The 144,179-nt window shown below is 37.8% G+C and overlaps 7 protein-coding genes across 14 annotated transcripts; 3 read left to right on the top strand and 4 right to left on the bottom strand.

The window, feature by feature from the left end:
- The first annotated feature begins 5,547 nt into the window (after positions 1-5,547).
- Positions 5,548-32,441, top strand: LOC143710965 (uncharacterized). Of its 3 annotated transcripts, XR_013194711.1 has the most exons (19): positions 5,566-5,729; positions 6,518-6,871; positions 6,980-7,330; positions 8,198-8,287; positions 8,376-8,462; positions 8,665-8,757; positions 8,924-8,992; positions 9,270-9,362; positions 9,871-9,999; positions 11,378-11,455; positions 11,563-11,625; positions 11,763-11,855; positions 12,204-12,287; positions 15,059-15,151; positions 15,254-15,355; positions 15,953-15,990; positions 16,152-16,617; positions 16,831-17,305; positions 32,428-32,441. XR_013194711.1 is itself a non-coding variant. In XM_077202236.1 (17 exons), the coding sequence occupies exons 1-17, from the start codon at positions 5,654-5,656 to the stop codon at positions 16,290-16,292; spliced, it is 2,034 nt and encodes a 677-aa protein (XP_077058351.1). In that variant the 5' UTR covers positions 5,548-5,653; the 3' UTR covers positions 16,293-17,848. The 3 variants fall into 3 exon arrangements, 1 of the variants encoding a protein (XP_077058351.1); XR_013194710.1 differs by lacking the exon at positions 32,428-32,441 and having other exon boundaries at positions 16,831-17,848; XM_077202236.1 differs by lacking the exon at positions 32,428-32,441 and having other exon boundaries at positions 5,548-5,729; positions 16,152-17,848.
- Positions 20,370-25,245, top strand: mif4gdb (MIF4G domain containing b). Its single transcript, XM_077202293.1, has 6 exons — positions 20,370-20,461; positions 21,207-21,289; positions 21,388-21,497; positions 21,646-21,801; positions 21,926-22,018; positions 23,834-25,245. The coding sequence occupies exons 2-6, from the start codon at positions 21,208-21,210 to the stop codon at positions 24,059-24,061; spliced, it is 669 nt and encodes a 222-aa protein (XP_077058408.1). The 5' UTR covers positions 20,370-20,461; position 21,207; the 3' UTR covers positions 24,062-25,245.
- On the bottom strand, positions 29,182-31,381 carry LOC143711033 (gap junction alpha-1 protein-like). Its single transcript, XM_077202321.1, has 2 exons — positions 30,708-31,381; positions 29,182-29,287 (listed from the first exon to the last, which is right to left on the bottom strand). The coding sequence occupies exons 1-2, from the start codon at positions 31,379-31,381 to the stop codon at positions 29,182-29,184; spliced, it is 780 nt and encodes a 259-aa protein (XP_077058436.1).
- A 9,829-nt stretch (positions 32,442-42,270) lies between the features above and the next one.
- On the top strand, positions 42,271-95,029 carry LOC143710960 (uncharacterized). Its single transcript, XM_077202226.1, has 33 exons — positions 42,271-42,426; positions 42,528-42,872; positions 42,964-43,314; positions 44,448-44,555; positions 44,658-44,753; positions 45,707-45,799; positions 46,167-46,241; positions 51,823-51,936; positions 52,141-52,206; positions 53,720-53,788; positions 54,120-54,200; positions 55,076-55,180; positions 61,425-61,502; positions 63,244-63,744; positions 64,083-64,178; positions 72,260-72,604; positions 72,696-73,046; positions 78,316-78,420; positions 78,512-78,607; positions 79,327-79,419; positions 79,796-79,870; positions 83,054-83,167; positions 83,374-83,445; positions 84,467-84,544; positions 84,876-84,956; positions 85,834-85,938; positions 86,164-86,241; positions 88,082-89,200; positions 89,523-89,618; positions 89,827-89,925; positions 90,742-90,760; positions 90,873-90,924; positions 91,026-95,029. The coding sequence occupies exons 1-33, from the start codon at positions 42,375-42,377 to the stop codon at positions 91,083-91,085; spliced, it is 5,268 nt and encodes a 1,755-aa protein (XP_077058341.1). The 5' UTR covers positions 42,271-42,374; the 3' UTR covers positions 91,086-95,029.
- On the bottom strand, positions 92,000-99,240 carry mrps7 (mitochondrial ribosomal protein S7). 2 transcript variants are annotated; one of them, XM_077202291.1, is made up of 5 exons: positions 99,062-99,240; positions 98,645-98,830; positions 98,221-98,284; positions 97,953-98,120; positions 92,000-93,194 (listed from the first exon to the last, which is right to left on the bottom strand). In XM_077202291.1, the coding sequence occupies exons 1-5, from the start codon at positions 99,103-99,105 to the stop codon at positions 92,973-92,975; spliced, it is 684 nt and encodes a 227-aa protein (XP_077058406.1). In that variant the 5' UTR covers positions 99,106-99,240; the 3' UTR covers positions 92,000-92,972. The 2 variants fall into 2 exon arrangements, with proteins under 2 accessions (XP_077058406.1, XP_077058407.1); XM_077202292.1 differs by lacking the exon at positions 99,062-99,240 and adding an exon at positions 98,970-99,029.
- Positions 99,241-101,725: 2,485 nt separating this feature from the next.
- Positions 101,726-112,764, bottom strand: LOC143710954 (Fc receptor-like protein 5). 5 transcript variants are annotated; one of them, XM_077202217.1, is made up of 14 exons: positions 110,040-110,380; positions 108,697-108,732; positions 107,029-107,142; positions 106,166-106,438; positions 105,959-106,093; positions 105,682-105,858; positions 105,317-105,598; positions 104,836-105,075; positions 104,640-104,756; positions 103,895-103,993; positions 103,436-103,492; positions 103,203-103,289; positions 102,895-102,951; positions 101,726-102,740 (listed from the first exon to the last, which is right to left on the bottom strand). In XM_077202217.1, the coding sequence occupies exons 3-13, from the start codon at positions 107,075-107,077 to the stop codon at positions 102,905-102,907; spliced, it is 1,563 nt and encodes a 520-aa protein (XP_077058332.1). In that variant the 5' UTR covers positions 107,078-107,142; positions 108,697-108,732; positions 110,040-110,380; the 3' UTR covers positions 101,726-102,740; positions 102,895-102,904. The 5 variants fall into 5 exon arrangements, with proteins under 5 accessions (XP_077058332.1, XP_077058331.1, XP_077058334.1 ...); XM_077202216.1 differs by lacking the exons at positions 107,029-107,142; positions 110,040-110,380 and adding an exon at positions 112,723-112,764; XM_077202219.1 differs by lacking the exon at positions 107,029-107,142.
- Positions 112,765-122,696: 9,932 nt separating this feature from the next.
- On the bottom strand, positions 122,697-129,881 carry LOC143711032 (Fc receptor-like protein 5). The gene is made up of 7 exons (XM_077202320.1): positions 129,860-129,881; positions 125,553-125,639; positions 125,346-125,480; positions 125,067-125,237; positions 124,709-124,990; positions 122,930-123,169; positions 122,697-122,835 (listed from the first exon to the last, which is right to left on the bottom strand). The coding sequence occupies exons 1-7, from the start codon at positions 129,879-129,881 to the stop codon at positions 122,705-122,707; spliced, it is 1,068 nt and encodes a 355-aa protein (XP_077058435.1). The 3' UTR covers positions 122,697-122,704.
- Positions 129,882-144,179: the final 14,298 nt, after the last annotated feature.

The following is a 144,179-nucleotide window of genomic DNA, read 5'->3' as shown; positions in this document are numbered from 1 at the left end:
TGCGATGTATGGTTTCCAAGAATCCTTCCTCATGGAGCCAACAACTGTCAATGGTGGAGTACGCCCACAATTCATTACCAGTATCATCCACGGGCCTATCTCCGTTTGAGTGTAGCATAGGGTACCAGCCACCAATTTTTCCTAGTCTGGAACCCGAGGTCGCGGTTCCCTCCGCTCACGCCTTTGTCCAGAGGTGTCATCGCACTTGGACTAGAGCCCGAGAGACTCTACTCCAAGTGGGAGCGCGCACCAAGGCCAAGGCTGATCGCCACCGGCGGAGGCCTCCCGTATACGTCGTCGGTTCCAAAGTGTGGCTTTCTACCAAGAACATTCCTCTCCGCTCCGTCTCGAATAAGCTTGCTCCCAAATTCATTGGTCCGTTTACTGTCACCAAAATCATTAGTCCGGTGGCAGTCCGCCTCAATCTTCCTCCAGTGTACAGGAGAATTCATCCCGTGTTTCATGTATCCAAAATTAAGCCCGTTTTTCGTTCTCGTATTAATCCGCCTGTCCCGGTTCCCCCACCGCCGCGACTCGTAGACGGGGAGACCACATATTCGGTTTATCGTATTCTGGACTCAAGGCGGAGGGGACGCGGGTTCCAGTACTTGGTGGACTGGGAGGGTTACGGTCCGGAGGAGAGAAGTTGGGTGCCTGCTAGAGACATTCTGGATCACTCCCTTATTGATGATTACAATCGACAGGTAAGGGAGTCTGGGGACGCCAGGAGGCGTCCCTAGGAGGGGGGGTACTGTCACGATTCATGAGTTCGCTGTTTTCTTCATGTCTCGTGTCATTGTTGTTGTGTGTGTGTGAGTGGGCGTGGCCGCTCGTGCCACTGATCAGCGTGCCAGCTGATCTCGTTCCCTGCACCAGCTGCTGCCAATTCACTCACCTATAAAGACTCAACACACTCTCCTCTCTTTGTCAGATCGTTGGTTTGGTGTTCTCGGTGTCGTGCTTCGTGTTCCTGTCGCAGTCTGTTCCAGTTGAGTTCCTGTTCGGTGTCTTCGTGTCCTGTCTCGTCTGGATGTCCATCTGCACTGGATTCACCATCACCCACACCGGTATCACCACCACCTGCACGCTGACCACTGAGTCCCTGCGCCACCATCTGCAGTGTTCCTCGTGATTGTCTTTGTGTCTTCTGACCATTAATAAAAGAGTCAACTTGCATTTGCTTCCGTCCAGTTCTTGTGACAGTGCTTTATTGGCATGTATGGTTTCATAAACAACATTTACCATCATGGAACCTTTCCATTCCACATGAGGTTCTTACATTTTTTTAATGAATATGGTTTATGTCATGGTGAATTATAAAACTATTTGAAATGTTTTTTTTGTGTGTGTGTTTTCTTCTTCAGATTAAGACTAAATCATTACAATACTCCAAACAGCATTATCCTTCATTCAGCAATTTTTTTTTTTTACTGCAGAATGAGGATGTCAAAGACATGAAACGACAGAAACTGAATCTGTCTCTTCTACTTTACCTCACCTCCTCCTCAGCCTTTATAGTGAAGGACTCCATGAAACTCATTCTCTATCTCTCCTCCACTCAAATGTGACAACGTTTTTGACCATGTTGACACAAGCATAAAAACATCGTTAGAGCCATTCTGAGCTTATCAGTTTTTATGGCATTATTCACGTCCTCATTGGATGCTGCACTGCTTTTGTCCTGCATCATTACAAACTCTGGACTCGCTGACTGCATCTAATGTTGCTTAGATGAATTCAGTCCCGGCTCAGGAAACCGAAATGACATTAGTAAAGTATAAGATGATGACAGCAGACATGAAGCTGATAAGAGTAGGCCTATGATGCTCAGTTTTCACCAGTGCAATTAGTGTAATGCAGAATGTAATGTTCGCCTGTAAAATAAATAAATACATTTTCAAATGTATTATGTATAATTGCATAGCGCCTATAATATCACTATTTAAATTTCTTGTGTTTTAGCCTTTAGGATGATCTCGCATGAGACTTTCTATGATCTAAATCTCTGTTTGATGTTCTATGAATTCCTCAGTTAACCACTAGATGGCGCTATAACACTTTTTTTCTGTTCACTAAACTTTAAAGGGATAGTTCACCCAAAAATGAAAATTCTGTCAGTATTTACTCTCCCTCATGTTGTTCCAACCCCGTAAGACCTTCGTTCATCTTCAGAACACGAATTAAGATATTTTTGATGAAATCTGAGAGCTGGATCACTCCTCCATAGACTTCTTCAGGGATTGAACTTGCCGGCCTCAAAAAGTTATTAAAGACATCGTTAAAATAGTCCAAGTGACTACAGTGGCTCAATCTTAAGTTTATCAAACGACGAGGAACAGTTTTTGTGTTTAAAAAAAAATAAAAAAATAACGACTTTATTTCAACTATTTATTTCCTTCTCCATGGGCCTCGAGTCAGTTCACTAGTGCAGTGCTTCTCAATCTTTTTTCAATAATGTACCCCCTATCAAATTTTTTCTCAGCCAAGAACCCCTTGACCGGCCCCAATCATTTGAGATAGAAATAAAAGCTATGACCATGATATAGTGATCATCATTATGAGATTTATTAAACATTGTAAATGAAAAACATTTGCAATAATAAACATTTACAATAATATACATTTACAATAATAAATTGGGGGAAACTCCTTTCCTCAGTTTTATTGAAGCTTACATGTAAAATGCATTGCAACTGCACAGTGAGTGACGGCTCACTCATTGGCTGTGCTTCAGCAACTCCACATCCAATGGCGAAGGCGCCTCTGACGTGTGCGCCAACCAGCTATCAGCGCGTAGACACGCATCAGAGCGCCTATAAAGATAACCCGAATTCGCATTATAGCAGGTTTAAATCGACTGAAGCGACAACTTCCCATGTTACTACAGTGCGGCAGGCTACGCAATACTTGTTCCCTACTCTCAGGAAACCTAGGTTACGATAGTAACCGAGTACGTTCCCTTTCGAGAACGGTCACTTTGTATTGCGTAGCTATATGCAGTGGGGACGCAATGTAAAACGCTGCACCATGAGTAACTTTGTTGTCGTGAATCCAATCAAAACATACCCCTCCTGATATTGACGGTATTTTGTTGGCTCCACTTTGGCTTTCTTTTTTTCTTCATCCTCCCTGTTCTCAGGCCCGGATTAAGAGGACTTTGGGCCCTGGGGCTATAGCAACACCAAGGGCCCCCTTTCATCTGATTGCCACGCCACAGTCTTCAACGCAATAAATATTTTTTTATTGTTATTAAAGCTGCAGTCCGTAGCTTTTCCTCTTTGTCGCCATCTCTGTTCGAAAACTGCAATTGCAGTTATTTGCAGAATTATCAACTTTACGTAAGTTGTACATCGGCATGAAACAGCGCGGATGAATCCAATGTTTTGAGGTGAGTGTGCGGTTGTTAATCACCGCGCCGGTGTGGATACGGGCATTCAGAATCACACATATACTTTTTGGAAGTATGACTAATATTAGAACTTTCAACAGAAAATAACATCTGAACAAGTAAGTAACATCCACTTTTGTTCTGATCAACTAAGGGGAAAAAAGCATTTGCAGTAAATCTTATTTTAAACAAATAACAATCATAGTGCTATGAAATAAACGGTGTATGAACAGAATCCCTGTTATGCATAAACGTGTTATAATTTAAAGGAGCCGTATGTAAGTATGTGGCCAAAACTGGTACTGCAATCACTTTCAAATTACTGTAGAGCGGTGTATCCCCTCCCCCTCCTCCCTGACTCGAGGTTGCCAGATAGGCTGCAGGATACAGCAGGAACGTAGGCTGCTACAAGAAGCTTTTTCTGTTAATTCTGTTTATGCTTCAAATGAGAGATGTTTTGCAAAGTAATTATATATATCGCAAAAATTTACTAATTTACTAATTTACTCGTATGTGACAGTACATTGTTAGAACTGTAGCTGTTAGTCTAACTTGTAACGGTAGGCGTCTGTCATTTACGTAAGTACAAGCACAAGCCTCTGTCACTGTGTATAACCGATATCAAAGATACAGCTATTCATTTAGCTGACGCTATAAGTGAAAGCGACCAGATGTATTTTTTAACTTACCCTGCAGTACACGTCCATAACGCTAAAATATGTGATGTGAAAGATTACATGTCATTCTATTATTTTTGGCTGTAGAACTTGCATGATAAATAATAATGGACGTGCTAATGTTGTTTTTCTCAGCGTCTCAGCATAATGACAGAGAAACGGGCTCTCATAATGTATTGCTAATGTTAGCAATGACGACTCACCGTTTTTATTACCCAAACAATTCCTTACCTTTTCAATTCGATGACCCACCTCCTCCATATGAGCTAACGTAACATTACTTTGCACGAACATGCATAACTTTGTTCGACTGTCATGAATATTTGAAATGTCCATTTACATCACGTAAATGGACATTTACGTGATGTTAGCCAAACATATAGATGAATCTTACCTGTCCAGGAGAAAATTAGCAACGTTGGCGTTTGTCTTCAAATTCTTTTCCGTTTTCAGCCGTCTCCATCTTTCCAAGGCATCTCCTATACAGACCCTTGTTTTATTTCGGACTTTGTCACGAAGTATTTCGAATTCATAACGAGTTTTTTTTTTTTGGTTTTGCAACGTTAGACATTTTTCTTATCCGATTCCGACACGTCTTTGGTAACTAGAGCAGAGCTGGCAATCCGGATGCCGCAACACTACTGACTTTGTGATTGGTAGATGGAGGGTGGCGCATCAGACCAAAACACAACATGACAACATCAACATCAGTTGAGGGCTGCAACTTCACTTTTTAAATGACAATATCCTGGCCGGACTACTGTTTTCAGTGATATAAGTATTTGAAATGAACATGATTTCTTAATGTCTAGTGACATATCAGGGCCATTTCATGATTATTTGAAATACATTTCTTACATACAGCTCCTTTAACATAATATAAACATCTTATGACAGGAAAATTTTGATATGGAATATCAGGATAAAAATTACTCCACATAATTTCTTGGTTCATTTTGGGAACCTTTTATTGATAAAACATGTTTACCCCCTCCCCTTCCATAAGTGCATTTACTCCAGATATGAACTCAAAAACGTAAAGGTTGCCAAAATCAGCAACATTACTCATACTTCAGTCATACTTCCTCAATAAGTACTTAACCATGAATAATTTAAAGGGATACTTCAACAACATCACCCTCATGTTGTTCAAAACCTGTATCAATTTATTTCTTCTGCTGAACACAAAAGATGATATTTTAAAGAATGTTGGTAACCAGAGTTGACGGCACCCATTGACTTCCATAGTAGGAAAAATATATATTAAGTCAATGACTACCGTAAACTGTCTGGTCACTAAAAAAAATATATATAAAAAAGCCGAATTACTTTTTTGACGAACATCAAGGTCCAATATCCAAGGTCTACATGGGCATTTTTGCCCCAATGAGTTTTTGTCTTATTGTAATACATAATATAAAATGATATATTCACAAGTAAAACCGCAGTTTTTTACTTTCGTTTTTGTTTTGTTAACTTGCCGCTTCCGCCTCCGTCAAGGTTTCATAACAGGATGAAGGTTAAACGCTGACACACTGAGATCCATCCGAAATTGGTTGTTTTTCTTTAACCTTTAGGAACAAAAATCATGAGTTTCGTCAGAAAACATTTGAAGATGCACTTTCTGCACTCTTTTTTGATGCTCGTCTTCGTAATATCTGATGGTATGTATGTAGCCTCTACATTTATGTTAAAAGCAACAGGAAAAAACAAAACAAAAAACAGCCCTCATGTTACATAACCCTCTTTACAATTATTTGGTATTTAAAAACAAAATGTTTTTTTTTCAGTGGTGACCGCGTCTTGACTTCACTTGACTTTTCAAAATTAAGACATTTAGCATTTAGTATTAGAAATCTTAAACATTTTTTGTCGATCTTTCCGGAAATAGGCGTTGACTGTTGCACACGCGTAGACCCTTTAAACTACTACCACTACTAGCCTACTATTGTTATTGTAATTACTATTACAACTATTATTAGTAGTAATTGGTTTCAAATTGTCTTTATCACTCAGTGAGTTTTTATCCATATCTTTTTTCCTTTTTTCTCTTTTCAGTCATCACCCGAAAAAATGTCGCCTAATTCAAAATATCATGTAGCCTATTTAAATATATTTTTAATTTAAAGTAGCAATTTCTATTATATCACACTAAATTATCTTATCGCTGTACCCGTATACACTATAAATCTATAAATTGCCTTATTTTTGTTTGTTTGTGTGTGTTTTTTTCAAACTGTATTGGTTGTAGTGTGATTGGTCTCTTACTTTTTAAGCTGCTATGTCTTGTTAATTTGTGTGTTTTCTTCAATAAAAAAGACCCTTTAAACCCGCAGAGTAATTCACAGCCTAATTATATTTTTTTATAAATTGTATTTAAATTATTTGTTAAAAGCTCTGACATTGTATTATTTAAAAAAAAAAATGCTTTTGTTTATTTCTCTCAAAAAAGAAGGTACCCTGGAGTTTATTGTTGGAGGTTCTGGTCCTCTGGTTGCTCCCCTGGGAGGTTCAGTGGTTTTGCCCTGTTATGTTGAGACACCGTTAGTAAAGGAGGAGCTGACAGTTGAATGGAGAAGAACAGACTCAGAGACTCTGGTTCATCTGTATGAAGATGGTGAGAGTCGACCAGAGGTCCAGCAGCAGGATTATCATGATAGAGCTCATTTCTTTACTGATCAGATTCAACATGGAAACTTCTCCCTCCGTCTGGACAATCTGAGAGCTGAAGACAAAGGCGTTTACAGATGTAAAGTTTACAGTCAAAAGCTTGCCAACAAAACTTTGGTTGAAATAAAAGATGTCGGTGAGTGTATGATTCCAATCCTACTTTAATTTTGAAACAGTTAATTAACAAAACCTAGGCTACTAAAATGTATGTAATATTTTATTATGTAATACTTCTTTCTTTTAGAGTACTTGGAAGTATCAGGATCGAGTCGCTCCATATCAGCGTCTGTTGGTGAGGACGTCACTCTGAACTGCTCTGTCGACTCTCACATCAAACCTGAACACATTGAAGAGCTTTCATGGAAAAGAACAGATGGGGATATTATGGTTCTGCTCTATCAAGACAATGAGGCTTTACCAGATTCATCAGATGAGCAATACAGAGACAGAGTTGAGTTCTTCACTGATGAAATCCCCAAAGGAAACTTCTCTCTCAGACTGAAGAGTGTCAGAACTGAGGACAAAGGAGTTTACATGTGTGAAGTGTTTGCTGGAAGACTTTCAGCCAATACAACTGTGGTACTGGAGAGACTGGGTGAGTCGACAGATAAATCAGGAAACAATGTAAAACTGACAGCTTGTGTTTTTAATGATTGTATTCCCTTTGAAGAAATGGTTGTACATAGAACTAAAGGGACTGATCACACACACCTCATGTTACATGAGTTCTTTAGCCTAATGTGTATAGAATCTTTCAAAGGCTCCAAACATGGTAATAACATTTAATGTATTTTGTTTTTGTTAAATGAATAGGCATATGCATAAATAAAGTTAAGTTGATCTAAAAATGTTGCTACATGTTACATTATTGTTATGGAGGGTTGAATTTTTGTTAATATTTGAACAATCAATAATTATGGAAATTGTTAGGTCACTTTATTACAGAGGTACAGAGCCCCTAAAGAGATGGAAAATATGATATGGGAGGAAAAAAAAATATTGAAATACTTTTGAAATATATTTCAAAGTTTTGTGTTACCGCTAAAACCTTGCATTCGCTGGCAAAATGTTTTTGTTCTTTGCAAGCGAACTTAAAGTTTCTTGGGGGAACAAAACATTTTGCGAGGGGAAAGCAAAATGCATTGACATAATTTTTTACTTTTTTTTTTTTTACTTATTTAATTCTTCGCCATGTCCCTTAAGGTGCTCTAGACTGGATCAATGCAAGAAATGTAAACTTAGGGCATGAAGAAAAAAAATCATTGAGAAACATTGACCTAGACTAGAACCACTAGACCTTAAAACGTTCTAAATAGAACCCTAATTAAACGTTTAGAGTGATACAGCAGCAAAATTTTTTTAAATAATTCTAAATAAGCTTACCCCTAAATTTTCATGTAGCTGTTTAGTTGCATACAGTGTCACATAATGCTGTTGTGTAACTGATGTCTGTGTTTCACAGGTTTCTCTGTTCATTACATTACGGTGTTGATTCTCTGTATTATTGCATCTGGATCTGCACTGCTTTTTTTATTCAGACCAGAAAATGGAGGTATGTATTTTAGGCTTCAACAGGCTTCACAAAATGTATTATTAATTTTAATTTCTTACTGAAATTGGTGTGTATCTCTCCACTGCAGAAACGAGGATGTATCTTCAAGTTTCTCTCTTCCTTTGCCCGTATATTACTATGCTGTTGGCTTCAATCATCTGGCGTGTTATTGAAGGTATTTCATCAGAACTATTTTATCTAAGATCTATTACATTCACATTACAACATAGACCTTAGAATTAATTTAGATCTGTTAAGGTACAGTATCTCTTAATCGTTTTAGAATGACTGTACAAGTGGTCAACCAGACTTGCTTCATTGTCTTCATGATATTTCTGAGTTATACAGTATCTCATCACAAAAATGATGTGTTTCAGGTTCTCTGTATGAGACCGTCTGTTGCTGTGTGCTCTATATTCTGAGCCCTCAGAGGTCATTTTGGGTTACACCATTAGCCACAGCTGTTCCAGGTTGGTTTTTAAAATCAAATACTACATAACACACATACTAGCTGTGTCTACTGAGATTTATTTACATTTCTCTAACAGAAGAAAGGGATTAATAAATAAAATACATTTCTGTTTTAATACCGTTTTAGTGCTGTGCATGATTTTTTTATTTTTTATTTTTTTGCAGATACAATTCTGAAGTATATTATGATTCCACATGCTTACCATGCAGTATGTCTGGCAGTAATGTATTCAGGTTGGTAAATCCACAATGATTATTGTTATGGTGAAGTAAAAACTGTTGGTCTCGGAATGTAATATATTCCATAGTAACATTGTAATAATTTTACAACAGTGTAAAATGACAGCTTTTCCCATTTATTTGTCACTGTTTTGTATTTAAAATTGCACCTAATTTTCTGACAAGAATTTAGTTTGTGTCTGTTGTAATACAGAAGTAGTGTATTTGTTATTGTTCATCATCCAAGCTCATTTTCCAGTGTTTAAATTAATAATATAAATTTCTGTGTCAGTCCTTTTTGCTGAACATTTCGAAGACATCGACCCAGTCATCAGAACAGTCTTCTTTTGTACACTTGTCCTGGTGTGTCTCCTCTTCATCATACGTGAGTGGTTATCCAACATCCTCAGCTTGCTAAAGAAATGTGAAAACACGACATTAACAGTTTTTTTAAATAGCATTTTTACTGAGAAAATCTCAGTAAAATCTTGTACAATATGCATATTTGAGCTCTTATAGTGAATGTATCCATCATTTACACAACCACATCATTGGTCTTGACGTTTAATAATAATAATAATAAATTGATATTGTAATGCACTTTATATTTAAGAAAATCCCAAAGGGCTATATGATAAAAAAAAAAGGTAAGTGCTAAAAATAAAAACACACGGAGAGCATGAAAAAAAGAAGACAACACGTTTATTGTCCATAGAACATTATTTAACATTAGTGCAAAACTGACTTTCAAACGATGGTGAAACATATTTCTTTAGGACATTTTCTTATTGGTGATATGCAGTAAGTGTGTAGGATTGTTGTTTTAGATGTATTGCTATGTATTGAATTGAATTCACATTTGTTTTTATAATTTATTTTTTATTAATTGTTAGAATTGGCTAAAGAGAAGATGTCGTCATGCTCTGGAGTGTTATGCAGACTTGTAGCAACTTGTAGCTTTTCATTGCTGCCTTCATTGCAGCTCGCCCTTCTGCTCTACACTCGGGTTTCCTCCAGTACTGGTAAGCAAGAACACTTTTGAGCAGAGACTGATTGAGAATGAAGTGATTAACCTCCTGAGATACAGTAAAAAAAAAATTTTGTATTTAGTATTTTTTCATGTCATTACAATTGTTTAGAGCATAAGAAACAAAAGGAAAAACAAAAACAAATATGTTTGAAAAATATTTTATTCATATGTTTTGTCCTCTGTAGAGGACACCAGAACTCAGATGTTTAAAACATTAAAATGATATGAAATTACATGTATAGGCAAAAACAATGGGATTTCTAATTCATTTACCAATCAATTTTTATATTTCAGGATTTTTTTTTAACCACACTTTGTTTAAAGATGATTCTCACCTATATTATAAAAGATGTAAAGGAATTCATTAATTTACCATTTTACTTTATGCAATACGTGGGTAAAATGGCTAAAAATGGGTTTTACACTGTATCTAATTAGCATGTTAATGTGTTTATGGATCAATGTGAGTAATAGTTGGCAACATTTTCAAAAAAATATCTAATATTTCATAGGAACGTTTGTATATTTCATTGATGTAATTTCTTTCCCTTCACTTGTTGTGTCTCAGGAAATGCCTGATAAACATGATTTAAGTCCTGATGTCCACTACACTGGACATGTATGAAATGAATGCCCTGTTCTGTAATAGAGCGTCATATTTTGATTACAAACCCCATAACATTTTCCTGAGATGTTAATTTATAGCAAAATTTTAAAATGAATCCAATTTAAATGTTAATAACAAAATATTATCATATTTCCATAAGAGTGAAGACCAATGAGAAGTTGTTGTCATGGTGAAACGTCCAAACATTCGGTATCACTGAAAATCCCCGAATGTGCTCTTTATATAAAACTGTGACACAAAACTTGTATGAATGTTTAGAGAAATTCACTAAAATATAATGTCCTCAACTGAGGACAGTGGCTCCCAGGAGGTTAATAAGCTTGAGGTGCAGTCATCTTTGTCTGCTTCTTACATATTCATTATCATAAAAAAGAATGAAAGAAGAAGCCACTCATTTTGTTGTGACAATTTAATTTAAGTAACCCTTTACAATACAGTTCATTAGTTAACATCAGTTAACTGTACCATAGTCAACATGAACTAAGAATGAACAATACTTCTGCAGCATTTATTAATCTGAGTTCATATTAATGTCAACATTTACTAATACATTATCAAAATCAAAAGTTGTATTTGTTAAAATTAGGTAATGCACTGTGAACTAACATGAACAAAGATTAACAAATACTGTAACAAATGTATTACTCATCATTAGTTAATGTTAGTTAATACATTAACTAATGAACCTTATTGTAAAGTGTTAACTTAATTTATTTTCTCTAACTACCTCTGTCTTTTTTAGTGTTTATCATTACAGTTCTTCCAGTACTTCCTGTGATTCATTACTTTATTGACAGAACAAGATGGATAAATCGATGCTGTAAGTGTGAGACAGTATATCCTGCTCTGTTATAACTGCAGAAATAATTCATATATATGAAAAGTATTAGATAAATGCATGTCATATGTATTTTGTTTTTAATACAGTTGAATATACTCGTAAATGTGTTAGACCTGGTTCTGTCCCTCTTCACGCTACATCAATGAAAGGTAGTAGATCAGTGTCTCCATTATATATCAGCTGTTTTAAAAGGCCGGGCTTTTCTAATCTGAATTTTGGCAGTCACATTTTTTTCGTTCTACTGAAAGTTGTGGCATATTTTTTACTCTTTCTTTCATCTTTTTAGGTCTTTATCTATCTAGATTGATATGGTCAATGATGATTGTGATGAGTGGAGCGATGGTGTATTTTTACATTATGCTCTTGAGAATTGAAAAAGGTATATTAATATATTTATAATAAATATATACAGTATTATATATATATATATATATATATATATATATATATATATATATATATATATATATATATATATATAATTCTAAGTATCTTAGGCCTTGTTTACACCTGGTATTAAAACACAAGGTGTAAACGGGAATGTGTTTCCCTCGTCCACTTGTGATCCAATCGACCAAAACGCATCTTAAGGTGTAAACAGGGCCTAAGTGTACATCTGTTCATTTTTCACATTGGCTTTATCATATATTAGTTCTCTTTCTAATAAACATGAGCACTAAATAAGACTTTGCAGATTTTTAATAAAGTCTTGATCTTTTATTGACAGAGGGAGCAGGACTGGTCTGTGTTGCAGGAATCCTTCAAGTATTGTGGGTGCTCGCATTTTCTGAAGTCCCAGTCCATTATCTGAGTAAAGTATCGATCATATTCTTTCTTCTTCATGTGGTGTTTTTCCGTCCCCCTGCTTTATTCACATCAACAAATTTTAGGTCTGGATGAGTGTCTGATTCTGCCGAGGTTTATTATACTGCAGAAAATAAGAATTGCTATTGAAATTTTGAAAGCTTATGTTATTTTTTAAGAAATTCAAACAACAAATACCGTCTTGTATCTTTTTAATGTGTCATGACAGATTGCTGTAGTGCCTCAGGCAGGTCCGGCCCGAGGCATAAGCGAACTAAGCGGCTGCTTGGCCACCAGGGGGCCCCCCAATCGAGTTTAATTTTTTTTTTTTTTTTAGATGACTTAAACAAGTGACATACATGAATGAATGAATATGAATGAATAATTCAAGACAAGAAAATTCTGATTTCATGATCAATATACCTGCCAACAACTGCTACTGTGTCTGCCAGCGTTTAAGTCATGCGCATAATCTAGACACCTTGCGAGTGTAGACAATTCGTGCGCAACTGCGCATAGTCACGGTATCGGTTTAAGTTGGAGAAAATAGCCGCAGGGGAACTTAACCTTCTAGGTGTAAGGGTAGCAGTTTGAATAAAACAACATAGCAGTTTGAAATCTTCTCCACTTTATTATACCACACATCAGATCACTAACTCCAAAAACCCGCGACACTCCAGTACCAAGTGCGCACGACCAATTCCTATCTACGGCAAGCCCCGAGGGGAAAAATAGATTGCATACACACATACAACGAGCGCCAGTACATCATTACCGGTATTATAGTAACAGACTTTGTTGGATTCTGTCATGTACAATCCAACAAAGTCTGTTACAATAATAATAATAAAAAAGATTTTGAGGACAGTGACACTGTATTGAGACAGTTGAGAAATAATAATAATATTTTTACAGTTTTCAACAATAATTGTCATTGTTGAACCCTTGCTCTTATTATGTTTCTGATTTCTCAGTTTTGTCAATATTTTTTGCAAATAATTTATTTTATATGTTTTGAGACAGTTTGCTTTAATAAGTTTCAAAGAGGTAGTAAAAGAGTAAAGTAAAAGTTAAAACTTTTTTATTTAAGTAGGCATCTATTTTTTATTAAGTATTTATTTTGTATTAATACATAACCTCACTGTATTCATTTATAATGTATCATTATTGCGTGACATTTGTGTCAATAATCATCAAGCACAGGTGACTTCGCGTAGTGGGAGGGGGCCCCCAAATCAAATTCTGCTTAGGGCCCCCAAAAGGCTCGGGCCGGCTCTGGCCTCAGGTTAAGCAGCACTCTCTTCCTCTTTAATACTACACAGCAACATCCCCAGAGTTAAATTAACTCTGCTCAGAGAACATATGGTCCCTCTCTACATGACTGCGCTTTAGTGATGAACACCTGCTATTAACAAGCAGAATCACTGAAGGAAAGAGAAACAAGAAAAAAATTGGCTGAAGTCAGTTGTAGTTCTTGTGTTTTTCTTTTTTCTGATCTTGTTGTTTCTCTTTCCTTCAGTGATTTCCTGCAGGTTTTAATCTCTAATTCTCAATCATCACTTAATTAACTTAATTTAGTCTCTCCCCTGTGAAGGCCTCTTTCCCTTCCCTTTACCTCTGTAGAGATAAAACATTGTCAGGATAATTCCGGTTCACGTGGCTACGCGGACGTGATAAATAATTCTGTATTATACAATTTTAATGCCAGACAAGTAGTTTGTTGAGGGTTTGTAATGAAGGACTACACGCCTGCACACTTATATATTCAAACGTGCATACCTATAGATTGAACACGTAATACGCATGTGCGTGACGACAGCGTTTTCGCGGGTTTGCGTTTTTGAGGTTTGTGCAGAGATAATAAAATTTTGAAGACTTGCACCTTGGAACCTATTTCAGGGTTTGCGTTCTCGAGCCGCCAGACACTGTTGTGCAAATGAGCGGCTGGAGCGTGTTGAGGGTTTTCTGATAGAACGGTGTCGTGTCAGCGGCCCCTCAGTTAATAACTAATGATCTTTGCAACGGAAGTGAATCAATGTTGTGAAGCCAAAACAATCTCTGTTACTGTCATTTCCTATTATCACTGTAAAGCTGCTTTGAAACAATCCATAATGTTAAAAGCGCTTTATAAATGAAGGTGACTTGACTAATCACTTAATTATCTCATTAACTTTAACTCTGATTCAGAGTTATTTTAACATTCTTCAGAGGGGGAACATATGTTCTCTGAGCAGAGTTAATTTAACTCTGGGGATTTTGCTATTTAGTTGTAGCATGGAATAAACATGAATGAACATCAAAAGTTATGTTGTTTCAATCGTGGAAATACGTCAATAGTCAATACTCAACATTTGTCAAGTACAAGTCCACCGACGTTAATCTACTAACTTTTGTCCGGTTTGTATGTCAGTCAAAATGGCATATTCAGCGTTATGATTGGTCAGATTGCATGTCAATCAAACTGCAGTGAACGTGCATTGTAAAGCCTTTTTACCAAGTATTTCTGTGAAAGATATAACGCAACAAACACGAAACGTGACACAGAGGTACAAGACATCTATCTAGTGCATGTTTGTGCCCTTTATTCATTTGACACTGCAGCACTAATTTCATTTTACAAGCAAAAAAGATACTGAAGATTACCTTATATGCAACTTGTATTCATTTCCTTATTTGGACAGGAAATGCTACACAAGTAAATATACTTGTGGCCCTATAAGGAATCAGTACAATAATTTTTGTTTAAGATTTTTTATTTTTTTTTACTTTGCTCTACAGATCTTCCCAAAAGGAAAATGTTCCTGTTTGTATCAGCTGGTCTTGTTTTAGTGAACTCTGTTGCACTGATGATAGAAGCGATAATGAACGCAGGTGAGTCCACACAAACTTTTAATGAGATTCATAAGATTTAATGGCTGGGACCATGATTTCATTATCAAAACATGTTTGTTAAAAATGAATCTCCATCCCCAGTTAATGGTAAACGTCTGATGGGAGATTTGAGAGTCGTTGCCGTCCCATCTGAGTGGCTGTTTAGCAGTGTACCACTGCTGGTTTTATCCATGCTTGCACACTGTGAGTATGAACAGGAATTGACTTTAGCATTCTGTACTATCATGTTATCAGTGTGTGAAATTATCTAATGTGTAGGCTACACATAAATAAAGTTGTTGTTTTTTTTGCCTACAATTTCATTTCTCTTCTATCTGTCTTATATTTTGTTTTGCTACTTGAAAACTGGTATTGTGGCACTGATTCTTGCTCCTTATTTCCTCATTTGTAAGCCACTTAAATGAGTAAGTTATAGTTCATAATGGCTGAGAATGAATTTGGACATATGTCTGACCCATCTCTATACAGGCAGCTTTCACTAAGGTAGTTGTGTCAAACTGTCAAAAGTCTGAAATGTGACATGCATCTCTTTTTGTGCATGTTTGTATTATTTGTACAAGAGGTTATTTACTAGAAACAAAAGATTAATTTGAGGGCTGAAATGATTCTAATCTGAACACTCACGTTGAGATCAACACTTCTCGTACTGTACATTCCTATTCTCTAAGAGAAAGTAAGAAATATGAATCATCCATATTTTCGACTTTTGCATTTGGTGCCTCTGTGCTTTATCAGAGACCGATCAGTTGTAACTAATTCTAATCTCTTCCTCTCCCACAGGGAAACCTGACAGCACAGAGTTTCTGGAGGATTCTCAGGTGAGCATTTATATTTTCATAAGAATTAGGTTACATTAATACAACATTTTATTAAATACACTGAGATTGAAAATGAACAAACTAAAAATCTGATTCCTTATTAAAATCAGTCATGCAGATACTGTTTGAAATCTGAATATGTTTTATTCTAAATTCTTAAGTCACCAGATTCTAAAGGAACTCCCGCTCCAGATTACGTCAGTATAGAAGTGAACGAGAAGAAAGGAGAATCCCATGAAATGGAAACTCTGGGAGAGGTAGCTGGGAACTGTGAAGAGCAAGAGGAGGAGATTAATTTATAGCTTAGGATTCAGAAACGCCTAGTGTGAATAGTGTATTCACATTGAACATTTCTTAAAGAAATTAATAATGTACTTAAAAATACCTGGATGATGCACTTAGTGTGTGGAATGTTGTACACGTCATGCACTCAACTGTCGCAGCTTTGATTATCAGACTGTTAGATGACAAAATAACCATATAAAATGATGTACAAACACAGTTGAGTACATAACGCATAGTTTAAGTGCATTGTGTTTGTCATTTGGGACAGCACTTTTCTCCCTCATCAGGAACAGATTACTTTCAAGGTATGAAACATTTCTTTCACATCAGCCTTCTATCAAGGTTATCGGTGGTGATGGCGCAGTGGATAAGACACATGCCTTTGGTGTGAGAGACCCGGGTTCGAATCCACTGTGAGACACCAATGTGTCCCTGAGCAAGACACTTAACCCCTAATTGCTCCAGAGGCGTGCGACCTCTGACATACATAGCAATAGTAAGTCGCTTTGGATAAAAGCGTCAGCTAAATGAATAAATGTAAAATGTAAATGTAAGGTTATGACTGGGCATTTATCGGTACAGACAGTATTTATATATTTGCTGATACTATTATACTAGTATTGATACTGCAGTATGTTGTTTATTGTTTCCATGCAAAGTCGAGTGAGAATTAGTGTCTTTTCAATGCAAAGATGTGACTTTATGAAATAATCAATTTTTTATGGAAAAAATAACTGTATTATGATGACTATGGCTACCTTTACAAGCCTATTAAAATATGCACACTGTTTTGTGCACACGGTTTAAACTTTTATAACTGAACACTACAAAAATGCCAGTCATCGCTGAAAGTGTAAATATGAGTAGCATATTTTACCTTCTAATGTATGGCTACTTTATGAGTCAAACTGGGAGTTCAATTTGCTATTTCTGCACGCTTGACAAGCAGCTGCTCGTTTCTTCCAGTTGTGTGAAGAGCTCTCCCATCTGTACATATTTGAACACTTAAATAATCTTCAAAATGGTCAGGGTCTAAATGCACTGAAGTCGTTTGTGTCCCAAGTGAATGTAATGAAGGAAAAATATGACATGTGCGTAAGTTAGAACTTGTATAAATTCCTGCTACCTGTTGTTATTATGAATTATTTCATTATCATTAAGTTGTATTATTTTAATAATTCATTGTTTTGTTATGCTGTATGATAAATAACAATTTTATTGTTGCATTTGCTGATTTGTCTCTAAAAAATTGTTGGATCACTTTCTAGAGACTTTACTTTCTACTGTAATAGCATTAATTTTTGCAGTGGTACCAAAACTGTAATTTCACTGTTACTATAATAATGTTGACTACTGTATTACAAAGGTTGTTGGCTAATAATGACAAATCTTCTTCTGTTTTTGTTCATTGACATTTTTATTGTAAAACATGTTCTACATTTTCATTTTTGTCTGAGATAAACATTGGTGTCTGCAAATACACGATGCACTCAAAAAAATAATCTGTTGAACCAACTTAATTAAATTAAGGAAAGGTTTTCCACGAAATTGAATTATATTTATCCAACACAAACGAATTTGTTTGAAATGATTTGTTGTAATCTTGCTGTATGAACTTAAATTAATTTGGTCAAGGCTACTAAAATAATTGTGTCATTCCTACTAGATAGAATTTTGTCAAGTTACCCAGATTTAATTTTTGTCCTGTCTAAAATCGTCAACATTATAATTTTAGTTAGTTTGACTCTATAGTTACTTACAATGATATTAGCGACTAGCAGTCGATATAATTAGAACAACTTTTCGCATAGTAATATTAGATATGACTTAGGCAGGGATGCAAGTGAGGTTTAATGCATATGGATGCTTGGAGTGTTTACTGAGTTCCCACAACCTAAACACAGTCGTCACTCTTCTGCATAATGGTAACCACAAAATTCAAAAACATTACATAAAGTCCTCTAAGTTTCTAACATAACTGAACGTTAAATACTAACATCAACTAACAACATCTTTCCGTTTACTGAAAAACACATAAAATAACATTTTAATCCCTAAATTTACCCTCATAATGCAGTCCCTTGCAAAGCATGCTGGGAGCTACAGATCCACTGCCAAGTTAGTTGTCAACAAAAATAATTCATGTAGTTTTCACACAAATTAATTAAGTAAACTTCAGTTTTAAATATATTAGATTGATTGAACACAACTAAATTAAGTTGTGACAAAATATTAAACAATCGTGTTCCTTTTGCTTATTTTAATTAATTAAATTTAACAAGAGGCAAAGTTTATTTTTTTGAGTGTGTTACTGTAAATCTCATTCTGTAGACTAGAGAAATAATTTTTATTATGAAGACTTTTGTTTTCCGGCTGTGGAAGCATAATGTTGTTACAACAGTGCCATATTTTTGGTTCCCTTAACCCTCTGGGGACTAAGCCCTTTTGGTCCGGTTCCTCTATTTTTACATTTGGGCTTATAATGGAGATGGAACACTGTGTGTTTGGTATCTATGGATCCTGAAGACCCTAAGCTAACATAAACATGCATTTAATGTGTTTATAAAGGAGGTATGAGTGACAAATGTACAATAAACTAGAGAATTTCAAAAACGGAAATTCAATTTTTTGTCATTTATTTCTGAAAATCACATATCACACAACATAGTGAACAGATTTTGAACAAAAAATATATTTGTCAAAGCTTTTGCTTGACAGACATGTGTAATTGATAAATAAAATGTATAAAGAACAATGAAAAAAATTAACTTTATTTACAAATAGTCCCAGGCGTCTCTCTCTCTCTCTCTCTCTCTCTCTGTCTCTCTCTCTCTCTCTCTCTCTCTCTCGCTCTCGCTCTCGCTCTCCTCTCCTGCATTTGACATGATCAATTTTAATTTTCAAAGCAAATACTTTCAATTCACCTGACCTTGAGTTATTTAAGACAAAAACTGGTTTCTGCTTTGCATTCTCTCTTTGCTTTTGGTTTGCACGGGTTGCTGTTTTGGTTTGTGTCATTTCCTGAATTGAGATTTCAGAAGAGTACACTAACATTGTAGTGTGTGTCTAATGTATGCCATGATTATTATTTTGTATCTGATCTGATGTGAGCTGGAATGATCCTGCACCTGACACAGTCTTTCAGATTCAGATAAACATCTTTATCTGAGGATTGACTGATCTGGTCATTTTATTTCTCTGATCTATGGGTGAGAATAGGCCTTAAGTAGACAAAACCTCTGAAAAGACACATTGGGGTTAGGTTGCAAATATATGAATAATTAAGAGATTTCAACGTATAATTTGATAATTTGAGTGACTGACTTCGGGATCGGTTTAGTGAGTGGTGACTCGGGAACTGATGCGATCGAATCGTTCAGTCCGATTGGGAACTGTTCGGAGCAGTTCATTACAGCATCACAAAAACAGACATCTGCAAACACAACTGATCTTCTTAAATCTTCTGCATGGGGAGAATACATAGGCTATAGGCTAATAGCCTACATGTCTATCGTCTGAATAAAAATTGTAGCCTACAACAATAGGTCTACAGAAAATCGTAACCTTCAATAAAGTGATGACGATATACATGTATTAGCCTATAGCCTATGTATAGCCCGAAGTCAGTCACTAGAGGTCGCTGATTACTAAATTTTCGTGCGAGAACGTGCCTGTCGCTCGTGCACGTTATCGTGCGTGCGGCGGGGGTGCCACAGACAATTTGAAGCATAAATAGCAATCAGAAAGCTAAAACACAAACAAAAATATATAACAATAATAATGAGCTAGTAATATCATTCTGAAAACGTTTAACTATTTTAAGGTTCATTTAAGGAAAGTATCCTGTTTTACATTATGCAAATTGCATAACAGAATATAGCCTATAATAAATACATGCTTCATTCGAAATATTTTCGTTTTAATAAATATATTTTTGAGCATATATCTGAATTATGGCTGCACAAACGCCTCCAAAGGGGCAGACCTCGTAATAAATATTAAAGTACCACTTCAGCCAATCAGTTTGGTCAACCGAGGCAACGTCACGATACGTAATTAATATTCAGAAGTATACACAGCTGGTTGGTAGATTCGTTTACGGGACAGAGACTGGCCACAGGACTCAGGAGAATCGAGGGCTGAGAAAAGTGAAAACATTTACGTGTTTTCTTCTCAAGTTTTTAAAGTAAGTTTTTTTGTGTGCGTATGAACATGCAATACACCTTCCCAAAACCACATTTTTAATATGAAAATGTGTATTACAGGTGTTGTTTACAATTTGATATCCGCTTGTCACGCTGGTTTGAATGGTGTTGAATGAATGCTCGCGAGTGTCTGTTGTTGTTGTTTTTTTTTAAACTATGTTTATTCTGTGTTATTGGGCAGTTTTTATTACTTCTGAGTAGTTTAGACGTTCATATGGTCGTATCTAGATAACTAAACAAAACCGTAAAGTATTTCTTCACTAATCCTCTTTCACTAAAGATTTCGATAACGTTACCACATGGAAGTAAAGTTACAGTTGCAATTGACTTAACCTCTGGTTATTTGGATCAGCAGTTTAAGCCGATGGTGTTTGCCCGGTTGTCCTAATCCCTTTATCCCATTAACACACGAGCTGCCCTGATGCCCTTTCAAAGTCAGACTGATGACGCCACATATTTCACACTTGATCTGTTCACCACAGCACAATGACAATAGGACAATAATGTGCCATTGGTTTGAGTTCCATTGCACATATTTTAAACAGTGTGTTTCTCATAAAATCACTTCATATTAGTTTCACATTCAAACAAAACCCACTTCTAAGCCAGCAAATGCATGTGTCTGGCAACTACAGGTCACTATGTATTTAAACCCATAACTAGAATTAAATATAAACATTATCAACTGATAACCAATTCCATTGATTGACTCTTTCATCCTATCAGAATGGAGAACTCATCTAAAGAAGATTACAAGATCCAGTCGTTCGATTTGGAGACTCAGAAACTCCTCAAAACGGCTTTGAAAGGTCGTTATGTCTGATCTGCCTCGGTTTAGCATGACCTGTTTTACTGTCCGGCTCAAATGTTGTTAAATCAAAGGCTTTTTTTATTTTTTACTGGTCAGACCCAGGTTCAGTTGACCTGGAGAAAGTGTCCAGTGTAATAGTGGATCAGTCTCTGAAGGACCAGATCTTCAGCAGAGAGGCGGGACGCATCTGTTACACCATTGTGCAGGTAAACCAATGCAATGCACCACGTGTAAACTTTAATACAGCGTGCCTATCAGTGTGCATGTTGCATTGTCTTCAATGCGTGAAAAAGTAAACCTTTAGCTTGTAGTTTGTTAGGACTGACTTGTAAGCAGTTGCCTCGCTCGATTCAGGCCGAGGCCAAACAGAGCAACGGGAGCGTGTTTCGGCGTAGCCTGTTGAACCGCCTCCAGCAGGAGTTTAAAGCCAGGGAAGACACGCGGAAGAGATCCACTCAGGAGTGGGTTTGCCTCGTGTCCTTCATCTGCAACATCTTCGACTACCTCAAGGTGAACACTTGCCTTCCGTTTTAATGCTGAAATTCACAGAGTAAGAATTATGAAGGTAACTATTATTTAATGTATAAGTTGATGAAGTGCTTAATATGTTTTTACTTTATTCTGTCGCGTACAGGTGAACAACATGCACATGATGGCCCTGGTGCCTCCTGTCTATGACTGTTTGTTCAGACTGGCTCAATCTGACTCCTTGAAGAATGAGGAGGAGGTGAATCTTCTACATTATTACAACCCAAGATATTCAAAGGAAATTGCAAAAAAAAAATCATAATCATCAATAGTGACGTTTAATTAGCTCTTCTTCGATGACACGCTTTGACCGTGTCAGTGTCTATTTCATGAACACAACATGGATAATCTGCGACAGATAAACAGGTCAGCAGTGTGGACACACTTTACAAACATTTTGCCAACGCAACCGTTTGTAAAATTTGTTCGGCTGAAATAGTCAAACCAAAATTTACTCAGACACCTTCAACGTTTCTCACATTATCACAGTTTTATCCCATTTTTAGGAAATGGTAATGAAAATATGACAAAAATTCAGAGTTATCAAATCAGTGGATATTTCACTGGTTTTGTCCAGTGTACTGTCTCACAGATGAATTAGGTTGAATATATGTCAGCTGTTAAATTTAACCACACAATTACATAATACCAATTTAGCTCAACCAATTACCAAGCAAAGCTTCATTTTGTTCAGTCTGTGCTGTAACAAGTTCACATTAGCAATTAAAGAAAAAAACACTTCAGCAAAACATGGTCAGGTCAAAGTATCTGAAAAAATTTTGGTCCCAAAATTTCATAGATTTTACTGGTAGCCACTGTATGAAGAATTTTCAGCATAATATGTCAATTTTGCTATCCTCACTTACATAAATGAACTATAGTGTCCTGCACCCACTAGTAAAAAAATATCAAAAATAATATCTGGTGTCTGAATAAGATTTGGTTTGACTGTATCAAGAGGTGGCTAGTTGCTGAAAAACTTTACTATGCCTGGTTTAATTTATCATTTGCATTTAATCATTTAGCAGACGCTTTTATCCAAAGTGACTAACACTTGAAAACACAATACACCATATGAACATCATAGTTCAGTTACCTAAAATACCTAAATTCAATTATCAAAACTTTTTTTTTTGTATTCGCAAATTAAATAAAATTCACTATTAGTTTTGTAAAAAAAATTCATGCATAGGCACAATTTATTTTGTGTAGGAATTTTTGTGAATTTAAGCATATGCTGTTACTGTATATCAAAACATTTCATTTTTTTAAGGCATATTAATTCAGTAAATTGTTTCCTAAAGTCGTGACTCATGTGCTTGGCTGATATATTGTTCTTTCAACAAGTATTACTTGATCAGTTTCCTCATACACTTCAGCTCTTGTGGATCTTAGGTTTCTATTCACTGGCTAGTACACACTGATGTTTTTCTTTTAATATCCATATTATTTAATAGGGGTGTAACAATATATAGTGTCACAACATATCGCAATACAAAAATGCAGCAATATGTATTGTGTATAGTTTACCCAATTACTGTGTGAGAAAAAATGTGTTTACAGAGTTTTGGTGTCAGTACTACATTAAACTATATTCAACATTATATATAGTAATGTATAATAATGCAATGGGAGAATATTTGTGGGTCCTGATAATGCCAACTGTCTTCTGTTACCAGTGCAACTTTATTTCTGTCATACGTCTACAGAAGTTATTATTTTAAATTTCTCTAGTCAGTGACTGAGTGAAAGCATATTCGTCTAAAATAATTCAGTATTTTCAGCTTCAGAATCATGAATAATTTAATTCTTCTTTCACCATTATCCTGTGCATTGGGTTATCATCAGCACCAAGTCCAAGCTCTCTCTCTCTCTCTCTCTCTCTCTCTCTCTCTCTCTCTCTCTCTCTCTCTCTCTCTCTCTCTCTCTCTCTCTCTCTCTCTCTCTCTCTCTCTCTCTCTCTCTCTCTCTCTCTCTCTCTCTCTCTCTCTCTCTCTCTCTCTCTCTCTCTCAGGTGGACTGTCTGGTGTTGCAGCTGCATCGTATTGGAGATCAGCTGGAGAAGATGAACACGCCGCTGATGGACGAGCTGTTCAATCTTCTGCGGGACGGGTTTCTCCTGCAGGAGGACCTGAGCTCCATGGGTCGCCTGCTCCTGCTGGAGATCCTGGAGTTTCGCGCGGGAGGCTGGACTCTCAGCGACACGGCGCAGAAATATTACTACAGCGAAGCCGCGGACTGACGCCTCCACCTGTCGGGACAGAGGAACACAAGAAGAAATAGCATTCGAAAGGAACCAGGACTGGAGGTTTTATTTTTATAATGACCTTTGATGAGGGCTGGGTGACTCAGTAGGTTTGAGGATTGAAGACTGGTCGAAGTTAGACTCAGTTCTGGGTTTTGCTGGTGTTTTCACTTGGTTAGGGGAGTTTTGGTCTTTTGACGATCATTTTTAAAGTCAACATGAATTCAAAATTGATCTTATTTACTTTCCTAATACACATTCCTCCTTGTGTTAGTTATCCGTATTATTAAATGCTCCAAAAAACCTTTCAAATGCTTTCACTGTTTTTTTGTTTTGTTTTTTCTAGTTGAATATCCTGCTTTTCTTGTAAATGTCAAATTACTGAAATCAGATTTGATTTTTCATGTTGACTTTAAATCCTGATATGAAGGAGCCAGACAACACGACCTTCCTGCAAAATGTAGTTCATGTGTTAGTTACAGAGATATGTTAATGTCCCAGCACTCCCTTGGGCAAACTATAAACGTGCAATAATGCAGTTCGTTCAAGGTTAAGCAACATTCCTCCAATTCCAGTTTCTGGAAACAAATTTGTTATATGCAAAGTGAATTTTTTTTCCCCCTACAAATATGGTACATTTACTGATCATTAGTCACAGATCTTTAAACATTTGTTTGGTTAATGAGTTTGAAAGTGAACGGAGTTCAAACAATCTCCATTTGATCTTTTTACAGTCATGATTTATTAATTTAATTATTTTGTGTGTGAAAGTTAAACACAAAGGGCTATAATCGTAACATTAGAGGTGACCTTTTTATTAATTTTAGATGGTTTTAACATCAATATATTTAATTGTAGATGTTTGATTTTTTTTTTTTAACCAATTATTACTAAAGAATCATATTCACCTCAGTAGAAAGAAAAGCTATTTTTATTGTATAGTGCATTATTACTTTATATAACTATATATTTATGTTCTGTAATAGATCGTAATTTAATTCAGTGATATAACATTTATAATACACCAAAAACAGTTTACAAGAGCCACAGCATTTAAATACAATGTTTCCTTAAGGGATAATAATTGTATATTATGAAAAGAAGAACGGATGTATATCTGACAGAACTTAAACAGGTGCTGGATGAAGGAATAAAGTTTTGAAGTAAGTTTGTATAAATGTGCACAGTTGCAATATTATTTTCCTATTTTGCAATATTTCCATCTGATGAAGACAAATGTATGTAAAAATTACTAAAAGATTGGCAATAATAATTTATGAAATCAACACCAGATGGCGTAAATGGACAGTTGACACCAATGCTCAGTCTGTCCACTGTCAGAATATTTTAATTGATCCCTGTAACTATATTGAGAATAGTCACACATGATTTGTTCTTTTAAAACAGAACATTTCTACATCCTCTGGTAACTTGGATTTTAAAAACACTTTCTTCAATGCGTAGACATAGCTTTAGTAATCGAATTGTAATATTCTCGAATTAAAAGTCGTAATAACTGACTGTTTTTTTTATGGTTTGAAATAGAAATACAGTATGACATGACTTTCATTTAGGCTGTCTTGGTTTAAGAGGAAGTACAGAGCTTTAAAATGTAAGGTGCAATATGCAAATAACTCTTGAGTGTTCTTGTTCATATGCAATGTGAGTCTACAACATGACTGCTGAAAATGTTCATACTCTCAAACTAAGAAGAACTGTTTCAGTCATATTCTTTACATTCAATACATTCCCAGTTACCTCAAAAATGTCTTTGAATGGCTCTTCACCTCTAGTAATGAAGATGTTTGAAGAAAACTTCCTTCAAAGTAAGTTTGGATCCTTTCCATTTGGCCTAAAGGGTAAGCAGATCTATGAAGAATGTTGTGCCATTTGGCTTTATCTTCATGTGCCTTCACTTTAAATGTCCATGTTTCATGTATTATTACTCTGGCAAGATTAAAAAATTAACAGTACTGAAAAATACTAGTCCTCAAAGCAAGAGTTTAGGCTTATTTAGAAAACAAGGCGAAAAAAAGAAGTCAAAAACCGTCTGGAAAATGTATTTTAAGCTTTATTATTATGGAATAAAAAAATTAAAAAATCATATCCTCTGCTTAAAGGCACAATATGAAGATTGTTGGATTTAAATCCAAAACCACTAGAACAATGTTGATTTGTTGGACGTTATCCCAAATGTTTCCAACGTTTAACTCAGGAGAAATATGCAATTTTAAGCATGTGTAAAGGCACATGTCCTTCGATTTACGGTTTTATGCTGCACTCAAGCCGTGTCATAATTACCGTAAATAAAAGATGACAACATGTGACACTGTACTCGGACCTGTTATTATGAGAATGATCTTGAAACCAGAGTTGAAAATATGAAACGTTGATAGTGGCAACTCCTTTTTTTCCTCAAAGCAACAAATACAGCAGCGCAGACTGTGGGCTCGTCTACTCAATAGTCGGGCTCTTGACTTTTTAATGTTAGTTTTTCTCTGGCTGGCTGTGTTTATAAGAATATTATGGCAAGAGAAACTGTGTTAAGTTGATATTGGCTACATTTACAGCAAACCATTATTTTCAATAAAACATCAACATCTAAACCTCTGTTAATTCTCAATAAAGTAAATCTGGTTAGTAATAGCTAAGTGAAGCTAATGCTGTTTGTGATGTGGTTTAATCCTCCTCTTTTCTGCTGCTAATGCTGTTTTAAAAGAGGAGGTTTAATCCTCCTCTTTTCTGCTCTTCTCATCTCTTTTTCTGTTCTTGTTGTATCGCTTTATTTCAGTATTAACAGCGGGTGTTCATCACTTATAACTCGAGTGTCAGGTTTCTCTCACTTGTTTTAATTCACTCTGTCCAGTGGACTGTAAACTAATGTAGGGAATAGTGAATGGGGCAATTTCAGAAACAGTCTCTGAGTGTGTACTCAAATAAACACTGAGCGCTTTTAATTAACAGTATATTGCAGTAGGCTGGCTACTTTACAAATATTGCCATGAATGCATTGTTTTCCACACACAGTTTTAATGAAAAACAGTATGTTTCTGTCAGAATTTGGCTTTTTTTTTTTTTTTTTTTTTTTACATCCATTTTTTACAGTGTAAAACTGTAAATGATTTTAACGGGTGACATTTTATGTAATTTTTATTGTAGTGAACAAACTCCATCGCACACCTGCAGGTGATAGGTGCGTCGGATAACAGGACCAAACAAGTTAGTCGTTTTAGCAGATAAGGAACTCCCGCACACTATCGTAACTTGCAATTGAAAATGAATGTTTATTAACACACAACGTTTCGGTCACACGACCTTCATCAGGAGGTTTAACAAACGTTGTGTGTTAATAAACATTCATTTTAAATTGCAAGTTACGATAGTGTGCGGGAGTTCCTTATCTGCATGTAATTTTAATGTCAAATACTGTTAAATGAACAAATAACACAATCTTCTAATTTAGAGTGGAAAAACAGTTTTTACTGTAAACTGACTTTGGAACTTTTGGATTCTGTATGAATTCCCTTCATGACACTTAGTTTTTGTTATCCTTATTTTAGAGTTATGGGTTTCATCATGATGTTGTGTTTATCATGTCAGAGACAGAATGGAGGAATCTGTGTGTACCCAAGGAAGCATTCATTACTGTGTGTGTGTGTGTGTGCGTGCGTGCGTACAGCACGTGGACAGGTTGTAGTAAGGAATGACACAGGGGTTCGATTTATTTTGAGCAGCAGAAATAGTTTAATTATTGTACACTGTGACCATTTATCTTTGCTAAGCTAAAATGCGAGGCCAAACATGCACCTGTTATGAAGTGTGATTATTGTATGTCTAAGTGGGGATAGTAAAGGGATGTAGGCCTACAGTATCAACTAGTCAATAGTGAGGTCGACTAGTGATTTTAATATGTTTGCGCTGTTGCTTCTTCATGGAGACACGGTTCTTAAACACCGGGGTCAAACCCTCTCGCTACAATAGCCATCAAAACGATATTCTTTAGGCTATATAAATGATTGTGTATTGACAAAGTGTGTTTCTATCCCACATACAATTACTTGTTTGCAAAGACACTGAGAAGTAGAATACTGACGTATTGATGGACTATAAACTTATTATAAAATTATTTACATATGAACAACTTTACGATGTACAAATGTGCACAAATATTGTGGCATTAATAATTTGATTCTTTTGTATTCAATTGTCATATCAATGACATTGTTTTCAGTCACATTTAGCCTATTAAATGCAGTTTACTCATCTAATTATGAAACATTTTGCTCCGCTCTGTGACTACTGCTGCAAACTCGTTTAGAAGGATTACATAATGTTAAGCAATACTACACTTTAAACCCTTAAAATGAACATTTCTGTAACCGTTATTTATCATTTTTGTTTGCTGTAGAACACAAAATGGGTTTTCTCAGTACAGTCCTATGTAGTGAGTCGGTGACTGACAATAGAACCATAAAATATGCCAAAAACGCAACATAAAATCACAAAAGTCATTCATTTTATTGGTGTGCCATAATCCACATCTTTAGAATCATTACAATTGTGAGGAAGACCCAAATTCAAGCCTTTATTCAATGATCTTTGTCTCCATTCTCAACAGCCGTAAACATCAAATCCTGTGCTTGTTACAAATTCAAAAATGAAAAAGTTTTACAACACATTTTACGGCAGCGGTTTCAAACTCTCATTGGCTCTCGCCTGCTTCGTCACAGATTTTGATATGCCCTGTTTTGGGTGATGTGCGTTTGAATGAGAAATATGCGCACTGTCACAGAGTAGATCGGGATATTAATACATCCTTGGAACAATACACTAACACGCTTATCCACTGAAGGAGAGTTGAACTGTCTTGCCCTTTGGTGACATATTTCAATTCCTTGGTGTGCCTGATGAATTTGAAGAAGAACTGAAATTTGGAGTGAAGCAGAGGCATCAACCTTGTCCCATGTGAGTCAGTCAAGGATGGAAATCATGTCTCTCTCCAAACAGAAAGGTCTGAGTCTGTTGTTGGCCCACACCGTTTGCGGCCATCCATGCTCATGGAACTGGTGGCATACAGGGTCTTTTTTTAACTCCTGTTGAAAGTTGTCCATGCAGCTCTATAAAGCAGGGAAGCTTTTCTCTATTTCGGCGAGATATATATTTGTGTCTTCCATGTCTTCAGTTGAGTCAGCAACCGTTAGACCGCTCATGTATAGGGCAATCCTTGATAGTGTGTCTTCAGTTGTGAACTGTTTCCCTGGAACATGGCAAATCTCATAGGAATATCTTATAAGTCTCATTCTGAACCTTTGCAGCTTTGGTGGTAAGTCATCCAGATGTTTTGTGCTCAGAAGTCCGGACCAAGGGACGATGAATCTGCTGGGACTTTGGTTTCCTTGCTTGGATTGAAGAGTGCTAAAGTTGGTGTTGTGATGAGCTCTTTTTTCAGCAATGCGAATGACTCCTACTGTGGTGCATCCCAGGACTCTAGGCTTCTCTGTTAGACGAGGTCCTGCAAGGGCTTAGTTTTTTCTGCCAGATCTGGAATAAACTTCCCCAATTGGTTCATCATTCCAAGAAATCTGTGTACCTTGAACCAGTTTGTCTGGGTCAGGCAGTAGTCCAGCTGAGGACATCTTGTGTTCTATGAACTTGACTTCTGCTTTTGTAAATTTGCACTTCTTTTTGTTAAGCGTTAGGCCAGCACTCTGGAGCTTCATTAATGCTGCATTGAGTCTGATGTCATGTTCCTCAGGAGTCCTCCCATATATGAGGATGTCATCCATGTGACATGTGACTCCATCCAGTCCCTCCAAAAGTTTCATGACAGAGCTTTGTATGAAAACAAGACTTTAAACAAAACCTAGAACAGACCTGACAATAATGCCTTGTCCACACTAATATGTTTTTGTATGAAAATGCAAATTTTCTCTCCATTTTGGCCTTCCGTCCACACTGAGGCGGCGTTTTATTCACGAAAACTAAAAATTTTGAAAATTAAGATTTGCAGACTGAGTGCGACCTGGACGCATCAGTGAATGGTGAGATATATTTTGCTAAAAATTTGCTAAAATTATCCTGCCAGAAGAATTGCGTCATATTTGTCTTATGCCTTGTCCTGTCTGTACATCTCAGTGAGCTTTTATAAGGGTTTACGCATTGTTTACGCAATTATTATCATTGTTACGCAATTGTTTACGCAATTTAGTGTTTTCTGACGTTTCAGTGTGAATGAGAGACTTTTGGAAAACACTTGAAAACGTGAGTGTGGGCGGAGAGTGTTTTCAAATGAAAAAAGCGTTTTTAAATGTATCCGGATTAATGTAGACATACCCTAAGAGAGCTTTCACTGCTGCTCAAACACTCCTCACAAAGCACATTGCATACGACTTTCCAACTAAATAATATCAACTGAAACAAATGACATTTAAATTCTAAAAGTAAATCCGTTCAGTTATCAAAATATTTTTTTAAATGTAACTGTAATCTGATTGCCAATGATTTTAACTGTAACTCAATGCAGTTACCCGTATTTTGTACTTTAAATTTATAATGCAGTTACAAATATGCCGTTACTCCCCAAACCTGTCGATTGCTCATGTGCCTCGACTGCTCATCCGCCTGGTGTTCTGTCAGTGGAAACTGCTGCTCAGTTTGGGACTGGTTTTGGTCCTTCTTCCGTTTGTATAGAACATAGAAGAGCTCTATGACGTTAAGCACAAGTGAGACCAGAGAAACCACCAGCATGAAGATAATAAAGATAGTCTTCTCAGTGGGTCGAGAGAGAAAACAGTCCACCTGATGGGGGCAAGGCCAACGCCGGCAGGTGTACACAGCAGACAGGCTGAAGCCATAAATGTACCACTGGATGAGCAGGAAGACCACCTCAAAGATAGACTTGCTAAATATGCTAATGATGTAGGTGTACAGGAGAGCACCCTTCTTCTTCACCTTGCGGGTCTCTGAGACTTGTTTTGTGTTACCACCGTCAGCCTCTCCGGTCTTCTCCTCTCGGTGGATCGTGTAGATCACATGCGCCAGGAACAGAAGAGTAGGAGTGGACACAAAGATGATCTGAAGCACCCATAATCGCACATGTGAGATGGGGAAAGATTTGTCATAGCAGACATTTTGACAACCAGGCTGCTGAGTATTGCACTTAAAAGCCGACTGCTCATCACCCCAAGCAGACTCCACTGCTGTTCCCAGAAGAAGGATCCGGAAGATGAAGAGCACGGAGAGCCAGGCCTTCCCTCCAGCTGTGGAGTGCTCCTGCACACTGTAAAGAAGTTTTACCAATGTACTCCAGTCACTCATCTTGAGGGAGTTCTAGCTAAAAATAGAAAGCTGAGATGTAATGTACACAGTGGACCCCCCAAAAAGTATTTTGACACTTAACTGACACTTAAAATTGCATTATTTCCATTGCAATTCCAATTAGGTGAGAACATATCAAACCGAATTTTTTTTCTCCCCATTAACTTCATAGTTTATGACATTAACTATGAAAATGTTCCACTAATGTTAAAAAAAAATACTGTTTCTCTTATTTTGTAATAAATTGTAAACAAAATAATGAACTTTTAAAACAACATCATATGACTGCTTTAAAGTAAATCGTACTTGCTGTTAGGGTTTAGGCGTTTCTCTCTTTTGCTTTATAACATAAAAGTTCTCAAGCAAATGCTATCATGAATTTTTTTACAGAAAGTGAGTTGACATCTGATAAACGCCTCTTAAACATGAAGAAAACATGGTGTGTATATGACATTGATTTACTGGGTATTGTGGGGACTGAGACCATTATTGATTTTATTTATTTATCAAATGTCAGTTGTTCCAGTTATTATATTGCTGCCAATTTGAAAACAGGTTGTAAGACTTTCTATAAAGCTTACCTGGAGAGAAGTAAAATGAGGAGAGGCCTGTAGGGACTTACTCCATCACTCCTGAAGATCAGGAGATCACCAAATCCAAAGCAAAGTGACTGAGTAAACTGAGGCGCAGCTGTCAAACATTCCCTGCTTATAAGACACTCGGAGGTATGAAAGTAGAAACCAGAAGCATGCACAAAGTTTGACTGATGACTCACATGACTGTCATAACTAAGAGTTTTTGTAAATTGAGTAAAAAAGAGTAAATTGAGTAAAAAAGAGTAAATTGCACACAAACGTGTCCCTGCTTGATATAGACTGTTATAGACGATTGATAAGAGGTTTTGATGAGAGAGAGAAAAAAAAACTTTTTGCTAAAAAGGCTTAGCCTTCCCCTGGCCACGGACTTGAGACTAGCAATATACAATTCGAGTGAAATTTTCTCCCTCAAAAGCAGCCTGACTGCTTCTACTAGTTGCTTTTATAAAGAAATGCTCAGGGCCGGCGCCACGTTTCTGGTCTAGGATCAGTTTCCTCCACTCCATAACCAAATGATAAGCGCGACTGGGCTGGCTCAGCTGGTCTGTGGAAAACGACGTAAACTGCATGCGTGCGCACGCGTAGAGATAATTCATGCGCGTGATAATTCATTTTATGCAGGATTTATGAATTTTTTTCGATAAACAATTTTTAAATAAATGAAAGCAATATAATTTATAAATTGCAATGTTTTTATTAAATTGTTATCACTTTAAATACTCATTCATTTGCACGTTGTGTCCGAGCCCGGCCCGGCCCGACAAATTAACTGTAATTATGAGCCCGAGCCTGTTTAGGGATAAAAATTGCTAGCTATGAAATTAGCCTTGGCAAGACAAAGACGTCAGCTATTTTGTTTAAAAAATCAGCAACATTTCCTCTAAATTTACTGACGTTCTCAACTACTTTCTAAGTTACTTTCCCCCGCCCGCAACATTAATGTTTTACCCCGCTCCTGCCCACAAATAGACTTTTTTTCTGTACCTCCAAAATACAAATACTACTTGTCGCCATAATACACATCAGACATCAGCATAAATGCTCCTGATAAATTTGTTACTAAAGCATTAACTTTAAAGCTTGTTAAAGTACACATATAGTTGTTCTTGTTGCTTTTCTGCAGAGCCGGCGCCAGCCGAGCGCTGATCAGGGGGCGTCTGAAATACCGAGAGGGGGCGTTCACATTAACGCACGTCACCACTTTTTGCCAGGGTCGATCTTCTCCCCACCACTTTTTAAAACATCTTCGCGGCACGGATGTACCAATACAAATTAATAAAACATCTCCAGTTAACTAGCAGAGGATTCATTTTGTTCGTTTGTCAAATTAGAGTTGTTCTAGCGCTGAAATGTGTTGCTTTTTAAATCAAGTGATCAAGTGCTCGTTGCCGCTGCGATCAGTGAAGCTGATACAGTGTTGTCTTGTGGCTCGCTCAGTTTTCACACTGACGCGCGTTTCAATCTATCGCTGTTGCGGGAGACTCTATTCGTTACAATGAAATCACAAAATAAATTGCACACAAACGTGTCCCTGCTTGATATAGACTGTTATAGACGATTGATAAGACGTTTTGATGAGAGAGAGAAAAAAAAACTTTTTGCTAAAAAGGCTTAGCCTTCCCCTGGCCACGGACTTGAGACTAGCAATATACAATTCGAGTGAAATTTTCTCCCTCAAAAGCAGCCTGCTTCTACTAGTTGCTTTTATAAAGAAATGCTCAGGGCCGGCGCCACGTTTCTGGTCTAGGATCAGTTTCCTCCACTCCATAACCAAATGATAAGCGCGACTGGGCTGGCTCAGCTGGGGCCTCATGTATCAACACTGCGTACGCACAAAAACACGGCGTACGTCAGCTTTCACGTTCACGGCCAGATGTACTAACAGTGAAATTAACGCGAGAATGTGCGTTCCTCCACGCCGATCTCATGTCTGGCGTACGTACATTTCTCATAGTTTTTGTCCGTTGGCGACTCATAGAGGCAATAAAGTGAAGTGGCAAACATCACACTACGAATTGTTCTATCGCACCACCAGCTGTCAGATATTGCTTATAATTTGTAATTGATCAATTATTTGACATATTATTGTCACACGAGTCTTATTAAAATATTCTATTAATTATGCAATTAAGTAAGAACATATATAAAGCATGTGCAAATTGATACAACCCGTCTAATGGCAGCGTTGGCTTTATTAGAGGACATTGCTATGGCAGAATCCGAAGAGAACGAGTTTTTAGGGACCACAATGATTTTCTGGCCCACGATGATGACTGGCTTATCAGCCGTTTCAGATTTCCACGGCCTATACTCTTGGAACTCTGCGCTGAGTTGGGTCCGAATTTGGAAAGAGAGACAGTGAGGAGCCACGCATTGCCCCTTCCTTTACAGGTGCTTACTACACTTGGTTTCCTGGCAACTGGTTCTTTCCAAAGAGAACTGGCAGACCGCTCAGGAATAAGCCAGTCGTGTTTGAGCCGTGCAATGCCAGCTGTATGGGACGGGATCATCCGCTTGTCTACCAGGTATATAACGTTCCCATACGATGCAGGTGACCAGCCAAACATTAAAGCGCAATTTGCTGCGATAGCCGGTTTTCCTAATGTAATCGGAGCGATCGACTGCACACATATTGCTATAAAGGCGCCATCTGAAGAAGATTTTGTATATGTAAATTGGAATCATTTTCATTCAATAAATGTGCAGATTATATGTGATGCACAAATGCGCCTAACAAATATTGTGGCAAGGTGGCCTGGGGCAACCCATGATTCATATATCCTTACAAATAGCATGGTTGGGATGAGACTCCAAGCTGGCAGGGTGCGCGATGGGTGGCTACTTGGTAAGTTATGCATTTAAATGTATGGTTCTATCTAAAAGTTTAATTTTTGTGTGTTATTATTCAACTGCCCATCAGGAGACAGTGGTTATCCACTAAAGACGTGGCTGTTAACCCCCCTCACCAACCCACAAACTGACCGAGAGCGCAGATACAATGATGCCCATTCTCGCACTCGGTCAGTTGTGGAGCGGGCGATTGGGCAGCTGAAATGTCGGTGGCGTTATACCGCCCTGACAAGGTTTGCCACATCATACTGGCCTGTGGAGTGCTGCACAATGTCGCGCACAGGCATGGCATACCCCTTGGTGAGGTGGCAGCACTGCCACATGACTCTGACCCAGGACCAGTATATGTGCAGCACAATCAACAAGCCATTCAGGCCCGTCAACGTGTAATTGCGACAATATAAATGGTACTCAGACACAAAGTTCATTTTTTCACCAATTCCTTTAATGAATGCCTTATTTCTGTGAGTGCGTCAGTGACATTTTTCAGGTGACTGTTAATTTCTCCAATGGCCCTAACAATTTGCTGTTGTGACTCCAGAACAGCATGCGTCAAGACGCGGCCAGATGGACGGGCTTCAGCACTGGGGGGAGCATTAGAGACACCGGAGACGCTGGACTGAATGGGCTCTGGCGGTGCAGACTCTGGTGGTGCGGACTCTGAGTGCGTGCCAGTGGACGTTCCTGCTGTTGTTCCTGCGGTTCCTAAGTCCAAATAAACACAGCCACATGTTAACAGTAATTTGAATCGGTTCCTTATTAATGGGTACACGCATTTGCAATAAAAGCAGTGGATACGAAAAATCTCTGGTGTACTTTTTGCTACATTGCATGCATTTTAAAATTAAAATGGTGGCTGGTAGGCTATATGTATCAAAGTTAAGGAAATACATTTCACATTAGTTACCTTGCTGGCAGTCCTGCAGTATAGCCGAGTCTCCCACATCAACGGATACGATTCCAGAGATTAACGTGTCTCCTACAATAGAGGCAACTCTCTGATCAAAGGGTGAAAGTTCATCGGCCCCTGTACCACCGCCTGTTCTGCCCACACTGTGGCGGTGCGCAGCAGTTCTCCGCTTAACTTCCACCTTTATGTCAGACCATTTCTTCTTCAGTTCATTTACAGTGCGACTCTCAGATCCCACCGCGTTGACGGCATCAGACAAACTCTCCCACTCTTTTTTCTTTCTTTTGTTATTCATTCCAGAGGACAAAGTTCCAAATAAAATATTTTTTCTTGTTTCTACCTCTAATAGTAGGACTCTAATTCATTTTCAGTGAAATTTCATTTCTTGCTTGCTTTAGCCATGTTCTTGCAGGTTTCTTTTTCCAAATTGGACTAATTACCATATTTAAATGATTTAATTGAGGGAGGAGACTGGGTGGGGCGTTGTGCTCGTGCATGTGCGCTCAATTTTACGTTAATTGGGATGTACAAAGAGAATATGCGTGGGAACCTTCGTACGCAGAGATTCATACATCTGTTTTTTTTTGTGCGTACGCACATTTACAGCTTTGTCCGTACGCAATGTTTTAGTATGAATTCAACGCAAGTCTTTGTACATGAGGCCCCTGGTCTGTGGAAAACGACGTAAACTGCATGCGTGCGCACGCGTAGAGATAATTCATGCGCGTGATAATTCATTTTATGCAGGATTTATGAATTTTTTTCGATAAACAATTTTTAAATAAATGAAAGCAATATAATTTATAAATTGCAATGTTTTTATTAAATTGTTATCACTTTAAATACTCATTCATTTGCACGTTGTGTCCGAGCCCGGCCCGGCCCGACAAATTAACTGTAATTATGAGCCCGAGCCTGTTTAGGGATAAAAATTGCTAGCTATGAAATTAGCCTTGGCAAGACAAAGACGTCAGCTATTTTGTTTAAAAAATCAGCAACATTTCCTCTAAATTTACTGACGTTCTCAACTAGCTACTTTCTAAGTTACTTTCCCCCCCCGCAACATTAATGTTTTACCCCGCTCCTGCCCACAAATAGACTTTTTTTCTGTACCTCCAAAATACAAATACTACTTGTCGCCATCATACACATCAGACATCAGCATAAATGCTCCTGATAAATTTGTTACTAAAGCATTAACTTTAAAGCTTGTTAAAGTACACATATAGTTGTTCTTGTTGCTTTTCTGCAACAGAAGAATAAAAATGTATTACTTTTTATATGTTTTATTCATAAATATTTCTAGTTTGAGGGAGTCCCGTGATTCGCGAATCGTTTTATTCTCCCGCAACCCGCACACACAGAGTGATGTGCATTACCGCCCGCGCCCACGCTCGGTCATCAAATCTAGTCCCGCGCCGCACTCTATTGCGTTGGGAGTGCACGCCTCTAGATCAAAGGCCCGGCCCAGCCCGAGGAGAGTGACGGGAAATATCGTCGGTTCGGGTCAAGTTCGGGCTCGGGCAGAGAATCTAGCAGCTAAGCTCTAATTGAGAGTGACATAACCACAAAACTAAACAACGAGGGCATCATCAACGCATGATGCCATGTCTAAACGCAGGATTTTGCTGCATTAGGTAAGGCCATGTTTATTTATATTGTCTGCCAGGCATACAGTGCTTGTTTTTTTTTTTTGTTGCTCAAATTAACAGTTTGTAAACGTATAGTTGCGCTAATAACAAGTGAGTTAACGGGAGCGTTTATACTGGGGCGCTTAAGTTGTTGCTAGGCGACGTTGGTTAAAACTACATGGTTAGGAAATCTAAAATGCAGGGGAAGCGCACATCTTAGCCTTACCCTGGAGTTGGTTCACCCTCCGCCTATGCCGACTCTCCCGATTGCCCCCGATATGCATTATTCAACTTTGAAATTATGGAATATCCGTTCTACAGTCCGTAGCCGTCGTGTGATCTTTCCCGTATGAGAAATGTAACGTAATGCTAGGGTGAGCGAGCACGCAAAATCAAACGACCAATCAAAATTCGACTTTGTCTAACAGACTGTCCCTAATTAAAATATTATTAATTCAGCTTAATATTCACAAAAACAAGAAAATGTCAAAATGTAATTGGCAAATGTGATTTTTAAATAGCATATTTTATCAATACAATCCCGTTTACATTCATGGTGATCTGAGGGGGCGGGAGAGTCCCGTTGAGGGGGCGTCGCCCCCTCACGCCCCCCCGTGGCGCCGGCCCTGCTTTTCTGCAACAGAAGAATAAAAATGTATTACTTTTTATATGTTTTATTCATAAATATTTCTAGTTTGAGGGAGTCCCGTGATTCGCGAATCGTTTTATTCTCCCGCAACCCGCACACACAGAGTGATGTGCATTACCGCCCGCGCCCACGCTCGGTCATCAAATCTAGTCCCGCGCCGCACTCTATAGAGATTGCTAATGTGACGTCATCGTGACGTATTACCAGTGGTGAATGCAAAGATTTTTGGGAATCCGCGGCACAAACAGACAAACAGAAGAAGGCGCCAGACTTGATTGCATGGAGGGAAGAACGCAGTGTTCAAGATGCCGTCTACCTGCTGTGTTATAAACTGCAATAGTCCTTCTTGCACAGTTTTGAAAACGAACATTAAGGGTTGTTTTAAGGACATGTTTGTGTATGCTCGTAGACAGCCACTCTGAGTCAAAAAGTCGAGACAGGATTATCGTCACAATTCTACCCAGCACTCTAACTTAGTTAATCCAAAACTAACTAGAAAATAGACTCAAAGTGCTAAATACCTGAATTATCCTTTAAGAACGGATCATTATATTTGTTTTCCTTAATTTTAATTAACCCTAACTTTATTCTCATCTGAATGGTAAATAATACATTTTTGTATAAAATAATACTACCATTAAAAACACATTTGATTTTCTTTTTTAATCAATGTAGAATATGTAACTGCTCTGAAGTCAAGAAATGAAAACCAATGCGATATGATTAATGTCCAAAAGATGTAACCCACAGACTGTTTTGAAATGGGGTTGGATAAATATGTTGCTTTAAAAACTGTGTGTTTGGTTGGGTGACAGTTGTAGGTTACAGTTTGACAAGAGTTTAGAGTGTGACAAAAGCGCAATGTTGTGTTTTATTGCGAGTGTAAATTACACGAATATAAGTAAAAACTTTGCAGTTTGAATGATAACCTCTATGAACCAAATGACGGAGTATGTTTTTATGTTTCCACTGTTCGATCGCGCCTCTCTCTCGCGCGGACGCGCACGCGCACACACACACACACTCCAGCATTGCAATCTTGACATGAATTCTGACTGCATGCAGATAGATGAGAGAGAGGGAGGAGTGTGGTGCTTAAAACATTAGCATACTTTGGAACGGACGACAGTTTTCTGGTATGGTCCTACAATGTTTTCTTTAGCCCGCTGCATTTAGTAGGATTATATTCTCTTTTTCACGCTATTCTTTTTTCAATTCTTTTTTTTTTTTCATGCCAGAACACTAGCCTGCTATGCCAGCCCATGTAAACGGGCCAAACATACCCATAATTCTTTGCGTTCTGATGACGTTCCCGCCCAGTTGGTCACATGTCTTAGCGATCTCTATTGCGTTGGGAGTGCACGTCTCTAGATCAAAGGCCCGGCCCAGCCCGAGGATAGTGACGGGAAATATCGTCGGTTCGGGTCAAGTTCGGGCTCGGGCAGAGAATCTAGCAGCTAAGCTCTAATTGAGAGTGACATAACCACAAAACTAAACAACGAGGGCATCATCAACGCATGATGCCATGTCTAAACGCAGGATTTTGCTGCATTAGGTAAGGCCATGTTTATTTATATTGTCTGCCAGGCATACAGTGCTTGTTTTTTTTTTGTTGCTCAAATTAACAGTTTGTAAACGTATAGTTGCGCTAATAACAAGTGAGTTAACGGGAGCGTTTATACTGGGGCGCTTAAGTTGTTGCTAGGCGACGTTGGTTAAAACTACATGGTTAGGAAATCTAAAATGCAGGGGAAGCGCACATCTTAGCCTTACCCTGGAGTTGGTTCACCCTCCGCCTATGCCGACTCTCCCGATTGCCCCCGATATGCATTATTCAACTTTGAAATTATGGAATATCCGTTCTACAGTCCGTAGCCGTCGTGTGATCTTTCCCGTATGAGAAATGTAACGTAATGCTAGGGTGAGCGAGCACGCAAAATCAAACGACCAATCAAAATTCGACTTTGTCTAACAGACTGTCCCTAATTAAAATATTATTAATTCAGCTTAATATTCACAAAAACAAGAAAATGTCAAAATGTAATTGGCAAATGTGATTTTTAAATAGCATATTTTATCAATACAATCCCGTTTACATTCATGGTGATCTGAGGGGGCGGGAGAGTCCCGTTGAGGGGGCGTCGCCCCCTCACGCCCCCCCGTGGCGCCGGCCCTGTCTACAAGCTTCTTCAACTTAGTAGAGCAAAACCTTATGACATTGTCTAGAAGTCACTCTATTAAGTGTATAATATTAAGTTTGATTACTCCACTCTTCCACCAAGGCACTTGCGAGTTCTCGGACACATCTGGGGGTACATGTATGGTCACATGTGGTTTTGCATATCAAGGACGATCTGCTGTCCTTCCTGTCTCCATGTAGCATTGTCTTACGCCTTTTACAGTACATGCATTGCAGTGTATTGCTGTGTTCACTTCTGCAGTCCTCAAGCCTCCTGCAGCAGCTCAATGCCATGATCACTGAAACTCAGAGACGCTGGACATCTTTATCCTGGTGTTTTTGCAGAGTCAGTAGAAATGTCTCTTTAGTGTTATTATCTAGCCCTATTCGGACTGGATTAGTTTAACATGGACTTTTACCTTCTGTAAAAAGGTCCAGAAAATTTACCTTTTCTGCATTTTTTCAAGTATGGAGACGCTTGAAGAAGCATTCAGTTACATTCTAGGTGCAATAATCCTTTGTGGTTCATCTAACAAGCAGGACAAATATTGTTTTAACACTTCCGCATAAAAGCAGAGAAGAAACTGCCAGACAATGAGAAACTTTCCCCAAGAGCTTTCTTCAGAGTCCAGTCTTTGTCCTGCCCAGACTGTTGCTGCAGTTCTTGTTGATGAACCTGATACATGCTTTATGTTTTACTCTTTGGTATTGTATTATTTTTATTGGTTGTTTTGAGTGTCTTCAACAATTACACTTCTTTTAAGTGTGAAAGTTAATAAGGTTATTAATGTTCTTTTCTTTGTTCGTTTAGTAAGAGGTTTTACTCCCCTCAGGTGTTTTTGCTTTTGGTTTATTTTGGGCTTTCCTCCTCCTGAAGCCATTGCTTCCTTGTAATTTTTATTTATTTATTTATTTATTATTTTTTTTATTTTTTTTTGGTAGTTTGTTTGTTTTGGTGCTGTGTGCTCAGACCAACGATCTTTAAAACCTTTATTTTTGTCATATCCGCCTATACCCTATGTGGGACGTAACGGGATGTGGGAGAGCGGGGCACAACCTAACACTGTTTGATTTTCTCAGTTTGTGTAAATCCACTTGGTGTTCAGTGAGTTTCTTTTTTTCCCACATTCATTTCCCACATTTCTAGTACAATTATGTGGCTTTGTTTCATTAATACAGTTTGTGTGTATATATATATATATATATATATATATATATATATATATATATATATATATATATATATATACACACACTATGTCAATATTTTTTTTAATAATTAATAAATTACGCACCACAAAACACAGCTATACAGCATAGTTCAAATCATAATAATAATTCATAATTTCTGAACATTGACTCTCAGTCTTTATTCACCTTTTTCTCATGGTTTCTCAAAAGAATTTAATAGAATAGCATAGTTCTAATATGGGCACATATCAACCTTGTAACGCAGTGTTACAACATTCCCCACCAGCGCAATTAGGATGTATCTATTTACACTAAAGAGACTGAAGGGTAAATGTGTTTATGCTGCCCCCCAGCGTCACAGATTTATTTAATAATAAAAAAAACTCTACACAAGGTTCAAACAATCTCAATCTCATTTAACTTTCTTAATACATATTTTCCTATTAGACTTTCCCACATTAAAGTGGGATGACAAAGATTGCTTAATATAGAAAATATTCTCAAGACATTTTAACAATATTATTGCAACATTTGATGTACAAATACATCACAAACAATTTAGAACATTGATTTATTGAATGGATTTAATTAATGTTGTAAGAGAACTGCACTGAAGCTTATGTGTCACGTTTTAGTCAGTGACCCACTTTACACTAATCCACCCAAAGTTTGTAGCCTATGTTTGTAAAATATCGACGTCTACATTTGAAAGACGGATACAGAAACAACAAGAGGAATTTCGCTGTGTCTGTTAAACACGCATTCATTCATATTACCATTTCTTTGTGTGGGTAATAATCTAGTTGTTATTGTTCAAGCTATTATTTAAGCTTGTTATTGCGTCGCGCGCATAATTTTACGAAAGCGGAAGTAAGTTAAAAGCGAAAGCGAAAGTTTAGGTGTGGCCTCGCGTGAAAGACTGCGGACAAAAACTATTATGTTCATGATCAAATTATGATTTTATTATAGCCCTTTTTTGTGTAAACTATGTACATTAAGTTTATTGTTGTAGTAGGAATACTCCTGGTATTCGCTGATGGTATGTAGGCTATTATCACTTACGTTAAAACACGAAAATAGCCTTCGAGTTTATCTTTCTCGTTTATTACAGCTATCAGTTTCTCTATTATTTCTCTATAGGCTTCACTGTGCGTGGTCCATCTGGTCCTCTGGTTGTTCCTCTTGGATCGTCCGTGGTTTTGCCCTGTTATGTTGATGAACCTTTACCAGTGAAGGATCTGGAGGTGCAATGGGGAAGAACAGACTCAGAGACTCCGGTTCATTTGTTTCTCGATGGTGAGAGTCGACCAGAGGTCCAGCAGCAGGATTATCAGGATAGAGCTCATTTCTTTACTGATCAGATTCAACATGGAAACTTCTCCCTCCGTCTGGACAATCTGACAGCTGAAGATGAGGGAAATTACACGTGTAAAGTTTACAGTCAGCAGGAGTCTAATGAGACTGTGGTTCAAATAAAAGATGTTGGTGAGTGAGAGCCACTTGAATTCTGGTGAAAATTTCAATCAAATGCCATGTTATGTATTTTATGTGTATGTTTAAACCATTATTCTTTCAGAGCGTCTGCTGGTATCAGGATCGAGTCGCTCCATATCTGCATATGATGGTGAGGACGTCACTCTGAACTGCTCTGTCGACTCTCACATCTTACCTGAACACATTGAAGAGCTTTCATGGAAAAGAACAGATGGAGATATTCTGGTTCTGCTCTATCAAAACAATGAGGCTTTACCAGATTCATCAGATGAACAATACAGAGACAGAGTTGAGTTCTTCACTGATGAAATCCCCAAAGGAAACTTCTCTCTCAGACTGAAGAGTGTCAGAACTGAAGACAAAGGAGTTTACATGTGTGAAGTGTTTGCTGGAGGACTTTCAGCCAGTGCAACTGTAGTACTTGAGCAACTGGGTGAGTCGACAAAACATGACAAAATAAATAATGCATTCTGTCAACACTGGCCAACCTTCTTCAAAGGCTATTCTTTAGCTATTTACACTTGGTGCGAAAGGTATCTACCCTTTTGTACATTTGTGGCCATTTAATTTAAATTAGTGTGAGATAGCATTAGCAATGCTATAACAGCGTCAATAGGAGTGTAAAGTTCTGTGGCATAATAAATTCATAGTAAAACTAAGCGTTGTAAGCTCCATGTTTTGTGGAGGAGACGAGGTGGGGATTCATGCAAACAGAATTTTCTGCTGATTAGGATTTCTAGAGGGAATTTTGAGCAGGTTCTGGCGTACGCATGGTTTTACAAATTGGAAAACTTTTCATCTATAAAATACTTTTCAGAGAAGAATTGTTCTCATTCATTCCTATTGCCAAATTTTTCTTTATTGTTTTAAACAAAACTCATTTATGCAGTTTCGCCTATAAAATAAACATAATTTAGAATGTTTAGATATTTCCACTGGAAACTTTATTTTACAGTGTCTTGTTACATAACTGCCCTAAAAAGGCAAAAGACTTTAACTCGCTAGTGTGGAACTGAGAAAAATGACTTGAACATTTTTAGTTGTCCAGCCAAATTAATTCTAGGTAGGAAACTGGAAATCTGGCAATTGGATGTTTGAGACAAGAAACTGTTGCCAGTATTTTACTGTAAAAAAGCCTGGTAAGGTCTAACAGTGTAGCCTCTTCCAGTTCGTAGTGTGGATCTCATGACTAATTCTCATGTTTAAGAATCTGTTATCTGACAACTGATTCATGCTACTCCCCACTGACATGCTTTTAAATCTATTGTTAACCATTTTTTTGGCCTTCAAACATCTTAAAATGCACATATCAGGGGAATCAACATTTTTTCCAGGGGAATCCCCACAATTTTTTACTGCATGTCTAGTAAATCCTTACAGTAGTTTTTAACACAAAAGAGGGTTAGTGAATCTGGCCCTTCATGTAAATAAGTGCTTGCAAATAGGAATTCCTTAAAATACTTTAATTGCAAATTCTTCATAATTATTCCTCTATAAACCAATGGCTATTTATAGCTAAATGATTCAGTGCAGTTATACATAATGATGGATGTCTGTGTTTCACAGGTTTCTCTTCTTGGCACATAACTGTGTTGGTTTTCTGTTTTGTTGCTGGATTTGGAGCTGTACTTCTCCTCTGCTTATGTCTGATCTATTGCAGATCAAAAAACACAGGTGTGTTTGGAAGGAAAATCTTTGTATTTCTTGTGATTAACTGTATGTGTCACTGTACGTGTTTCAATGTTTAACTGTGACTATTTTTCATCTCCTCTTCAGTCAACAGCAGAACAATCTGGGATCTTCAGCTTTCTTTGGTCTTTTTTCCAAATGTCTGTATGTTCTTCGCCTTCTTCCTCTGGGGTTTCACTGAAGGTGAGTTTACTAGTTTAAATATAGCACTATGAAGCACGTGGCAGATTTGTACAATTTTGTAAAAATTACAACAATTTTGTTGTGATGGGACTTAAATTGTTTTATTTGATCGATATTGTTAAAGGGGACATATAATGCAATTTTTTTCCAAGTTAATATGAATCTTTAGGGTCTAAATTAAAAATGTTGTAATATACTTTTATTAAAAATTATCATTAGTATTGTAAGAAAACACTAATTTTACATGGTCAAAAACAGCTCTGTTTCAGCACGCCGTCTCAGTGCATATATGCCTGATAATGAGCTTTGCTTACTCCGCCCCTCTGTTCTGTGGGGCGATTTGACACAATGCACGGAGCATTGCATGCATGGAGTGCCTTGCCTTGACAACAGTTGAGGGTGTATTTTGCAACAAGAATGTCAGCGGGAGTCTCTGAGGACACATCTGTGCAACCATACCAATTTGAGCCGGAGTCGGAACAAGATGACGCCCTGAAGAAGTTCTTCAATTAGGGCTCGAACAGGACGTTTCTGCATGGTTGGTTAACGTAATGTCACTTTGATCTATTTTTGTAACTTATGTACTGGCAGGGTAACTTAGAGTAGTGAGATACAGACGCTATGTGTTTACTGATGTATAGGTTAGTTCGTTGACAGATTGATGTTGAAAAACCTTTTTTTGGTAAATATAACCTAGGCTTGTCAGTGATGCGTAACGTTATCTCAGTGTTAGCAAAGTCCTTTTATTTAAATAGTCTCTGGTGTTAGGTACAACTGTCAGTGCTGAAACATTAACCATAACGCGTTGATTATAAACGTGGGATTATGAATTATATTGAGAACTTGGCATGTACAGGCACTGCTAACACACATTTCAGTACAATCAACTTGTAAAAGTGCATGTACCATTATATGAGCCCTTTTAATACCTGTTAATGTATATTGTGTTCCAGGATTTCTCCATGAGTCCGTCACTTGCTGTGCTCTGTATATTCTGAGGCCTATCATGTTGATTTGGGCTTTGTCTTATTTAAAGTATCTCCAAGGTATGTTAGGATTTTATGTTTTTTTTTTATTATTATTATTTTTGTTAAGGGGATCAGTAAATGCAAATTGATGGCAACATATTAAGACTTTGCATGACAATATTGTTAGTAATTAATTCTATTGCAGTTAAATAAATCAAATTGTCAAATTATGAAAGTATTTAAAACACAAGCTGATTTTTTTTCCCTTTATTATTTTCTAACTGTATTCTTGGCATGTATTGAATGCATCAATACATTTTAAGTGTTTAGTGAAAAATACACGTAACCTATCATAACACTGCTTAAATGAAAAGTACAAGCAATGTAACAGATATGTAATAATATTATATAATGACCTGATTTGATCAACTCTTTCTGTTTACAGACAACATCAAAACATGGATCAGGTTTTTCAGAATAACAAGTGAATTTACTGTTTTCACAGTCGTTGTTTATTCAGGTGAGTAAATCCTAATGTTTCACATCAGAGATCATGCTCATTATTCTGACATTAAAAGTGCTTTATGAATTATTACGTGTTTTGCTAACTTCAATAGACTTGGCCATTAAATCTTACTCCTCCCTCTCTTTTTCTAAAAATCCCGTCGTCCAAATCTGAATAGCCTACTCAAAATGATTAAAAGACAGACAGTGTTTAGTATCCCAGGATTACTTTATTTCTCTTGCTGTTTACAAAGACACGTGTGATTTCTCAGAACATCTATTTCAGTGATATCTGTCAGGCAGTAGAAACATTTAAATGTGGAATATTTGTAATAATGTTCATTACAAAATAATAAAATTACACCTTTTTATAGTTTATACTTAACTGCATGTACTGTAGCCTTTTCTTAAATATCATAATGATGTGATGAACTTCACTTCCTTTGGTACAGATTAAGTCAGTATGGCCTCATTTAATTATTTTATCCCTGTGGTCTATATGACCCCAATCGACTTTTCCGTAGTAAATAAACATGGTTCCCTTCATCTCAGTTTCATAAAATTTTGTCACTTTTTCTACATTATCTATCTATACATACACACAAAGAAAAAAAAAAACTGGGCTTGATTCGGTTGTTCTAAAGGTACATAAAAAGTTACACTCATGACCTTCAAGTTACACTCAGTGCCTTTAGGGTCAATATGACCCAACATTGAAATGAATGGGAAAGTCGAAAAAAAAATTAGTTTTTTTATTTTTCATTTGTCAAAAAAATCAATAAATCCAGAATAAATCTGAAATTTTCCATTCCGCAATGAAGTCCTAGTACTAGAGCACACATGCAATGTGGAACGAACATGATCACTTGCACACACACGTGTACACGCACACAAACACACACACACAGGTGTGACTCCAATAGAAAGCATTTTTATTGAAATTGGCAAATAAAATCAATAATTCCAGCATAAATCTGATAATTCTCACACATAAATGAAGTCCTGGTACTAGATCACTAATACAATGTGGAATGAACATTATCACACACACACACACACGTGCGCCCACACAGACACAAATACACACACAGATAGAGAGAGGTGTGACTGCAATAGAGAGCATTTTTATAGAAATTGGGAAATAAAATCAATATTTTCTGCATAAATCTAAACATTTTCACACACAAATGAAGGTATGGTATGAGAGTACAAATGAATATGGAAAGAACATGACTACACACAGATCACATACACACAGAGACACAAACAAACAGGTGTGACAGCAAAATAGAGCATTTTTATAGAAATTGGGAAGTAAAATCAATAATTCCAGCATGAATCTAAAAATGGTTACACATAAATGAAGGCCTGGCATTAGAGAAAAAAACAATGTGGAATGAGCATGATTACACACACACACACACACACACACACACACACACACACACACACACACACACACACACACACACACACACACACACACAGTGTGTTTACTCTTCAGTCCTGTTCATATCCGCCTATATTTGTTTGTCTTTTTGTTTTTATTTACTTTTTAAAAATAATTTCTTATTCTAAGGTGAATCATTTTATACATTTCGATTATTGAAATAATATGAAATTGCAATCAAGTATTTTCTTTTAGTGGCAACTTATGTGGCATTACTGCAAATTTATTTGCCATTACTGCACATTTATATAGCATTATGGCAATAACAAGATACTTCAAAATACCTCAAAGAACAACAAAAATAATTATGAACTTTGAAAAAATACTGATTTAATGTATTTTAAAATGTTTACAGTTTTTGCCCATTGCTTAACACTATAGACCCATGCTTAGACTAAAGTAACACAACTTGAAGCTTTTGTTACCATACCTCAAACACATGTACCCATACCTTAAACAAAAGCGCTGCTTTGCACTCTAGTTGCAATTCTGCAACACACTTACTCCTTTATGCAACACACTTGGTCCTGCATACTACACTCTATTTCATACATAAGACACTTCGTTCAAAAATTAAATCTCAGGGTGCCATTCGGAAAACACATCTTTCCAAAATACAAAACACATCGGGTAATTGCAACCACTCAAATACACACCTGAAGGCACTTACTTGCAAAACTGAACACCAATCAGCCAGCTACAAAAAGCCCTCAGTTTAGCCATTTCAAGAACTTTGCAAGCATGTAGGGATAGCAAGAGGCAGAGGTAGAGGAGTAGGAAGAGGAGAAGGAGGAAGAGGAGGAGGAGGAAGAGGAAGAGGAGAAGGAGGAAGAGGAGAAGGAGGAAGAGGAGGAGGAAGAGGAGAAGGAGGAAGAGGAAGAGGAGAAGGAGGAAGAGGAGGAGGAAGAGGAGGAGGAAGAAGAGGAAGAGGAAGAGGAGGAGGAAGAAGAGGAAGAGGAGGAGGAAGAGGAGAAGGAGGAAGAGGAGGAGGAAGAAGAGGAGGAGGACGAAGAAGAGGAGGAAGAGGAAGAAGAGGAAGAGGAGGAGGAAGAGGAGGAAGAGGAAGAGAAGGAGGAAGAAGAGGAAGAAGAGGAGGAAGAAGAGGAAGAGGAGGAGGAGGAAGATGAGGAGGAAGAGGAGGAGGAAGAGGAAGATAATGAGGACAAGGTCAAGGTCGAAGAGGCCATGCACGGACCCCTATTTCTGATGATATAAGAGCAACTTTGGTGGACCATGTCATCAACCATGGCCTGACTATGAGGGAAGCTGGGCAGAGAGTCATCTCTCAGACAGGCAAGTGTTCAACAACATAAACTATGTGAGCATCACCACCATCAGACAGATCTTGGGAAAACACAACATCACCATGAAGCAGCTCTACAGGGTCCCGTTTGAGAGGAACAGTGTCAGGGTCAAAGGACTTCGAGCTGAATATGTACAGGTAAGTGTAACTGTCCTTTACATTTACAATACAGTATTGGTGAAATCCAGTAGCAGCTGAATATGTACCATATCAGTACCACATGGATCCATTCGGTGAGCTACACAGGTACCTGTGTGATGGGGTGAGGGTTCTGTATGTGTAGCACTGTAGTGCAGTAATATGTTGTTTTTTTTTTGAGAATCTTGGTCATGGATGGAGCAGCACAGCCTCATGAATTCATTTTCATTGATGACGCTGGATTCGACCTGAGCAAAACAAGACGACGGGGTCGTAATGTAATTGGCCAAAGGGCAATTGCACGTCCCGGGGCAGCGCAGGGGAAATATCACATTGTGTGCCGCCATAAGCCTTCAATGGCTTCTGCATTATCATGCAAAACTAGGTCCATACAATTGCCAACATATATTCACATTTCTACATGCTCTCCATAATATAGTTGTACAGAACAGAGCAGATCAGCCCAGGTTTGTGGTGGTATGGGATAATGTCAGTTTCCCTCGGGCTGCTCTGGTCCAGGCCTGGTTCACCACCCACAATCAATTTGAAGTGGTAAACTTGCCCCCTTACTCACCATTTTTAAACCCTATAAAGGAATTCTTTTCGGCTTGGAGATGGCGTGTATATGAACGCCAACCACATGCCCGCATGCCTCTTCTGCAGGCAATGGAACAGGCCTGCGACAACATTCAGGTGACAGTAATCCATGGATGGTTTCGACATGCAAGGGGATATTTTCCCTGGTGCCTAGCGGGAGAAGACATTGCTTGCGATGTCGATGAGGTCCTGTGGCCAGACCCCAACAGACGGCGGGATCCATGAGCCCACATATGAACAATTGCCATGATTTTCTGTGTTTACAGTATAGTGTTTTTTCTATTATCATGATTTTTTTTTTGCTTTATCTGAATTCATGTTACTGCAATGTACAGTGCTGCAATGTACAATATTGAGTAGGCCTATTTGCTTTTTTGGTTGTTTGAAAATGTGCTTCCTGAAAATATGCCTTCTGAATAAAAAGATGTGTTAGTGTTTTATATAAAGTAGACTAGTGTGATCCCCCTGATCTGAAAGTGTATGCATATGATGCAAGTATGTGTCATTTTGTCATCAGAGTTACATTTTGACAAAGGAATGTTAGGTTTTGATAGCAGAGTTTAGGTTTTGATAGTAGAGTTTCAATTTGACACAGATGTGTATGGTATATTTCCCAGTGTGGTGTCATGTTTACTTGTGTGTAGAGTTTTGGCACAATGAGCGAAGTTTTGCAAAATGTGTTCAAGCAATGGGCAAAAACTGTAAATATATATTTTCATAACAAAAGCTGTTATAAGAGCAGTAAGTCACATCCAGAAAAATGAATGGATCTCTATGGGGCCCCTGCTGGAAGCATCTGGTAATTACACTTTCAGGGTAAAAATATATTATCTACAAAAAAACATCTAACCAGCAGATCATGGCAGAATTATGCATCTAACACCTAGATCAATATCCAGAAACAATTCCTATTTAAATTTGATCATCATTACAGTTTTTTACAGTCGCTTGGACACATTTCTCAATACTTAGGTCACTTTTTCAAAACTCCTCACATTGTTCTCCTAACCAACTTTCAGCTTGGCACAGCAGTTCATTTCACTTTCAAAATACACTAAAACTACCAAATCACTTCATACATGTCTCAAACCAACATATTCTTCCATCACACTAGCAAAGGTTGACAGACAACAAACACACTTTGTCACCCACAAAACAATGACCTAAAAAACACTAACAACATCATACAATGTTTTCTTCTGTAATTCACTGCAATAATGTTACTGGAATGAATCAGACATGATGCAGTATGCTTCAATATATTTTGTCTTTTTTTGTTGTTGTTGCACAGAGTAATTACAAAATACAATAATTTACACACCATCCACCGATACACATACGATCAGCTGTGGTTGGTCCAATTGTCCAATTGTTTTTATAGCATTTCATTTTTAGATTCGAAACATATTTCATTAAAATATTACTGTAGAAATGTAGCAACTTGCTGTCATATTCAGTTTTGTATTATGTTATTGTTTTGAACTTAAGTTTGCCAGTTTTGAAAACCGTATGTAAGCATGTGCAGATTGGCCTGTAAGTACACAGAGTTTTGGCGGTTGTGGTGTCGAAGTGAGAAAAGAATTAATGTAATTTGAAAGATGTCATGAATGCATTTTGTGCCAAAGCAATGATAAATGATCCACAGTTTAGCCCACATATACTTCTGTTACTTCTGTTGTGCTCACTGTGTGAAGAGTTTTGAAAAAGAGACCTAAGTATTGAGAAATGTGTCCTAGCGACTGTAAAAAACTGTAATATGTTTTTTTTTTCATAAAAATGTAATATTTCATATGTATGCTAATGGTGTTGTTGAGGAATTCTGCAGTAAATAGGTAGAAAAAGTACTTCATATCCCACAAAACACAGCATAAAATATAGATGAGAAGTAAAGGAAAAAAATTATATATAATTTGTATTATTAAAATGTATATTTTTTGTACAATAGCTCTATACATGTTTGGGGTCATAAGTGTAAACAGGAAACTAAAGGCATATGAGGGTTAAGTGTGTTTGTTTGACAAACACTTTTCAGTTCATCACATCTTTAGATATGTACAACAGGACATCATTTATCTTGTGTGACATTTACATTTGTATCTATTCCTCTAGTTATTTTTACATATTGCTGGAGAAAGAGTGCACATGATACAAGCATCATACCTCGTGTATTTTCTGGAATATGCTTTGGAGTTGTTGTGCTGTCGTGTCTCATCCTGAGTGGAGGTAAGAGTTCCTGTATGATTTGATTCCTAACATTTTAAAAGCAGCAGGCTAAGTATATATAAGCACAGATTTATTAGGTTATTGAGTTTATTAACAATGATTTTGTTCATATATTTATTTTTTATTATACAGTTACCAAAAATAATATAAGACCCAAGTTTTCAACTTTTTAGGCCTAACTGTGTGTTAATGTTTGTTTTTTAGTGGACTTTAGAAGGCTATCCAGTCAGGACCGGCCAAGACGAGCTTCCTCATGCATGCAAACACCAGGTGAACAGATACTTATTGCTTTACCCCAATATGAGTTATTAGAGTTGCAAAATACTATTAGCTCTATAAACAACCTTGCTCTCAATACAGCATTTTACACTAGAGCACAAATGCAATGTGGAACGAACATGGTCACTTGCACACACACGTGTACGCGCACACAAACACACACACAGGTGTGACTCCAATAGAAAGCATTTTTATTGATATTGGCAAATAAAATCAATAATTCCAGCATAAATCTGATAATTCTCACACATAAATGAAGGCCTGGTACTAGATCACTAATACAATGTGGAATGAACATTATCACACACACATGTGTGCCCACACACACACAGACACAAATACACACACAGATAGAGATAGGTGTGACTGCAATAGAGAGTATTTTTATAGAAATTGGGAAATAAAATCACTAGGACACATTTCTCAATACTTAGGTCACTTTTTCAAAACTCTTCACACAGTTCTCCAAACCAACTTTCAGCTCGGTACAGCAGTTCATTTCACTTTCAAAATATTCAACACACAAACACCAGGTGAACAGATACTTATTGCTTTACCCCAATATGAGTTATTAGAGTTGCAAAATACTATTAGCTCAAGAAACAACCTTGCTCTCAATACAGCATTTTACATAGTCACAAATATAGTTTAAAATAGACTGTGTGTTATTGAGTGTTGATAAGAACGAAAACCTAACAGAAAAAAGTACCGGAATTTAAAATCCGTATGATTCTCCTCTACTACTTAAACCAACAACGTGTGTGTGTGTGTGTGTGTGTGTGTGTGTGTGTGTGTGTGTGTGTGTGTGTGTGTGTGTGTGTGTGTGTGTGTGTGTGTGTTATGGACTGGACATCAATCCATCCTCCCTATGGCACGAGATGCTGATATAGGCTCCAGTGTCACTGCGACCTTGCATAGGAAAAGCAGTTTGGGAAAATGAACTGTGTGACCAGAATTATACTGGACAAACACTTTCTGTCATATCATACAGTGCTCTGTCACAGACAGTGATATGAGCTGTGTGTCAAGGCTTTTTTACTAAACATTCAGTTATAAAAGCATTCAAAGCTGCTGTAGGTTAAGATTTGTCAGATGAACTGTGATGAGACTTTCCAGTGTCATGAGAATAGAAAAGTACTTGACATCATGTGACTGAGCCAAACATTAATCCTTACAGACATTTATCCTGATCAATCATCAGACCTCAGTTTCTCTCACTGATACGACTGAGATAGTCTGTGTTCACTGTGTTCAGAAAGCTTTCGCAAAAGAAAGTAGTGTTTAAACATTTAAGCAGAGATCGAGAGCAGGTATAGTACAGTCCAAGTACAAGTAGTTGGAATCATATAATTCATTCATCATCATCATCATCATCATCATCATTATCAAAGCTTTATTAAGCTTTTATTTATATGGTTCAACCAAAAACAGTTAAAAAAACATAAACAAGTAAAATACAAAGACAGTCATTCTTCTATTCATGTTTACTTCTTTCTCTTTTTAGATTTTTGGAATATTGTCAGTGTGTCTCAATTGTACCAGTTGATCTCCTCATTTGGACTTCCCTCTCTAGGTAACAGCTGCATACTGATTCCTTCATAATTAATTACAATGATATGCAACATGTAGTTTTCAATTCCACCTGTTTTTCTGAGTAAAAATCCAGTTGATTATAATTCAGCCAATTTCAGCTTGACATAAAACTGCTTGTAGAAGGACATGCTGAATGAATGTGAAAACTGAATGAAGTCATTAAGAGCTGCACAAGAAAACCACTAGACTCTTATTTCAGTGATTTTAACATTTATGTTTAAGATTTTCTGAGCAATCCTATGTATTTTAGCTACATATTATTGACTATTGTTTTTTAATGGGAAAATAATAGACGTATTCTCTTATTTTAGGATTTGCATTTGTGCTATTTGTTCCACCACTACTGTTGATCTTCCTGGTGTTTTTGCCTCGTCTCCAAGCGAAATTCAAATGTAAGTTCATGCTAAAATACATTCGTATCATTGTTGTATTTGTATAGATGTGGAAAGAGTAAATCCCATAACTATATTCCTGTATTTCTGAATTTGTGATTTTGATACAATATCAATAGAAATGCACTGCTTATAAAAAAATAAATGCTTAATTTATTTGCTAAACCATGATTTAAAGTCAGCATGAATCAGGAGTTACTACTGACACTACTGTATTGTGACATTTTTTGAGTGAAATTGAGGTTATCTAAAAAAATACTAAAATTGAGGGACTTGGTTTTATGCATTAGTATTTGATATTGTGAAAAGTGAGCGGTGTGTAACTGAATGAAGGCACATCTGATAGTGAGTGGCTTTACTGAATGATTGGCCTTGCATTCATCATCAAGTGAAATCCTATCATGAGAAAATGAAGTTATTGTAACGCTTAGTTCCACAGCAGATGATGATACAATAACATAAGATTTAACACAATACTTAGAATAAACAGCCAAAATACATAAAAGCGTGCTAACATGAACAATACCACACAACTGAAGAGTGAACAAGGAGGAAGTTAAATACACAGTGATGATGATAAAATAAGGAACAGCTGTGATGATTAGTGTTAGTGTTCATGGTAACTGATGATCAGCAAATGAGAACAAGGAACACGTGAAGAATGAAAACTAACAGAACAATACGGTGACAGTTATGACATTGAGATTACAAGGTAAAAAATAAAATAAAATAAATAAACACACAGATAAATTGTTAATTCATACAGAACTTAAATATAGTGTCAAATTTGATTTCAAGCAGACTCTTCTCAGATTTGTATCAGATTTATGTGACCTGTAAAAGTTTATGAATATAGAAGATCTTTTTATTCACAGGTCTCCACCGAAGATGGATAACATCATTGTGGATAATAACAATACCACTCCTATATATCGTCCTTGTGATTTATATTCATCTAACCATATTGGAAAGGGAGAAAGGTATGCTACTTTATTTTATGTTTAGTAATTTTCATTCCCTTTCGTTGTCACTCCGAGTTACGTCGGATGACGACGAATGGGGTTTCGCTTAGAACACCTATCGACTTCGAGTATTACAAAACGAGCCAATGGCAAAGAAATGCCATGGGTCTGCGGAATTTGCATGACGTAACTCCGCCCCACCTCGTGGGTATAAAAGGAGGACGCCGGCAACAGGCAGATATGTTTTCGCTTCGGAGCCAAGAGCATTTCTTCACTCCACAGTCATCTCTGACTTCGCTCTACGAGACGAGCTTCTCTCTCCGGTGTTGGTGTGACGGCGATCTGCAGCGAGCTCACAGTGCCTGCTGATCTGTGCAGTAATCTGCCAGTTTGTGTGTGTCTCCCTGTGCGCTTCAACATCGCGGAGTTTTTTCTCTCCTCTCATAAAAGAGCTTGCACGCGGCACGTCTTTTTAAAGACGGCTCGCCCGTGCATTTCTGGTTGCAGCGGACTGGTATCGGACTCTGATGGGCACGAGCGCTGTCTAGTGTGTTTGATCATGCTTGAACAGCGCTCGTGGGTGACTCATGTTCTCGCAAGGGAACGTGATCATCGCGTCATAAATAGGTCGAGACTCGGTGAACTCGCAAGAGTGAGAGTCCCCTCATCCACCCCCCGACCTTCGGCGGGTGGCCAGGGTGACCTGAGGGTTACGGTCTGGAACAAGGCGCCGACTATGTGTCCGTGACCCCAGCCCCCCTCTTCAATGACGGTGCCCGCTAGTGAACTGCTGATTCCCGCGAGTCTACCCTCTGGTGGCCCGCGTGTTTCAGTTGAAGCTACAGAGGAAGATGCCATGTCTGTTGCAGCATCACTAGGTGGGCTTGAGTCTTCTGGAAGTGAGGGCTCGTCACAGCTGCCACCTTCCGGTGTGCATACGGCTGTGCCTGAGTCTGATCCGGAGATGACGGCCATGCTTTCCTGGGACGATTGGTTTTGGGTAAGGCCGCCGACCCTCGTCCGTGGCAAACCCCAATACCTCTCTTCCCGGACGTGCATGATGAGATTTCGAAGTCCTAGAAGACCCCCTTGTCTTCTCAGGACCTTTCGCTGATCTCATCCGCCTTTTGTCCCCTCGATGGGGCCGCTGCCCTTGGGTACACTGGGGTTCCCCCGGCTGAACGCTCTGTTGCGATGCTATTTGTCCTCAGAGTGCTTCTTCTCGGCGCAATCCTAAGCACCCGCCCGTGGCCTGTAGTTTTCCTCTACGCTTGTGGCGAGATCCTATAGTGCCACGGGACTGGCAGCCGCCTCTCTGCATGCCATGGTCATTCTGCTGGTCCACCTGACCCAGATGCTCATGGACCTGCACGAGGGCGGGACTGACCCAGGGCTCTTCACTGAGCTGCGCGCCGTCACTGACCTTGCTCTCCGAGCGACGAAAGTGGCCGTACGCTCCCTGGGTCAGGTGATGCTCACCATTCTGTGGCTGAACCTGTCTGATGTGCTGGATGTCGCGCGGACCCGTCTGTCCGACATTCCCATATCCCAGGTCGGCCTCTCCGGCGGTGCGGTTGAGGGCTTGGCCAACAGCTCTCAGCCGCTCATGAGCAGACTGACGTTGATTCCGTCCCGACGAACCCGCTGTCCGCCCAGGTCCCTCGGTCTGCCCACCGCCGAAGGCGCCCTCCCACGGCTCCCACCCCGCCCGTTCGGACGCCACAGCCCCTCTCCAGCCCCGCCCCCCGCTACACGCCGGGTTAAGCGGCGCTCCTGAGACGGGCTCCTCGGGGATGGAGCAGACTGAGGTTGACTCTGTCCCGACGGCCCCGCCGTCCGCTCAGGTCCCTCGGTCTGCCCACCGCCGTGGGCGCCCCCCGCGGCTCCCACCCCGCCCGCTCAGCCGGGCCGGCTCTGGAGGCCGCGGTCGGACGCCAAAACAGTCCTCTCCAGCCCCGCCCCCCGCTACACGCCGGGTGAAGCGGCGCTCTTGGGATGGGCTCCTCAGAGATGGGACTCAGTTCTTTCCAGGAGCTGGTAGCAGGACCACTCCTTTCCCCGGGTGAGGGCCGGGGAAGAGTCCTTATTCTCCAAAGAACTGACTCTCCCGTCTCTGAGCACAGAGAGTTCGGACGTCACAGAGCGCCGCCCACATGCAGTGCTCTCCTCGTCCCCCTCTGTCCCGGAGGTGGTTGACACGGCGTGCCGTCCACGACCGCTTCGCCCCTGTCCCCCTCTGTCGCCAGACCCTTGACAGAGCAGGCCCCCGTGGAACGCTGGTCCTTCCCTGGCCTCCTCTGTCAGGGTGCGGTTTTGACCTTGCCCCCACTCCGGGCCGCTATGCCGTCCACGTCTGGGCCGGTCATTCCGCTTCGCTGCACCACCGGGGGGACGTCTGTGGTTCTCGACGCCGCTGGCACAGTTGGGAGCCTGCCTAGAGCTTCCCTATCTGTTCCGCTGGGTCGCGCGAACCATCGGCTCGGCTATGCGATTCAGTTCGCACGGTCTCCTCCCCACTTCAGGGGAGTCCGCTCCACTTTGGTCGATGGCTATGCCCTATCATGAGAGCGGAGGTTGCTACCCTACTGGCGAAGGGTGCGATTGAGACTGTCCCTCCAGCCAAAAGGAGGTCCGGGTCTACAGCACCTACCTCATTGTCCCGGAGAAGTCTGGTGGGTTACGGCCAATCCTGGTCCGAACCGCTCTCTTCACAGGCTGCCGTTCAAGATGCTCCTGGCCAAACGCATTTCTGGATGTGTGCGGCCACAGGATTGGTTTGCAGCGATCGACCTGAAGGACGCCTACTTTTATGTCTCCGTTCTCCCTCGACTCAGAACATACCTACGGTTTGCTGTCAGGGCGCGCGCATATCAGTACGCTGTTTTCCCATTCGGGCTAGCCCTGTCTCTTCGCGCCTTCACAATGTTGTTGAGGCTGCCTTTGTTCCTCCATGGGAACACGGGGTTCGCATCCTGAACTATCTCGGTGACTGGCTGTCTTAAGCTCACTCCTGAGACCAGGTTTGCGAATTCAGGGACCCAGTGCTCCGGCACCTAGCTCGTCTGGGCCTTCGGGTCAACCGGGGAAGGAGTAGACTTTGCCCCGTGCAGAGGAGCTCTTTTCTCGGTATGGACTTGGTCGCCTTCTCCACTCAGCCATTGCTGACTTGCCTGAGACTATCAAACGCAAGAGTGCGGTTCCACTGAAGTTTCTTCAGAGGCTCCTGGGGCATATGGCATCTGCAGCCGCGGTTCGCCGCTCAGATTGCTTCATATGAGACCGCTTCAGCTTTGGCTCCGCGACCGAGTCCCGAGGTGGGCATGGCAACACGGCACCCTCCGAGTACCAGTTACTCCGACCTGCCGTCAGACCTTCACCCCGTGGTCGAACCTCAGTTTTCTACGGGCCGGAGTGCCCCTGGAACAGGCTTCGCGAAATGTTGTTGTAACGACAGATGCCTCCTCCACGGGCTGGGGTGCCATGTGCAATGGACGTGCTGCCGCGGGCTCCTGGACAGGACCCCGACGCCTCTGGGACGTCAATTGCCTCGAGTTGCTGGCCGTACGTCTTGCTTTGCGCCGCTTCCGGGCCGTGCTCAAGAACCAACACGCACTAGTCCGTTCAGACTATACCGCCACTGTAGCGTACATCAACCATCAAGGTGGTCTACGCTCCCGCCGTATGTCGCAACTCGCCCGCCACCTCCTCATATGGAGTCAGAAGCATCTGAGGTCTCTTCATGCCATTATATCCCCGGAGCCCTGAACTGTGCAGCCGACGAGCTCTCACGGCTTCAGCCCCTCCCGGGAGATTGGCGACTCCATCCCCAGTCGGTTCAGCTGATTTGGGACCAGTTCGGGGACGCACAGTTAGATCTGTTTGCCTCTCACGACTCGACCCATTGCGACCTGTATTATTCCCTGACCGAGGGCACGCTTGGCACGGATGCACTGGCGCACAGCTGGCCGCGGGGCCGCAAATATGCGTTTCCCCCAGTGAGCCTTCTTGCGCAGACCCTGCGCAAGGTCAGGGAGGACGAGGAGCAGGTCATTCTGGTCGCGCCATACTGGCCCGCCCGGACCTGGTTCTCCGAACTAGTACTCCTCGCGACAGCACCTCCTTGGCCGATTCCCCTGAGGAAGGACCTCCTTTCTCAGGGACGGGGCACCCTATGGCACCCTCGTCCCGATCTCTGGAACCTCAACGTGAGGCTCCTGGACGGGACGAGGCAGGTTTGAGTACCCTACCACCAGCGGTGGCGGCTACCATCACTTCCGCTTGAGCGTCGTCCATGAGACACGTCTATGCGTTGAAGTGGAACCTCTTCGTCAACTGGTGCTCTTCTCACCGAGAAGACCCCCGGAGATGTTCGATTAGTGTCGTGCTTTCCTTCCTTCAAGATAGGCTGGAGCGAGGGCTGTCTCCCTCCACCCTGAAAGTCTATGTTGCCGCTATTGCCGCACACCATGACCCGGTCGAAGGTAAGTCTGTTGGAAGGCACGACCTGATCATCAGGTTCCTGAGAGGAGCGAGGAGACTGAATCCTCCTCGCCCTCCTCTCGTTCCCTCTTGGGACCTCTCAGTGGTTCTAACTGCCCTGCGGATTGCTCCCTTTGAGCCGTTGCAATCAGTGGAGCTTAAGTTCCTGTCTACGAAGACAGCGCTCCTGGTTGCATTGGTCTCCATCAAGAGGGTGGGGGACCTGCACGCATTCTCCGTTGACGAAGCGTGCCTGGAATTTGGGCCGGCTTACTCTCACGTGATCCTGAGACCCCGGCCTGGTTATGTGCCCGAGGTTCCTACCACTCCCTTCCGGGACCAGGTGGTGAACCTGCAAGCGCTGCCCCCGGAGGAGGCAGACCCAGCCTTGCACTGCTCTGTCCAGTACGCGCCCTCCGCGCCTATGTAGACAGGACGCAGTGTTTCAGGACCTCAGACCAGCTCTTTGTCTGTTATGGTGGGAAGCTGAAGGGAAAGGCTCTCTCCAAGCAAAGGTTGTCTCACTGGATAGTGGACGCCATTGCTTTGGCATACCAGCAGCAAGGTCGACCGTGCCCCCTTGGTGTGACTGCCCACTCCACCCGGAGTGTGGCATCCTATTGGGCTCTAGCGCATGGCGCCTCGCTAACAGACATCTGCAGAGCTGCAGGCTGGGCGACACCTAACACATTCGCCAGATTCTACAATCTCCGAGTGGAGCCAGTGTCCTCTCATGTACTCGCCTCAACCGGCTAGTACTGGACCCGCTCAGGTGTCTTCGCTTGCTCGCCATTCCACTCCACGGACTGGATACGTGCGATATTCTCCTCAGGTGAGCTTCCCCGAAAGCCCTGAGTCCCTCCAGCACTCCTGACGTTGGCGCCAGTGTCTATTGCCTGTGCGTCGGCTAGGTGGCTCCCGTGTGCATGGTCCCTCCCCTGAGCGACCCCCACATGTGTATTTCCACTGTAAGCCTCTTGAGCATGTGTCTTTCCCTTGGCAAGCCACCTTGCCACCCCTGGGGTTGAAATATTCCACCTGCGGCTGGACACCCCAGTGTTCTCCATGTCTCCTTCGGGTCACATGTGTATTCTCTAAGTCCCCCCCCTCTGGGTTGGCAGTAATTGCATATTTCCCCTGAATTTGGGATATGCTCCCCAGTGTACCTTGGTATTCCTGTGCTAAATAGGAGTCCTTCGTCCGTGCCAGTCTCACGACAGGGATCTCAGATTTACGCAGGGCACTGGAAGACAGCTGAGAAGGTGGCGTGATTAGACTGGTAACCCCATTCGTCGTCATCCGACGTAACTCGGAGTGACAACGAAAGTTACGTCTGCCTGCCACTTTCCGCTGTACCGCGGGGATCGCCTGAGCTCAGTCTTGGCTCCTCAGCGAAGAAACATATCTGCCTGTTGCCGGCGTCCTCCTTTTATACCCACGAGGTGGGGCGGAGTTACGTCATGCAAATTCCGCAGACCCATGGCATTTCTTTGCCATTGGCTCGTTTTGTAATACTCGAAGTCGATAGGTGTTCTAAGCGAAACCCCATTCGTCGTCATTCGACGTAACGTCTACGTTCCCTACTCAGGGAACGAGGGTTACATACGTAACCGAGACGTTTTTCATCTAGGAAAAAAAAACACTTTAATTAAAAATTTTAAGTCACAAATGTTTCTGCTTTTATGCAAGGACAAATATTTTTTGTAAGGTTTACATTTATAATATACTAAAGAATTGTTTTGTAAGCGATGTACTGATCAGAAGTGCTTTATTTAATCAACAGAGTGCTTTGAATGGACCTGCGTCATTGTATTTATTGAAGTTCTGAAGATGATAGCGGTGTATGAAAACAGGAAGACAGGTATTATACATCACTGACTGACAATGCTTACAGTGTCCTTTATTACCCCACACTGTAATTATAAAACAACATAAAAATATGGCGCTAAGAATTAGAAAATACATTACTGTGATGTTTATGTCTTATATATGCAAATTAATGCAAAACAAATGTATATGTAAAATGTATAAAACATTATTCATATTATTATAAGAAAAAAAAGTTATATAAAGCAGATATACCCTTTATGCGCTTGCAACATTGTTTTTAATTTCTTAATGATCACTTCATTGGTCATGATGGGTGAGACTGAACTATTAACTAAAGCAAGGAAATATTTGTGATTTAATTTTGAAAATGTATTAATAAGAAAAAAATGACATATCACAATTGACACTGGGGTAAGATTTAATAACAGCTTACGCCAGCACAAACCCTCTAGTCAATTTACTGGTATTTGCACCATTATTTAGTGCCAAAAAAACATGTTAACCTATTTAGCGCTTGACAGGCTGTGATAGTTACTGTAGGAGGAGGAGACGAGCGAGTGAAAGAAGGGAGAGAACTTTCTCCACTCGTGTTCATTTATATGTAATGCCAGAGGAAGATGTTATCCGAACATATCGTTTGCCGAGCCGTAATATTATTAATTACTGAGATCCAGAAACCAACCATCTGTACAACATCTGAGCTTAATGGTAAAGTGTCTGTACAGAAAGCTCTCCTCAGTGAATAACACATGAAAGCCTCCTTAAACTGAGGTTCATCAGACCAGTGAATCCTGTTTCTCACAATTCCAAGCGTCATGTCAGGAATAAACCAGGAACTGTTCATCATCTGAACAACATCATCCCAACACCGAGGTTTCTTCAGTCCAGTTCATGCTGCAGTGAAGCTGTTTATACTGTAATCGACAGGGACTACAGACTGGTTAGGGTAGAAGGAAAGTGACTTCCTAATAAAAGCCTGATCCAGATAACTCATGACCTTAGACTGGGCTGTATGTTCAGTTTCTAATGACAAACTTTACATAAATCCATGCGTGTAAAGTTCATCTTATCATATTCCAAAAGAGGCTGTAATCACTCACTACCAAGTGTGCTTCACCTCAGCACTGAATAGCAATGCCAATGTGACAGTTCAGTTTTTGGTTCTTTTTAATAAATTTGCTAAGTAATTACACATTTCATTATGGGGCACTGAATGTAAAAAACTGAAATGTGAAAAAACTTAAAACAGTTTAGCATATAAGGCTGCAAATATATTCTATTTAGTAATCAACAGCATTTTTTGGTAAAAGTGAAATGATTTCTGTAAATCCAGTTGCCAGATATGCTGTATGGCTCTCCATGTTCTCAGTACTTTTTAAACATAAAAGCAACAAACTATATTATAAAAAATAATAATTAGGGAGAATCAATCAATAATAAATAATTTACTGCCCTTGTGTATTCTGATTATGAGTATTTTAAGATTTAACAACGTTTAATTTCGGGAATCTGAAATCATTATTCAGACTGAATAATCAGTTACTGCCCAACACTGTGTGCAATATTCTCTCTCTTTACTAGACAGGCTGATTGATTGATTGATTGATTGATTGATTGATTTGTAGGCCATTCAGTAAATTAGTCAATAAAAACATGTTGCTGTCACTGTATTTTGTTATTACTAGAATAGATATTATGATCCCAGGATAAATCCATATTCTCTTCTCATTCTTTTGGCTTTTGAATCAGATTTCAGTTTTGTTTTAACACAGAGGAAGAACGTTCAGGAAACCAGAGACGACAACAACAGACTGAGATGAGCCAACAACAACAGACTGAGACAAGCCAACAACAACAGACTGAGACGAACCAACAACAACAGACTGAGACAAACCAACAACAACAGACTGAGACAAACCAACAACAACAGACTGAGACAAGCCAACAACAACAGACTGAGACAAACCAACAACAAAAGACTGAGACGAACCAACAACAACAGACTGAGACAAGCCAACAACAACAGACTGAGACGAACCAACAACAACAGACTGAGACAAGCCAACAACAACAGACTGAGACGAACCAACAACAACAGACTGAGACAAGCCAACAACAACAGACTGAGACGAACCAACAACAACAGACTGAGACAAACCAACAACAACAGACTGAGACAAACCAACAACAACAGACTGAGACAAACCAACAACAAAAGACTGAGACGAACCAACAACAACAGACTGAGACGAACCAACAAGGATCAAATACTTGTAAGTACTCACTGCTGAATCTTAATATGAATCCTCATTAAAAATTAAATAATCATAATTAGCATACATACAATAAAGTGCATATATACATATATATATATATAAACTTGATTGTATTTATGCTCTATAATATTGCATTGACAAGATATCAGTTTAATTCATTTTAAACTAATTGGTGTGTGTGTGTGTGTGTGTGTGTGTGTGTGTGTGTGTGTGTGTGTGTGTGTGTGTGTGTGTGTGTGTGTGTGTGTGTGTGTGTGTGTGTGTGTGTGTGTGTGTGTGTGTGTGTGTGTGTGTGTGTGTGTGTGTGTGTGTGTGTGTGTGTGTGTGTGTTATAGTGCATCTCTGTAATGAAATCATGTACATGTTTGGAGCAGTTGGTCTTGTTTTGTTGAACTCTGTTACACTGACAGCAGAACTGATCCTGAAAGCACGTGAGTACATATCTATAATATTATATTCCATTATAGAAATATTTTAAGATTACACAGATGTATCTAATTACACACATTAAAACATGCTGAAAATAACCGAACACAGCAGGGTTACATTATACAACTACTAAAATGTGCTTTACCATTTTGCTTTCAAATGTCCCGTGCCTCTTCATATCTCTAATGTTATTCTATCACTTTAATTCTTAGGAAACGGTGAGCGAGTCTTGAAGGATCTGAGAGTCATCGTCTTCCCCTACGAATGTGTTTTTGCCTTGTATTGGCTAATTTTACTAGTGCATGCTTACTGTAAGTATCTCTAAAAAAATAAAAATAATTAATATTAGGGGTTCAAGTGCGTAGCACTGAAACCCAATTGTAATTGTTAAAATTTCCAAGGATCTGCATTCTCTCCTAAAAGTGATCAGGCAGAAACTTTGAGAGATGCTAGTTCTCACAGCGTCACCAAGGCTCGGCCCGATCGGCCTGATGGTGGCGCTACATTGATCAAAAGTAGCATACGTAACGGCTCATAACTCCAAACTACTCGTCGCAGAATCAAGTGTATTATATCCTTGACTCAAGACGAACAAAACACACTAATTTTGCATATAGCACAGGAACTGAAGATCGGATTAATATTCAATTTGTGGAGACACATTTATGTGGCCAAGTGTAAATGAACCATTTGAACAAATTGGATCGCTTTCCAGTCAGTAAAAAAGCAGGAAGTGGTGTAAATGGGCCTTTGTGATTTAAGATTTTTTTTATAATCTAAGGAAACCTTTTCCACTATAAAGAACCTTTAATACAATGGAAAGTTTCCATGGATGTTAAAGTTTCTTCACTGAAACATCAATGGCAGTAAATAACCTGTATTTTTAAGACTGTAGCCCAATATGACAGTGAACGGGTCTGATGGGTCACTGGTTTATTTGTCAGTATCCATAATGCTGATTTGTAATAGATGCAAACAGTTATTGAAATGAAGGTTCAATGCTGGGAAAATGAGACAAACATTCACCTAATCCTTACAGAGACTGATTTACTTGCTGCGATTCAGATTTTCCCTTAACTATTAACATTTTAAATAACTTTCTCTCTCTAATGTCTCCTGTCACACAGGGAAGGTTGTTACAACTAAGTAAGTTCAGATTTGTATTCAATATAGCTCTCATGTAGGTCTATGTATGTATGTACATTACATTCAACTGTATATATCAATGTTAAACCTGTAATTGTGTTTTCTAATACAGATTTACACAGAATCAAAGGAACACACGTCGAAGACACAGCTGTCAACTCAGGGTAATACAATAATTATGTGTGAAATAAACTGATCTGCAAGGTTTGACATCTTCACAGTTCAGATGTGTAGTTGCTAAATAACAATGTCTTGCTTTAAACAGAAAACAGCAGAGATTCATGAACTGGAGAATCTGTCAGCTCCTGTTTCACAGAGACAGTGATTGAGACACGGACTCTTCCACATTTCTCCTGCTCTCTGATCATCTATCCGTCTGTAAAAGAGGAGTTCCTCTGGAGGAGAAAAACAACTAAATTAGACTGAAGACTTCAAAATGTGTTGCATCCTGTTGCAGATTGCTTGGATAGTTTTATACTGGTTGTCGGATCATTTAAAAGGTAAATCATGCTATTTTTGTGCTTTTTTTGTCATAAACAATAAGATTTCGGTACAGCTCTTGTAGCGGGTTCTAAAAAAAGTGAATTCATTTCATCTGAGTATTTATTAGTTAAATATGTGGGAGTTGAACATGCTTTGTAAATGTTTATGTGGCTGTTGCATCAGTGATCAGGAATCATGTTTAATGGACAGGCTTTTACTTTTTACTTTCGATGACTCAGAGACTATTTTTACAACTGAAAAAAAAATCCAGTCTGGTAAATCCACAATTATTTATTGTAATGGTGACAATAATGTATAAACTTTTTGTCCCAAAATGTAAAATTATCCCTACTGTTTTTAAAAAAAAATTAAAAATCCTTAATTTACTGCTGTTTTGTAAATGAAATAAGCCATAATTTTCTGCCACAATAGTTGACTGAATGAATTTTTTTTTTACATAACTAATTCAACCAGTTCTCAAGTCAACAGTGCATTAGCCCGATAGCAGAAGTTCCCGGAGCAGAACTACACAACTCTTAAACTGAGAAAAGCTGCCGTGCTGAAGTCGGTGACTAGAGGTCGATGTTCACTAAATGTTGAACATGCACATTTTTTTGGACCAAAAAGTTTGCAGGTTATGCAAAATGCAGAAATGCACAATGTAGGAATTACGCTTTTACCGTGTAAAAAGTGCATCAAAAGATGAACAATAGGCTGCAAAGGCCTTGAAAATGGAAAGAAATAGAAATTGCATGAAATTTTGCAAATAAGCCAAGTTTTATTATATTTCCCCACAAAGTCGCGATAGTAAATCCCAATTTGAGAAGACTGTGGGACACGAGCAGGACAGAGCATCTTGTGTCTCGTATCTTTGTTTTGTCCTGATGTTAATTGACACTGGTTGTAAATGGTCAGAAAAGAGAGAATTTTATATGGCCATGATGTGTCTTTCTACATGGTTGTTTAAGAAATAAAAAGCTACACACTCCATCAATTAGGGTTAGAAGAACTGTTCCCGAACATATAACATGCTAACATAATAATCTCTGCAATAATGATCCAGGTATACCCCTGGTTTCTAAGGGAAGATTTTAAAAGCTACTTAAATGGCCTAATTGAATTTAGGCCTAATCCTGGCTTAATCTAAACCCCGTCTGTGAAACCAGGCCTCAGACTCTTAAGCATTTGCCTATTTAAACAAGTGCTTATAAAGGAATAAAGAGTTGCAGTTACAATAATGTTTTATTTTGCATCATTTTGATCTGATGAAGATCCACTGGATTGAAATGTTAACATCAAATCAGGTGATATGCCAAAAAAAAAAGTTGCATTTGAAAGTATAAAAATAAACTCCTGTTCAGCTGTTTTTGGTCTGATTGATTCCTCAGACTCTTGCAGATTAGACAATGACTTGTCAAGGTGTCTTGATGCCACTTAAACACTTTAAAATAAATTATTAAACATTTTCGTGCACAAGGTCACTACCGAAATCTCATAAACATGTAATGAGATGTCTAAGGTTTGTTTCGCAGTCTTTCATGTTGTTTAACTCTTGTGAAGAATTACAGGTCAAAAATGGAAATAGACTTTTATAGCTTACTTCTTTTACTTTCATTCAAAGACAATCTATATTTCTGACTCAAGAAGACCGCTTTTTCTCATGTCCTTTTCATCTGAGTGAAGCTCATCCAAACTCCTGAAGCCGTCAGTCCTAAACAGACTCATGTGTGCGGTCTCTACCACCAGCGGTAGTGTGCGTACGCACGGTTGGCTTCGGCCATCTTGTGAAGGTCGTGTTTGCGCTTCACCACATTTCCCTCGTTAGTGAAGGCGGCCAGCAGCTCCTGCGAGAGTTTCTCGTACATGTGTGTGCGACGGTGCTTGTTGTCTCTGCATTCTGTGATCAACCACTTCATGGCCAGAAAACGCCGGCGATTATCTGTGAGTGGGACGGGAACCTGCGAGACCAATAACTTAGAGTGAGATTCAGTATTTGATCTGCTTTTACTGAGTTTTGATGCGATTCCTAGAGCTTGACAACATCGTACACTGTATGGAAAAGATCAGAATGGACTTTCTGCTTAACATCCGCTTTTGTGTTTCACCGAAGAAAGGAAGTCATTCAGGTTTGGAACAACATGAGGGGGAGTAAATGATGATAGTTTTCACCTCTTGGATGAATTATCCCTTTACAATTATTCATAAACTTCTATTCAGAGAACTCAAAAATATTGCATTAAATCCATGTACTATAAATCACTCTAGATAAAATGGTACATATTTCAGTTTTCAAAAATGTTTAAGATAAATATAATTGTTGAAAACATGTGGTACATTCTATTCATCACAACTTTGTGCATTTCTGTTGCCATAATTTTTGTTATATAAATACAATTAAATATTCAGTCACATTTCTCAAGATCATTTTATCAATGTTGCTCATTTAAAAAGCAATTAGTGAACCCTAATTCTGAATTTGAATTGAGAATTGTAGATCTACAACAGCTGGGCACTCTGTCAAGAAGTTTTAACAATGTAGCCCAGTCACCCATCTTGAGGGACTTCTAGCTAAAAATAGAAAGCTGAGATGTAATGTAAACAGTGGACCCCCAAAAAAGTATTTGGACACTTAAAATTGCATTAGTTCCATTGCAATTGCACTTAGGTAAGAAAATATCAAACCTATATTTTTTCTCCCCATTAACTTCATAGTTCATGACATTAACTATGAAAATGTTCCACTGATGTTAAAAAAATACTGTTTGGCTTAGTTTATAACCATAAATTTTAAACAAAATAATAAACTTTTAAAACAACATCATATGACAGCTTTAAAGTAAATTGTACTTGCTGTTAGGGTTTAGGAGTTTCTCTTTTTTGCTTTATAACATAAAAGTTCTCAAGCAAATGCTATCATGACACTTTTTACAGAAAGTGAGTTGACATCTGATAAACGCCTCTTTAACATGAAGAAAACATGCGTAAGCAGGTATGACATTGATTGACAGGGTATTGTGGGCACTGAGACCATTATTGATTTATTTATTTAGCAAATGTCAGTTCTTCCAGTTATTATATTACTGCCAATTTGAAAATAAGTTGTAAGACTTTCTATAAAGCTTACCTGGAGAGAAGTAAAGTGAGGAGAGGCCTGTAGGGACTTACTCCATCACTCCTGAAGATCAGCCACCAAATCCAAAGCAAAGTGACTGAGTAAACTGAGGCACAGCTGTCAAACATTCCCTGCTTATAAGACACTCGGAGGTATGAAAGTAGAAACCAGAAGCATGCACAAAGTTTGACTGATGACTCACATGACTGTCATAACTAAGAGTTTTTAGGTCTTCCTCAATCACTTTCTGTCTCTACAAGCTTCTTCAACTTAGTAGAGCAAAACCTTATGATATTGTCTAGAAGTCACTCTATTAAGTGTATAATATTAAGTTTGATTACTCCACTCTTCCACCAAGGCACTTGCGAGTTCTCGGACACATCTGGGGGTACATGTATGGTCACATGTGGTTTTGCATATCAAGGACGATCTGCTGTCCTTCCTGTCTCCATGTAGCATTGTCTTACGCCTTTTACAGTACATGCATTGCAGTGTATTGCTGTGTTCACTTCTGCAGTCCTCAAGCCTCCTGCAGCAGCTCAATGCCATGATCACTGAAACTCAGAGACGCTGGACATCTTTATCCTGGTGTTTTTCCAGAGTCAGTAGAAATGTCTCTTTAGTGTTATTATCTAGCCCTATTCGGACTGGATTAGTTTAACATGGACTTTTACCTTCTGTAAAAAGGTCCGAAAAAATGACCTTTTCTGCGATTTTTCAAGTATGGAGGCGCTTGAAGAAGCATTTAGTTACATTCTAGGTGCAATAATCCTTTGTAATTCATCTAACAAGCAAAAATATTGTTTTAACACTTCCGCATAAAAGCAGAGAAGAAACTGCCAGACAATGAGAAACTTTCCCCAAGAGCTTTCTTCAGAGTCCAGTCTTTGTCCTGCCCAGACTGTTGCTGCAGTTCTTGTTGATGAACCTGATACATGCTTTATGTTTTACTCTTTGGTATTGTATTATTTTTATTGGTTGTTTTGAGTGTCTTCAACAATTACCCTTCTTGTTTAAGTGTGAATGTTAATTAGGTTATTAATGTTCTTTTCTTTGTTCGTTTAGTAAGAGGTTTTACTCCCCTCAGGTGTTTTTGCTTTTGGTTTATTTTGGCCTTTCCTCCTCCTGAAGCCATTGCTTCCTTGTAAGTTTTTTTTTTTAGGTAGTTTGTTTTGTTTTGGTGCTGTGTGCTCAGACCAACGATCTTTAAAAACTTTATTTTTGTCGTGTCCGCCTATACCCTAGACTCATGTGGGACGTAACGGGATGTGGGAGAGCGGGGCACAACCTAACACTTTTTGATTTTCTCAGTTTGTGTAAATCCACTTGGTGTTCAGTGAGTTTCATTTTTCCCCCACATTCATTTCACACATTTCTAGTACAATTATGTGGTTTTGTTTCATTAATACAGTGCATACATTTTTTCTTGATATACCCCGAAAGAATGGAAGTGAAATGTGAAAACATGCTCCATTGTAACATATCCATATGATCTAATAAAAAAATATATACAAGACAAACTAAAATATTTTGTCAATAATTTTTTTTAATAATTAAAAATAATTTTTTTTTTGAGTTTGACAACAAACGCACCACAAAACACACCTATTAAGCATAGTTCAAATCATAATAATAATTAATAATTTCTGAACATTGACTCTCAATCTTTATTCATCTTTTTCTCATGGTTTCTCAATAGAATTTAATAGAATAGCATAGTTCTAATATGGGCACATTGTAACGCAGTGTTACAACATTCCCCACCTGCGCAATTGGGATTTAAAATATCTATTTACACTAAAGAGACTGAAGGGTAAATGTGTTTATGCTGCCCCCCAGCGTCACAGATTTATTTAATAATAAACTCTACACAAGGTTCAAACAATCTCATAATAACGTTGTTTAATTACGTCTAGTATTTAAAAAAAACATTACATGAAGAGATTGTGATGAACAGCTTGTGTTGTAACAGACATTGCTTGTAAAGTCACTTTGAAGGTAAGTGTCTGCTGCTATTTTAGCAAAACAAATACCAAACTATTAAAAATATATATTTAAAAAAATGGATAAAATGCTATTCATAAAATGCAAATATCCATATCAAAGCAGTTAATTATGGATTTTCTACTGTGGAACAGTTTGCGCTGAAGTCTGGGACACTATGTTTTGGGTTAGAAATTGTTTAATTTTTACAATGCAAACTTGCAAAAACCCTCCTGGTTAAATGTGGATACTCATGTTTGGTTTGGTAATATACTAGGCCTACAGTGTGTTTGCTATCTTTATCAGTTTGGCTAAAAAAAAAATAGTAGCCTATATGTTCACATGTGAAATGTTAAATACAAATATATAGGCCTAACACAGAAATCATATACTATTTAAAGGATGTATTACAAATATGTCAGATGTTTTCATTCTGCACATGCATGACATGTATTTTCAAAAGCATGCATTGAGCAAATTGTAATGTTACAAAAAAAATGTCATGCCAAAAAATAAGCAGCCCTTGCTAGGCCAGTATGCCATTGTCCTCTAGTCCAAAGTTTTGAACCCTGATCTTAAAACAAATAATATTGCTTCATTATAAGCCCAAACAAAAATAGGCCTACATGTATGGCATTTAACTTTCTTAATGCATATTTTCCTATTAGACTGTCCCACATTAAAGTGGGATGACACAGATTGCTTTATATAGAAAATATTCTCAACACATTTTAACAATATTATTGCAACATTTGATGTACAAATACATCACAAACAGTTTAGAACATTGATTTCTTGAACGGATTTAAATGTTAATGTTGTAAGATAACTGCACTGAAGCTTAGGTGTCCCGTTTTAGTCAGTGTCCCACTTTACACTAATCCACCCAAAGTTTGTATGTTTGTAAAATATCGACGTCTATACATTTGAAAGCTGGATATACAGAAACAACAAGAGGAACTTCGCTGTGTCTGTTAAACACGCATTCATTCATATTACCATTTCTTTGTGTGGGTAATAAGCTAGTTGTTATTGTTCAAGCTATTATTTAAGCTTGTTATTGCGTCGCGCGCATAATTTTAGAAAGCGGAAGTAAGTTAAAAGCGAAAGCGAAAGTTTAGGTGTGGCCTCGCGTGAAAGACTGCGGACAAAAACTCTTATGTTCATGATAAAATTATGATTTTATTATAGCCCTTTTTTGTGTGTAAACTATGTACATTAAGTTTATTGTTGTAGTAGGAATACTCCTGGTATTCGCTGATGGTACGTATTATCACTTACGTTGAAACACGAAAATAGACTTCGAGTGTTTCTTTCTCATTTATTAAAGCTATCAGTTTCTCTGTTATTTCTCTATAGGCTTCACTGTGCGTGGTCCATCTGGTCCTCTGGTTGTTCCTCTGGGATCGTCCGTGGTTTTGCCCTGTTATGTTGATAAACCTTTACCAGTGGAGGGCCTGGAGGTGCAATGGGGAAGAACAGACTCAGAGACTCCGGTTCATTTGTTTCTAAATGGTGAGAGTCGATCAGAGGTCCAGCAGCAGGATTATCATGATAGAGCTCATTTCTATACTGACCAGATTCAACATGGAAACTTCTCCCTCCGTCTGGACAATCTGACAGCTGAAGATGAGGGAAATTACACATGTAAAGTTTACAGTCAGCAGGAGTCTAATGAGACTGTGGTTCAAATAAAAGATGTTGGTGAGTGAGAGCCACTTGAATTCTGGTGGAAAATTTCAATCAAATGCCATTTTATGTATTTTATGTGTATGTTAAACCATTATTCTTTCAGAGCGTCTGCTAGTATCAGGATCGAGTCGCTCCATATCTGCATATGATGGTGAGGACGTCACTCTGAACTGCTCTGTCGACTCTCACATAAAACCTGAACACATTGAAGAGCTTTCATGGAAAAGAACAGATGGAGATATTATGGTTCTGCTCTACCTAAACAATGAGGCTTTACCAGATTCATCAGATGAACAATACAGAGACAGAGTTGAGTTCTTCACTGATGAAATCCCCAAAGGAAACTTCTCTCTCAGACTGAAGAGTGTCAGAACTGAAGACAAAGGAGTTTACATGTGTGAAGTGTTTGCTGGAGGACTTTCAGCCAATACAACTGTGGTACTTGAGCAACTGGGTGAGTCGACAGATAAATCAGGAAACAATGTAAAACTGACAGCTTGTGTTTTTAATGATTTTTGATGTCAAAATAAATAATGCATTCTGTTATCACTAGCCAACCTTCTTCAAATGCTATTGTGTAAACAAGATGGTACTTTAGCTATTTACACTTTTGCGAAAGGTATCTACCTTTTTCTACATTAGGGGCCAGATTTAATTTAAAGTAGTGTGAGATAGCATTAATGCCATAGCGTCAATAGGAGTGTAAAGTTCTGTGGCATAGTAAATGCATATTAAAACTAAGCGTTGTAAGCTCCGTATTTTGTGGAGGAGACGAGCTGGGGATTCATGCAAACAGAATTTTCTGCTGATTAGGATTTCTAAAGGGAATTTTGAGCAGGTTCTGGTGTACGCATGGCGTAATTTCATCTATAAAATACTTTTCAGAGAAGAATTGTTCTCATTCATTCCTATTGCCAAATTTTTCTTTATTGTTTTAAACAAAACTCTTTTTTGTTTTTATGCAGTTTCGCCTATAAAATAAACATAATTTATAATGTTTAGATATTTCTACTGGAAACTGAAGAGGTTATACTTTATGTGGTAACACTTTATTTTACAGTGTCTTGTTACATATCTGCCCTACAAATGCAAAAGACTTTAACTCGCTAGTGTGGAACTGAGAAAAATGACTTGAACATTTTTAGTTGTCCAGCCAAATTAATTCTAGGTAGGACACTGGAAATCTGGCAATTGGATGTTTGAGACAAGAAACTGTTGCCAGTATTTTACTGTAAAAAAGCCTGGTAAGGTCTAACAGTGTAGCCTCTTTATAGTGTGGATCACGACTAATTCTCATGTTGAAGAATCTGTTATCTGCTTGACAACTGATATATGCTACTGCCCACTGACATGCTTTGAAATCTATTGTTAACCATTTTTTTGTGCCCATATCAGGGAAATCAACATTTTTTCCTGGGGGAATCCCCACAATTGTTTACTGCATGTCTAGTAAATCCTTACAGTAGTTTTTAACACAAAAGAGGGTTAGTAAATCTGGCCCTTCATGTAAATAAGTGCTTGCAAATAGGAATTCCTTAAAATACTTTAATTGCAAATTCTTCATAATTATTCCTCTATAAACCAATGACTATTTATAGCTAAATGATTCAGTGCAGTTATATGTTTTAACTTTTATTAATTTCCAGGATATGAATCCTTGATATCAACAATTACATTTTTGATATCAACAATTACATTTTTGATATCAACAATTATATTTTTGATATCAACAATTACATTTTTGATATCAACAATTTTCACTAGTGAAATGTCACCATAGGCTGCCATTCAAAATCAATTGTTGATATCAAGAATTGATTTCTTACTAGTAAAAATATAATTTTTGATATCAATAATTACATTGTTACTAGTTAAAATGCGAATTCCTGATATCAATAATTAAATTGTCACTAGTTGAAATGTCTATTCTTGATATCAACAATTGAATTGCTACTAGTAAAAAATTTCATTTTTGATATCTGAAAATGTATTTCTGATATCAATATTATTCAGGATTACTAAAATGGCTTTCTTACTAGTAACAATCACACTCATGATATCAGAAATTAACATTGTCACTAGTGAAAATTGAATTATTGATATCAAAAATGAACATTGTTACTAGTAGCAATTCAATTGTTGAAATCAAGAATTGACATTTCAATTAGTGACAATTGAATTCTTGATATCAAAAATAAAGGTTTTTACTAGTAAGAATTGTATTTCTGATATGTGAAATTGGAATTTCAACTAGTAAGAAATAAATTCTTGATATCAACAATAGATTTTGAATGCAGCCTATGGTGACATTTCACTAGTGAAAATACAATTACAGATATCAAGAATGATAGTTTTTACTAGTTGCAATTGACTTGTTGATATTAAGAATTATAATTTTAACTAGTGAAAATGTAAATGTTGATATCAAGAATTAGCATTGTTACTAGTGAAAATGTAATTCCTGATATCAAAAATTGTCATTGTTACTAGTAGAAATTGTCACGGTGAGATGTGGAGATAAACCCAAACGCAGACAGTATAAAATAAGACACGGTTTAATGACAAAAACAGGAAAACAAAACCCACGAGGGGGCAAAACAGAGGGAACACAGAATACCAGACTGACTAGACTAAACTGGGAAACAAATGAACAAGAAAACAAACAAGACTTCAAGAGATGCTAACAATGACTAGATGTACACAGGGTACTCACGATCAACGTATAACAATGAACCGACACAAGACAGCAAACACAAGGGGATTAAATAGGAAGACTAATCAAACATAACAGGTGACACGGGTGAAACACTAATGACAGAATCAGGATAACAAGGGGGCGGGGTAACGAGACGAGACAACACAAGCACATGACCAAAACACAAGGCCATGTGCTTGCACACAGAACATGGGTCTGTCATGATCCTGCCAAAATACTAGAACTCACAGACCTGATGGCAGAATCATGACAGTACCCCCTCCTTAAAGAGCGGCTACCAGACGCTCCCCAAGGCGACATTAAACGCGGGACAAGACTGACAGAGACATAGACCAGACCCAACAAAACATGACAAATAATAACAGGGGCATACAAGCGTGAACAATGACCGGGTTGGGGTGAAACATCAGATAAAATAAACAAGGAACGGGAGGCGGAGGGACAACAGAGTCTTTGAGCGAGAATCCAGGGTGGGTGGGCAGGACGGTGATCTTGGAACTACAGGGTGTGGGCTTAGGACGGGGGACCCGAACGGACTTGGGTGGAGTGGTGTGAGTAGACGGAGAAACAGTCCTAGGTTGAACCATGACGGGGGAAACAAACGGGAGTCCGGGGGCAGTAGAGACAGGGACACACGAGGAGACAGTCCGGGGACTTCTGACGGGGAACATGGTTGGTGATGGGACAGGACTGGGTGCCGCGCTCACGGCGACGGGCTCTGGAACAGCGCTTGCCGTAGCGGGCTCTGGAACAGCGCTTGCCGTAGCGGGCTCTGGAACAGCGCTTGCCGTAGCGGGCTCTGGAACAGCGCTTGCCGTAGCGGGCTCTGGAACAGCGCTTGCCGTAGCGGGCTCTGGAACAGCGCTTGCCGTAGCGGGCTCTGGAACAGCGCTTGCCGTAGCGGGCTCTGGAACAGCGCTTGCCGTAGCGGGCTCTGGAACAGCGCTTGCCGTAGCGGGCTCTGGAACAGCGCTTGCCGTAGCGGGCTCTGGAACAGCGCTTGCCGTAGCGGGCTCTGGAACAGCGCTTGCCGTAGCGGGCTCTGGAACAGCGCTTGCCGTAGCGGGCTCTGGAACAGCGCTTGCCGTAGCGGGCTCTGGAACAGCGCTTGCCGTAGCGGGCTCTGGAACAGCGCTTGCCGTAGCGGGCTCTGGAACAGCGCTTGCCGTAGCGGGCTCTGGAACAGCGCTTGCCGTAGCGGGCTCTGGAACAGCGCTTGCCGTAGCGGGCTCTGGAACAGCGCTTGCCGTAGCGGGCTCTGGAACAGCGCTTGCCGTAGCGGGCTCTGGAACAGCGCTTGCCGTAGCGGGCTCTGGAACAGCGCTTGCCGTAGCGGGCTCTGGAACAGCGCTTGCCGTAGCGGGCTCTGGAACAGCGCTTGCCGTAGCGGGCTCTGGAACAGCGCTTGCCGTAGCGGGCTCTGGAACAGCGCTTGCCGTAGCGGGCTCTGGAACAGCGCTTGCCGTAGCGGGCTCTGGAACAGCGCTTGCCGTAGCGGGCTCTGGAACAGCGCTTGCCGTAGCGGGCTCTGGAACAGCGCTTGCCGTAGCGGGCTCTGGAACAGCGCTTGCCGTAGCGGGCTCTGGAACAGCGCTTGCCGTAGCGGGCTCTGGAACAGCGCTTGCCGTAGCGGGCTCTGGAACAGCGCTTGCCGTAGCGGGCTCTGGAACAGCGCTTGCCGTAGCGGGCTCTGGAACAGCGCTTGCCGTAGCGGGCTCTGGAACAGCGCTTGCCGTAGCGGGCTCTGGAACAGCGCTTGCCGTAGCGGGCTCTGGAACGGGCACTGGGTTCAGCTCCGAAACACCGAACACCGGCCTCTCTAAGATCCGAGCCAGACGCTCCAGATAGTCCCAGCTCAGGAAGGCAGACGGGGCGTGAACAGTCTCTAGCTGGACAGACGGGACGTGAACTGGCTCTGGCTGGGCAGACGCAGGTCTCCTCTTCTTCCTCCTGATTCGCGGAGCCGATGATGCCTCGGGAGTCGAACTGGGACGAGTCTGTTCTCCAAGCCTCACGAAGCCTAACCTCAGATCCTCCGGGATCACCGGCAGACAGGCAGGAGGTGACGACACCATGGGACCCTGTGACTCCCGACGAACCAAGCAGTCCACCATGTCCCGGAACGGGCGGTGGGCCAGCCTCCCCCGTTCCGCCAGAGGTGGAGGAACTTTGAGACCCGCGATGAGGTAACGGTTAACCAGGCTCTCCGGTAAAAAATTTCTCTTTGCCTCCACGGCCTGAGCATATCCTCTCAGGGACCTCTCTCCCTGGGGAGGGAAAGGAAGCTTGCCCAACTTGCTGTCGTTGATAGCTGACTGCCACCATAGTTCCTGGTCAGCTGATTGTTGTTTTAGTGGGGATGACATACTGTCCGCTGGGTTCAGAATGGGTCGGTTCATTCTGTCACGGTGAGATGTGGAGATAAACCCAAACGCAGACAGTATAAAATAAGACACGGTTTAATGACAAAAACAGGAAAACAAAACCCACGAGGGGGCAAAACAGAGGGAACACAGAATACCAGACTGACTAGACTAAACTGGGAAACAAATGAACAAGAAAACAAACAAGACTTCAAGAGATGCTAACAATGACTAGATGTACACAGGGTACTCACGATCAACGTATAACAATGAACCGACACAAGACAGCAAACACAAGGGGATTAAATAGGAAGACTAATCAAACATAACAGGTGACACGGGTGAAACACTAATGACAGAATCAGGATAACAAGGGGGCGGGGTAACGAGACGAGACAACACAAGCACATGACCAAAACACAAGGCCATGTGCTTGCACACAGAACATGGGTCTGTCATGATCCTGCCAAAATACTAGAACTCACAGACCTGATGGCAGAATCATGACAGAAATATTATTCCTGATATCAATAATTACAATTTTAACTAGTGAAAATGTAATTGTTGATATCAAGGATTCATATCCTGGAAATGAATAAAAGTTAAAACGGCTTGCCATAATGATGGATGTCTGTGTTTCACAGGTTTCTCTTCTTGGCACATATCTGTGTTGGTTTTCTGTTTTGTTGCTGGATTTGGAGCTGTACTTCTCCTCTGCTGTCTGATCTATTGCAGATCAAAAAACACAGGTGTGTTTGGAAGGAAAATCTTTGTATTTCTTGTGATTAACTGTATGTGTTTCACTCGTTTAACTGTGACTATTCTCCATCTTCTCTCCAGTCAACAGCAGAACAATCTGGGATCTTCAGCTTTCTTTGGTCTTTTTTCCAAATGTCTGTATGTTCTTCGCCTTCTTCCTCTGGGGTTTCACTGAAGGTGAGTTTACTAGTTTAAATATAGCACTATAAAGCATATGGCAGATTTGTACAATTTTGTTGTGATAGGACTTAAAGAGTAAGTTCGGCGTTTTACAAGTAAAGCCCTGTTTTAAGATTGTTTCTGATGAAATCGAACGGTTAAGATTAAAATTTGGACACATGCTGCTGTCCCGAGAATTTTAGGTTTTTGTGTTAGCACCCCCCCACCTATACAATGGTTTCATAGGGGCACTGGAACAATCATTCATATAAACGCGTTAAACTTTAGTTTACAAAGACGTGAAACTCACCGAGTGGTCTGGGGTGTTCACTGATATGCTCACGCAAAAATCGCTGCAAAAGATGCTTTCCAACAGGTGTTTTACCATTCGTTGTAAAACTGTGGACCTATTTTTCCAAACGCCTCACAACCGGACATTCTTCCAAAAACTACGATAAAACCTGTTGGAAAGCATCTTTTGCAGTGATTTTTGCGTGAGCATATCAGTGAACACCCCAGACCACTCGGTGAGTTTCACATCTTTGTAAACTAAAGTTTAATGCGTTGTCCAAATTTGTCCAAACAGCTGCATGTGTCCAAATTTTAATCTTAACCGTTCTATTTAATCAGGAACGATCTTAAAACAGGGCTTTACTTGTAAAACGCCGAACTTACCCTTTAAATTGTTTTATTTGATCGATATTGTTTAATACCCGTCAATGTATATTGTGTTCCAGGATTTCTCCATGAGTCCGTCACTTGCTGTGCTCTGTATATTCTGAGACCTGTCATGTTGTTTTGGGCTTTGTCTTATTTAAAGTATCTCCAAGGTATGTTAGGATTTTACGTTTTCTTATTATTATTATTTTTGTTAAGGGGATCAGTAAATGCAAATTGATTGCAACATATTAAGACTTTGCATGACAATATTGTTAGTGATTAATTCTATTGCAGTTAAATACATCAAATTGTCAAATTATTAAATTATTTAAAACACAAACTCAGCCTAATTTTTTTTCCTCTAGATTATTTTCTAACTGTATTCTTGGAATGTATTGAATGCGTCAATAAATTTTAAGTGTTTAGTGAAAAATGCACGTAACCTATCATAACACTGCTTAAATGAAAAGTAAAAGCAATGTAACAGATATGTAATAATATTATATAATGACCTGATTTGATGTGATCAACCCTTTCTGTCTACAGACAACATCAAAACATGGATCAGGTTTTTCAGAATAACAAGTGAATTTACTGTTTTCACAGTCGTTGTTTATTCAGGTGAGTAAATCCTAATGTTTCACATCAGAGATCATGCTCATTATTCTGACATTAAAAGTGCTTTATGAATTATTACCTGTTTTGCTAACTCCAATAGACTTGGCCAGAATTCAGCCATTAAATGTTACTCCTCCCTCTCTTTTTCTAAATATCCCGTCGTCCAACCCGGTATACTCAAAATGATTAAAAGACCGACAGTGTTTAGTATCCCAGGATTACTTTATTTCTCTTGCTGTTTACAAAGACACGTGTGATTTCTCAGAACATCTATTTCAGTGATATCTGTCAGGCAGTAGAAACATTTAAATGTGGAATATTTGTAATAATGTTCATTACAAAATAATAAAATTACACCTTTTTATAGTTTATACTTAACTGCATGTACTGTAGCCTTTTCTTAAATATCATAATGATGTGATGAACTTCACTTCCTTTGGTACAGATTAAGTCAGTATGGCCTCATTTAATTATTATTTTATCCCTGTGGTCTATATGACCCCAATCGACTTTTCCGTAGTAAATAAACATGGTTCCCTTCATCTCAGTTTCATAAAATTGTCACTTTTTCTACATTATCTATCTATACACACACAAAAAAACCTGGGCTTGATTCGGTTGTTCTAAAGGTATGTAAAAAGAAAAAGAGTTACACTCAGTGCCTTTGGGGTCAATATGACCCCACATTGAAATGAATGGGAAAATCGAAAAAAATTAGTTTTTTTATTTTTCATTTGTCAAAAAAATCAATAAATCCAGAATAAATCTGAAAATTTCCATACCACAATGAAGTCCTGGTACTAGAGCACAAATGCAATGTGGAACGAACATGATCACTTGCACACACACGTGTACGCGCACACAAACACACACACAGGTGTGACTCCAATAGAAAGCATTTTTATTGAAATTGGCAAATAAAATCAATAATTCCAGCATAAATCTGATAATTCTCACACATAAATGAAGGCCTGGTACTAGATCACTAATACAATGTGGAATGAACATTATCACACACACACACACGTGCGCCCACACACACACAGACACAAATACACACACAGATAGAGAGAGGTGTGACTGCAATAGAGAGCATTTTTATAGAAATTGGGAAATAAAATCAATAATTTCTGCATAAATCTAAAAAATTTCACACACAAATGAAGGTATGGTATGAGAGCACAAATGCAATATGGAAAGAACATGACTACACACAGATCACATACACACAGAGAAACACACAAACAAACAAACAGGTGTGACAGCAAAAGAGAGCAATTTTATAGAAATTGGGAAATAAAATCAATAATTCCAGCATGAATCTAAAAATTCTCACACATAAATGAAGGCCTGGTACTAGATCACTAATACAATGTGGAATGAGAATGATTACAAACACACACACACACACACACACACACACATACATGCATGCATGTGCGCGCACACAAACACACACAGACACACAGTGTGTTTACTCTTCACTCCTGTTCATATCCACCTATAGCTGTTTTTTTATTTATTTTTTATTTACTTTTTAAAAATTAATTTCTTATTGTAAAGGGAATCATTTTATACATTTCGATTATTGAAATATGAAATTGCAATCAAGTATTTTCTTTTAGTGGCAACTTATGTGGCATTACTGCAAATGTATTTGGCATTACTGCACATTTATACAGCATTATTGCAATAACAAGATACTTCAAAATACCTCAAACAACAACAAAAGTAATTATAAACTTTGAATAAATACTGATTTAATGTATTTTAAAATGTTTAAATATATATTTTCATAACAAAAGCTGTTACAAAAGTCACATCCATAAAAATGAATGGATCTCTATGGGGCCCCTGCTGGAAGCATATGGTAATTACACTTTCAGGCTAAAAATATATTATCTACAAAAAAACATCTAACCAGCAGATCATGGCAGAATTATGCATCTAACACCTAAATCAATATCCAGAAACAATTTCTATTTAAATGTGATCATCATTACAGTTTTACAGTCGCTAGGACACATTTCTCAATACTTAGGTCACTTTTTCAAAACTCTTCACATTGTTCTCCTAACCAACTTTCAGCTCGGCACAGCAGTTCATTTCACTTACAAAATACACTAAAACTACCAAATCACTTCATACATGTCTCAAATCAACATATTCTTCCATCACACTAGCAAAGGTTGACAGACAACAAACACACTTTGTCACCCACAAAACAATGACCTAAAAAACACTAACAACATTATACAATGTTTTCCTCTGTAAAACAAGCACCTCTCTACTGTTTACAATTCACTGCAATAATGTTACTGGAATGAATCAGACATGATGCAGTATGCTTCAATATATTTTGCCTTTTTTTTGTTGTTGTTGCAGAGTAATTACAAAATACAATAATTTACACACCATCCACCGATACACATACGATCAGCTGTGGTTGGTCCAATTGTCCAAATTTTTTTTTATAGCATTTCATTTTTACATCCGAAATATATTTCATTACAAAATTACTGTAGAAATGTAGCAAATTGCTGTCATATTCAGTTTTGTATTATGTTATTGTTTTGAACTTAAGTTTACCAGTTTTGAAAACCGTATGTAAGCATGTGCAGATTGGCCTGTAAGTACACAGAGTTTTGGCGGTTCTTGTTTCGAAGTGAGAAAAGAATTAATGTAATTTGAAAGATGTAGTAATTGAATGCATTTTGTTTCAAAGCAATGATAAATGATCCACACATATACTTCTGTTGTGCTCACTGTGTGAAGAGTTTTGAAAAAGAGACCTAAGTATTGAGAAATGTGTCCTAGCGTCTGTAAAAAACTGTAATATGTTTTTTTTCATAAAAATTTAATATTTCATATGTATGCTAATGGTGTTGTTGAGGAATTCTGCAGTAAATAGGTAAAAATTACTTCATATCCCCCAAAACACAGCATAAAATATAGATGAGAAGTAAAGGAAAAAAATTATATAGAATTTGTATTATTAAAATGTATATTTTTTGTACAATAGCTCTATACATGTTTGGGTTCATAAGTGTAAACAGGAAACTAAAGGCATATGAGGGTTAAGTGTGTTTGTTTGACAAACACTTTTCAGTTCATCACATCTTTAGATATGTACAACAAGACATCATTTATCTTGTGTGACATTTACATTTGTATCTATTCCTCTAGTTATTTTTACATATTGCTGGAGAAAGAGTGCACATGATACAGACAGTGAACGTCGTGTAGCTTCTGGAATATGCTTTGGAGGTGTTGTGCTGTCGTGTCTCATCCTGAGTGGAGGTAAGAGTTCCTGCATGATTTGATTCCTAACATTTTAAAAGCAGCAGGCTAAGTATATATAAGCACAGATTTATTAGGTTATTGAGTTTATTAACAATGATTTTGTTCATATACATTTATTTTTTATTATACAGTTACCAAAAATAATATAAGACCCAAGTTTTCAACTTTTTAGGCCTAACTGTGTGTTAATGTTTGTTTTTTAGTGGACTTTAGGCTATCCAGTCCAGAGCGGCCAAGACGAGCTTCCTCATTTTTCTCACTCACGCAAACTGAAGGTGAACAGATACTTATTGCTTTACCCCAATATGAGTTATTAGAGTTGCAAAATACTATTAGCTCTAGAAACAACCTTGGTCTCAATACAGCATTTTACATAGTCACAAATATAGTTTAATATAGACTGTGTGTTATTGAGTGTTGATAAAGAACGAAAACCTAACAGAAAAAAGTACCGGAATTTAAAATCCGTATGATTCTCCTCTACTACTTAAACCACCAACGTGTGTGTGTGTGTGTGTGTGTGTGTGTGTGTGTGTGTGTGTGTGTGTGTGTGTGTGTGTGTGTGTGTGTGTGTGTGTGTGTGTGTGTGTGTGTGTGTGTGTGTGTGTGTGTGTGTGTGTGTGTGTGTGTGTGTGTGTGTGTGTGATGGACTGGACATCAATCCATCCTCCCTATGGTACGATATGCTGATATAGGCTCCAGTGTTACTGCGACCCTGCATAGGAAAAGCAGTTTGGGAAAATGAACTGTGTGACCACAATTATACTGGACAAACACTTTCTGTCATATCATATAGTGCTCTGTCACAGACAGTGATATGAGCTGTGTGTCAGCCTTGTGTGTCAAGGCTTTTTTACTAAACATTCAGTTATAAAAGCATTCAAAGCTGCTGTAGGTTAAGATTTGTCAGATGAACTGTGATGAGACTTTCCAGTGTCATGAGAATAGAAAAGTACTTGACATCATGTGACTGAGCCAAACATTAATCCTTACAGACATTTATCTTGATCACTCATCAGACCTCAGTTTCTCTCACTGATACGATTGAGATAGTCTGTGCTCACTTTGGTTAAGAAAGCTTTCGCAAAAGAAAGTAGTGTTTAAACATTACAAAATGAATAGCCAAGCAGAATAAGAGAGAGAGAGAGAGAGAGAGAGAGAGAGAGAGAGAGAGAGAGAGAGAGAGAGAGAGAGAGAGAGAGAGAGAGAGAGCAGGTGTAGTACAGTCCAAGTATGAGTAGTTGGAATCATATAATTCATTCTTCCATTCATGTTTACTTTTCTCTCTCTTTTTAGTTTTTTTGATGGGGAATGGATTCTTGAGTTTCTCTCAATTGTTCCAGTTGACCTCCTCATTAGGACTTCCCTCTCCAGGTAACAGCTGCATACTGATTCCTTCATAATTAATTACAATGATATGCAACATGTAGTTTTAAATTCCACCTGTTTTTCTGTGTAAAAATCCAGTTGATTATAATTCAGCCAATTTCAGCTTGACATAAAACTGCTTGTAGAAGGACATGCTGAATGAATGTGAAAACTGAATGAAGTCATTAAGAGCTGCACAAGAAAACCACTAGACTCTTATTTCAGTGATTTTAAGATTTATGTTTAAGATTTTCTGAGCAATCCTATGTATTTTAGCTACATGTTATTGACTATTGTTTTTTAATGGGAAAATAATAGATGGATTCTCTTATTTTAGGATCTGCATTTGTGCTACTTGTTCCACCACTACTGTTGACCTTCATGGTGTATTTGCCTCGTCTCCAAGCGAAATTCAAGTGTAAGTTCATGCTAAAATACATTCTTATCATTGTTGTATTTGTATAGATGTGGAAAGAGTAAATCCCATAACTATATTCCTGTATTTGTGAATTTGTGATTTTGATACAATATGAATAGGAATGCACTGCTTATATAAAAATGAATGCTTAATTTATTTGCTAAACCATGATTTAAAGTCAGCATGAAACAGGTGTTGCTTTGACACTACTGTATTGTGACATTTTTTGAGTGAAATTGAGGTTATCTAAAAAAAAAATACAAAATTGAGGGACTTGGTTTTATCCATTAGTATTTGATATTGTGAAAAGTGAGCGGTGTGTAACTGAATGAAGGCACATCTGATAGTGAGTGGCTTTACTGAATGATTGGCCTTGCATTCATCATCAAGTGAATCCTATCATGAGAAGATGAAGTTATTGTAACGCTAGTTCCACAGAAGATGATGGTACAATAACATAAGATTTAACATAACACTTAGAATAAACAGCCAACATATAAAACAGCGTGCTAACATGAACAATACCAGACAACTGAAGAGTGAACAAGGAGGAACTTAAATACACGGTGACGATGACAAAATAACGAACAGTTGTGATGATGAGTGTTCGTGTCCATGGTAACTGATGATCAGCAAATGAGAACAAGGAACACGTGACGAATGAAAACTAACAGAACAATACGGTGACAGTTATGACATTGAGATTACAAGGTAAAAAATAAAATAAAATAAATAAACACACAGATAAATTGTTAATTCATACAGAACTTAAATATAGTGTCAAATTTGATTTAATGCAGACTCTTCTCAGATTTGTATCAGATTTATGTGACCTGTAAAAGTTTATGAATTCAGAAGATCATGTTTTTGTTCACAGGTCTCCAACGAAGATGGATAACATCATTGTGGATGATAACAATACCACTCCTGGATATCGTCCTTATGATTTATATTCATCTAACCATATTGAAAAGGGAGAAAGGTACGCTACTTTATTTTATGTTTAGTAATTTTCATTTTTCATCTAGGAAAAAAAAACACTCTTAATATTTTTAAGTTTTTAAAATGTTAATAAAAAATTTTGGGTCACAAATGTTTCTGCTTTTATGCAAGGACAAATATTTTTTGTAAGGTTTACATGTATAATACATTAAAGAATAGTTTTGTAAGCGATGTGCTGATCAGAAGTGCTTTATTTAATCAACAGAGTACTTGGAATGGACCTGCGTCATTGTATTTATTGAAGTTCTGAAGATGATAGCGGTGTATGAAAACAGCATGACAGGTATTATACATCACTGTCTTACAATGCTTACAGTGTCCTTTATTACCTCACACTGTAATTATAAAACAACATAAAAATATGGCGCTAAGAAGTAGAACATACATTACTGTGATGTTTATGTCTTATATATGCAAATTAATGCAAAACAAATGTATATGTAAAATGTATAAAACATTATTCATATTATTATAAGAAAAAAAAGTTATATAAAGCAGATATACCCTTTATGCGCTTGCAACATTGTTTTTAATTCTTAATGATCACTTCATTGGTCATGATGGGTGAGACTGAACTATTAACTAAAGCAAGGACATATTTGTGATTTAATTTTGAAAATGTATTAATAAGAAAAAAATGAAATATCACATTGATACTGGGGTCAGATTTACAAACAGCTTACGCCAGCACAAACCCTCTAGTCAATTTACTGGTATTTGCACCATTATTTAGTGCCAAAAAAACATGTTAACCTATTTAGCGCTTGACAGGCTGTGATAGTTACTGTAGGAGGAGGAGACACAGAGAACTGAGAGCGAGTGAAAGAAGGGAGAGAACTTTCTCCACTCGTGTTCATTTATATGTAATGCCAGAGGAAGATGTTATCCGAACATATCGTTTGCCGAGCCGTAATATTATTAATTACTGAGATCCAGAAACCAACCATCTGTACAACATCTGAGCTTAATGGTAAAGTGGCTGTACAGAAACCTCTCCTCAGTGAATAACACATGAAAGCCTGCTTAAACTGTGAGAAACAAGATTCGTTGGTCTGATGAACCTCAATTCCAAGCGTCATGTCAGGAATAAACCAGGAACTGTTCATCATCTGAACAACATCATCCCAACGCCGAGGTTTCAGTCCAGTTCATCATGCAGTGAAGCTGTTTATACTGTAATCGACAGGGACTAGAGAACTGGTTAGGGTAGAAGGAAAGTGACTTCCTAATGAAAGCCTGATCCAGATAACTCATGACCTTAGACTGGGCAGTATGTTCAGTTTCTAATGACAAGCTTTACATAAATCCATACATGCAAAGTTTATCTTATCATATTCCAAAAGACCCGAGGCTGTAATCACTCACTGCCAAGTGTGCTTCACCTCAGCGCTGAATACTAATGCGAATGTTACAGTTCAGTTTTTGGTTCTTTTTAATAAATTTGCTAAGTAATTACACATTTCATTATGGGGCACTGAATGTAAAAAACTGAAATGTGAAAAAACTTAAAACAGTTTAGCATATAAGGCTGCAAATATATTCTATTTAGTAATCAACAGCATTTTTTGGTAAAAGTGAAATGATTTCTGTAAATCCAGATATGCTGTATGGCTCTCCATGTTCTCAGTACTTTTTAAACATAAAAGCAACAAACTATATTATAAAAAATAATAATTAGGGAGAATCAATCAATAATAAATAATTTACTGCCCTTGTGTATTCTGATTATGAGTATTTTAACATTTAACAACGTTTAATTTCTGGAATCTGAAAACATTATTCAGACTGAATAATCAGTTACTGCCCAAAACTGTGTGCAATATTCTCTCTCTTTACTAGACAGGCAGATTTATTGATTGATTGATTGATTAATTGATTGATTTATTGATTTGATTGATTGATTGATTGATTGATTGATTGATTGATTGATTGATTGATTGATTGATTGATTGATTGATTGATTGATTGATTTGTAGGCCATTCAGTAAATTAGTCAATAAAAACATGTTGCTGTCACTGTATTTTGTTATTACTAGAATTGATATTATGATCCCAGGATAAATCCATATTCTCTTCTCATTCTTTTGGCTTTTGAATCAGATTTCAGTTTTGTTTTAACACAGAGGAAGAACGTTCAGGAAACCAGAGACGACAACAACAGACTGAGACGAACCAACAACAACAGACTGAGACGAACCAACAACAACAGACTGAGACAAACCAACAACAACAGACTGAGACAAACCAACAACAACAGACTGAGACGAACCAACAACAACAGACTGAGACGAACCAACAACAACAGACTGAGACAAACCAAAAACAACAGACTGAGACAAGCCAACAACAACAGACTGAGACGAACCAACAACAACAGACTGAGACAAACCAACAACAACAGACTGAGACAAACAAACAACAACAGACTGAGACAAACCAACAACAACAGACTGAGACAAACCAACAACAACAGACTGAGACAAGCCAACAACAACAGACTGAGACAAACCAACAACAACAGACTGAGACAAGCCAACAACAACAGACTGAGACGAACCAACAACAACAGACTGAGACAAACCAACAACAACAGACTGAGACGAACCAACAACAACAGACTGAGACAAACCAACAACAACAGACTGAGACAAGCCAACAACAACAGACTGAGACAAGCCAACAACAACAGACTGAGACGAACCAACAACAACAGACTGAGACAAACCAACAACAACAGACTGAGACAAACAAACAACAACAGACTGAGACAAACCAACAACAACAGACTGAGACAAACCAACAACAACAGACTGAGACAAGCCAACAACAACAGACTGAGACAAACCAACAACAACAGACTGAGACAAGCCAACAACAACAGACTGAGACAAACCAACAACAGACTGAGACAAACCAACAACAACAGACTGAGACAAACCAACAACAGACTGAGACAAACCAACAACAACAGACTGAGACAAACCAAAAACAACAGACTGAGACAAGCCAACAACAACAGACTGAGACAAACCAACAACAACAGACTGAGACAAACCAAAAACAACAGACTGAGACAAGCCAACAACAACAGACTGAGACAAACCAACAACAACAGACTGAGACAAGCCAACAACAACAGACTGAGACGAACCAACAACAACAGACTGAGACGAACCAACAACAACAGACTGAGACAAACCAACAACAACAGACTGAGACAAACCAACAAGGATCAAATACTTGTAAGTACTCACTGCTGAATCTTAATATGAATCCTCATTAAAAATTAAATAATCATAATTAGCATACATACAATAAAGTGCATATATATATATATATATATATATAAACTTGATTGTATTTATGCTCTATAATATTGCATTGACAAGATATCAGTTTAATTCATTTTAAACTAATTGATTGTTTGGGTGTGTGTGTGTGTGTGTGTGTGTGTGTGTGTGTGTGTGTGTGTGTGTGTGTGTGTGTGTGTGTGTGTGTGTGTGTGTGTGTGTGTGTGTGTGTGTGTGTGTGTGTGTGTGTGTGTGTGTGTGTGTGTGTTTATAGTGCATCTCTGTAATGAAATCATGTACATGTTTGGAGCAGTTGGTCTTGTTTTGCTGAACTCTGTTACACTGACAGCAGAACTGATCCTGAAAGCACGTGAGTACATATCTAAAATATTATATTACATTATAGAAATCTTTTAACATCACAGTTTTATCTAATTACACACATAAAAACATGCTGAAAATAACCAAACACAGCAGGGTTACAATATACAACTACTAAAATTTGCTTTACCATTTTGCTTTCAAATGTCCCGTGCCTCTTCATATCTCTAATGTTATTCTTTCATTTTAATTCTTAGGAAACGGTGAGCGAGTCTTGAAGGATCTGAGAGTCATCGTCTTCCCCTCCGAATGTGTTTTTGCCTTGTATTGGCTAATTTTACTAGTGCATGCTTACTGTAAGTATCTCTAAAAAAATAAAAATAATTAATATTAGGGGTTCAAGTGCGTAGCACTGAAACCTAATTGTAATTGTTAAAATTTCCAAGGATCTGCATTCTCTCCTAAAAGTGATCAGGCAGAAACTTTGAGAGATGCTAGTTCTCACAGCGTCACCAAGGCTCGGCCCGATCGGCCTGATGGTGGCGCTACATTGATCAAAAGTAGCATATGTAATGGCTCATAACTCCAAACTACTCGTCGCAGAATCAAGTGTATTATATCCTTGACTCAAGACGAACAAAACACACTAATTTTGCATATAGCACAGGAACTGAAGATCGGATTAATATTCAATTTGCAGAGACACATTTATGTGGCCAAGTGTAAATGAACCATTTGAACAAATTGGATCGCTTTCCAGTCAGTAAAAATGCATGAAGTGGTGTAAATAGGCCTTTGTGATTTAAGATTTTTTTAATAATCTAAAGAAACCTTTTCCACTATAAAGAACCTTTAATACAATGGAAAGATTCCATGGATGTTAAAGTTTCTTCACTGAAACATCAATGGCAGTAAATAACCTGTATTTTTAAGACTGTAGCCCAATATGACAGTGAACGGGTCTGATGGGTCACTGGTTTATTTGCCAGTATCCATAATGCTGATTTGTAATAGATGCAAACAGTTATTGAAATGAAGGTTCAATCCTGGGAAAATGAAACAAGCATTCACCTAATCCTTACAGAGACTGATTTACTTGCTGCGATTCTGATTTCCCCTTAATTATTAACATTTTAAATAACTTTCTCTCTCTAATGTCTCCTGTCACACAGGGAAGGTTGTTACAACTAAGTAAGTTCAGATTTGTATTCAATATAGCTCTCATGTAGGCCTATGTATGTATGTACAGTACATTCAACTGTATATATCAATGTTAAATCTGTAATTGTGTTTTCTAATACAGATTTACACAGAATCACAGGAACACACGTCGAAGACAAAGCCGTCAACTCAGGGTAACACAATAATTATGTGTGAAATAAACTGATCTGCAAGGTTTGACATCTTCACAGTTCAGATGTGTAGTTGCTAAATAACAATGTCTTGCTTTAAACAGAAAACAGCAGAGATTCATGAACTGGAGAATCTGTCAGCTCCTGATTCACAGACACAGTGATTGAGACACGGACTCTTCCACATTTCTCCTGCACTCTGATCCTCTATCCGTCTGTAAAAGAGGAGTTCCTCTGGAGGAGAAAAACAACTAAATTAGACTGAAGACTTCAAAATGTGTTGCATTCTGTTGCAAATTGCTTGGATAGTTTTATACTGGTTGTCGGATCATTTAAAAGGTAAATCATGCTATTTTTGTGCTTTTTTTGTCATAAACAATAAGATTTCGGTACAGCTCTTGTAGCTGGTTCTAAAAAAAGTGAATTCATTTCATCTGAGTATTTATTAGTTAAATATGTGGGAGTTGAACATGCTTTGTAAATGTTTATGTGGCTGTTGCATCAGTGATCAGGAATCATGTTTAATGGACAGGCTTTTACTTTTTACTTTCGATGACTCAGAGACTATTTTTCCAACTGAAAAAAATCCAGTCTGGTAAATCCACAATTATTTATTGTAATGGTGACAATAATGTATAAACTTTTTGTCCCAAAATGTAAAATTATCCCTACTGTTTTTAAAAAAAAATTAAAAATCCTTAATTTACTGCTGTTTTGTAAATGAAATAAGCCATCATTTTCTGCCACAATAATTGACTGAATGAATTTTTTTTTTACATAACTAATTCAACCAGTTCTCAAGTCAACAGTGCATTAGCCCGATAGCAGAAGTTCCCGGAGCAGAACTACACAACTCTTAAACTGAGAAAAGCTGCCGTGCTGAAGTCGGTGACTAGAGGTTGATGTTCACTAAATGTTGAACATGCACATTTTTTCGGACCAAAAAATTTGCAGGTTATGCAAAATGCAGAAATGCACAATGTAGGAATTACGCTTTTACCGTGTAAAAAGTGCATCAAAAGATGAACAATAGGCTGCAAAGGCCTTGAAAATGGAAAGAAATAGAAATTGCATGAAATTTTGGAAATAAGGCAAGTTTTATTATATTTCCCCACAAAGTCGCGATAGTAAATCCCACTTTGAGAAGACTGTGGGACACGAGCAGGAAAGAGCATCTTGTGTCTCGTATCTTTGTTTTGTCCTGATGTTAATTGACACTGGTTGTAAATGGTCAGAAAAGAGAGAATTTTATATGGCCATGATGTGTCTTTCTACATGGTTGTTTAAGAAGCTACACACTCCATCAATTAGGGTTAGAAGAACTGTTCCCGAACATATAACATGCTAACATAATAATCTCTGCAATAATGATCCAGGTATACCCCTGGTTTCTAAGGGAAGATTTTAAAAGCTACTTAAATGGCCTAATTGAATTTAGGACTAATCCTGGCTTAGTCTAAACCCGGTCTGTGAAACCAGGCCTCAGACTCTTAAACATTTGCCTATTTAAACAAGTGCTTATAAAGGAATAAAGTGTTGCAGTTACAATAATATTTTTATTTCTCATAATTTCAATCTGATGAAGATCCACTGGATTGAAATGTTAACATCAAATCAGGTGATATGCCAAAAAAAAAGTTGCATTTGAAAGTATAAAAATAAACTCCTGTTCAGCTGGTTTTGGTCTGATTGATTCCTCAGACTCTTGCAGATTAGACAATGACTTGTCAAGGTGTCTTGATGCCACTTAAACACTTTAAAATAAAGCATTAAACATTTTCATGCACAAGGTCACTACCGAAATCTCATAAACATGTAATGAGATGTCTAAGGTTTGTTTTGCACAGTCGTTCACACTGTTCAACTCTAGTGAAGAATTACAGGTCAAGAATGGAAATAGACTTTTATAGCTTACTTCTTTTACTTTCATTCAAAGACAATCTATATTTCTGACTCAAGAAGACCGCTTTTTCTCATGTCCTTTTCATCTGAGTGAAGCTCATCCAAACTCCTGAAGCCGTCAGTCCTAAACAGACTCATGTGTGCGGTCTCTACCACCAGCGGTAGTGTGCGTACGCACGGTTGGCTTCGGCCATCTTGTGAAGGTCGTGTTTGCGCTTCACCACATTTCCCTCATTAGTGAAGGCGGCCAGCAGCTCCTGCGAGAGTTTCTCGTACATGTGTGTGCGACGGTGCTTGTTGTCTCTGCATTCTGTGATCAACCACTTCATGGCCAGAAAACGCCGGCGATTATCCGTGAGTGGGACGGGAACCTGCGAGACCAATAACTGAGAGTGAGATTCAGTATTTGATCTGCTTTTACTGAGTTTTGATGCGATTCCTAGAGCTTGACAACATTGTATATTGTATGGAAAAGATCAGAATGGACTTTCTGCTTAACATCCGCTTTTGTTTCTCACCGAAGAAAGAAAAGTCATTCAGGTTTGGAACAACATGAGGGGGAGTAAATGATAGTTTTCACCTCTTGGATGAATTATAAATTTATAATTTATGAGCTTTATGAACTTTAAATTTATTCATAAACTTCTATTCAGAGAATTAAAAAATATTGCATTAAATCCATGAACTATAAATTACTCTAGATAAAGTGGTACATATTTCAGTTTTCAAAAATGTTTAATATAAATAGTTGAAAACAAATTCTATTCATCACAACTTTGTACATTTCTGTTGCCCTCATTTTTGTTATATAAATACAATTAAATATTCAGTCACATTTCTCAAGATCATTTTTATCAATGTTGCTCATTTAAAAAGCTATTAGTGAACCCTAATTCTGAATTTGAACTGAGATCTACAACATCTGCAACATCACTGACAAAACATTTTTTTAAAAATGCAAATCTTACCCTTTTCTTCTTTAAATTGTATCCTTTAAATACTGTGGTATTTTTCATAATGTTGTGCAGATGACAGGAGTTGTCATCATTATGCTACTGTCTGCTTTAACATGACACCAACAGCAGAGTTTACAGTACTGTGTCATCAGACCTTTTCAAACCGGCCAATGGACCGTTCGACCACTGAACAAATCCAGCATATAATATCAGAGTCGCATCATTGATTATCATTCTCGCAAGACACATTTTCAGAAAACATGAGTTCTGCTATTTAGTTTAAAGATCATGCATCTACAGCACTCCTCGCTGTCATAAAAACAGCGATTCTCAAAGTGTGGGGGGCGTCCCACTGATGGGGAATAGAGACGCGCCAAATTTTCCTTTTTATGCCTTTATATCTTTATTCGTTGATGGCGAGTCCGGATCGTCAACTTCATCTTTGCAGCGACACAAAAAACACCAGTTTATTAATAAACAATTAAATGTCTCCTTGCTATTTTTTACACATTCATTATTACTTTTGCCGGTTCTTTGTGGCAAGCTTTAAGCGTGCGCTCGTGCGCTTGAGTGCGGCAATATAACGTGCATTATCCTGTATAGACTATTTAAGTAATTAAATCAATATAAAGTGGCGATTTGTCCACTAATGGCTTAAATGAACAACTACTAGTCGACTAGAAAAAAAAACTTTAGTCGGAGGCAGCCCTTATTCCACATTTTCGAACCAGCAGGCCATTCTGGGTTGAGCGAGCGAAACTGATCGGAATGAGCGAGCGGAGGAATATTCAGAAATGCTCTCTCTCTCTCCGCTCAGAAGCTCTGATCGGAACAAAGGAATATTAAAATAATTAATCATTAGTTTATATCTTATACACTGCCCATCATTTTTTAATCCCATATCAAACACAGTATGTTATGTCTATTTTAATGTGTAATATGTATATAATTGTTTTTTTCTTTTTTTTTCTTCACGTTTTTAAGTACAATATTATGTTAGTCCACAGCCCCCCACCAGGGTGTGCTGATGCTATGACGAGTGGCACTTTAATTTCTTTTCTATTTTTGAACTTGATACAAATTGACACAACTGCACTTTTATTTTCTCTATTTTTGAATTTCATGCAAGTTATGTTTTATTTTCTTTATTTTTGAACTTGCTGTTATTTGATGTAGATAGTTTTTTTTTTAGATACAACTTGTAACTATACTGATACTACTTGTTACTTCAATAAATTGGAACATTTTAAGCTTGTTGCGGATTTCATTAGCATTGTGTTGGGGTGATGGGGGCAGGTGGGGCTTGAAAAGTCCCCCTTGTCCAAATTGGGGAATGACCGAAAAAGTTTGAGAACCACTGCATTAAAACATTATAACTTAGCTTGTGTTAAAATATCTAAATTCAATTAAAAAAATTTTTAACTTCTGGATATTGACTATGTAATTTGAGTGGAATATTTAATGTGTGTATCAAAATGAAAACAGAGTTTAAAATCATTCATTTCATTACTTCGCTCACTCCAGTAAAAGTTCGCAAGGTCTAAAGTGTCCGTACTGTGCGCACATATTTACGCTGTTTACGGTTCATAAATCCCAATATGTGCGTGGAACACACATTTCAATGCAATTTTTATGCATAAACAACATTTTCATACATCAGGCTAGGTCTGGCATTGTTACGCGCATCTCGTCAGTAAATCCGGTTTCTTGATTAGTAGTAAATCACCTTCACCTGCTTTCAGATGGAAGATTTGATGCAGATATGAGTGTTAAATTAACACTCAAGAGTGTTAAAGTTAATGAGATAATTAAGTGATTAATTTAGTGATTATTGAGCATTATTGAAGACACCTGATATTAACAAGCAGAATCACTGAAGGAGAAAATCACAAATTGTAAGCCACCGTTATGGTGATCAGTGTTTGCTTTAGTTGGACTCTTGACCCTTAAATTATTAACTTTAAAATTTGTTTGTTTGCTGTTATTGATTTATAACAGTTGAACAAAGAAAAGTGTGATCTGATGGTGTTGGTTATGATTTGGCATAATCATGCAGTGATCTGAAAAGTGAAGCTTATTGAGATAGTTTGGTTTAACTTATTGGCAACAGCTTTGTGATTCTACAGCATATGATTATCAGTATTTTTCTTATAATCAAAAATATTTAATAAACATTGTTCTGATCAAAAAACTCTCAAATGAATGTATTTAGAAACACAGACATCAATAATCAGTCTGTGAATCTCCACAATGGTGACAATAATAAAGCATGTTGCAGTGGCTGCCACCAATCACAACTCATTAATGGCTCCCATCATTTATTGCGATATGAATAAATTATGATCTGAATTTTCTATGTAATTTACTTTTCCTAATTGAATATTCTGCTCGTCACCATTGTTGAGATGCATAGACTGAATCTTGATGTCTGTGTGTGCCTAAAAGAAAGATTTTTTTTAAACAACTTTTAAGAAATCGTTTATTTTATATCTAAAATTCTGGATATTTATGCAGAATCACAGTTATGCTGTAACCAACAACATAAATCACGAACAAAGTTCAAATGATGATTGTCATAATATAATCAACACCATTAGATCACTTTTTTTCTTTGTTTATCTGGCAGTTATAACTCAGATACAACAGCAAAACAAAATCTAAAGTTAATAATATAAGAGTCAAGAGCCCAACTAAAGCAAACAATGATCGCCATAACAGTGGCTTACAATTTGAGATTTTCTCCTTCAGTGATTCTTCAGGTGTCTTCAATAATGCTCAATCATCACTACATTAATCACTTAATTATCTCATTAACTTTAACACACTTGAGTGTGGACTCCAATAGGTATCTCCCAGTCACGTGACCCCAGCCGCGTGTCAGACATTTTGGCGGAATACATCCGTCAGCTACTCAGTGGCAATGGATCTATTTATTAGTTGTGGGCCACCCCTAATAATAGATCCATTGCCATGGGTAATATATATTATTAGTATATTATTATACTAATAATATAATTACATAAAAACATTTTGACATTGGGCTACAGTGTGTTAGGTAAATGCATTTACCAATAACATTACTGACTCTGAAGCTAACTGAGCAGTTCCACGGCTCTCTTCTCTACTCTTTACAACTACTTTAATACTGTTTCTAGCTAATGTTGGTAGTTTTTTTTTCACTGCAACAAAAAAAAAACGTAGAAAAATGTAGTCAACCCATACACTGTTAGAACCGTGAAAAAAATGGACAATAGTTCTATCATAAAGGGGCGGCTAAACATTTGATTAACAAATTATTTTCTGTTTAAAGCAAAAAAAATAAAAAAATAAAATATATATATATATAGCACATTATATACCTATATATATTATCTCGTAAAATTGGGAGCCTGATGTGTCCAGCTAAGACAAGCTTATGTTATGCTGAATAGTAGTGCACACACACATTGCGGATTTCTATGGCAACAGTGGATTTATAACATTTTATCACGAACTCCGAGAAATCATTCATTAGCCTTCGAGGGGACAACTTAACTGATCCAAAATGAAGACTGCAAAGCTGTGTTGAGTTGGACTGTGTTGAGTTGGACTGTGTTGAGTTGGAAGCCAAACAGTAACACCGCCATCAGCGTTTTGCCTGTTTATTGCCACCAACCACTTGTTTCTTTTGGGATTGGGTATAAAGATATTCCTTTTGTATGATCACGTATCTGATCGCATCCAACTGCACAGCATCGCTCGGGCATGATAGAAATATTTTGCGACGAGCTGTATTATCACCGGTGGTATAGCATTTTCTATTCCGTCAAAATGGCTGCTCCAAATGGCGGGACGTCCCTATACAGTCCCAGGAGTGTTAATTTAACACTGGAGTTTTTGCTGTGTACAAAGATCCGTAGTTAACTGACAAGCTGAGCCATATCGCATTAATTATCGCGATACGTCCGCAATATTAATGCGATATGGCTCAGCTTGTCAGTGAACTACGACTCTTTGTAGTAAATGCCGCTCCATCTGAAAGCAGGTTTAGGTGATTTACTACTAATCAAGGAACCGGGTTTACTGACGAGATGTGCATAACAATGTGATGCGATATTTCGCCCAGCCCTACATCAGGCCCCTGTTCATATTATCTCACAGTCATAAAGTAAATATTCAAGGTTGTTCGCTGACCTGGTAAAACTTCCCTCCTTTCTGAACACTGGCCAGACCGATGATGGGTTTGCAGTTCTCCAGAGCCTGATGGAAGATGGCGTACGGATTACACTCCACCTCTTCTCTCTTCGCTGCAGGAGATTTGTGGTATTTCTCCACCTGTCTTCTCTTTATGGTCTCCAGCGTCTGAACGGCCACAGAACATCCAAGCAGAAATTATGTCAACACTCGTTTCAGGAAGTGTACATGATATTTTATAGTGTATAGAATGGGATTTCAGTCAAACCTGTGTCATGATTCCTCTAGCAAGGATTTTGTTGCCATCTTGCATCATCATGTTGATGAACTTGCTGTTGGAGGAAAACAGAAAATCAATGTTATGAAGCATCCGCACAGTAGGGTCCAAAAATATGGAAGCTTGTTATCGCTACAGAATTAAAAAAAATACATTAAAAAAGGTAATTGCGACTTTTTGCTCTGTGGTAACAAGCTTCCATACAAAAATATTGCTACCATGTGTACAACAATTTTTTCACTAAAATTCAAATAATGCCAGAATAACTTGAGTGAACAATCTGTATGACTTTAAATTATTTCTAATCCTAGTTTTCAATGGTGGCCTCAGACTTTTGGACCTCACTGTGTTTATATACAGGTCTTAAAGTTATAGTAAATTTTAAAGTTGTCTGTTAAGCTCTTTTAGTTTGTACCTTATCAAAGGGTCGCTGAAAGCAGAGCTGGTGTCGCTCGACAGCGCTGCTTTTATCGGACTCACTGTTTTCAGTTCCTGCAGCTCTTTTTCTTCAGGACTGAGCTCTGAGTCTGGAACAACATCTTTACTGGGATCAGGATCCAGATAGTATGGATTATACCGACTCCACCTCACGAAACACACACTGAGAAAACATAATATCAGCCGATATATCTTTATTATGCAGAGAAAAATCGGTACAAACAGCAGCGTTAGTTTAGAAACAGATTTAAGCACATGGTTGAGTTTGCGAAGAACAGCGTGAAATCAACGATGAATTATACAAAGTATGAATTACAGAGCGACGTTGATGTGATTTAGGCCTCATTTCGGATATTCCTGGTACAAATAAGTAAAGAAAACTAGTAAAACGTACCTCGGTGTCCAAGGTTTCAGTAAATATCTGACGGAGGCTGCCATCTTCAGAACAGTGTCATGAGTTTGTCTCAGATCAGTTTGAGCAACACAAATCTGAACTTCACAGTCAGAGGAGAAATACAAACACAGATCTCAGATCAGCGGTTCAACTCAGTCTGACGCGACCGTGAAAGGACCTCAAATGGAGAACACGACCTAAGATATTGCCTGAGTAAAATACTACAAAATATGTGTTTTAAAATTCTACCATTCTAGCAAAAGTCTAGCTTTTTTACCTTTATAGTATTTATATACGCTGTTTTTTTCCGCTCAGGGTGTAAATAATAACTATTTACACAAAATAGACTAAATATAGGCGCCTTAGTAAGTTTCCTGTCGGCTAAATGTGTTTGTGCTGCCCCCAAGCGTCGCAGATAAATCAATAAAATAAAGCAGTCATTTGCACAAGGTTCAAATCTCAATGATTTTTAATTTTGCCTATTATTTAAAAACATTACATGATTTTTTTGATGAAGAGATTGGTGAATAGCTCCTTGCTTGTAAAAAAAAAGTGAGCATCTGCTGCTATTTTAGCAAAACATATGCTACAATAGGCTACCAAACTGTTGAATTTGTTTCTTCAAACAAACAACTACAACAACAACTGATTAAAATACTACAAATATTAAGCTCTAAGCAGTTAATTATGCATATAATTTATTATTTTCTTCACGAAGTAGGCCTACAGCAACATTATTACTTTCACGTAGCCTACAGTGCAATGCTCAGGTAAATTTACATTTAGTCATTTAGCAGACGCCTTTATCCAAAGCGACTTACAAATGAGGAATACAGCAAACTAGTTATCATGAAGAGGCAGACAACTCAAGAATTGCTCAAAATATAAAGTTCAGACATTGTTTAGCATAAGCCAGACAAGAGAGGAATTAAGGGAAAGGGAAATCTTTTTTTTTTTTTTTAAAGAAGTTAAGTGCATAAGAGATGAGTTTTCAGATGTCTTTTGAATATAGTCAGGGATTCTGGGAAGATCATTCCACCAGCAAGGAGCCGTGAATGAGAATGTTCTGGAGAGTGATTTTGTGCCAAAATCTTTTCTGTGATGGTACCACGAGCCGTCGCTCATTGACCGATCATAGCTGGTAGGGATGTAGACCCGTAGGTGCGAGTGAAAGTAGGGAGCTGAGCCAGTGGTAGATCTGCAAGCAAGTGTCAAAGCCTTGAACTTGATCCGAGCAGCGAGTGGTAGCCAGTGCAGTGAGATGAACAGAGGAGTGACGTGAGCCCTTTTGGGCTCGTTGAAGACAAGACGGGCTGCAGCGTTCTGGATCATTTGTAGAGGTTTAGTTGCACATGATGGAAGACCAGCCAGAAGAGCATTGCAGTGTTCAAGCCTAGAAATAACCAGGGCCTGGACGAGAAGTTGTGTTGCATGCTCAGTTAGGAAAGGCCTGATCTTCCTGATGTTGTGCAGTGCAAATCTGCATGATCGAGCTGTCTTTGTAATGTGGTCTGTGAAGGACAGCTGGTCATCAAAGATTACTCCAAGATTTCTGACCGATCTTGATGGGGTGATTGATGATGAATCTAGCTTGATAGTGAAGTCATGCTGTAGAGACGGGTCATCAGAGAACACGAGAAGCTCGGCCTTTGCCAGGTTGAGCTGCAGGTGATTTTGTGGCTCTTTAATGTGTGTGACAGATCGCTGTAACGCCTCAGATCAAGCGGCACGTGATCTGATCATCTCTTCCTCTTTACTACTAGTAATAGCACCAAATAAACATGAATGATCATCAGAGAGGGTAATGAATATCGTCTCATGTAATCGCTCTATCAGTGTTTCAACTGAGGAAAGACGTCAATAAAACAGCTTGTAAACAATGTACACATAATGTTGAGAATTCCTATGGATCACATGACATAGTCAGTCATGGGAGGAGCTAAGTCTGTTCAGGTGCACGCAATGATTGATAAATCACTATTGTTTGGTTTGTTGGTGTGTGCCATATGCAATGAAAGCAGACTGTCCTTTCTTTCTCTCCTAATGAGAGCCTTTGTAGAGTGATGTGTTCCTGACAATGTAAGTTTGTGCCCTTTTGATTTGTCTCATAATGTTAATTCTTGGGATCCTGTTTGGGTCGAATTCTGAAATGTTCTATATGATTATGATTATTATGTTTCAGTGTTCTTATTATTTTGATGTTGAATTGTTTAGGATTGGATTATGTGATGATTTATTAGTTGAAGTTCTATGGTGTTAAATATATTTAAGATTCTGTTTGTTGTTTATTTGTTTATAGAAATATACAACTCTATATCTGATTCCCATTCTACTCTATGGCCTGATTCACGATCTGTTACAATAAATGAGTATGGACTGAGTACTGGACCCCTGTGTTTTAATGGACACACCATCCTGGTAGCACATTTCCTGAACCAAACATTCCTAAACTTTACACATAACGTTACATTTACTTCAGGAAAGCCATTCAATGACCATAGCATGTTAGAATATATGCTAAGTATATGCACTATATGCATCATATATTCATTATATTTTGTATATTATCTATATTTACAGCAGGGATGGGGAAACGTCGGTCCTGCTGAGTTGATCTCCGACCCTGATAAAACCCTCACGTAGACTTAATCCTGAAGACATTGATAAGCTTGTTCAGGTATTGTGAGATTTATTGAGAAATAGAAAGTACACTTTATTTTAAATATAAATATATCTTTTGTAAAACAAATGTCCCTTTTGATGATTTTGTCCTTGCTGAATAAAAGTATTAATTTCTTTCAACAAAAACAAAAAATAAATTCAAAAGAAACAAATCATACAGGCCCCAAACTTTTGGACAGCAGTTTATATAAAACTGAGAATAAATGTCGAATACACTCAAAACAAAACAAAAAAACAGATATACTAGCCCAAGACACTGACCTTCTGACCAATGCATTTCTATGGCTTTACATTGTTTTTGTTTTTCCCCCTATTAGTTTTTGATTGCTGGATTTAAGTTATTTCTAACCAATTGAATATTTTAAGAAAAGAAAATTAGTTTCACTATATATATTTACATTTAAAGACAACTTTTCCAGACCTGGAAATCACAGTTGTAACATTCTGTGATATTTCCATGACCATTTGAACCTGTACAAATACATTTAAAATCAAGAAGACAAAAAAGAAAAAAGGAACTTGTTCACTTACACTATGGAAGTAAGATAACGACAAATGTTTTTGAAACAAAAAAGCTTGTTGAATTGGATTACTTGAAATAACACGCATTGCATTAACCGTGATTGAATCTTATGCATTGTATTTTTTAGGGCTGAAATTCAACATGGTTGTATATTTAAGCTGTGCATATTTCAATTCAAAACATTTCACACACATTTCATTATTAAAAATTCAGTAATCCATATTCACCTTTCAGATTTCACTTCCAAAATATCCATTTTGTTTAAAAATACAACCTATAATATTCTACAGGCAATTTTCGGTTAATTTTATTTCGCTTCAAATTAATTTGAATATGAATTTAATATGGATTTAAAAAGGCCATAAAAAATGCAAGCCCTAAAAATATGACCATTCACTTCTCAAACTACAGTAAACTCATCAGCATCCTGGGATTGAAAGTTTATCCTCCGGATTGCACCACTAGATCCAGCACCTGAAAATATATCAATGAATTCAAAATGCACATTTATATATATATTTTTAATATACAGTATATAATTTCATTCTTAGATTCTCAATAATGCATATATAAAGTTTTCAGTAGCTCATTGTGAAATTGTGATTATTGTTTTTAGTTTGACACTCACCTCGATCTGTTTACAGCTTCAGTTTAGAGTAAATATCGCAACTCTCACTGTTATTGCCTAGAAGATGCCAACAGTTCATATGTGCTTACTATACATCCAAGAGTGATGTGAAATATGGCATAAATAACACATATTACTCAGCATTCTATCATATTTTTACACAGAGGATCATTTTATTTTAAAATGAGTATACCAAATTGCCTCAAAATAAAGAATTTGCATGTAATTACCTTTTTTGTCAGTTTCACAGTGCACGTCCACAGAATTATCATAAAATCATAAGAGCAGAGACTTTTGTTTCAGTTTACCTTTGTTCTCTTTCTTTTTCCTCTGTTTCTTTGTAGATTTGAGTTCAATCTCAGCATATGTGATCTCAGTCAGCCCAACTACACCATCTGTAGAGAATGAAATCAGACACTGGTTTAATAAGATTTGCGAATATAATAGTGATAAAAATGGATTTGATTTCTAATTTCTTCAGAAATAACTACTGAAACTCATCATAATGAAATGAAATACTTTAAATGACATCCTTAGTTACCTGTGCTTATTTCTTCATTAAGCGTTGTATCAATAGAGTCATAAGCATGTGCAGTTCCTGTAATAAATGAATACATTAATTTTAATGTATTAAGTAATACATACATTTTTAAAAAGATTTTTTTCATGCATCTTATAAATTTAATTCCGCAGAAAAATATTGATTTCGTGTTGACAGACTAAAAAAGAATTCTTCTTAAAAATAATTAATATTTCATGTTCTATTAACATTCTAAATTACAGAAAATAAATATATTTTGTTATGCAGTTTTTGATCAAATAAAACCAAATGGCATCAATTTCAATAGGCTATATGTATGTGAAGACAAGATGTAATGTAAAACATTTAGAAGAGTGAAATATTGAAATGCGTCCTCTTAGTTAAAAGCTATTCCTAAGTGACTTTTATCTCAGGCTAGATTTATGGGTATATATTAATGGGTAATGAGTAAAGACTGACCAGACAGTGTCTTGTATCCGGCTTCACTCTGGTTCTGCTCTGAGTTCTGACTGATGTTCTGCTGTTGACTGACAGTAGAGCGAGGCTCAGATCTTACACCTAGTCAAACATAAAATATTTGTGTAAATGGAAAACTGACTTTCTCAGACAGCAACATGTCAGATCCGGCCCACATCTGGTACATGTAGATTCCACATGTGCCAGATGTGAGCCGGATCTGGGCCGACACTATGTTGCTGTCTGGGTTTTAATCTCTTTCATGTATACAGTATGTTTGAGCATGACAAGGTGTAGAGTGGCATGCTTATATTTATTTATCACATTATGGTTGGCTTCCAAAACATTAAGCTTCCTCACTGTCTGCTGTCTTCATAGGCAGCAAATGAAGCCTAATAAATGACTCATTTGGAGCGCTTTAAATATGCAGTAACTCTGTATCTAACAACTGAGAGATGGAGGACTCACTGTTTCAATGAGTTTCAATGATCTCAATATAGATTACATTCATATTTTTTATCAATATACTTTTCAGTATTAAAGTAACAAACTTGATTTGAGCTGAAAACTCCCTAAAAACCATTTACAACCAGCAAGAATACCAGCTTTACCAGGTTGGGAGACAAAATGAGACCAGAAAACCAGCTAAGACTGATGAAAGATGGCAGTTAATTAATCTAACATACAGTAGACGGAGAGCGAGTTTCTACAAGTCTGTCACTGAATATTAATATGTCAGAAGATGAACCTTTGTTGTTTCTGCAGCGCCAAAGCAGGACCAAGAAGACAATGATCAAAACTGCAACAGTCAGTCCTGCAGTCACTCCAATTATCACTGGACCATCAGATCTTGAGGCTGGAGAGACTGAGATGCATATATTTTTACTTCTACATGTAAATTGTACAGGAATATTTTTAATAGTGTTTATTTATCTCAGTCTCACCTCTGACTGAGATCCAGCTCTTGAGAGACTCTCCTCTCGGGTGTTTGCAGGAGTAGAAACCCTCATGTGACTTTGAGACAGTCGGGATGATCATCTCTATAGTTTGATTCTGGACGAGTGATTCATCTTTATAGAAATCAGATCTGAGGATTGATGGGGATGTATATTTATATAAACAGCTTAGAGTCAGAGTCTCTCCTTCAGTCACAGGATGAACAGGACTCTCCAGAATCACATCAGCTGCAGAAATAGAGGAAACATGCAATACATGAACAACATGGTAACATAATAAAGACAAAATAAATAAAAAACAGACCTTTTTAGTTTTCCACTGCGCACTGGTTTCTGAGTGTTTTTAGTGTATTGTTATGATGTTCTGGCTGGTTGCTTACATTAGTATCTGCTCTTGTTTAATCAACCTGATTCATGCATTGATTGTAAACTGTCAGTCAAATAAATAAATACAGAAATACAGACTCACAGTGTACAGTGATATTAACAGGATTATATTTCTCTCCAGATTCAGACTGACACCAGTAAACTCCAGTGTCTAATGTGCTGGTGAAGCTGATTGTACATGTAGATCCTGTTTGTGATCCCGACACTGATGATGAACAACCATCCGGTCTCCCGCTATCTGAGTATCTTCTCACTGTCCATCTATCAGAGTCACTCTGGTCTCCACAGCTCAGAGAGAGAAAGTCAGATGTGAAGTGTTGAGTTCTGCTGGGACTGATGATCAGAGACACTGGAGGAGAAACACCTGACAAGACCATTACAGAGAGAATTAAGAAATTAGTCTTTATTAAAGATGAATCAATCATTTGAACTATAGTGTGAACTCACCAGTGACCCACAGTGGTTGTATGTTGCTGTATGTTTTATAGGCTGGGTTTCCTCTCTCTGCTCTGCACACATAAACTCCTGTGTGATTTAGAGCAACAGAACTGACAGTGTATTTTCCTCCAGCTCCTCTTCTGCTGTCTGAGAGCGGCTCATCACGATAACTCAAGCCTGTGTTAACTGAGAATATGCAGATGCTCACTAAAGGAAATTATTTCTGATAATGTTTTTGATAAAACCAGTAAATGTATATGTTATCACATGGAGGACATTATAATACCTGATGAGAGAGTTTCAGTGAACCAGCTGAATATCCAGCCTGTAGAAGAGCCGTCAACCTCACAGTTCAGAGTCACTGGATCTCCTTCAGTCAACCACTTCTGAGGAGAAACACTTAAAACTGCCCGGGCTGCATCTGAAATAGAGACATCACTCATTAATAACATGTTCAACTTGTGTGTGTTTATGAAGAGATGATCAAACTCACCTGATACTCTCAGTGTAACTGCATCACTGCGTTGTGAAAAGACTGATCCTTCAGTCTCTGTTCCATAACAAAAGTATTTCCCTGCGTCAGACTCAGTAACAAAACTGATTGTGTGTTCCTGTAGTTCACTGGAAACCATTAATGTACTTTCTTTATACCAGTTGTACCGCCAGCTAGAGACTCCTTCATCGTCAATGTCACATCTGAGAGTGACTGTCTCTCCTCTGAATACATGTTGATCAGGTTTAATGGTCACTCTGGGTTTTGGTATTTCTGCACAACGACAACAATAAACAATGAAAATAATGTGATGATTAATTTAATTACTTAAAATAATAAAATGTGCTGTTATTTTTTTCTATGAACAGTTACTTGATTGACCAACAGAGTGAATTTGATTTTACCAAGCATAACATGTTCCTGGATAAACATCTTTAATGATCCTGAACAATAATCCAATCAACCAATCAGATTTGAGGGACAAGTTTACAGTTTCTGTCAAGTTTAAGCTCAAAACCAGAGTTTAGTGCTTTTACATCAGTGTTATTTATAATCTCTCTCTGATATTAGAGATAATTTATAGTTAGGTCTTAATTGGCAAAATTACAATGACCATAAAACACACATGTTAAATCAGGTTAGACTGATGTGTTGTTCTCTATACAGCTGTTATATTCACTTATTAAGTGTCTTATGAAAGTATTGTCAGTAATTTCTCAGAGCAGGTCATAAAATAAAATAAAAATATTATATTTTTAATATTCCTCTTCGTGCTCTGCATCTGTACTCTCCTCCATCAGAGACTTGCACACGATCGATTATTTTAATTTCAGCATCAGTAGATTCAGTGTTTGAGTCTTTACTCCAGAGAAACTCCCATCCATCCAGTGTCTGATCCAGCGAACATTTCATATAAACTCTGTCTCCAGTGATCACTGAACTCTGTGGCTCAACAGTCAGAGTCGGTTTGGGAAAATCTGTCAGTATAACGTCAGTGGGAACATGAGATGTGAAGTTTTTCAGCAGATCTCATTCTCTCACTGGTAAATCATTAGTGCATTTTGATTTCACAGACAATGTAATATAGCAACTGGCAACAATTAAAGGAACAAACAAGGTTAACATTCATTGAGTGCAATGCAAAGGACAACACAGGTGCAAAGACCAGCCTATGTGGGGTTCAAACCCACATCCTTTAGGCTAGTAGCCCTGAGCTCAACGCAGGGCGTCACACCGCTTATATCTACACCAGTCAGAGAGACATATCAGTATCATCTACCAAAGTGTTGCAAATTGTTGTTGCAGTTCAAAGGACTTTTTTTATTCATGTAATATTAATATTAGTAGTGTTACAGAAATTGTCATTTTTGTGACAGAATGTTTTGGGTTTTAAAAAAATTTGTTTTTTTGTCACACCTCAGAACTGTCTGTGTGGTGTTACTATTCACAAGACATGAATCATTTATATAACTTGTTTAAAAAGCTGTGTTAATAATTATGACACTCCTTTTCACTGATAGGGCTGGATTCATGAAAATTCTCTTAAAGGGACTATGTGTAGTTTTTTTTAGGTGTTTTATTATCTAAAATCAATATTTTTATTCATAAATATGTCCTCAATGCTGTACTAATACCTCTGGCAATTATCTGACTTATCCTCGTAAACGAAGAATTTATTATCTTTATATACATGTGACGGGTAGGTCCATGGAGGCTTCCATGTCGTTCCGCCATCTTGAAAAAATATAATAGCAGAGAGGGTCAAAAAGTACTAGACCAGCACGTTTCCACAACGCGTTTTCGTTCAGAGCCAGCGTCACGTGACTGAAAGCAGCAGAAACGGAGGAGCAGAGCAGTGAGAGGCGGTAGTCACGGCCCCGGCAAGTTTAAAAGGCTGCATTGCACTGATATTATTCATACTGTAACATTCGTTTGTTCGTTGTGTCAAGTTGCAGTTTGTTGCAGTTGAAATAACAAACCTGTTCACCCAAAGGAAAACTCGACGAAGTGCTATTAGAAGACGTCCTGTCATAGCATTTTGGTACATAACAGCTACCGTAGATGCAACACGCATTGGAAAAACCGAGTGGCTGGAGAGCACAATTGGTTTGGATGCAAAATACAATTTCACCGCTAGATGGGAGAAATTCCAACACAATGTCCCTTTAAGGAAGAAGTTAAGGGTGTTCTTAAGATTAATTACAAGAAGTTCATAGGAATGTTATTTTGGGGGTTTAAGACAGGTTGGAATCCTATATTAGGTATTTATGATGATTTTTAAGAACATTCTTTTCTAAAATGTGAATATTTATTAAATGTTTTAAGAACAATATCTCAAGAATAAACAATAAAAACATTAAGAAAAATCTTTGAGAATACAAAATATTATTATCTTTTTTTTCTTAAGTTAGAAAAATAAGAAAATAGCATTTAAGAATAATTTTATTCTTTAGAATGTTTAGTAAATCCAATCCCTGGTTTGTAACAGAATTAAGCATTTGTGATGAAATTAATGAATCAAATTCACTCACCTTCAGTGTGTTCAGAGTGGATGATTGAAATCAGCACTAAAATGCAAAGTAAAAAAAAAAACTCATAAAAGATCAGGTGTATTTTTAAATGTTTCTAGTAAAGATCATTAAACTCATCCGTTGGTTATCCTGAAGTTTCTGTGGGAACTTATTTGCAGAGTTCTTCCCATGAGGCAAACAGCTGTGTTTCTCTTAGGGGTCCATGTGATGTCTTTTGTTTGTAAATTAGCTTTAGGTATAAAGGTCTGTCCCACAGACAGAAATTTGGGTTCAGATTATCTGAAGACAGGCCATCATCATCGCTGAATAATGTGCTACACGACCTTCAGTAAATTATTCTCCCCACAAGAAATCTGGTCAAGCTTATTATTTTTATGCATTAGAGAAATCGAATACATTGGCAAGCCACCAAAGTGACACCTCAGCCAAATACAGGAAAATCTAACAGCTATTACAGTTTGACTAACTGATCAACTTTGTATTATACGTTAACCCTTTAAACGCATGCCTCAGGTGTTTAATGACACAGGACTTCACTCACTACTTTCCTCCTTGTTCATGTTTTAAAGTTAGACATCCACCTACTCACCTACTAGACATCAGCTAAGCAGGGCTGGACTGGGACTAAAAATCGGCCCGGGCATTTTGGCCCAGACTGGCCCACTACATATAATCATAAACACAACTGATCTTTTCACGCCCCTGAATATACTAACTCCAATTAAAACCAGTAATGCGATGTAGCCTAATGAGTGAGTAGGAATGAGTAAGAGTTAATAGATGAAATAACTACTAATTGTAAAATACAATCGAACTACTCCACAATGATGAATCCTAAAACAAGCTATAAGCTGCATTGGCATAGCAATACCAGTGTCTGACAAAGGTTTTTTGGTAAATCTGTGGTGGGTGGACTTCTGCCCCCCCCCCCCCCCCCCCCATTTTGAGAGTTAAAAATTAAGAGCTCCAACGCAAAATCAGTGTGGAAATTGAACAAAGAAAAACTCAAAACTCTTTTAGCTGTGATCTGTCTGCATTACACTACTACATAATAATAGTTATAATATTAATTCCATGACAGTAATAGCCATATATTGTAAAACAAATGCACTGAAAAATAAAATGAACTTTCATAATTAGTTTTGTACTAATTTCCATGCTTGAAAGAGATAAACACATGATCTTTTATTTTGGCGGAAAACATGGTTTACAAACGCGTCTCATTACAATTCTAGTAAAATGCGTAATCATCAACTATGCCGATGTGTAAATAATGCGTAACTGGGTAATGGTTTCCTACACTCATCGCCTCAGTGTTCTGAAAGTTGCCTAGTACTGCTTACCATAGTTCTCTACACTCACTCATTCTCTCCTGATCCTCCTCAATATCCTCATCGGACACTTGAAGGGCCCGTTTCTTTTTCCCAGGCTATTTCTCTGCACATTCCTTGCGTTTCTTCTCCATCTCTGACTATTTTGACAGATACACACTGACACTGCACGCGCGCTCAGAGCCCAAAGGGGGAGGAGTTTAAATATGTGATTGGACCAGCCCAGTGCCAATCAAAAACAGAACCAATGGGCCCCTGATCTACGTGTTTCATGGGCCGGTCCGTTAAAAAAAAAAAAAACCTACGCTGACTTTTTTTGTCCAATGCATTACACCGGCACAAAGATCCCAGCGCCGCCAATAAGCAAAACTAAACGAATGGGCCGCCGATGTAAGAGTATTATGGGCCGTTTAGACAAAAACAATTTTTTAAATTTTTTTTTTAAAGAATGATCTGTATCGGCCCAAAAAGCACGTCGGCCCACCGGGCAAATGGCCAGTCCAGCCCTGCAGCTAAGTACTGACATTCAGAACTTCTGTTCAGACAGCCCTGCAGAATGGAGGCCTCAATAAAAGTCCCAGTATGTCTAACCAAACGGAGTAGGCAAAAAAAAGCTCAGAAAGAGCTAGCAACTTATTGATCCTGGCCCATGAAGCTCTGCAGACAGTAGAGGCCTCAGTACAATGACTCTCATAATGAGAGAAGGCCTAGCAACACTCCACATTAAGGTCAGTAGCCAAGTAGCTTAACAGAGAGCCTAACAACCTGACATACTGTCCTACAACCTAGCCTAGACCTCAGCATGAAGACTCTCTAAATCGAGTGAGACCTAACTATGTTCCAAGCTCGGGACCGCTTGCAAGGAGGCTCACAGAGAGCCTACAACTTTAAATGGCTATTCAATCAAGCTCTGAAGAGTGGAGGCCTAGAAGAACGACTTTTTTTTTGTCATAAAGTGCCAAGTTTCCAAGTTCATCACTGTGCCACAGCCCATAGGACAAGTTATGTGTTTTGGTAAAGACTGTCATAAAAACAACAAACTCTCTCTCAAAAAAAAAGCCAAGAGTCAAACTTCCCAACTAAAGGAAACAGATCACAATAATGGCGAACGAACATTTTGAATAAATCGTTAACAGCTAAACCTCTGTTAGTTCTCAATAAGAACTTCTGTAGACGTATGACAGAAATAAAGTCAATCTGGTAATAAGTGGAGCTGGTAATGTTGTTTGTGGAGTTTTTTAATCACTTAAGTCTCTCAATAACTGATTCAGAGTTATTTAAACTCTCTGTAGAGAGGGACCAAATGTACTCTAAGCAGAGTAATTTAACTCTGGGGATTTTGCTGTGTATATGAAAATTCACTTTCACGTCAAGAAAGCAAGAGATGAGCTGCATTTTATTTATAATTAGCTCATTTAAAGAGTGGCATCAGCACTGCTAAGATAATTTAGAGTTACTACTTTTAATGAAGACAATTGTGAGTTGAGCTTTAAAATGTGAGCTGAACTTTCAGTTTCATTTGTCGCAGCTCCTCCACCGACTCAGGCCCTGGTCTTTCAGCTGGTCGGCCTGGTAAACTTGCAGAACGGCCATGGTGTACAAAGCCGCCCCAGCCTGACTCGCTGACGCATATACTGTGCCATTTAGACATGATGTGGCACGCAGCAGTTTAGTTGGCAGACACGGCATATTCAATGCGGATGCCTCACCTACCGAGAGATCGTTGGCCAGCCTCTCTTCAGTCAGAGGTATTGATGCATAACCATATTCCTGCTTCTCCTCCACATCAGCATAGTTTGCCGTGTGAAGATGAATGCATGCAGAATATGGCTTTCCCAAAGATCTCTGCACCTCAGTGTGAAGATCTGGGAGAAAGGGAAGAATCGTACCAGCTGGGCGGTTATTTCCTGACAAAAAAACATTCATCCAGGCTGCTACGAGGGAGTTTGTGCTTCTTGCGCTTCCACAGCAGGTCTAATCTTTCTGTGGCGCAAACATAACGTCCAACAGCTCGGCATATGTGGGACAGGAGGGCTGAAAGCACTCAGAGAAATCCTCAATCTCAACAGTTTCTTCGAAGTTTCTTCAAAGGAAAGCGCTCACAACACACACATACATACATACATACAGCCCCCTCAATGACTGAGCATGCTCCTCACCCAGGCACATAACGTACATATCGTGTGTGTCATTAGATGTCAGGAAATGCTGACACGGATGAACACAATTCAGTTCTGTAAAAACCTTTCTTGAGTCTGAAAACAGTGACAAAAATAACTCATAAATTTTTACTATCTGCATACTAATCAACATCTACCGAAGACTAACTAGTATATATCTACTTAGTGCAGGACAGCAAACAAACCAACAGAAATGTGTACAAACCATCAAGTGAGTACAAAAAACACAACAGAAATGATTCCGCAAACACCATTATAAAGCAAAACACAGAGTGAATGAACAAGCAGACTGACCCAAACACAACACAGTGCATTTCTCTTTCACAAATGTCACTATCTGCTCACTTCCTCTCTCAAGCTCGTCTTTCACTCATGGATCATAGACTAGAGCTGGATTTGAAACTGGGAGCAGCATGAAATAAAAATCACCAAATCACTTGAAACTATTAAAATCTATTCATATAATACAACAGTAATGAACATCTTCTGAAACATACAGAGGAAATAATACTTACAGAGCACAAGAGGAAGTTGACTGATCTCCATACTGACCCAATAATGACGGACGGTTAAAGACACAGACTGAGTTAAAGCCTCAAGACTTCCTGATACAGACAGTCAGATCTTTAGGAACAAAATGACAGATTAAAGACATACAAATGTACCACATGTGTTACAAAAAAACATTTGAAAAAGTTGATAATCTTGTAACATGTTTTCAAAGAATATCACGCAAGTTTCCATTACGTTTTCCATTATGATAATTAATATTTTTGTGTGTTTAATGGACAAGGCAAAGGAAAAGATACTTTGATGGATCTTTATTGTAATAATAGTAGCTGTATTTATAACTTTATAAGTTAATAAGCAGAAATAATTTACAAACCAAACCACAACTATGATCTCATCTCTATCTATTTCTGTTCTATCAGGCCTCTGACAATAAGGGCGTCGACTTTAGCACTGATATAAATGTACCTGTGAATACAGTTTAATATTCATACACCAAGACAAGGGATGTAAAACATGGGACTTAAAGATTTTTATGCCTGTTCTTCTTAATGAATGAACGATTCAAATAATAATTTTGTCGAAATGTTTGGAAAACAGAAATGCAATTCTTATCTTACTGCATTGCAGTTCTTGCCAATGGTCATAAGTCATTAGGGCAGTTTACATGTGGTGGAAAACTGAGCACTGAAATTTGTGAAGTAGACAAACAACAACGACAATAACAGCAACAACAACAAAAATAAGCACAGCAATGGCACATTCAAAGGTGCAATACAAGATTACAATACATGTTCAATTTAGTGTCTTTCTTGGTTCAGCACCTGATTGGGAATCAATATTCAATGTGTGGCATAATGAGCTAGAAGCCCACTTGTTCGCATTATAGTAAGTTCTGTGACGTCATTAATCTGCGCCTGTATTTAGGCTTGAGCGCGTCTTCGGTGAGGTCTCGCCTGTTTGTTTGGTGCTGCACGCTGCTGTGACCGCTCCGAGCGCGTCTTCTGCGAACTCTCGCCGTTTGTCTCGTGCCGCGCACGCTACTGCGACCTATTGTGTCCCATTACAAGCGTGGTTTTGGCTTCCTTTGGATGGCTGTTGTGTTGGTCTCTGCGCCCTTCAGATTCGATGTGGGAATGATGACTGCCGTGAATCATTAAAAGGATGTCCCTTTTGAGTACCTGAGCCCGTGGCTACGGAGAACTACAGTTCGTGCAGTGGCACCGCTGTTTTGTTATGAGTCGTTTTTCAATGTTTGGATACTGTTGTGCTCAAATTACACCTTCATAGTCTCTGCTTACACGCACCTTGCGTTGGATCATCGGATGCTTGGCTCCCTTTAAGATTTTGAAATACCTTGTGCTTTGCCGAGTTTGTTTGGATTTTTCTTGCTTTAATTTGTTTTGTTTTTGCAGAAGGATCAATTTGTTTTTTTCTGTTTCTTTCTGTGTATAAATGGTTTTTTTGTTAATATAATATTTGTACATTTTGATTTATTTCTTTTATTGTTTATTCATTTGAAGTGTCTTGATTTGTGTATAACATTCAGAGATTTTCTCCTTGTTTTATTGATTTTGGTTAAAGACTACTCAATTTGGTCAATTGCATTATTTATAGTTTTCTTTATTGAATTGGGCCTATTAGGTTCATCGTCGAGGCCGGTGGGTGGACGAATTCTTTTATACACCTGCTAGCTTGCATAACCATTTTTCTTTTTTTCTTTGTGGTATGTGTGTGGTGTGGAGACTGTGTATCTTTTAGGAGCTGTGGCCCTATTTGCGTGGGGAATTGATCGTTCCTCTCCCTGTTTGGTGGTGGTGTTTACACCGTGTGCCGTGACTGATCACTTCACTGGGGCTCTTGTGCTGTGAGTGTGTAGTGTGGAACGTACTATATCCATTGCGAGGGCACCTCTAAATGGAGGCCACAGCTTTCTTTTTGTGAACATTGTAATTGTAATGAGTGTTTGAGGCTTGTTGCCTTTCTGTGTCTGGGTTTTATTATAAATTAAAATACATTTTTGTACTTTGCATAAATACCCGTATCTCCATGTCCTTCTGTCTTTAGTGGGGAACTTGTGCGGGGATAATAATCTCTGGGTGAAATTCCCAGGGTGGCGTAGTCTAGATTAAAACATTTAGTGGTTCTTGTGATTGCCACAAATGGTTGCACTCTATGATTTTGATTCACTAAAAAGAATCGGATCATAAGAGCCGTTAATTTGGGAATCAATCGGCACTAATCTCACTGTATGATTTACTTAAAAGATCAGGCTCATAAGAGTTTATCGTTTGGGAATTGTCATGATCCCAGCCTGTGTTCCCCTTGTCTTGTGTGGTCTTATTTTCTGTGGTCTTCTAAGTTATTTTATTGTTTCCTGTTCTGCATCATGTTTTGTAGTTTTGCTTGTTGATTAGTTCTTTGATTTGTTCCCATGTGTGTCTTGTTTTCAATAACTCCTTGTGTATTTAAACCCAGTGTTTCTTATGTCCCTTGTCTGGTGTTGTCCTTTGTTGGATGTTTCTTTGAGGTTCTCATTTCTGCTCCATGGTTTTCTTGTGTTTATTTTGGTTGTTAATGCATTTTCTCTTAATTGCTAAAACACATTTCTCAAAACCATCACACACTTTCTCATAACCTTAAACACAAAGCCACATCTTTAAACTACATCCAGAGAACATCTGACTCTTCTGGCAAAATCAAGCAATTGCCTCAACAAACATTTTATCTGTGCTCAAAATCAAATTAGACTTTCAGATCTTACACACAGCCAGTCAAAAAAACTAAATTTAAAAAAAAAACACTACAGATCATTCATGAGACACTACACCAAAAAATGGAGAACACAGAATCCAAAGCAGAAAAAATATATTGTCAGTCATGTCTTCATGTTGGGTCCGGCCTCAGTGATGTCCACATCACAGGCAATATCGTTTCTTGCCAGGCAAAGGGAAAAACCCTGCCGATCCAGCCTTGATCTGTCCACACTTTGCTCTTTCTCATCCTCTTACACATACTCTTCTTCCTCTCCTCTTATATTGTGTCCATCCATTATTGGTATCAACATTCAGTGCAATATTTTGAGTAAATTTTGAACTGACTTTTATTTTGTACAGCTGGTTTGATCACATCATTGTGAAGGTCCTCATCAAGTGTGAACAAATTTTTTGAGTCGTTGTGTGTAAACGATGAAACTGTGTTTTTACACAAAAATTAAGATATTTTTGATTAAATCTGAGAGCTTTCTGTCACTCCATTGACAGCAACTACCAATTTGACACTTCAAAAAGTTCATAAAAAGATCATAAAACTAATCCATATGAACTGAGTGATTTAGTCCAAAATAAGCTTCATTCTCGTGTTACGCAGCAGATTTGAGCTTCCAGAGGTTTGTTCTCACACATCAAGCATGTTTGGTTGACCTTCAGTTTATGTTCGCTGATCAATGTCTAAATGTTAGTAAAAGCCTAAATTCAATCTGTCCATAAAACGATCCATTCTCTCTAGAAAATTAGGACAAACCACTCAATTCATATGGATTAGTTTATCTTTTTATGAACTTTTTGAAGCATTAAGTTGCGTAGCTGTCAACGGTGGGACAGAAATTGCTCAGAATTTAGTGAAAATATATTAATTTGTGTCCCTAAGATGAATGAAGGTCTTATGAGTTTGGAACAACATGAGGGTGAGTAAATTATGACAGATTTTCATTTTTGGGTGAACTATCCCTTTAAGGCTACTATCAAGATCAAATCTAAAATCCTTAGTGTCTGAGGAAATATATGGAATAATAATACCTAGTTCAATAACATTCAGATCCTTTTTCTTGCTTGGCACAAACAGAATAATTTGGGTTGTATCATTATTTAGCTAGGAGGAGATGGTGTGGTTGTAACACTTTTTCTGCATCTGTAACTCACTGCATTTTTAGCTGGAGTGCTCAAACTTTTATACAAAGTACCGACATTTGTTCTCTACTAAAGGCATCCATTCAAAACTCTGCAAGATTATGACAGTTAGGTAGATGTCAGACACATGGTGTGCCTTTGTTACAATTTACCCTACTTCTGAGGTATAAAATATTTGTGTGATATTATAATCTGTGTTTCCTTAATGAATAAAATATAATCTGAAGAAAATGATTAGAAAAGACGTAATCATCAACGGTGAACATAACATGTACCCAAAATTGTAGAATGACGCATTTAACAGAGAGACAGAGAGTGAAAGAGGAAGTATAGGAAAATAAACTGGTGTGTAGAGAAGCTGTTTTATTCGTGATTCATGCAGAATGACACTGAACACATACGAATCTGAATTAGTGCTGCTTGCTAAGCGTCTGTATCATTGCTCATACTTGGGGTCAAAGGCTTTTCATAAATCTCTAAACTTATTAAAGTTTTTCTCAATTACTCATACACTAAAATCAATTATATTAGACAAATTTCATCAACTAAGATTAAATTTCTAAATGGTCCTCAGAACAATTAACACTTTTCTTGTGTTTCACAACTCTAAACACATATTCAGAACTGGACACCATGTGTTCATGTTTAGTAGTTAAAACTACACAACGTCACACAGCCAGCAGTTCTCACCATGTGAACACTATATGTGTAACAGTTTTACACGCCAGTCAGAACCAGTGCACAAATAATTGTGTGTCAATTCATAGGCTCTACAAAAAAAAAAGCATGTTTTATATTATATTATTATTCTCTCCATAAATGTAATAATTTCTGTAGATTGAAGTTATGCTGCAAAATCCAATATTGAGAGATTAAAACTTGATTCACAATTCTTCTGCTTTTATTCGTGGCAATGCAAGACAAAGAATCAGATCCAGAATATTTAAAAAAGGCTCTGTATCTTTATTAAGAAAAGTAATAGATTATGAAATATTGTAGCAATACAAGTCAGGGGACTTACAGTTCACTAAAATAAGGAATATACATACATATACATGCTTCCCAGTGGGCATATGATGTCAATTTAACATCAATATGACATCAAACATTGATGTCAAAATGACGTCAGGAAATAGGTCAAAAATGAAAGTCATATTGACGTCAAAGTGTCGATGTAAATTTGATGTCAAGACTTTTACCTCTGCTGATGTCATTTTGATGTCATACTTTGTTGGCATTTGATGTCAATTCAACATTTATATGACGTCATGATGTTGATGTCATTACAAGGTCAAGCTTTGTTAGCATTTGATGTCAATTTCTGGTGTATAAAACAAATTGGGATCAATCAATTGGAAATCTGGTTCATGTTGACTTTAACAACCGTAACATATCACACACACACACACACACACACACACACACACACACACACACACACACACACACACACACACACACACACACACACACACACACACACAACAATATTAATAAAGGAGATTCGCTCCTGCATTTATATGAAGTTGTCACTCCAAAAACTTGACTTTTACAGTAATAATGCTCTGCCTGAGCTTGTGAATGAGATATTGAGAGATTCTCCCAGCCAGCACAGCCATGTGGGGCCCACATGGGTTTGACCTGGGCTATCTAACTTGGACCCAGCCAGTGTTTTCACCCGGTTTCCATGTAGGCCCCACATGGGTTTGCCCAGATGAAATGAACACTGCTAAGTGTGCACACTACAGGCTGTTAAATGTACACTGATCAGTGTTGGAGATAATGAGATAATTAAGTGATTGAATAATGATTAAGAATTATTGATGAACACCTGCTGTTAACAAGCAGAATCACTGAAGAAAAGAGAAACACAAGAGCTGTGTCCCAATGTGAAGGCTGCGTCCTCCGAAGGCCGTATTTGAAGGCTGATTGGCCGCATTTGAAGGCCGATTGCGTCACAGCGGCGCGACGAAGGATGTCTCAATTCAAAGGCTGGATCTTCGAAGGCCGCATTTGAAGGCCGATTGCGTCTACGCGGCGCGATGAAGGCTATCCCAATTCAATTTCGCATCCTTCGAAGGCCGTATTCAAAGGCCGGTTGCGTCATCGCGGCGCGACGAAGGCTACCCTGATTCAAAAGCCACGCCAAATGCAACCTTCGTTTCCCCGTGAAAGGAGTCTATCCTACCCGATCCTACCCCATAAGTCATTGCGGGCCGTTGAGGACACCACTTATATTCAAAAAAAATGAAGGATGATTCTTCTTGTCGCCTAGCAACTGTGACAGCTACCGATGAAGAGCGGGACTAACTTTGAACTGCACTTTTTTATATTCAACTGGGTTTTATATTTCCGTAGTACGGAGCCCGGAAAGTCTCTTTTGGGGGAAAAAATCAATCCGTGGCGACGGTTGTGCAGTCCGTACCCTCAGTTTATAAACTGTACTCACGAATTCTTAAACTTCCCTTGGTTTAATAAATCGTGCCCACGATGATTCAACCAGGCCACCTGTTTATAAGGGATGCTTTGCATAAACTTGATTTTTTAAAATGGATAATTTCTTCAATTTTCTAAAACATTTTATGGGAGAAAAAAGCTCAATATAATAGAATAAGCAAAAAAAGACTTCACATATAAAAAAGAAATATAACACAAACACAAGGTTAGGTTTAATATAAAAATAAAACATTCATAAATTATTTTATGATTAACCAATAATATATTACTGTCTTCAGTGAATTCATTTAATAGTTATAATTATAAACACAAATAATAATTATTATCATTATTATTAGTACATTTAGGCTGCATAGAAGCCGCTTTTATCAAAAAAAGGAACAAAGCAATTTGTCAAATGTCAGTCATAATAAATGGTTAGACAATAATAATACCGGGCTAAGATTGTCATAAATAGCCTAACACAAGATTTTGACGCATATCCAAGTGTGTGTGGAGTGTGGCTGTGGAGGCGCGGACTCAACAACATGCATTTTTATATCAACAGTGGAAAGAACTTACTCTGTCATTTCTGGTCATACAGAAAAGAATAATACATCATTCACAACTAGCCTACTTTTATTTGTGCAAAAAACGAATGGACGCAAAAGTACACGGACCCAAGACTAACTTTTTCTAGCCTACATTATTTGAAATATAATAAAGGTCCGTGTACCTTTGCGTCCACTCGTTTTTCTTTTTTTAACCCGTAATTGAAAAACGAAAAATGAAAGGTTGTTAGGCTATTTTTAAAACGCAAAGTTGAGCACCTAAATTTGAATTTGAACTGCACACACCAAATGCTGCGCAAAAAATAAATAGACGTATTTTCAGATTTTTGTTCATGACTTTTTTCCCGTTTATTAAATATTTGAAATATTCACAAATTAATATGATAAAAAATCGATTTTACCGGTTTTCTAAGGCCAAATTAGAACCTGGAAATTATATTCGAATTTGTTAGTTTAAAAGTGGACATTTCAAGCTTTGTATAGGTTGGCTATATTGTGTTTCAGTTCATTTTTTGAGAGGCGCTCCAGTTCATTGCGATCATCAAAGCGCGCCCGATTCTATTATTTTATTTTACAAAAGCACAAATTTTTCTTGTTATTGTTAGTTTACACAAATAAAATTGTGTATTTTTATACATTTATATTGTGAGTAAGGGACGGATTGCACATAATACGGGGTTGAAATATATATTTACCATATTCATCATTTGTCCATTTATGCTACATAATAAAAATAATAGGCCTACACTAGCCTACAAAATCGCATCAAGGTAGTCTATATAAGTGAACATTTGAACCATATGCCTATGTAGGCTATGTTTTCTTTTCTTTTCATTACATTATTTACGAAAGTTAACACCCAATACTTGAACAGTTTAAAGTGTAGCCTAATCTGGCAATTCAGGAAGCAGAATTGGGACGCAGCAAACCAGCTCTGGCCATGATCTTCGCTATTAAAGCCGAAAATACATGATTGAACATCCTCACCATGTCTTCAAGTAAAATATAAACAAAAAAATGACAATAGCCAGTTCTGGATCCATAGCTGTTTATTCAATTGTATAAAATGAATTATCAGGATGGCAGCTGTACTCTCGCACCGTTGCTTGGCGCCAGGAGCGGTAATCGGGAACACCTGGTTGCCAATTAGGAAATCATGCAAAGGCTACATGGTGCGTCCTTTGAAGGATGAATAGGCTGCATCCTTCGAAGTCCGCGGCCTTCGGAGGATGCAGCCTTCATATTGGGACACAGCTAAGAACTACTTCCAGTCACAGCCTTAGATGAAATCAACTGAAGATAAAATACACAAAATCTCTCAAGATCTGATTAAACAACTCCACAAACAGCATTACCAGCTTCACTTATTACCAACCAGGTTTACTTTGTTTCTGGTAGACATCTACAGAAGTTCTTATTGAAAATTAACAGAGGTTATGATGTTGATTATTTATTGAAAATTATAGTTTGGTTTGATGTCACCATTATGTTGATAATTGTTTGCTTTAGTTGGGCTATTGACTTTTTAACATCAGTTTTTCTCTGCTCAGTTGTGTCAGATTTTTATGTTGAGAGCAGCAAGAGAAAATGCAATTAGATTCTATAAACTGATTGATGATTAGAATATAATATTGTGTGAGCGTTGTACACGGGTGATATCTTATTCATTTTGTTTTATTGTTGTGATTCTACAGCAAGAGATCCAGAACATTTTTATCAGAACATCAAATGATTTTTAAAACATCATTTTCACATTTTGTACTTCTGCAATTTTTACTCACACACAGACATCAAGAATCAGCATATGAATCGCTACAATGGTGACATGCTTCATGGTGCAATGCATTCTGGGAGCCATGGATAAGTTTCGTATGATGCATCCAGAATGCATTGCACCATGAAGCTTGTCACCATTGTTGAGATTCATATGCTGATTCTTGATGTATGTGTGTGAGTAAAAACTTCAATAGATCAAAATGTGAAAATGGTGTTTTAAAAATAATTTGATGTTCTGATAAAAATGTGCTGGACCTCTTGCTGTAGAATCACAACAATGAAACAAAATGAATATCAAATCACCCGTATAAAGCTCACACACACACACTGATTTTAATCTTATCATCAATCAGTTTATAGCATCAGATTGCATTTTCTCTCGCTGTTCTCAACATAACAATCTGACACAACTGAGCAGAAAAAAAACTGATGTTAAAAAGTCAATAGCCCAACTAAAGCAAACACTGATCACCATAATGGTAACATCAAACCAAACTATAATTTTCAATAAATAATCAACATCTTAACCTCTGTTAATTTTCAATAAGAACTTCTGTAGGTGTCTACCAGTAATAAAGTAAACATGGTTGGTAATAAGTGAAGCTGGTAATGCTGTTTGTGGAGTTGTTTAATCAGATCTTGAGAGATTTTGTGTATTTTATCTTCAGTTGATTTCATAAGGCTGTGACTGGAAGTAGTTCTTGTTTTTCTCTTTTCTTCAGTGATTCTGCTTGTTAACAGCAGGTGTTCATCAATAATGCTCAATCATTATTCAATCACTTAATTATCTCATTAACTCCAACACTGATCAGTGTTACATTTAACAGCCTGTAGTGTGCACACTGAGCAGTGTTCATTTCATCTGGGCAAACCCATGTGGGGCCTACATGGAAACCGGGTGCAAAACTGGCCGGGTCCCAGTTAGATAGCCCAGGTCAAACCCATGTGGGCCCCACATGGCTGTGCTGGCTGGGCTAGGAAGACGCTGAAGGTTTCTGACTGACACAACAAATTAATTTCAGATTAAAATGTCTTCCTCTTCATGTAACTGTTAAATACACTCAGCATATACAATTTTTTCTTGGTTTTTCTTGCTTTTATGAACTCTTTTAAGTATATTAATTAAACAAAATTAGACAATTCAGCATTTGTAAAGCATTTTTCACAACACTGTTTTTGAAGTAAAAAACAAACCATCAGTGAGCAAAGCCAAATCTGACATCACATAATATCAGTGGTTATTTTGACTGAATGTTTAGTCAATTAAATATAATGATATAATGACTTCTAATAAATCACTCTGGTTTTTTTCTTCTCATTCTGCAGCATTTGTAAATCAGCACGACTGTCACTATCAGATATGGACAAGCTGCCAGTACAGAAGTGAGTATTTTGAGGACAGAGATCTGAGATTCTGAATGAGACCCTGAAAAAGAGACACACAAGCACTTTATCATGCACTATATCTGAACGAGGGCATATGAAGAAATAAATCAGCTCACAGTTTCATGGACTCTCACCTCTGACTGAGATCCAGCTCTTGAGAGACTCTCCTCTCGGGTGTTTGCAGGAGTAGAAACCCTCATGTGACTTTGAGACAGTCGGGATGATCATCTCTATAGTTTGATTCTGGACGAGTGATTCATCTTTATAGAAATCAGATCTGAGGTTTGATGGGGATGTATATTTAAATAAACAGCGTAGAGTCAGAGTCTCTCCTTCAGTCACAGGATGAACAGGACTCTCCAGAATCACATCAGCTGCAGAAATAGAGGAAACATGCAATACATGAACAACATGGTAACATAATAAAGACAAAATAAATAAAAAACAGACCATTTTACTGGTTTCTGGGTGTATTTAGTGTATTGTTATGATGTTCTGGCTGCCCAGCGGGCACCTTGACATCAATTTAACATCAATATGACATCAAACATTATGTCAAAATGACGTCGCAAAATAGGTCAAAAATGAAAGTCATGTTGACGTCAAAGTGTCAATGTCAATTTGATGTCAAGATTTTGACCTCTGCTGATGTGATTATTGAAGACACCTGATGTTAACAAGCAGAATCTCCAAAGGGGAAAATAAAAATTTTAAGCCACCATTTTGGTGGTCAGTGTTTGCTTTAGTTGGGCTCTTGACCCCTAAATTGCTAATATTTCAATTTAGTTTGGCTGATATTGATGTCACTGCCAGATGAACATTGAGAAAAGGTGATCAGGCAGTGTTGGTTTTGTTTTGACATAATCATCACTTGTCCTAAATCACTTGAGTCAAGTAGAGTGTCTTTGCATTGTTAATCACAGCAACACTGTGATTCTATAGAAAACAATAATCAGAATTTTCAATATAAGCCAAAACATTTCGTTAAAGCTGTTCTGATCGGAAGACTGTAAACATATTTTTATGTAGACACACTGACATCAATAATCAGCCCGTGAATCTCAACAATGGTGACAATAATAAGTTGCAGTGCATTCTGGGTGCCACCAATCAAAACTCATTCATGGCTCCCATCATGCTTTGCGGTATGAATAAATTATGATCTGATTTGTTTTAGTAATTTTCTTTTCCTAATTGAATATTTTGTTTGTCACCATTCTTGAGATTCATACACTGATTCTAGATGTTTGTGTGTGCCTAAAATACGCACTTGTTTTATCAGAACAACTTTTAAGAAATCCTTTGGATTTCATTAAAAATTCATGAGTATATGCTGTAGAATACCGTGATGCTATAATTACCAATATAAATCTTAGTCAGAGATTAGACTCTAACTGAATTCAGTAACACAGGTCAAATGATGATTATGTCAAAATATAACCAACACCACCATATCACCTTAACTCTTTGTTCATCTAGATGGTCACCACTCAATTTCAGCAACCAAACAAAATCTAAAGTTAAACACTTTAGGGTCAAGAGCCCAACTAAAGCAAACATTGATCACCAAAATGGTGGCTTAAAATTGTGATTTTCTCCTTCAGTGATTCTGCTTGTTAACATCAGGTGTCTTCAATATTGGCCAATCATCACTCAGTTAATGACATCAGCAGAGGTCAAAATCTTGACATCAAATTGACATCGACACTTTGACGTCAATATGACTTTCATTTTTGACCTATTTCGTGACGTCATTTTGACATAATGTTTGATGTCATATTGATGTTAAATTGACGTCAAGGTGCCCGCTGGGTGGTTGCTTAAATTAGTATCTGCTCTTGTTTAATCAACCTGATTTATGCAATGATTGTAAACTGTCAGTGAAATGAATAAATACAGAAATACAGACTCACAGTGTACAGTGATATTAACAGGATTATATTTCTCTCCAGATTCAGACTGACACCAGTAAACTCCAGTGTCTAATGTGCTGGTGGAGCTGATTGTACATGTAGATCCTGTTTGTGATCCCGACACTGATGATGAACAATCTTCCGGTCTCCCGCTATCTGAGTATCTTCTCACTGTCCATCTATCAGAGTTACTCTGGTCTCCACAGCTCAGAGAGAGAAAGTCAGATGTGAAGTGTTGAGTTCTGCTGGGACTGATGATCAGAGACACTGGAGGAGAAACACCTGACAAGACCATTACAGAGAGAATTAGGAAATTGTCTTTATTAAAGATGAATCAATCGTTTTAGTGTGAACTCACCAGTGACCCACAGTGGTTGTGTGTTGCTGTACCATGTTTCATAGGTTGGTTTTCCTCTCTCTGCTCTGCACACATAAACTCCTGTGTGATTTAGAGCAACAGAACTGACAGAGTATTTTCCTCCAGCTCCTCTTCTGCTGTCTGAGAGCGGCTTATAACGATCACTCAAGTCTGTGTTAACTGAGAATATGCAGATGCTCACTAAAGGAAATTATTTCTGATAATGTTTTTGATAAAACCATAAATGTATATGTTATCACATAGAGGACATTATAATACCTAATGAGAGAGTTTCAGTGAACCAGCTGAATGTCCAGCCTGTAGAAGAGCCGTCAACCTCACAGTTCAGAGTCACTGGATCTCCTTCAGTCAACCACTTCTGAGGAGAAACACTTAAAACTGCCCGGGCTGCATCTGAAATAGAGACATCACTCATTAATAACATGTTCAACTTGTGTGTGTTTATTGAGAGATGATTAAACTGACCTGATACTGTCAGTGTAACTTCATCACTCGGTTGTGAAATGCCTGATCCTTCATCACTCAGTTGTGAAATGCCTGATCCTTCAGAATCTGTTACATAATGTAAAATAACTGTTTTCCACTTGCATGTATTTTAAAATATATTTTATTCTTTTGATCAAAGCTGAATTTTCAGCATCATTACTCCAGTCTTTAGTGTCACATGAGTTCAGAAATCATTCTAATATGATTTGATTTCACTGTAAAACCTAACAGTAATATGTACTAAATTAAATTTCACTCCACTTAAATATTACCAAAACTTGAATGACTTGAATTACTGAAACAGAACTCAAACTGATTGAGTTATAGAAAATGTTTAGATCCCAGAATGATAATTTAATAATAATTGGCTAATTAAGTGATTCATTAAGTGATGATTGAGCATTAGTGATGAACACCTGATATGTAACCATCCAAATGATTTCTAAACGGTTTTATTAAGTTGAAATATAGTTGCCGAATTCCCCTTTAACATATTAATTTCTCTCTTTTTTATCTTACCACAAATGTTTGAATTTTTTTTCTACAAAAATATTAAGCAGCAATAACTGTTTTCAACATTGATATAATAATCAGAAATGTTTATTGAGCCTCACACTGTAAAACCCAACAAGTTAAGCTAACTCAATTCATTTCAGGAAACCGATTGGCTCAATTCAATTAACTATATATAAAAAAAAAAAAATAGTTATGAGTAGGGCTGGGCGATATATCGCACGATATTGTTATGCGCATCTCGTCAGTAAAGCCGGTTCCTTGATTAGTAGTAAATCACCTTCACCTGCTTTCAGATGGAGCGGCATTTACTACAAAGAGCCGAAGTTAACTGACAAGCTGAGCCATATCGCATCAATATCGCGGACGTATCGCCAGCGATAATTAATGCGATATGGCTCACCTTGTCAGTTAACTACGGCTCTTTGTACACAGCAAAAACTCCAGTGTTAAATTAACACTCCTGCGAGTGTATGTGAGTCCACACAAGAGTGTTGAAGTTAATGAGACAATTAAGTGATTAATTGAGTGATGATTGAGCATTATTGAAGACACCTGATGTTAACGAGCAGAATCACTGAAGGACAAAAACTCAAATTGTAAGCCACCGTTATGGCGATCATTGGTTGCTTTAGTTGGGCTCTTGACCCTTAAGGCCATGTCCACACGGACACGGGTATTTTAATAACCGGAGTTTTTCCTACAGCGTTTTTAAAAAAAATCCCGTCCACACATGCTCGGTCTCCGTCTACATGAAAACGTAAAAACACGCAATCAAGCGCGGTCAAGAGCATGCCACACCAGCAGGCGGTGATATAAACCTTAACCCTAATGCCACGTTGGCCAATCCGAAGCGCAAATCTGATGTCAAACACAGCTGATAACGGCGCACACTCTGACGTCGCAAGGCAAAAACCCCGGTTTCACTGTCTACACGACAACACTGTAACCGGCATTTCTGAAAATCCTCACCCTGGCAGGGGTTTTCAAAAATGTTCGGTTTCAGTGCGTTTTCGTGTGGACGAACGGCCGAACCGCGTAAAAAAAGTCACGGTTATAAAAATACCCGTGTCCGTGTGGACAGGGCCTTATCATATTTAGAATTTGTTTGGCTGTTGTATCTGAGTTATAACTGCCAGATGAACAAAGAAAAATGTGACCTGATGGTGTTGGTTATATTATGACAGTCATCATTTGAACTTTATTATTTTGATTTATGTTGTTGGTTACTGCATAACTGTAATTCTGAATGAATATCCAGAATTTTAGCTATAATAAAAAGGATTTCTTAAAAGTTGTTTTAAAAAAAAAAACCCTTTGTTTTAGGCACACACAGACTTCAAGATTCAGTCTATGCATCTCAACAATGGTGACGAGCAGAATATTCAATTAGGAAAAGTAAATTACATAGAAAATTCAGATCATAATTTATTCATATCGCAATGCATGATGGGAGCCATTAACGAGTTGTGATTGGTGGCAGCCACTGCAACATGCTTTATTATTGTTACCATTGTTGAGATTCACAGGCTGATTATTGATGTCTGTGTTTCTAAATAAATTTATTTGAAAGTGTTTTGATCAGAACAATGTTTTTTAAATATTTTGGATTATAAGAAACATAACTATATTCATATATGCTGTAGAATCAAAACGTTGTTGCCAACAAGTTAAACTAAACTATCTAAATAAGATTATTTTTCAGATCAAAGCATGCCAAAACATAACCAACACTATCAGATCACACTTTTTTTTATTCATTTGACTGTCATAAATAAATTACAACAGACAAACAAAATTAAAGTGAGTGTATAAAGGTTAAGAGACCAACTAAAGCAAACACTTATCGCCATAATGGTGGCTTACAATTTTGGGATTTTCACCTTCAATGATTCTGCTTGTTAACATCAGGTGTCTTCAATAATGCTCAATCATCACTAAATTAATCAGTTAATTCTCTCATTAACTTTAACACTCTTGAGTGTTAATTTAACCCTGGAGTTTGTGCTGTGTAGTAAATGCCGCTCCATCTGAAAGCAGGTGAAGGTGATTTACTACAAATCAAGGAACCGGCTTTACTGACGAGATGCGCATAACAATGTCATGCGATATATCGCCCAGCCCTAGTTATGAGTAGAGGTGTATAGTTCAGGGGTCAGAAAGTAGAAGTCCTGCCATATTCCACTAATGACCTCAGTCAGCTGATTTCTATCTCCTGGCTAAACTGCTAATTAACAAATCCAGGTGATTGGAACAAAATACTGAGAAGGACTTTTTACTTTCTGAACCTGGACTTTAAACCTCTGACTACAACTGACTTCAGTCACAGCCTTAGATGAAATCCATTGAAGATAAAAGAAGGCATTAAAGGTGCAGTGTGTAGATTTTAGTGGCATCTAGCGGTTCGGTTGTGAGTTGCACTAATGGCTAAGCCCATTGCTCACCCCTCCCTTTCGAAGAAGCTACGGTTGCTAAAACGGGACAAATATATCGTTGTCTGAGACAGCAGAGAATAGCCAGAGTAAGCCAAGAGTGTGTCACATTGTCACTGTTTCTGTACCACAGTCCATTATAAATCACATCATGGATAAAGTTAACAAAGCCATAGTCAGGTGAGGATCAAGGGTCTTAATATATAATATAATGATAGTAATCAGCTGATTGTCTCACGAACATAACCAGCACATTTCTCCAAACATAGCAAACCTATAATACAGCGAGGGAGAAGAACCACATGAACTATCCAACTACATATGTTTTCTAACAGGGTAGTAAAAGTGTAGCTGGCTAATATGAGCTGTTATGCTGTAGGGCTGTGGCTGAGCTGGTTAAAGCGTAAAGCATTGTTTATACTCGACGCGTCTGCAAAAATGATGTGATTTTAACAGCGCGCGCGTCTCCGCATCCCCTAGACACCATTTACTACACACAAATTAATAAATAATAATGAATAAAAATACTGGGGTTTTTTTCTCTGGTTTTGAAAACTCTTCACGGTCGACTTAAAATGCTTCCAAGATCGACTTGTCGACCGCGATCGACGGATTGGTGACTCCTGTAACGTTACTGTTTGTCAAAGCCATAACACAGCGAGGGAGAAGAACTAAGTTACATGAACAATCCAACTACATATTTTACACCACTGACAAGGGAAAAGTCACTACTCACGGTGTTTATGGCTAACTTCTAGCTTTCTGCGGCTTCTCTTTCAAGGTAGTGATGAAACGCGCTCTGTAGCGCTGTTTGTTCGCGTTCGGCTACGGTAGAAACATGACGTCACAATATGTCGACTTTCGTAGAAGGGGGTGTCCGCGGTTATGTAGATATAAATGTCTCATTCTAAGGTAATAAAAACATAATGGTTCATTGAGTAAGGTCTTTATACACCACTGAACATATAGTTATGGATCTTATATTGCATTTCTGTCAATAGATCCTCAGAAATATTACACATTGCACCTTTAAATCTGTCAATATCTCAGCAGAGGAGGAATAAACAACTCCACAAACAGCATTACCAGTTTCACTTACTATTACTTCAATTACTAACCAGACTGACTTTTTCTGTCAGACATCTACAAAAGTTTTATAGAGAATTAACAGGTGTTTAACTCTGTTTCATTCTGAAGTCACCATAACAACGACTAGTGTTTACATTAGTTGAGCTCTTAACTCTTTTACTATCTTTTGTCATTTTTGACAGTGTGTTTGTTAAACACATTTGCTGCAGCTAAGGAAGCTTAAGTGAAATGAAAACAGATGATGATGGTTACCTGTTGACGGTTTAATACTCATCATGGAAAAGCCTGATTAACTGATGTCTGTTGAATCTAACAATTGTTTTGTTCTATTAATATATCCACATCAGAAATCCTGTCTTTCTGCTCTCTGGTTAATAATAAGTGATGCTAAAAGATTTAACATCTTTTATATTCAGTTAATTTCATCTAAGGCTGTGGCTGGAAGTCAGTTGAAGTTCTTGTGTTTCTCTTTCCTTCAGTGATTCTGCTTGTTTACAGCAGCTGTTCATCACTAATTCTCAATCATCACTTAATTAATCACTTAATTATACAATTATTATTAAATTATCATTCTGGGATCTAGAAATGTTCTATTAATCATTCAGTTTGAGTTATGTTCAGAGGTCCTTCTCAAAAAATTAGCATATTGTGATAGTTCATTATTTTCCATAATGTAATGATAAAAATGTAACTTTCATATATTTTAGATTCATTGCACACCAACTGAAATATTTCAGGTCTTTTATTGTTTTAATACTGATGATTTTGGCATACAGCTCATGAAAACCCAAAATTCCATCTAAAAAAATTAGCATATCATGAAAAAGGTCTCTAAACGAGCTATTAACCTAATCATCCTAATCAACTAATTAACTCTAAACACCTGCGAAAGATTCCAGAGCCTTTTAAAAACTCCCAGTCTATTTCATTACTCAAAACCGCAATTATGGGTAAGACTGCCGACCTGACTGCTGTCCAGAAGGCCATCATTGACACCCTCAAGCAAGAGCGTAAGACACAGAAAGACATTTCTGAACAAATAGGCTGTTCCCAGAGTGCTGTATCAAGGCACCTCAGTGGGAAGTCTGTGGGAAGGAAAAAGTGTGGCAAAAAACGCTGCACAACGAGAAGAGGTGACCGGACCCTGAGGAAGATTGTGGAGAAGGACCGATTCCAGACCTTGGGGGACCTGCGGAAGCAGTGGACTGAGTCTGGAGTAGAAACATCCAGAGCACACCGTGCACAGGCGTGTGCAGGAAATGGGCTACAGGTGCCGTATTCCCCAGGTCAAGCCACTTTTGAACCAGAAACAGCGGCAGAAGCGCCTGACCTGGGCTACAGAGAAGCAGCACTGGACTGTTGCTCAGTGGTCCAAAGTACTTTTTTCGGATGAAAGCAAATTTTGCATGTCATTCGGAAATCAAGGTGCCAAGGTCTGGAGGAAGACTGGGGAGAAGAAAATGCCAAAAAGCCTGAAGTCCAGTGTCAAGTACCCACAGTCAGTGATGGTCTGGGGTGGCATGTCAGCTGCTGGTGTGTTTCATCAAGGGCAGGGTCAATGCAGCTAGCTATCAGGAGATTTTGGAGCACTTCATGCTTCCATCTGATTTCATTTTTCAGCACAACCTGGCACCTGCTTACAGTGCCAAAACCACTGGTAAATGGTTTACTGACCATGGTATTACTGTGCTCAATTGGCCTGCCAACTCTCCTGACCTGAACCCTGTAGAGAATCTGTGGGATATTGTGAAGAGAAAGTTGAGAGACGCAAGACCCAACACTCTGGATGAGCTTAAGGCCGCTATCGAAGCATCCTGGGCCTCCATAACACCTCAGCAGTGCCACAGGCTGATTGCCTCCATGCCACGCCGCATTGAAGCAGTCATTTCTGCAAAAGGATTCCCGACCAAGTATTGAGTGCATAACTGAACATAATTATTTGAAGGTTAACTTTTTTTGTATTAAAAACACTTATTTTATTGGTCGGATGAAATAAGCTATTTTTTTAGATAGGAATTTTGGGTTTTCATGAGCTGTATGCCAAAATCATCAGTATTAAAACAATAAAAGACATGAAATATTTCAGTTGGTGTGCAATTAATCTAAAATATATGGAAGTTAAATTTTTATCATTACATTATGGAAAATAATGAACTTTATCACAATATGCTAATTTTTTGAGAAGGACCTGTAGTCCAGGGATCAGAAAGTAGAAGTCAGATCATAAATATGTTTATTCCACCCATGACCTCAGTCAGCTGATTTCTATCTCCTGGCTTAAAAACTGCTAATTAGCAAATCCAGGTGATTGGAGCAAAATACTAAGGAGGACTTTTACTTTCTGAACCTGGACTTTACACCTCTGAAGAGAACAGCAACTGGCTGTGGTTGAGACGGAAAGATTCTGGCTGGCTGTGTACAGGCCGCCACGCTACGGTTTCGAAGAATTCTTGAAAAACTCGAAGAGTCTGTTGGTTTATTTGTATAGTTTGCATAGTAATTAAAGTTATTACGTTCCTGTGTATTTTGCGTGAACGAGGATTGGTGTTTGGACAGATATTGTGTTTTGCGGTAGTATGCCAACCGTTGCCAATGAACTGCTTTAATGTCGACAGTGGGGCTCAACAGCCTTAGTCAAACGGGTTGGTGCATATGGTCGGGTCGCGGTGAGATTGTGAGAGATTGTGGTTAGGTCAATTAAACTATGAGGAAGGAGCAACTTCAGAAGCAGGGGGGATGTAATGGTCAGTAAGCTGGGCTGAGTTGAGTGGGGGACAGAGGGGGGTGACTCTGGGATGCCAGAGTCACTATCGAGCCCTCTTGAGGTGTAATGGGCTAGTCGATGAAACACTGAGGACGGAAGGTGCCCACTTGAAGACCCTAGAGATGTCCCCTACTTATATTATTAACTTTAGATTTTGTTTGGCTGTTGCATCTGAGTTATAACTGCCAGATGAACAAAGAAAAAAAGTGATCTAATGGTGTTGGTTATAATATGACAATTATCATTTGAACTTTATGTTTGTGATTTATGCTGTTGGTTATAGCATAACTGTGATTCTGCATAAATATCCAGAATTTTAGATCTAATACAAAGAATTTCTTAAGTTGTTTTTAAAAAAACTTTTCCTTTTAGGCACACACAGACGTCAAGATTCAGTCAATGCATCTCAACAATGGTGATTAGCAGAATATTCAATTAGGAAAAGTAATTTACATACCGCAATGCATGACGGGAGCCATTAATGAGTTGTGATTGGTGGCCACTGCAACATACATTATTATTTTTCACCATTGTTGAGATTCACAGGCTGATTATTGATGTCTGTGTTTCTAAAAAAATTCATTTGAAGGTGATTTGATCAGAACAATGTTTATTAAATATTTTGGATTATAAGAAAAATAATGATAATCATATGCTGTAGAAACACAAAGCTGACAAGTATTGATAAATAAATATATTGCTGACAAGTTGAAACAAACTATCTCAGTAAGTTTAATTTTTCAGATAACAGCACAATTATGCCAAAACATATCCAACACTATCAGATCACACTTTTCTTAGTTTATTTGACTGATATAATTCAATAACAGCAGAAAAACAAAATTTAAATTGAAAGTATAAGGGTCAAGAGTCCAACTAAAGCAAACACTGATCACCATAACGGTGGCTTACAATTTGTGATTTTCTCCTTCAGTGATTCTGCTTGTTAACATCAGGTGTCTTCAATAATGCTCAATCATCACTAAATTAATCACTTAATTATCTCATTAATTTTTAACACTCTTGAGTGTTAATTTAACACTCACATCTGCATCATATCTTCCATCTGAAAGCAGGTGAAGGTGATTTACTACTAATCAAGGAACCGGCTTTACTGACGAGATGCGCATAACAATGTCATGCGATATACCGCCCAGCCCTACCCTGAAGTGTGGACACTAGTGTTAATTTCATCAGAGGAGAGACTAAATATGTTCGTAAACGACCTTTTTTTCCATGACTAAGACGAGACGATCGATGACGAGACTGCACCAATGTCCAAGAACGCTGACTAAAACTAAATTAACATGCATTATTGTTGACGAAAAAAGACGAGACTAAAATGTTTTGCATAAAATAAAAACTAAGATAAAATCTCTCTTCATTTTCATCTACAATTGTCTCTACTTTGTCATCATGAGATGAATAATCAGCGGTTACTAGGGATGAGTCACAAGTTTCAAATATTCCATTAGTTGATTTTATTATAGAATATCAAATAGGTTGTGCGATTGTTGTCCCCATGTTGTTGTCCCTAAAAATCCCCATGTTTCGGTTCTGATTCGGTGACACGTTCATGTAAGCACAGGGTGTCGATGCCAATAATGCATCTAAAAGCTGTCAATCAACTCTCAGACAACAGAAGACGACACACATTGTCTCACACCAGACCAGAGTATGTGTGCGAAGTGGTAATATTTCCTCCAGAGCGGAGAGCGCATTTCTGAAGATTACGTGCCGCTCATTCAGAACGCCCGCAGTGACGCGCGGCTGGTTAGATAATGAAATAAGTAGGGCTGGCCGTGCATGACTAAAGTTTTTTTTTCTAGTCAACTAGTAGTACACTCTAAAAAAAGATGTGTTAAAAAACAACACATGATGTGTTGATGGTATTTTGACACATGTTGTGTACACTCTAAAAAAAGATGTGTTAATTACAACACATAGGATGTGTTGATGGTATTTTGACACATATTTTGACACATGACACAATGTGTGTTAAAATGTAACTCTGGATAGAATAGCACTGGGTGGAGGGAAGTTCGTGTTTATGAAAAAATTATAGGTATACTTTATATGGTATCCCATAAAATGCTCTAAAATAAATAAAGCAATACATTCAAATAAATAAATTAAATCTTCATTCATGAAAACGTAAAGATTAATGGGTGTTTTTTATTTTTTGCAGCCAATCACATCATGCCTCTTTTTCAATGTCTTTTTCAAATGCTGCTTTCACTTGTTATTAATAACCGGATTAACTTTATTTCTGTCAGACTCTACAGAAGCTCTTATTGAGAATTAACAGGTTTTGGTGTTGGCGATTCATTGAATGTTTCATTTAAAGTCACCAGAATCGTGATTAGTGTCAGTTTTATTTGGGCTTTTGACCCTTGACTCTGTAATATTAGTTTTCTCTGATTGCTATAAATGTGTGTTTATTTTAACACAAATGAAATAGCAGAAATAGCCATGGGAACAATATGCCCAGATGATAATATTATCATCATGGACACGTAAGATTATTAAGCTTAGCAAGAGTTTAATATTTGAAAGATGAATATAATATATAAAAGATGATTTTTAAAAAGATACGAATATTGCAATTAACTTTAAATTAATTTTTAAAAACACAGTTCATAAAGAGCCTTACAGTCTAAGGTATCAAACAGACTTTAAGAATCAGTGTATGAATCTCAACAATGGTGACAAATGAAAAGCTTCATGCTGCAATGCATTCTGGGTGCCACCATAGTACAAATCTCATCCATGACTCCCAGCATGCATTGCGGCATGAAGCTTTTCTTTTGTCATTTTAACTTATTCTCAATAAGAGCTTGTCTATGTAGATTCATGATGTCTAAACCATCCAAATGTTCAAACAAACTCTTTATTAAACGTCACTGGACTACATAAACACAAGTTAACAATACGTTTCAGTGTTCATCCAAACACTCAGTTGTAAAAACAAAGGAAGTAACTCTGGCAAATACACACCGACTACAGTCACATGTGACACATATCTGACACAAGTTGTGTAACTATAATACATTAGTGTGTAAAAGGTTTCAACACACTTCTGTGTAAGAGGAATAACACATTAGTTGTGTTAAAGGTAATACAAAATGTGTAGCCCTAAACACAGAGGTGTGTTAAAATATAACACAGGTTGTGTGTTAAATTTGACACAACATGTGTTTTCCCTGAGCACACACACTACATGTGTTAAAATCTACACAACATGTGTTGTCCCTGAGCTGATTCAGCACATGTGTTAAAATTTACACAACATGTGTTGTCCCTGAGCTGATTCAGCGCATGTGTTAAAATCTACACAAAATGTGTAATAGTTAAAACATCTCTTTTTACAGGTTGTGTTGTTTTCAACTCATCATTTTATGAGCGTGCCGACACTCACCATCACTGTGAATGGTATGTAGTGTTTGCTATGTTCTCAAAAATACAGGCCAGTGTAAATACAAGTTATTTATATAAAATATTTTGCCAGTTGCTACATTTTAAATAATTCAAAGTGGAAACTCTGTTAACTGTTATCTCTCATGAATTTTTGTCAAAAGCAGCATTATCAGTTATGGGTTGAAGTGTGAATAACTGAACAATGTCCAGTACAGTGAGTCTGTCCAGTCATTGAGCTTGAGACATTGTCTTGTACTTTGTGTGCACATGCATTCTGTACTCGACTATTGATTAAACGGTTAATATTTTTGCATCTGGCCCTTTCGCTTTATTTTTTAAAATGACACAATGTGTGTGTTAAAATTACTTGCAGATTTAGTGTGTTAAATTTGACACAACATGTGTTGTCCCTGAGCATACTCACTGTATGTGTTAAAACTGACACAACACATCTCTTTTTAGAGTGTACATTTTTAATTCCACATTAATCCATCAAAACACTAGTAAACACATCTTTGTGTAAAAATAACACATCTGTGTGTTGACCAAGTTGACACAATAGATGTGTTAAAGAAAGGGACACATAAGTTGTGTCAAATTTGACACAATATATGTTGTCCCTGAGCTGATTCAGCACGTGTTAAAATTTAACACATTATGAGTTGTTTTTAACACATCTGTTCTAAGAGTCTCATGCGGTTCCCTTTTCATATAATCAACATAGATAAAATAATAATAATAAAAAAACATTATATTATTAAACATAAATATGAAACGTATGATTTAGTTTTTATTTAAGCGTCACACCTCTCCGCTTTGCTCACATGCTCTGGTGTGTAGCCTATACATGCATGTGTGCGTCTCTCAAATCAGAAAAACAGACACGTTTAACAAAGTTGCATTCAACAAAAAACATTAACAAGTGTATTTTGTCAGGTAATTATGACATTTAACCAATATTTGAGAAGTGTGAAACACTATTTGACTGAAATGGTTATCAGAAATAATTTGTTATTTAAAAAAAGACTAAAATGCTTTGACTAAAACTTGACTAAGATATATTGAGTTTTTTTTTTACTAAAACTAAAATGACAAGACTTTTAGTCGAATAAAACTTGACTCACAAAAAAAGATATGTGAATGACTAAATATGACTAAAACTAACAAGGACATTTGGCACAAGACAAAGACTAAGACTAAATAAAAAATAGGTGACAAAATTAACACTGGTGGACACATATGTACACTGAGGAGTGTTAATTTTAACACTGGGGATTTTGCTATGCACTGTTTTGCTGAATGTTTTAACAAATAAATACACAAAAGACTTGAAAAAAAAAGTAAGTTTCCAAACTTTTGTCAGGCACCGTATATTGTAACAGTTATTGTACACAGCAAAATCCTCAGTGTTAAATTAACACTCCTCAATGTACATATGTGTCCACACTACAGGGTGTTAAAATTAACAGTTAAAGTTAATTAGATAATTAAGTGATTAATTAGGTGATGATTGGCCATTAGTGGTGACACCTAATGTTAATAAGCAGAATCATTGAAGGAAAGAGAAACAACAAGAACAGAAAAAAGAGAAACACAAGAACTACTGACTTTGAGCCATTACACATTATTGCACTTATTAACCAGTTTTACCTTATTTCTGTTATACATCTACAAAAAGTCTTGAGATTCAACCGAAGTTTAGACGGTAATGTTTTATGGAATTGTTCGTTTCACGTAACCATTATGGTGGTCAGTGTTTGCTTTAGTTGGGCTCTTAACACTTTTCCCCTTTGAATGTTAGTTTTTCTCTGAATGATCCAACAATGTGTCTTAATAGCACATTTGTTGCTGCAAGAGAAAACATAATATGTTCATAATATGTTCTGATGTGACTTTATCATTATGTAGTGAGCTAAGGCAGTGATGTTGTTCAAGGGTTAGTTTGCACATTTAAGACATGATGTTGTATGGAATCCTTACCAGCACTATAGTCAGCCCATTCTCATCCCTAGGCGTCATGAAACTGACGCCTTGGGAATCATTTTGACCATGCTTCAATATTCGACGCTTTAGGCACCCTTTAGCGTCAGTTACATGACGCGATCCTAGGGCGTCATCTTACTGACGCTTTACCTTTAACGTCAGTTAGATGACGCTATCTAATCCTAACCCTACCCCAGACCTAAACCTACCCGCGTCATCTAACTGACGCTTAGGTAAAGCGTCAGTAAGATGACGCCCTAGGATCGCGTCATGTAACTGACGCTAAAGGGTGCCTAAAGCGTCGAATATTGAAGCATGGTCAAAATTGTCATTTTAGTGACGCCTTGGGGTGAGAATGCGTTGCTATAGTGCATTCACACTGACACATTCTGTTGTCACCTCCCTGGTCATAGTTCTGGCCGCTGGAAGTCTTTCAATAAAGTACTCCCGGTTATTTTCCGGGGCCACAAAACTGTGTGTTTTTACGTGAAAAAATGATTTGCGTTTCAAAGCTTGATTAATTTACCACACAAAAAACACGCCGGTCAAAATTCTTACCTCAGTTTTAATCGGCACTATTTTCTATCCATTTCTATCAATCCGCGCTGCTGTCAACGTCAACAGTGCGCACGTTCCGATCAGCTGTTGATAGCGCGACTCGCTGACAACATGTCTGACTGCGAAACTTCTGATGATGAAACCAATTTTAGCACAATGTCAGACGGATCACATGATGAAAGTAATTTTAGCACAACGACAAAGGGATACCTTTATGAACCGGATTATACCGATGCCGAACTTCAGCAGAAGGAGATATAGTTATATTCATAGTTATATTCGAAACAGGAAAACGATGAAATCTGAACTTTGATCCCGGCACATCCTTGTGGTCACAGCCTGGGAATTTACAAGCTCGCACCATTGTTAGTTTAATACTTTTTACGTCGTTGTCAATCGATTTTGTAAACACTATGGAACAGCTGATCGGAACGTGCGCACTGTTGACGTTGACAGCAGCGCGGATTGATAGAAATGGATAGAAAATAGTGCCAATTAAAACTGAGGTATGAATTTTGACCGGCGTGTTTTTTGTGTGGTAAATTAATCAAGCTTTGAAACGCAAATCAATTTTTCACGTAAAAACGCACAGTTTTGTGGCCCCGGAAAATAACCGGGAGTAGGCTACTTTATTGAAAAACTTCCAGCGGCCAGAACTCTGATCAGGGAGGTGACAACAGAGTGGGTCAGTGTGTATGCACTATAGTGCTGGTAAGGATTGCATACAACTTCATGTCTTAAATGGGCGAACTAACCCTTTCAGAGTCTAAATGTGTGGTTGGCACCATTGTTGACTTTTGTATGTAATATCTTCAATAATGCACAATCATCACTTAATTATCTCATTAACAATACTGCTTCAGTGTTAATTTTAACACCCTGTAGTTGGACACATATGTACATTGAGGAGTGTAAATTTAATTCTGGGGATTTAGCTGTATAGAATCACTTATATGTGATGAAATCAGATGAAATACACAACTCAAATATAATCACCTTCAGTTTGTCCACAGTAGATGTTGCAAATCAGAACTAAAAACATAAAGAGAAAAAACTTGTTACAGTGAACATGGAGCTGATCAACTGCTAACATTAGCCATACATTAGCTAACATTAGCTCGTCCTTCGGATGGGACGTTAAACCGAGGTCCTGACTCTCTGTGGTCATAAAAAATCCCAGGATGTCCTTCGATAAAGAGTAGGGGTGTAACCCCGGCATCCTGGCCAAATTTCCCCCTTGGCCTCTGTCCATTATGGCCTCCTAATCACTCCCATATACTGATTGGCTTCATCACTGTCTCCCCTCCACCAGTAAGCTGGTGTGTGTTGGGCGTTCTGGCGCAATATGGCTGCCGTTGCATCATCCAGGTGGATGCTGCACATTGGTGGTGGTTGAGGAGATTCCCCCTTCTATGTAAAGCGTTTTGAGGTCCCAGAAAATGCGCTATGTAATTATAATGAAATATAATCGTTTGCTTGTCATACACCATCATTTCATGCTCAACTTTCATTATTTTATGGATTGTCTAGTTGGTTTAGAGCTTATGGTATCTGTATGAGTTTAGATAAAGATATTGTTAAAAAGATGATTGCAAAGTTTGTACACAATTTAATCACATGGGTTTGCTCAAATGTTTAAAAAGCTTGATTTGTCCATGTTGAGTTTTGATGGCACTGTAAAACAAAATCCAAATTTTACTGAAAATGACTGTGATTTTTTTTGACAATCATGTTCTTTAATTTTAAATTGTACTCAAAACTCTAAAATTACAAATAATATCTGTAAATTAAAAATTCAGCTGTTATTTTAGGTATTGTGACAGTAATGACAAATTCCATAATTCACATTTTTTTACAAAATATTTACTGTATTTTTCATACAGTATTTTTCTGTTTTCTTAAATTACATAAATGGTATGTAAAATTACAAATATAATCTGTAATTAAACAGTAATAAAACAGTTGAATGATAAAAAGGTCAAATGACTGGCAGACCCCCAAAAACCTTCAACATTAAAGTAAAACATCCTAAATTAAATAAACTGAAAAACACTGTTATTTTTACTGTTATTTTCTGAATTATCACGATCATATATCTTCATTGTATAAACATTTTTTTATTGTCAAATGACTGGCAGAACAAAAACTGTAAAATTAAAGTAAAATATTCAAATTTAAATAAACCGGAAAAAAAATCTGTTATTTCACAGGTATTTCCTGAATTATTATGATCAAATAACTTCATTGTAAACAAATCGTGAAAAAGGGGCAAATTACTGCCATTCAAAAACCATAAAATTAAAGTAAAATATGCTAATTTAAATAAAGTGCAAAAAACATTAACAGAAATTTGATGTCACCATGATTGAGATCAGTGTTTGCTTTAGTTGTGCTCACGACCCTTGAGTTATTAACATTAGTATTTTTCTGGCTGCTTTAGCAGTGTCTTAGATGCATGCATGTTGCTGGAGAGCATTTTATCAGATAATGTTGATCAGTCATGGGTGATGTAGTCATCATATGATGTCCTGAATAGATGATATGATTTTGAGTCAAAACTCTGAATATATTAGCTGAGGTTACATAATATATGAGACTGCAGTTTTATACAGAGTCTATAACTAATGTCATCATTTTTCACATGACTGACCGTAATATTGTTGAAATAGCATCATAACAATCTGATATTCTGGAACTTTTTGAGATGGTTTGTTTGTTTTAGAAGTATAGAGACATGAAGAATCAACATTTGTGGCAATGGTGACAATCAACAAAGCTTTTTTGTGACTTTAGTAGTTTGTTTTGTGACGAGTTCAGAGTTTATCAGAAGTTTTTTCATTGTCACCATAGTTGCGATTCATACACTGATTCTTGATATCTTTGTGAGTCTATAGAGACTATATAATGAGATCGTAAAATCTATTTTAGTACCACAGCACTGTATGATTTTCACCAGGACTGACATGTGAAATTAGCAAACAATATGTAATGACTTAATCAAATATAAATTTTTAGGTGGTATAAATAAATCAGGCCACTGTATATTGACTTCAAAGTGACTAAGATCATCTGATCTGGGTTTCTCTTCCTTGTTTCCTACAATGACTGATATGTATCAGAGAATCAGAGTCTTAGCAACCAGATAATTACTAAAATGTTAAAAATTAAAGTGCCAAGAGGCCAACTAAAGCAAACACTGATCACCAAATTGGTGACATCAAACTTTATTATTTTCAATAAAACATCAACTTCTAAACCTCTGTTCTTAATAAGAATATGAAATAAATAAAGTCTGGATTGTAAAGTGAGGATGCTGAGATCTTGAGCGATCTGTTAGTGTTTAAAGTTCTGTTGGGATGTAAAGTGTTTCTGTATTGTCTGTTTTGTGTGTCACCATTGTGTTGAAGTGTAGAGCCTGTGCTTCAGTCCAGGATGAGCAGAGAAAGACTGATGATATGCTGCGTATTGCATTATTTAACAGACAGTAACTGAATTACTGATGCAGTGATGTATAGTAACAGTAAATCATGCGTGTATATCACTGCAATTGAGCCACTTTTTAAAGTGATAGTAAAAATGCAGGAAACAAATGTGATATAACTGTGTTTCTCTTAAAAAGTTTAATGAACTTTGATATTTGTTAAAGTCTTTTGCACTTATTTAAGGATGTTTTATGGTTTTTGTATGGCAGCCATTGCTGACAGTCATTGACTGTGTTTTATGTTGTTGTTTTTTTACAGTGAAGGTGATTGATCACAATAATTCAGGAAATAGCTGTAAAATAACAGTGTTTTTCTATAAAACATTTAAGGAAAAATTCTGTAAAAGTTTTTTGCACGTTATTTAAATTACGATATTTTACTTTGTTTTAACAGTTTTTTGTTTTTGGCAGCCGTAAGACTGACAGTTATTGACCTTTTTTTTTTTTTTTAGATTAAAAAGGATAGTTCACCCAAAAATGAAAATTCTGTCAGTATTTACTCACCCTCATGTTGTTCCAACCCCGTAAGACCTTCGTTCATCTTCGGAACACGAATTAAGATATTTTTGATGAAATCTGAGAGCTGGATCACTCCTCCATAGGCTTCTAAGGGATTGACACTTGCCAGCCCCGAAAAGTTATTAAAGACATCGTTAAAATAGTCCAAGAGACTACAGTGGCTCAATCTTAAGTTTATCAAGCGACGAGAATACTTTTTGTGTGCAAAAACAAACAAAAATAACGTCTTTTTTTCAACGATTTATTTCCTTTTCTATGGGCCTCTAGTCAGTTAACTTAGTATGATCGCGTAGAGCTATGTCACACGTAGGCTCACTATTGGCCGAGGCTGGTCGTGTGTGTGATGCGTGTGACGTACAACAACAGAAGCTTACGCTGTTAAACTATTGAACTGACTCGAGGCCCACAGAGAAGGAAATGAATAGTAGAAATAAAGTTTTTTTTTTTTTTTTGCGCACAAAAAGTATTCTTGTATCTTGATAAACTTAAGATTGAGCCACTGTAGTCTCTTGGACTATTTAATGATGTCTTTAATCACTTTTTGGGGCTGGCAAGTGTCAATCCCTTAGAAGCCTATGGAGGAGTGATCCACCTCTCAGATTTCATCAAAAATATCTTAATTTGTGTTCCGAAGATGATTGAAGGTCTTACGGGGTTGGAAAAACATGAGGGTGAGTAAATACTGACAGAATTTTCATTTTTGGGTGAACTAACCCTTTAATTTGTCAGTTTAAGGAACATGGGAGTTTTCTGTAAAAACCTTCCAGATTATGAAATCAGAGAAAATTGTGAAGAATAATTCAGGATCATATATTTTGTGAAGGACGGCATACAGTATGTGTCCAGATAAATATTTACACATCTGATCTATATTTTACAGATTTTTGTAATTTACAATTAACAGAACAGAAGCGGAAGACTAAAGATACACTCTTACTGCATATAAAATTCTATATCCACTTAAGTCAACAAAAACAACAACCATGCAAACTTTTTTAACTGATTCAACAAACACTATTACAAATAAGCATTATTTCCACTGTCAACACAATCTCTCAAGCTCGTCTTTAACTCATAGATCATGGACTAGCTGCATGAAAAAAAAAAGATTCATATACAAAGAAACAATACTCACAGAGCACAAGAGGAAGTTGACTGATCTCCATACTGACCCAATAATGACGGACGGTTAAAGACACAGACTGAGTTAAAGCCTCAAGACTTCCTGATACAGACAGTCAGATCTTTAGGAACAAAATTACAGATTAAAGACATACAAATGTACCACATGTGTTACAGAAAATGTTTTTTGATAAAGTTGATATTCTTGTAACGAGTTTTCAAAAAATATCAGGCAAGTTTCCTACTGAAATGTTGTCAGGATTCACCAAACTAAAGAGCATCAGTTTTCCAATGTGAGAATTAATATTTTTGTGTGTTTAATGGAAAAGAAAAAAGAAACAATACCTTGATGGATCTTTATTGTAATAATAGCTTATAACTTAAGTTATAAATAAGTTAAGAAGCAGAAACCACTAAATTCCACAGAGCTGAAAAAGAACAAACCAAACCACAACTATGAGCTCATCTCTATCTATTTCTGTTCTATCAGGCCTCTGACAATAAGGGCGTCGACTTCAGCTCTGATCCTGTGAAGTTTAAAATTCATACACCAAGACAAGGGATGTGAATCAAGGGATTTAATTATTTTTATGTCTGTTCCTTGTGGAAGAAATATAATATGTTCTATATGTTTGCATTTTCTTATATTCATAATCTTAGAAACATGATGGTAATTAGATTAAGGTAATAAAATGCAAGATGATTACATGTGGAGTCCCATGCTCTGC

The sequence above is a fragment of the Siphateles boraxobius genome, unplaced genomic scaffold, assembly GCF_051911475.1.
Source record: "Siphateles boraxobius isolate OS27281-9 unplaced genomic scaffold, OSU_SipBor_1 49, whole genome shotgun sequence".
Classification (NCBI taxonomy): domain Eukaryota; kingdom Metazoa; phylum Chordata; class Actinopteri; order Cypriniformes; family Leuciscidae; genus Siphateles; species Siphateles boraxobius.
This window is presented reverse-complemented; position numbering and strand designations above follow the sequence as displayed.

Coding starts and splice junctions, on each gene's coding strand:
- LOC143711033 (XM_077202321.1), bottom strand. CDS start 31,381: ATGAGTGACTGGAGTACATTGGTAAAACTTCTTTACAGTGTGCAGGAG. Junction 29,288..30,707: donor CAGTCCCAAACTGAGCAGCA/GTTTCCACTGAC, acceptor CACACTATCAAG/GATTGCCCTATACATGAGCG.
- LOC143711032 (XM_077202320.1), bottom strand. CDS start 129,881: ATGAGTATTAAACCGTCAACAG. Junction 125,640..129,859: donor GAGTATTAAACCGTCAACAG/GTAACCATCATC, acceptor ATTATGTAACAG/ATTCTGAAGGATCAGGCATT. Junction 125,481..125,552: donor AGTTACACTGACAGTATCAG/GTCAGTTTAATC, acceptor TCTCTATTTCAG/ATGCAGCCCGGGCAGTTTTA.
- mif4gdb (XM_077202293.1), top strand. CDS start 21,208: ATGGAGAACTCATCTAAAGAAGATTACAAGATCCAGTCGTTCGATTTG. Junction 21,802..21,925: donor ACATCTTCGACTACCTCAAG/GTGAACACTTGC, acceptor TGTCGCGTACAG/GTGAACAACATGCACATGAT. Junction 22,019..23,833: donor CCTTGAAGAATGAGGAGGAG/GTGAATCTTCTA, acceptor TCTCTCTCTCAG/GTGGACTGTCTGGTGTTGCA.
- LOC143710965 (XM_077202236.1), top strand. CDS start 5,654: ATGAGTTTCGTCAGAAAACATTTGAAGATGCACTTTCTGCACTCTTTT. Junction 8,288..8,375: donor ATTCAGACCAGAAAATGGAG/GTATGTATTTTA, acceptor TCTCCACTGCAG/AAACGAGGATGTATCTTCAA. Junction 12,288..15,058: donor AGTCCCAGTCCATTATCTGA/GTAAAGTATCGA, acceptor TTTGCTCTACAG/ATCTTCCCAAAAGGAAAATG.
- mrps7 (XM_077202291.1), bottom strand. CDS start 99,105: ATGGCAGCCTCCGTCAGATATTTACTGAAACCTTGGACACCGAG. Junction 98,121..98,220: donor CTAGAGGAATCATGACACAG/GTTTGACTGAAA, acceptor GTGGCCGTTCAG/ACGCTGGAGACCATAAAGAG. Junction 93,195..97,952: donor AAGGAGGGAAGTTTTACCAG/GTCAGCGAACAA, acceptor TTGGTCTCGCAG/GTTCCCGTCCCACTCACGGA.
- LOC143710954 (XM_077202216.1), bottom strand. CDS start 112,753: ATGGAGATCAGTCAACTTCCTCTTGTGCTCT. Junction 105,859..105,958: donor CACTGAAACTCTCTCATCAG/GTATTATAATGT, acceptor GCATATTCTCAG/TTAACACAGGCTTGAGTTAT. Junction 103,493..103,894: donor CGGATACAAGACACTGTCTG/GTCAGTCTTTAC, acceptor CATTTATTACAG/GAACTGCACATGCTTATGAC.
- LOC143710960 (XM_077202226.1), top strand. CDS start 42,375: ATGTACATTAAGTTTATTGTTGTAGTAGGAATACTCCTGGTATTCGCT. Junction 61,503..63,243: donor GTATGAAAACAGGAAGACAG/GTATTATACATC, acceptor GTTTTAACACAG/AGGAAGAACGTTCAGGAAAC. Junction 78,608..79,326: donor CCTCTGGGGTTTCACTGAAG/GTGAGTTTACTA, acceptor ATTGTGTTCCAG/GATTTCTCCATGAGTCCGTC.